Here is a 144179-nt window from a genome sequence, read left to right as displayed (position 1 = left end):
AATTTCCTAACAATGCTTGAGATGCAAGATTAATTGCCATCTCATTTATTTTTAATAAAAGATAACAATTGAGTTGACAGGCTAATTGTTAACAGCAATCCATGCCCCTCTATGTAACATGAGAGCCTAACAAAAGCATAACCTTTATTTACATCTGTTCTAGATAACTCCAACCACATTTAATTGTATCATACAAACCGAAGCAGCTCTTCAGTAGAAGCTGGAAATATATTAAGTGACCTTAGGGCTAGAAAATGAAAGTAGAACAGACTCTGTTAGAAGGTGGTGGACTCTCTTTCATTGGAGGTTTTTAGGCAGAGGTTGGATGGCCATCTGTCACGGATGCTTTAGCTGAGATTCCTGCATTGCAGGGGGTTGGGCTAGATGACCACGAGGGTCCCTTAGAACTCTACAATTCTATGAGTTTATGAAAAATTGGTCTATGAGATACACATACTCACCCACCCACCCACACCAAACCACTTCACAAACTTTCAGAGAGTATAATGCTGTGGATATTGCTGCTTCTCATCTCCTCTGTACCCAGTCTGTACCAACACCCAGAAGATAGGTCAAGGTAAAATGGTAAATGCAATGCTGGTGGTCAACAAAAGAGGTTCAAAGACTGTATCAAGGCAAATCTAAAAAAAGTAGTATAAATAATAATAATAATAATAATAATAATAATAATAATAATAATAAATTTTATTTATATCCTGCCCTCCCCAGCCGAAGCCGGGCTCAGGGCGGCTAACAACACTAAAATAGTGCAACATTATAAAAACATTATAAAAATTAATTAAAATCAAAATTGATGGCAACCATAAACTAAAGTTTTGTAAAGATTGCCAAAGGAGGGAGTCAGGCTGTGCCCTGACCAAAGGCCTGGTGGAACAGCTCTGTCTTGCAGGCCCTGCGGAAAGATGTCAAGTCCTGCAGGGCCCTTGTCTCTTGTGACAGAACGTTCCACCAGGTTGGAGCCGCAGCCAAAAAAAGCCCTGGCTCTAGTTGAGGCCAGCCTAACCTCTCTGTGGCCTGGAACCTTCAAGATGTTTTTATTTGAAGACCATAAGTTCCTCTGTGGGGCATACCAGGAGAGGTGGTCCCGTAGGTACAAGGGTCCTAGGCCGTATAGGGCTTTGAAGGTTAAAACCAGACCTTAAACCTGATCCTGTACTCCACCGGGAGACAGTGCAGCTGGTATAGCACCGGATGAATGTGATCTCGCAGTGAAGACCCCGTAAGGAGTCTCGCTGCGGCATTCTGCACCCGCTGGAGTTTCTGGGTCAGTCTCAAGGGCAGCCCCACGTAGAGCGAGTTACAATAATCCAGTCTGGAGGTGACCGTCGCGTGGATCACAGTGGCTAGGTCAGGGCGAGAGAGGTAAGGAGCCAACTGCTTAGCTTGGCGGAGATGAAAAAATGCCGCCTTTGTTATAGCTGCAATCTGCGCCTCCATGGAGAGGGAGGTATCGAAGATTACACCCAAACTCTTAACGGACGGTGCTGGCACTAATTGCACCCCCGCAAGAGATGGGAGTTGCCCCCTCAATCCCATATCGTCCCGTCCCAGCCAGAGGACCTCTGTCTTCGAAGGATTTAACTTCAACCGGCTCCCACATAACCATCCGTAAACACCGACAACTGGGAAACACTTGCCTGCGAGCGCTCCAATTGGAGAACAGCCTTTACCAAAGGTGTCATGGGTTTTGAAGATGCTCAAACTCAGGACGAAAGGGAGAAACACACTAAGAGGAAGGCATGTTTGGCAAATAGTCACCATGATCAACTCCTGCCCGCAAAACCTAAGGAAAATAATTACAACCAAGAACACACAGCAGTCTATTCTATTGGCTACAACAGAATGTTTGGGGACCCTGTGAATGCCATTGAAGGCCTCTGTTGGCACATGGGCACCACATTGATGACCCCAGGAGAACAGATGTGTACAGCACTCACAAAGGCACATGGATGGTCATGGAGGAAGTTGTACAGTCAAATTTGCTATAGCCGTGTTTATCCCATTTATCACCATGCTGGCATAAACCATCAGTATTTTAAATTTCTCTCAGATGGTAATTTAGCATCTGACATAGAACTTTTGGGCTGTGAACAAAGTTTAAAATAGACAGGCTCTCAAGTGGTTCAGATACTTTTTATTGAACTTTTTTTGGTGACAGAACAGCAAGATTCTGGTCTACGTGCTGCTCCAGATAGAAATAAGAGTTCTGGTCAACCTCAGCATTTGCTAACTTACACTAGTAACTCCATGAAAAGTATCCCAAACATTTGGGATCGTAACAGATTTCTGTATGGACCCAAAATGTACTGCTGAAGCCGGAATGGACAAGAGAGAGAATTTTCAACTCCACAGTGCCTGAAAGAAAGCAGTCCCTTCAGGGACCAATCATCATCATCATCATCATCATCATCATCAACATCAACTAATGACGTTGTTTGGAGCTTTTATTGAATAAGGGAAATCCCCCCTCTATTTCTCATAACTTGGACTCATCCAATCAAACTGAACACTATCACAGTCAGGACAGACACACACCACAAGGCTAAAGTGTGGACTTCACTGCCACAGGTGATGGGCACCAACTTGGACAGTTTGAAAAGGGGGTTAGACAAATCAATGGAGGATAATGACAACTAGCTATTATTATTATTTTCTACCTCCATTGTTGGGGGCAGCATGCCTCTGATGCTGGGAATCACAAGTTGTACTTTTTGCGTCTGTGTCTTGCTTGTAGGCTTTCCATGAAAACAGGATGCTGGACCAGATGGAACTTTGATCTGATCCACCAGGGCTGTTCTTATGTTCTTATGGATCCAGTCATGATGTTTCTGGTTTCCATGGAGGAACAATCAAGCAGGAGCCTTAGTTAAAATCCAAGAGGGTTCTCCACCATTTCACACAAAGAATGGTTCTCCTTAAGAGCTTGAGCCAGCTTCTTCAGGGTTTAATGCCTTCACCATGAATTAATGTTTTGGCAGTGGTTGTGGGAGCAGCTTAGAAGTTGCTGGTTTCTATCTTCCAACACATAGGGTGGGCCACACAATTTCTGACATGAGTTTCTCATAATACACGGGCAGTCAGAAACAAGATTCTTACCTGTATGTCTTCCCTTATTACCAGTGGCATAGTGTGGGTTGCTAGCGCCCAGAGTGGACAAGATGTTGATGCTGCTGGCGTACCCTCCCAAACCCAAGCAGGGCCATGCTGTGCCACCTGCCTGCCCACGCAGGGGGGAGCCTAGCCACTTGACGTGGCCTTTGGTGGGTGAATCCCTCTGATGCCTGTGGAGAGGAGTGTCATGTTGGGCCATGCTGAGGGCACCCCTCAGCCACCTCCCTCCATCTGCGCCTGCTCACTGTGGTGCTGGGCTGCTCTGCTGCATTTGCCAGCACCTGTGTGGGGATGCCTGGTTGTGCCCCCTCAGAATTTTGCACCTGGGGCCACAGACCCCTGCCCCCCATGCTACACCACTGCTTACTACATGCAAGTTGTACCCTACAAATCTGTGGCCTGCCTTTTTCCAATTAGGTTGTACTATGTTGTTCTTTCGAGCCCAGATCAAGTACCATTTCTATGCACATAGCATGGCTATGAAATAACCCCCAGGTTCAAATGCTTGCAGTACTCTTCCATGAAGTTAAACTGGGCAGCCTTGGGAAAGTCACCCTCATCTCAGCCTAACCTACCATGAAGACAAAATGCATGCTGCTTTCAGCAACTTGGAAGAAGAGCCAGGTATAAGTGTGTCCAATGAAACATATATTTTAGGCAAACTGAATCAAATTTGCTTTCTATTTGGCTTTGAGTATGCTATTGGGTATGCTATCTTCTTCTTCTAAAAATAACTTAAGGTTTCTGAGACTGCTGACCACTCACAGCAAATCAACCTAAAGCTGCAAGAGAGACGAGTAAATAAGGTGAGCTCCTCTAAGTTTTGGTGAAGAATATTAACAAGGGGCTCCCTCAAGCATTCCCTTTAGCACTTCTCTATACTTCAGGCACTTTTGACTCCCCAGGTATGGTTCAGTAACATTTTTTTGGAGCAAGATGGGGGGGGATACTAGTCTTGTATTATAAATGTTGGGCTGAAACCAAGACAACACTGATTCACAAGGATTTTAATATGTGTACATGAATTAGTTTTCCCAGTAGTGATGTATGGAAGTGAGACCTGGACCATAAAGAAGGCTGATCGCCGAAGAATTGATGCTTTTGAATTATGGTGCTGGAGGAGACTCTTGAGAGTCCCATGGACTGCAAGAAGATCAAACGTATCCATTCTGAAGGAAATCAGCCCTGAGTGCTCACTGGAAGGACAGATCATGAAGCCGAGGCTCCAATACTTTGGCCACCTCATGAGAAGAGAAGACTCCTTAGAAAAGACCCTGACGTTGGGAAAGATTGAGGGCACAAGGAGAATGGGACGGCAGAGGACGAGATGGTTGGACAGTATTCTCGAAGCTACCAGCATGAGTTTGACCAAACTAAGCTATATAATGACACAATCTGATTCACAAATGCATAGTCTCAACTTACACATGCAATGATTCATTCACACATACAGAAAACCATTTGATGATAAACTCATTGTACAATGAACATGTGAAAACATGGCCATGTTTTACAGTTTCCACATCCCCTCAGCTGCATTTTTCTTTTTAAAGATATCAGGAAGCATTGTATTTTGTTCCTGCATTTCTGGATTTATTTCTGCTCTTGAAGCATGCTGTGTGATACATTTGGACAGTTGTGCACATCAGGGGAAACATAAGATAAAAGATATCTGGAACAGTGAGAATTATAACCATGCCTCCTGTTATATTTTAAAATTGTCCCTCAGATAAAATATGTGTACTGAATTTTAACCCATCCTTACAAACATCACACACACACAGACACACAGACACACACAAATATATATGAGAGAGGCAGTAGCGAGATTGGTCAACGCTCCTGCCAACCTCATCACAAACTTGCCCCTCCTCCTTTCCCACTCAATATGTCACAGCACTGATTCCCCCAAAGCACTGTGATTGGATAGCTCTAGTAAAAGTATTCCCTTTGAGTAGAAGTGAGACCTGTCAGTCACAAAGATGCTTTCCTACCCTGCTCTCACTACCTGGTGTTTTGCTTATATTACAAGCTAGGAGATAAATTTTTGCAGCCTCTCTGCAGCATTTTTTTCTTACATCTAAATCAACCCCAAAACATTTCAGAGGCCCTTTCTTTGGTTGGGTGCACTTCAAAGTGATCCTGTTTCAGCTCAGAAAAGTCCTGAGTCTTGCCCAATGTGGGGGCCCTTCAGTTCTTGATTCAAGATTTAGCCAAATCCTTTGCATACCCCAATTAAGTAGCATTCCTTAGCAGAGATACCACAGAAAATTAAATGTTAAATTTTCTATTGATGCAGCCTGTCCACATATTAATTTTAAAATCCAGCATACATGCAGTTTGTTTTGCGAGCAAATCACCTTACGCTTCTACCATAATGCAACATCTCTCCAAAGAGAGTGGTCTCATTATGTTCATTTAAATGTGTGCCTGTGTTTCGTGGACTATAATGAAATGAATCCATGCACAAACCAGTATTATTGCCAATTACAATTCCTTTTCTGTGTAAGCCATAGAGATGTGAATTACAATTCAAATTTTCATGCCAACTATTACTTATCAACATTGATAATTTGTATGAAAACTATATTTTATACATCATGTGAAGATTAAATTATTCATCACCAGGCAGTTCAGAGCTGTGCACTGTTACAGCTTTCATATAACTCTCAGTCTAATCTAAATCATTATGTTCCTTTCAAATAGCTCAGGCTTTGGTTAAAACAAATCCTACTCTGCTGAAACAGCCTGATTAAAGAACTATGAACTTCAATCAGGTAAAAGTAAGAAAGGCCAAAATGAAAGAGGGCATTTAATTTTGTAGAGATTCTGTTTTCATTTCTCTTGTAAATGCATCTATAGATACCTCTTTCCCAGTTCAGAAGGATCTAGATGTAGAGTAAATAAAAGTAATCTTTTTTGGGGGGGCGGGGGAGGAGAAATATAAAAAAAAGTGGTTGCCAATATGTGTTAGCATTTCTGCTAACAGAAACATTTCTTCTTTTGATATAATATGGTTGGTGTAAAACACTGACTCACAAAAATAGCTCATACTTTTTTCAACATTAGGAAAGAAACTCTGACCAGAGTTATGAGGCTTTCGCAGCTAGCCTTTTGTGCTTAGCCTTATTTCATGTTTAGAAGAGAACCAAAGATGGTTTTGGCTAAACCAAAGGACTATTGGAAATGACCATTCTGCCTTGACTTGTACAGTACAAGTACAGACTTGTAGTTGCTTTGTCTGTGCTTGACCATCTTTCCAGCAAGGTCACCAGGATCCAGAAAGTTTGTTGATTGACTCACCAGGAAGCATAGAAGCCAACTCTTAGGGGCTATGGGGTCTTTGGCTCCCACAATAAAACATTTGTGAGGTCCAGGCCCCTACAAAGTTGATGGGCATTCCCATTCAAATGGTGTGTCTGTACTGTGTCACGTGATCAGTTATGTGGGGCGGGCCCTACCTGGGCCCCCACAATATTTTATCCAAGTTGGCACCCCTGCTAGGAAGCTAGATTGCAATAGTAGTGAAACAGTCAAATGACCGGGAAACTAAAGGTCACCACATGCAGACTTGGGCATTGGAAAGCCCCTGCATTGAGCTCTGGAGACAAGCCGCCTCCATCAATCACAAATCCCATAAATGCAGACAGGATAGAACAATGGCATCTGCAGGCAAGGCAGCATGACTCAACAGGAAGCTGCCACAGTAATTGTTCTTGACAGGCCAATCCATTCAGGAGGACCATCCACAAGGCAACCTTCCAGATGAGTTCATTCTACATGTCCCAATGTATCTCTTACCAGAAATTTCCCCATTACATTACTGGGGCTTTCTCTTTTGAACCTGCTCCAAGCACACCTACCTGAATTTTACTCAATCTCCTTTCATTCCCTTAGTTTGACCTCTTCTCATTGGTCATCATGCCAACTCACCAAGACACCCTTTGGGATTCCTTAAGGACCTATTTAACAGCAAGTTGTTATTTTATTTTTATTTTTATGGGTTTTCCGATACAAGGACAGATAAATCAACACTGCACACAACTGAAATGTGCACAATCAGAAATCTCTCCTGCCACTACCACCAGGTAAGTGCAAAGGAACCAAGTAATTTGATTAGACTATACTTTAATAATTTGGTGCATTTGACCACACCATGCCAATATGATGTCATATGACTGGCAGGTGTGCAAAGGCCACCTCTCAAATAGCTTTACAACTTCCACTTTAATGTCTGGATCTGTGAAATTTAACCATATTCGGAGAGATGCAAAGGCTTTAAGACAGTCACATGGTTCTCTTTGCATACTGACTGAAGCAACCACCCCCTTTAAAGCAGACGGATGTGTGCAGCTACTTTAAAGAGCATTTCTCGTTTAAGAAGCCCCCACCAACAATCTTTCCCAAGGCAATTGTTTATCTCCTCTCCTGTACAAAAAAACCAACAACAAACTGAAATTTTCTGACAGTTCAGTGGGAGTCTGGAAGGGAACATTCTCAGAAGAAGAAGAAGTCAGAAAATTCGGAGAAATTTTGGGCCAGCTCTAGGGATTGGGGTGAGGTTTGTACATATGCACCTTGACAGCACTGTTATCATGTGAACTCGTAGCCAAATTCTGTTCAATGGACTTAAGTCCCTTAAGCTCATTTTCCAAGCTCATTTTTATGTAACATCCCAGACCTTGTCATTTCCCAGCTTGTCTTCATTCTAGCTGCCTTTGTGCATTTTCAGAGATAACAGTTTAACAGATATTCTACCCTTTCCAGTGATTTCTTATTCTATTATTGTTTTGTTGTTGGGGTGGAGTGGGGGGTGGGGGAGGCAATAGCTTTGCTAAATAATTAGGTCCTTTCTTTTGCATGGCGGAGGACTGGATGCAACAATTATTATTCTAAATTTCATTATTATTATTATTGCAGCAGTGCAGCATGGTAATTGTCACTACTCAGTTGGTCTGGCAGAATTTGCAAAATAGCATGAACTGAATTCTCAACAAAAGCTTTTAGTCTAATTTGGAGCCAGCTTCTCGGCAGCCTTTCAGAAGAAAGTACATAAAAATCCGAACCATTGAGGGAGAATCTGCAGCTGACAATGTTGTGGGAATACCTGCTGCAGTGCGACTTATTTATTAAACCATGTAGAGGACCATATATTCTGATACTAATAGCAAACTCTGGGGCTCAGTTATGACAGCTATATAGCCAAAACAGGGGAAGGTTGTATAAGCATGCTGGAATGGAGGGGATCCCAGTGTGTATAGCAGTAGAAAAAAATATTCGGGGGGGGGGAATGTAAGGAGGGCTGTGGCCCAGAAACAGCCTAATAAGAATGGAGCCTGCTCTCATTAGCCACATAATGCTTATTGTTGGCTGTTTTAGTATGTTTTGGGCAGTATGCCCTTTTTAAAATGTGGCTCTTTTTTGGGGGGGGTTATTGGGTTGTTGTTTTTATCTTGATTATATATATTGTGGTTTTATGTTGATCTTGTTCTGTGAACCGCCCTGAGACTTCCCGGTATATAAATTCACTAAATAATAAATATAAATAAATAATAATACAAAACCAAGGGCCTACTCCAGGGGTAGGCAAATTAAGGCCCGGGGGCTGGATGCAGCCCAATCACCTTTTAAATCCGGCCTGCGGACAGTCCGGGAATCAGTGTGAGTAGAATTTGTCCTTTTATTTAAAATGCATCTCTGGGTTATTTATGGGGCCTGCCTGGTGTTTTTACATGAGTAGAATGCATGCTTTTAATTAAAATACATCTCTGGGTTATTTGTGGGGCATAAGAATGTGTTCACCCCCCCCCCCCGAAAAAAAATAGTCTGGCCCACCACATGGTCTGAGGGACGATGGACCAGCCCATGGCTGAAAAAGGTTGCTGATTCCTCGCCTACTCCATACCAGGCATAGGCAAACTCGGCCCTCCAGATGTTTGGGGACTACAGCTCCCATCATCCCTGACCACTGGCCCTGTTAGCTAGGGATGATGGGAGTTGTAGTCCCAAAACATCTGGAGAGCCAAGTTTGCCTATGCCTGCCCCATACCCTCCAAGTGTCCCTGTTTCCCAGGGACAGTCCCAGAATTACAAAAGCCATCCCGGCTTCTAATTTCACCCTGCAATGTCCCTACTTCCCTCACCAGTGGTGCTGCCGCTGAGCTGAGGGAGGAGGATGTGCCGGCGCTTGTCCTGAGCTATAGCGGCATCAGTGAGTTGAGCATCCCATCGCCTATCCATAGCCTCTTCACGGCCGCCACTGCCAGCCTCCTCCCTTGAGTAGCTCGTAGCTGCTTCAGGAGAGTGGGTGAGGAGGAGGAGAGGTTGCTACTGCTGAGGGGCAGGCGGAGGGCAGGGTTGCAATGGGTGGGAAGAAAAAGCGAGTGGAGTGCAAGGAGTCTTGTTTTGTTTGTTTTTTAATGCTCCGTGCATCCACATCCAATCTTGCCTCTTTCTAAAATTTAGCTATTGGTTTGAGTTTATCTTTTTGTAAATCTACAGTGGTACCTTGGTTTGCAACTGCTCTGGATTACAACCGTTTTGGATTACAACCATGTCAAACCCAGTAGTGTGTGTCCCCCCCTTTTTTTATTACAACCTAATTTTTTTTGGATTACAACCATATTATTATTTATTTTTTTTGCGGAGGCCCCATTGGCGAAAGCATGCCTTTGGTTACAACCTGTTTTGGTTTACAACCATAATCCATCCCACAAGTCTGGTACCACTGTACTACTCCTCCTATTATTATTTTTTAAAAAAATAGGGATTAAGGACTTTTCTCTGGATGGTGGAGGGTGCGTGTGCTGTGTCCCATCAGTGCAGTGGTGGTGGAAATGCTCTGCAGGGGCTGGGCAAAAATGGAGTCAGTTGGAAGAAGTGAGAAATGTCCCTATTTTCATATGAAGAATGTTGGAGGATATAATAATAATAATTTATTATTTCTACTCCACCCATCTGGCTGGGCTTCCCTGCCACTCTGGGCGGCTTCCAACAAAGATCAAAAATACATTAAACTGTCACACATTAAAAACTTTCCTGAACAGGGCTGCCTTCAGATGTCTTCTAAATGTCAAGTAGTTGTTTATCTCTTTGACATCTGATGGGAGGGCGTTCCACAGGGTGGGCGCCACTACAGAGAAGACCCTCTGCCTGGTTCCCTGTAGCTTTGCTTCTCACAGCGAGGGAACCGCCAGAAGGCCCTCGGTGCTGGACCTCAGCTTCCAGGCAGAACGATGGGGATGGAGACGCTCCTTCAGGTATACTGGGCCGAGGCCATTTAGGGCTTTAAAGGTCAACACCAACACTTTGAATTGTGCTCGGAAACGTACTGGGAGCCAATGTAGGTCTTTTAAGGCCAGTGTTATGTGGTCTCAGCAGCCACTCCCAGTCACCAGTCTAGCTGCCTCACTCTGGATTAGTTGTAGTTTCTGGGTCACCTCCAAAGGTAGCCCCACGTAGAGCACATTGCAGTAGTCCAAGCGGGAGATAACTAGAGCATGCACCACTCTGGTGAGACAGTCTGTGGGCAGGTAGGGTCTCAGCCTGAGTACCAGGTAGAGCTGGTAGACAGCTGCCCTGGACACAGAATTGACCTGCGCCTCCATGGACAGCTGTGAGTCCAAAATGACTCCCAGGCTGCACACCTGATTCTTCAGGGGCACAGTTACTACTTTTATAGGATTTGTGTACCTGCAGCCCCTGACATTGCTTGTCATTTGAGTACCTAACAAACATACACCTAACCTGCCTAAAGCCATGGGGGGGAGGCAGCATTCAGGTGTGCCCCAACCTACACCCCCATTTTTTAACATTGTGCATTCAGCGGCATGCCTTAAGACAGCTTTATGGAGAATACAAGTGGAAGTGAGATCCAAGCAAAATAACAGAAGATCCCATCAGAAGGAGTGTGACACATTTTCATACCCCCACATTAGACAACTGGATCATGAAAGTGTGGGTGAATCTTTGGTTTGTAAAATTGACAAATATTAGGGTAAGTGAAAGTCGGCAATTGGATAATTCTTTTGTTGAAACGGTGACTTTTTCTATCGTGTACTAGTGCAATAAATACAGGAAAATGCTGAGCCACAAATATTGTTGGAAATATTATGAATGCAGTTTTTTTTTAATCCATCTGTTCCTTACTCACCCCCCCTTCATCATCAAATAAATTGTGTGCTTTGTATTTGTTTCCTATTGTGAATAATTACGGGGTCCCCCCCCTGAAAATATACAATACATTTTTTAAAAAATCAATTGGCAAAGGAAGATGAAAAGCATGAATATAACAATTACTTCTTGTAGCTAAACTAACCTCTTCCAGTCCCTACAAAGCCTCTTTGATGTCAAAATTGCAATTAAATTTGAACTTGGTTGCTTTACTGTAGAGTCATTACAAAGGAGCCAAATCCTGCTCTGAACACATAGCTAGCTGGGGAGGTGCTGAATTCCCTTCTGAAGCATATAGAGTTATGGTCTGAAAAAGTGCTGAAAGTGTCACATCAGGCAAAAACTGAGAAGGCATTGCTACATCTATCTGGATAGCTCAGTTGATTACAGCATGGTGCTACTAATGCCAAGGCTGCAGGTTTGGTCCCTGTATGGGACAGTTGCTTATTCCAGAATTACAGACTGGCCATGTGTGTGGATGCCTGACGATCGTCTTCCAAAGCAACTACTCTATTCCAAACTTAAAAGTGGAAAGCGTAATGCTGGTGGTCAGCAAAAGAGGTTTAAAGATTGTCTCAAGGCAAATCTAAAAAAATATAGTATAAACACCAACAATTGGGAAACACTGGCCTGCAAGTGCACCAGTTGGAGAACAGCCTTTACCAAAGGTGTCATGGGCTTTGAAGACACTTGAACTCAGGACGCAAGGGAGAAACGTGCTAAGAGGAAGGCAAGCTTGGCAAATCCACACCATGATCAACTCCCACCTTGAAACCAATGTGCCCACTGTGGAAGGACATGTGGATCCAGAATTGGCCTCCACAGTCACTTACCGACTTATTGTTTAAACCATGTTTATGGAAGACAATCTTACTCGGCTATGAGTGATTGCCAAAGATAGATTCTATGGAGATTTGCCAAGGCCCACACCCCTGAAAGGGGCTCACTAACATTCTCTGGTCCTCCTAATTTGCTGCTAATTTACTGTAAAGCTCTTCCTACTTGCTGCTGGTGCCTGTTCACCTGTCCTCTCCAGGTATGCAAGCAGTGTCAAGAGATAGGAGATGGAGCACGTGCTCCTTATGGACAACTGTGCACATTGGACCCTGAAGGAGAAGACAAGCAAATGGGCAGCAGGGCCTTGGAAAGGAGGGAGCTGACTTGAGGGCACCTTCCAAAGTGTTCTTAAAGACGCAAAGTTTCATATGCATAAAATGTAATGCTTGTATGCATTGTATTTCAAAACATTTTGCGTGGAGAAATTTGCAGTAGGTACAGGAGGTTTTACTCTGGCAGATTCAGGAGAAAAGTTTGAGTGTTTCAGTCTTTCGGCTAATTTATGACTATTCACTGGAAACCCAAGAGCTCTCTCACAGCAGGAGTTGAAACCTGAGAATGCAATGTTTTAACCAGAGGTACCGAAACTCACCATTTGTTGTTGTTGTTGTTGTTTAGTCATTTAGTCATGTCTGACTCTTCATGACCCCATGAACCAGAGCACACCAGGCACTCCTGTCTTCCACTGCCTCCTGCAGTTTGGTCAGAATCATGTTAGCCACTTTAAGAACACTGCCCCACCATCTCATCCTCTGTCATCCTCTTCTCCTTGTGCCCTCAATCTTTCCCAACATTAGGGTCTTTTCCAGGGAGTCTTCTCTTCTCATGAGGTGGCCAAAGTACTGGAGCCTCAGCTTCATGATCTGTCATTCCAGTGAGCACTCAGGGCTGATTTCCTTCAGAATGGATAGGTTTGATCTTCTTGCAGTCCATGGGACTCTCAAGAATCTCCTCCAGCACCATAATTCAAAAGCATCAATTCTTCGGCGATAAGCCTTCTTTATGGTCCAGCTCTCACTTCCATACATCACTACTGGGGAAACCATAGCTTTAACTATACGGACCTTTGTCAGCAAGGTGATGTCTCTGCTTTTTAAGATGCTTTTAAAGGAAAGCCTTGCTCTGCATTAAATGCCAAACCACGACCAAGTCCCTGTCCTTCCCCAAGAACAATGAGCCTTTCCTTGGACAAGGCAGGGAGGTGGTGGTGGAGGAATTGAGGAAAAAGAGAGCATGCCACAGAGCCCTTCCTTGGTTGCCAGTGATACACCATTTCCTGCCAGGGCTCAAGGAGCACATTAACAACAGGGGTGAGGTTAATCCCAATTAGGCATTTTGGCAGCCTGCGATTGTGTACAGAAGCCTATGGAGAGTGCAGTTTCCACGAATTTTTTACTCTTAGGCTTTGCCATGTCAGCAGCTGCTGTTAGCAACCTGGCAATACATCCTTTTCAGCTTCACTGGTTGTTAAGCCTAATTTCATCGCTGATGATAAAGGCCAATGTGGAAAACATTACATGACTGCACAAGCAGTGAGAATGGGATGAGGACCTAGGGCATTGCCCATGTGAGATGCCCTTCAGATTTTTCTTTCAGGCCAGAACAGGATATATAATTCAGGGAAATTAGCCAAAAGAGAAGATCCTGGGCAAATGCTAGATGTTCAGTCTGAATCATTCAGGATTCAGGCAAGAGTAAACAACAAACAACCCCACATACACAGTTGACATTTTTAAATAATATATTCTAGCCGAGAAGACGGGGCTTTCAAATATGCTCCATTGCACTCTGCACTTAGCAGCCAGGGACGAATACAGCCAATCGAATGCTTGGCAAGTGAATCAATGAGCTCCTCCCTGTCACTGCTAGAAATTTTATTCAAAATTGATAACAAGCTCCTGACCAATGAGTGCTATTTTAAGGTAGCCTCTCTCATGCCAGCATTAAATTGTCTGGCATATAACCCTCTCATAGGCATTCAGAAGTTGAGCTAAAGACTCAGCTAATTTCTCCTGGAGACATGCAAATTAGCTTAATCAAACAACTGAGAAATACAGGATACTCTGATGTACCATTTGTAAGACAAACATATTAGTGGGAAATGCTGTGGCAGCATTTATACAGCAGAAGATAATAGACCTGTCTGCCTTCTTTCCCTCTCCCACCTCCCCCACCCACAAACCAAAATACGGAAGACAGAGAGTGTTTCAAAACAGTTTAGAACCTTTTCACACATACACACAAATTACCAGGGTACTCGTATAGCTCCACTTAGGCTGCAACGCTTTTAACACCACTGCCTTTCTTGTTTCTTTGCTGGGAAATTACTCCATACGCCATAAAAAGTATTGTTGCGGTTTACGTGTAGAGAATGCATCATTCCAAGCAGTGTCTTGAATATTTACACTTCAGTTGCTGGGATGCAATTTTTCTGACCGTGCACGTTTATGCAGATTCCATAAATAAACCTACCTGCATGCGCAGGTGAAGTCTCAAAATTGACATCCTTCCAAGAATCCATTAACGGATAGGGAAATACGGCTGAAAATAGTGCTATGATCCACATTTGCATTCCTATAAGGTTTTTCTATTCTGACAATATTCTGATGGCTATCTCTTAAAGCCTCGGAGGTATACCTTACTCATTTCCAGTTCCTGAAACAAAAGAATCTGATCTTGTTCCCACACTCTCATACACAAGACTCAGGATCTTCAGTCTGGGGAGGGTGAAATAGACACTTACCTTCTTCTCAACTGTCTATACGAAATGAGGGTGGGAAACCGAGCTTGATCCCACCCAGGGCACATTCCCATCTAGTACTTTCTACTGCTTTGCTGTGGTTCCAAGTCCTACTTGGATGGTCATTTCCAAAGGATGATGCTTGGGGAGTGCTCTTCGGCCCCTCTGAAGCTTTCAATGTGGGGTTCCTCCGGGTTCAGTTTTATCCCCTGTGCTGTTTAACATCTAAATGAAACCACTGAGTGGGGTCTTCCAGATTTTTTTTTTTGGGGGGGGGTATGTTGTCAGCAATATGCTGATGACTCACAGCTTTACTTCTCCTTTACATTTGCGGATGTGACAGTGGAAGTGCTTGGCCATTGCCTTGCCTCGGTAATGGACTGGATGAGAGCCAACAAACTGAAGCTCAATCTAGATAAGACTGAGGCACTGTTAGTGGGTGGTTCTCTAGACCTGATGGGTGAGACATTGAATGCTCTTGATGGGGTTACACTTCCTCTGAAGGAGCAGGTACATACCTGGATCATCACCTTGTCGTGGTGAGTGGGCTTGCATGTTCCTCTCCTGATTGAAGTGCAGAGTGTTTGAGAATTGGGACATTCACAGGGAAACCAAAATGCTTGTTTACAAAGCTATTGCACTACCAACCTTACTATATTCTTGTGAAACATGGACCACTTATAAATGCCATCTCCAACTCCTCAAAAGATTCCATCAACGGTGTCTCCGAAAAATGTTACACATCACTTAGGAAGACAGGCGAACTAATATCAGTGTACTGGAAGAAGATCACCAGTGTTGAAGCAATGATTCTTCAACATCAACTTCGTTGGACTGGTCATGTTGTGCGGATGCCTGATGATTATCCTCCCCACTGTGGAAGGACGTGTGGATCCAGAATTGGCCTCCACAGTCACTTACGGACTCATTGTTAAAACCATGTTTCTGGAAAACAATCTTACCCGGCTACAAGTAATTGCCAAAGAAGAAGAAGATGATGTCTGGATCTATTGCTGTTGCTTGAGGCTCAGGTGGCCTCAGTGGTTCAACATGCCTTCCATTAGCTTTGGCTGGTGGCCTGGCTGTGTCCCTATCTGGACAGGGACAGTCTAACTACTGTTACCCATGCTCTGGAACCTCTAGATTAGATTACTGTGATGCGTTATACATAGGACTGCCTCTGAAGATGGTTCAGAAACTTCAGCTGGTGCAGAATTTGGTGGCCAGGTTGCTCACCAGGGCAAGAAGGTTTGAGCATATAATGCCAATCCTGGGCCATCAGTTTCTAGGCCAAATTCATATGGTTTTGTCTTACAAAGCCTTAAACAGCAATACCTCAAGGACCACCTCTCCCCATATGAACCAACCTGGACCCTGCAATCATCATCCAAGGCCCTTTTTCATGTGCTTCTTTTAGGAGAAGTCTAGAGAATCCTCCTTGAGCTTGGTGGGGGCAGCACTGGATGGCTTTAGTAGTTCCTGGACTGTGCCAGAAAATCAGGATACTTGGAGGGCATCACTGGATGCTACATGTGCAAATGCTGAGCATGTGTGAAATAACCTTTCAATTCCACTGGCTTCTGAGGGACTGAATCAGGCTGAACAATGTGTAGGAATTTAAACACTAGATCACAGAACTTCAATCCCTAGTTGATTAAAATCAGCAAGTGTTTTACGATGGGAAGAAATGACAGTTCTTGGGTTTCAGCCATCTTTTTCACCTGACTTCAGCAGATTTCAAATTAAGACTGTGTGAAGTAGCAAACTTGATGAGTGGAGTACACCATCTTTATTGTATCTTGGCTAGAATCATACTGCATCTCTGTATCATACTGCAAGAAATTCCATTTAGCACTGCATTCCGAAACCAGTGCTCTGTTTCAGAAATCCCCAGATGAGGTTGCTAAGTGACAACACTGTAATTACCTAGCAAGTTATTTACAAAAAACAAACACTTAAAAGCAATGAAATGAATAGTTAAGGGCATCAAATATAGCATACACACTGAGGGGCATATTGTGCCATCTGCTTTAAGGACAAAAATTGAGTCAGTGGAAAGAGCTGCTTAGAAACAGATGTTATGACTATAGGCCGATTTTATTCACCAAACTGATACAAAAATGGATCTCATAATCACATCATAATATCCTTAACTCTGACCAGCATATTATTTGAGTAGCAATACTGCAATGTACCAAAATGACTAACTTAACTGAATTCTAACCTTTTAATACTTTTCCCTCCTATGTATCAGATTTATTAAGGATTAGTTTTTCATTTGGAAGTTGACTGAAACAAAGGATACATTTATATATCTTTATGTGTGTGTATCTATCTATATACATAAAATGTAAGGCTGTTATTGAGCAGCCCCACATTGTAGAATTTGCAGTGTTCCATCACAACCCTGGATTTGCATGAAGACACAGCACATCCCACTTATAGTATTCAGGGTTGTTGGCCAATATCATTCATTTCTTAATTTTTATGTTAGCATAAAAAATAATAATTAAGAATTGGCTTTAAGTGCCAGCATTAATTGAGTTTCATATTTTTGTATACATGCATGCATAATTTATGAATAAATACTCATTCAAATAAAGTAAAGAAATTGTAACTAAAATAAGACTGAAAGAAGAAATTTTGAGAGCAGATATTTTGTTTCTTTGGATAGTATAAAACTGTTCATGGAGTTTCTGGTAGTAATCATAAAGTCATATATTTCAAAAGGAGGATATTTTTCTAACTCTAGGGCTCATACAAAGCAACAACAATGCTTATACTGTGACAGAATTAAATACCATATTTTTCTGTGTATAACACGCCCCCATGTATAAGACGCCCCCTATTTTGGGGAATTCAAAATTAAGAAAATGGGGGGAGATTGCACGGAGCTGTTGAGCTTTTGGGGGGAAGGATTGCCCAGAGCTGTTGAGCTTTTTTCCGGGGCGGGTGGCCCACAGTTGTTGAGCTGTTTTTAAGGGAGAATTACCAAAAACTGCTCACCCGCCCGTCACTAAAGCCTACGATCGATGGTCCCCTCTACAGCAGAAACCACCAAGCGCCTGCCCAATTGTCCCAGCAACAGCCAATCAACAACACAGCTTGCTGCATCCACAAATAAAATGACCAATAGCCACTGTCAATTTTCAGCTTGCGGCAGCAACCAATCCCAAGTTCACACCAAGGCACTACCCATGTATAAGACGACTCACAATTTTTCACATACTTTTTAAAGAAAAAAAAGCTCGTCCAGTACACGGAAAAGTACGGTATACCAAAACTGATATAGTAATTCCAGTTAATGCTCATTCATTTATTCAGGACATGGATTTATGTGCATAATTTACTAATGATATATATCTGAACTTGAGCATTGTGGACATACAGAAAGTATGCACAACCCTGGCCTCCAATTTTACTCCGGTTTTGAATTCTTCCACTGATCATCGCCCTGCAGAGCACTCCGACTTAATTTCACATATGACGTTTTTTTCATTCCTCCCCAGCTGTTACTCACTCACTCAACTACTCAATGTCTCTTCTTGAGCAGAGAAGCCATGCTTTGGGGTAAATAAGTGAAGAAAGATCATTTGAGACACTTGCTTGAAGTGATAACATAATTATGCCACTTTTCTATTACTGTTTCTCACATACCAGCACAATGCAGAATGAACATCTGCCTGGTGATGGACACCCCGCAGATGTACTTCCATCTGCTCGCTCTGGTTTCTTCCTGAGTTGCCAAGAAAGCTCACAAAAGTGCTTGGCTCCATCGGAGTGACTGTGCCGAAAAATGCCAAAGCATATATCAAAATTGCCATGTGGTGGCATGTGGTGTTTTCTTCCTTTGAAAAGGATCCCATTTCCTATGAAACAGCAGAATCCCTCCTAAGGATAGCTTATTAACCTCTCTCATGCTGGGGCTATTTGATTTGTTTTACACATGATTTTCTGTAGACTCATTTGTCATCCTCCCTAAAATAAAAGTCTAGATACAGTGTTTTATTAAATGTTAGGGTGGCTTACTCAGGCCAGTTTCCCCTGTATCTCACAAATATTTAAATAGGATTCATATCAGCTACATTTGTGGTCTTGATGCTGCTCATTGATAAAATTAGTTTCTTAGAGATTTACAAGGAAGCTTCCATAGATTTATACTGGAGGCAGCAGTAAGAAATCTGAGTAAAAAAACAGCAGGAGCAATCCTGTACAGCTAACACATGCATATGCTTTGCATTATTTTCTGGATTTATCAATGCTGCAAACCTTAAGTACCATAATCCCAAGTAGCCCTGATGCCAGTAAAAAAATACATTGAAATTATTTAAGATGGCAATGCAAAGGGTTACATTATTATTCTGGGGCAGGATGATACTGAAGGACAACTAGTCTTTAAGCTCTCACATGCAGTTTTGCCATTCAAGCATACAATCTAATTTTAAAAGCAAGATAGAGTAAAAGAATTTAAATATTTTGATTAAAAAGAAATGGAGAAATGACTTCCTTATGGCTAGAAGAAGGGACAGAATGTTCTGTCAATTTCAGTTTTCCTAGTGTCTCATTTTTCCCCAATCTTAAATTCAGTTTTCAACATTATGCTACAATTTGTGATTATTATTATTTTTGGGGGGCGGGGTTCTAATGAAGCTTCACCAGCATCTTAGTGTGACTTTCTCCTAAGAAACACATTTTTCTATGCAGGTTTAACTAACACACACTTTTTTTTTGTTGCAAACAATTTCCCCTAAAATAAGCATACATTGGAGAGATACATAATAAAATTTGCATAAGTAAAAATTATGAAGGATAGCTGTGTTTTGGTTCACATACTGTTTAAGAAAGTGCAAATTTGATGGATTTGGCTCTAAATGCACACTGAATCAAATTTCATCCCCATCCCTGGCTAGAAAGGTTCATACCTTCCCCTACAATACATTCTGTCCTGTTGAAGTTTAACAGTCACCAAATCCCTTAAGAATAACTGTAGTTTAAAGTTGTAGTTGTAGTTGTTATTAAAAAACTTTTTCAATATATTTTCCGCAATAGTTTGAGGTGAATTGTGAATGATACTTTTTAAGTTCTGAAGTTGCCATTAACAAATCATTTTGTCATAGGACGCAAGTCATAATGAAAGGTCAAGATAAACTGCAAAATTCTAAATCAACTCCTTCCTACCTCCCATCTCCTTGATAAAGCCTATTTATCATTCAAGGCCAACACAAATAAACTCCAATTCATCACTGATAAATGCCACCGTTGTTGTCTGTGTCATAGCATCACTTTTACATTAACAGATGTGATAGCTCCAAGATCATCAGCATGAACAGATGGAGTTGAGGGCAGAGGTGAGCAAATAACTCACAGATAATTATTTACTCAGTATCCTTAACATATTTTTCTGAACATAATGTTTCCTCCAAGGTGTTAATTCCCTTCATCTGCCTTAAGTAAACCAGGCTGTGGACCAGTCAGTGAGGGAACAAATAGGTTATTGTATCTGCTTTCCAGTTGCGAAACGAGTTATCTTTAAATCAAGTTTGCATTTAGAAATTAGAGTCTATGCTGTGAACTTATCTCACAGTATTGATGGTTTCAATGGGATTTCATCTTTGTGAGCAATCAAAGAGTATATAACGAATCTATCTGAAGACCTAAGAACACATGTGAGGCTCATTGGGAACATGGCGGTGGAGTATAAACCAGGGCATGCTTGCATGGCTCTCCCAAGATAATGTTATTAACTGGGGTGGGGGGAGAGATTCCCCTAAAAGTCCTGGGTACCAGATTCCCCCACAATTTCTAAAGTTAGTAATGGTAGGAGATTACTATATGCTTGTCTTCAACCAGATGCAAGGCAGCTTAGCAGTGTAAAAAGGCAGCCTGAATCAGTTTCTTGGTCACGAATCGCCTGAGAAGAACCATCATGTACTATAGTCATTGCTTTTTTTCTGGGGGTATTCAAGGATACGCATACCCCTACACATTTTGTAAATCTAAGTTTGGCCTCATTGAGGGGCAGTATTTCAATATGAGTAGGAAATTGAGAGTACCCCTAAACATTTCTTTATTTTTTTAAGAAAAAAGCACCGAGTACAGTGTTTCCTAAAGTGAGAGATACTGTTCCCTGGGGGGGCAATGGAATGATCCAGGGGGCAGTAGTAGCCTCAGGTGCAATGGGGGGCACTGAAAAAAAGAAGGAGATATTACAAACATAAAGAAAGGATGGCACAGAAATGGAAACAAGAAGAATTACTGAAGAAAGAAGAATGGCAGACGAGATTAATGGACAATGCAGAATTAGATAAGACGACAGGAAGGATTCGAAACCTACGGGACCAGAGATTCTCAGAAGACTGGAATAAATATGCAAACTATTTGAAAAGCAACTGTAATCAACAGATTACGCTAGTAGGACTGCAATAAGTTTTGTAAGGAGGACTATATGAAATATTGTAAGGAAGGCTATGATGAGAGAGTCAATAGATAAGGTAATTAAAAGCAATAGTGAAATTAAGAAATGTAAATTAATTGGAAAAATTGGAAAATTTTCAGATGTGGTTGATGGAAGTCCAAAAAAAAAACCCTGTATAAAATGTGACCTATGCTGAAAATGATATATTAAAAAACGAATAAAAAAGTATAATAATAAGAAGAAGACAAGGAAGAAGTAGAAGCAGAAGAAACAACATAAAGAAAGGAGAGAAGAAAAGAAAATTTTGAAAAATTGTTTGTACATGTTTCATTTGTTGTGTAACGACGCTTCCTGCAAAGGTGACCGACATCAAATCAGGCACCTCTGCAAGATGGGAACAACTCCTCCCTGGGATCCGGCAATCGTGCTGGAGGCAAAGGATTTTCCTGACCTTGGGTAAACCAGTTTTTGGCTTCACCAAGGCCCTGGAAGTGGTCTACAGCTTGCCTGCCTATTTGGCCAATGGCAGGCTGTGGCTCCAGCCCTGCCCCTGGGGCAGATTGGGCTGAGCTGGCAGGCTTCTGCTGTTACTGTTTGCTTGCTTAAAGAAGATAGATTTCCAGGGGAGTCTGAGTAGGTTTTTTACTTTTCTTCCTGAAAGCCAAATAAGTTTGGGAACCTCTGATGCAGTACAAAGGAAGGTAAGGAGTGGTTGACACAAATAGTTACCCTGTGCCTGATAGTAGAGGAGCGTGAACCCCTCTTCCCATGATAGGATAGTGAACAGAGATTTAGGATTTCAGCTTTTGATGATACAAGCTGAGAGGTGGAGGTTGCTATGGTAACAAGGGGCATGACATCACCACAGGAAAAAATGTCCTTTTGAAACAGAGGTGTGGAGGAAGCGGAAGGAGGAACTCAATACAAGCTGGCTGGGAGAGGCTGTACCAAAAGACGGGGGGAACATGGCTGGCTTCTGCTTGACTCAAGTTTGTTGTTGACTCTAAACCTAGTTGCATATATCTTAAAGACACGACAGTCTCTGCTGTGCCTCATTCCAAAGGAACACAAATTGTGGTTAAATGCCACAGAGTTGGTGGAAGAAGACTGGAAGAAATTTAAAGACTATCTTCAGAAATACTGCAAAATTAATGAATGTTAAAATGATGTTGGATTGAAAATAAGTGGCATTAGCAACAAAGTTAATAAGAATATGCAAAAATGAATTGATAATGGATGAAAATATAGAGTTATAATATGTTAAGATACAGAATTAAGATAAATGAAAGAGGGTAAGGATTTGCTGATTTGATTATTTAAATAGGAATATAAAAAGGGGAGGTGTGAGGAGGCCAAGGAAATAAGCTAATGAGTTCAAAGTTACAAAAAACGGATTTGTTTTTAATTCTTTTTTTAGCTATTTGTCTTTTGTATTTTTATTCATCTTTTTTTCTTTTTCATGTATTTCTCTATGTTCTTTTTTGGTATCTTTTTCTTATTATATGACCTTTTTTCATTTTGTAAACTTATGTTTTTGTGAAACTTCAATAAATATCTTTTTTTTAAAAAAAAAAAAGCCAAGAGCCCTGGAATCTTGCCACCACACAACAGAGATTGGGGTGGCTGGTAAGTGGTCACAATACACAATGCTGTTGGTTGGGGCAGAGTAGCAAATATCTCCACAACAAGATTCACAGTATTCAAGATAAGTCAAGTTATTTTTTGAAGAGGCAAAAAAGCCCACGAGTGTTACCCTCCTTATTGGCAAAAGAAATGCAGTAATAATAATAAATTAAAAGTAGCTAACCATCTGCTGCTCTTTCATGCCTTGCAATGTGATTGGCTGGAAAAAAATATGCAGAAAAGGCTGCTGACAGTCATAGACCACATCTACACCATGCATTTAAAACATTTATAAGGAATCATGGGGACTTCCCCCCCCCCCAAGTTGGCTTTCCAGATGTTGTGTTGATTACCTGGGTGATGGTCTTGCTGAATTATATTATTTCTCCCACTGTTAATTATTTTATTTAATGTGAAATGAGGCTGAATTGTAGCTTGTAGTTTTAGAATGTTGTATTACTGTCCCTTTTTCCAGGAAAGAAGCTGAAATCCAGAAATAATTATAATTTTAAAGGGTATAACAATTTATTTATTATTATTTTATTGATTTTTGATACAGGGTTTTCTTTTTAACGAACACTCATACATACAAAGACAAACAAATTAAAAACACTATCAGTTAACAAAGACATTGCAGAAGAAAGCAAATTAGAAGCACTTAGAAAACCATAACAATATCACTATACTACAATTAACAAAAGACTATACATATTTCATTGACTTCCAACTCACCTCCCTGTGTATCTTACACATCATTTACCATTTCACACTTTCTACTATATCCATTCCTGATGATGTTTTTCTACAATTACTCAATTTCGCTTTTCTTCTTTTTCGCCCTGCATGATTCAGTCAAATCCTGTCAAAATGTTCAAGTTTCCGCATTCCTCTTTTATATATTCCTTAAATACCATCCATTCTTTATTTACTCTTTGGTTTGAATTTCCTCTTATTCTTATTTATGCCTAAAATATTTTAAATAAATAGAAAATTACATATCCAGAAATTCCACTCTGGCCACTTCTGTTTGACAACAAAGGAAAGATATATTTGGAAAGATACTCAGTTTCATACAGCTATGCTTTTAAAAACTGTCATGTACCATTCATAACCATGGACTTAGGATATTAACATGACAAGAAGCTATGAGCTGTGTCTTATAGGGAGAGGGAAGCATCTTGGCAGGACGACCAGTGATATGAATGTTAAATTCTGATGCTTTGGGGATAGCATATTCCAAACACAAATACCAAAGTGAAATGTGTGTGTACTAAAACACACACTAACTCTGATGTCAAGGATGGTGAATATTAAGCATTTAGAGGTTGCTGAAAGGACAGCTGTGAGGAGAAACTCTATTACTTGGGGAGCTTCAAAGCAACAAAACCTTTCTTGCTTCAAAGTAACAAGAGCTGTGTTGTTGCACAGAAAGGAAAAGGGGAATAAAGAGGCCCTTGAAAAGGTCAATCCTATCAGCAGTTGAGTAATATATATTATAGTCATTTTCCTCATTAACTAGGAACAGGGAATATATTGGTCATCTTGCATCACAGGGAGCCCCAAGTGTCAAAGGCAGTAGGAGTTTGTGGTATGCCTGGCCAGAAAGAAGGAATGGTGTGTGTACTGTTGTTGTCACCATCATCATTAGAATTTATATACCGCCCTATACCCAGGGGTCTCAGGGCGGTTCACAAAGTAACAAGGTTCAGATTCATATATTTGATTGACTGATATCCCAGCAAAACATACCCAAAATCAAACACTTCAAGGTGGCTTTACAGCATCTCCTATATATTCTGGAAAGTTGTTCATTGGGAGGACAGGGGTGGGGGCAAATATTCTGTGGTTTGATCATTTGGCGTATGCTTTAATCTAGCAATCCTCAGACAGTGCCAATGGAACAAGCAACTTTGAACCATGAATCAGTGTCCCCAGGATTGGCTGGGGTTGACTCACTAAGATTAAATCTGAATGAAGACATTCATTGAACCTCCTGAAGGCAGCCCAATCAATCTCTGATTTACTGGATAAGCATAAAATGATGGAAACTGGTGCAGCTTTATAGACTGGTTGCTTTTGTCTCATTTCAAGCTCTTGTTTATCTTCCATTCAGAATAGCAAGCTAATTCAGGTTTTATATAAGGGAGGTTCATGTGAGTCAGAGTTAGTTCAGCTTCTTTCATTGAAAGACAAGTGCCAACTGTACTCTCCCAAAATAGAATGGTGACAGGTACAAATTCCACTTGATTTTTGCAAGACTGTAATGAACGGGGTGGGGGGTGGGGGCAGGGGGAAGGAACTATGGAATTCTCCCTTCCCCCACACCCACTCCAAAGCAAAGGCAGAAAAAACACAGAGAGAGATTATAAGTGCAGACTGAAGTTATTATCACCTCTCCCAGATCACCTCCAATCTTACCTGGATTCTATCTCATTAAGAGTGCTCCTGGCCAAAGAGATGTGATTAAAATCACGCTGCCTTAATGTATATTAGAGAAGACGCAAAGAAAAAACTCATAAGAAGCAAACTGTGGAACTGTTATATTAATGATGTGCAAACCCCCCCCCCAAAAAAAAACCTGAAAAAATTATCCATGCTTATCGCTATGCATTTTACCTCTGGTGAGAATTTCACAGATGTTTCCCCCAAATGATGTAAGAGAAATCTGCTTCAGGTATCATTTCAATGATCATGGTAACTGTATCTCCCTATCTTCCCCTTTAGATGTGAAACAATAGCTGAGAGCAGGAGCCAAGGAACTACACCAACATTCCACATCCAGTGCTGCTGGCTACACCCTATACGTTCCATAAAATAGGCAAATTACAATTGCATTATGGGGAAATTCATGGAATATAAGGCTATCAATAGCTACTAGCCATGATCAGTGGTGTAGCGTGGGTTGCCATTGCCTGAGGCTATGTGGAAGTGGTGGGGCAGGAAGGAGGGAAACAGGTGGGGTACGCTTGTGCATTCAACTGCCTAACGGCATCTGTGTCAACCAGGAGATCACAGCTGCAGAGATAAGAAGAGTCTTTCCATTGTCTGGAGAGGTCACTTCCTGGTTCACATGGAGAAGCCACTGGCCATGATGTCTATGCGTTACCTCCAGTATCAACGGCAGTATAACCCTGAATCCCAGTAGCTGGGGATTGTGCACAGGAAAGTAATGCTATGCTCATGTGTTGCTTTCTGGGCTTACCTTAGGCATCTGGTTAGCCACTGTGAGAACAGTCTGCTGGACTAGATGTGCCTTTTGTCTAATCCAGCAGGGATCTTATTATGAGTTACCTCCAGAAACAAATGGCTCCATTAAGAGAACGACTAATTTCTGTTGCACCTCTTTAAAAAAATAAAATCTCCCCCTGAGATTGGAGGACCCATGGGAGTGTTGGAGATTCATTCCCCATGTCTGCAGTCATGGGATTGTTGTCTATCACATGACGGTGTATGTTTTCATTCCACAGTGTGGGAAGTGACGGAGACAGGAGGTTTTGGTCTTACTGTGTTCCATGAAGTGGGACTATTGTCCTTGGTTCTTTTTTTTTTTTTTTTTTTTTTTTGCTGTCTGATGAGAAAGAGGAAGGAGCTAAGGTAGAATGCTCTGAGTGTATTATATGTAAATAAAGTAGATTAGCCAAAATGCTGTGCTACTGAGTTCTGTTATGCAAACTGCAAATAATCTGTGGATTCCTAAGTGTGCTGATGTCTCCAAGGCATCCAAGTGCTACTGAAAACAATATAACTCATTTCTGAGAACACATGGATGGGCATGAGCTATAAAAAGATGCTTTGTTTGTAAATACTAAACAATAGTGATTTGCTCTGTATATAAAGGAATAAATGCACCCACCTACACAGAATGAAGAAACCATTTGAGAGAAGAAATCATGATGTGCTGCATGATCAGATTGCAATATATTAAAAATAAATAGCTATTTAGCTCAACGGAAGCAGCACTAAGTGGAATATTTTGCATACAACCCTAATGTTTCAGGGAGTATACTGATATTTGTTTGTTTGGATGAAATAATACTAATTACATTTTGCACTGAAGCAGATGAATTAAGAACAAGATGAACACGGGCTGAAAGCCACCCCGTAAACAAATGGTGGCAAGGTTCTAATTACACCATTCATATCAGAAATATAGACACACAAATCCATGCCTATATCCATTCAGAATCAAGTTAGCTAACCTGCTGATTGTTTAATTAGCACCACACTATATTCACTTCTTATAGGGTCCTGAAGTTTTCATCTGTGAATAAACAGCAAATATTGCTCTTCTGAGAGATATAGCTGGAGCGCAGATCCTCTCCCTCTGTTTTCATTAAAGGCTTATCAATCCACATAATCTTCTTTACTGGCTCTCAGGCCATTTTCAGTACTGATTCTTCCCACAAACAAGATTTTAATTTCCTTGAGAATGAGTTGTAAGAAGCTTTGATGACCATAATGACTACTTGAGTGTTCATTTTCAGAAAACACTCTTAGAAAGATTATTTTATTATTATTAAGTTTACTTCTTATTTTTTGGAAGATCTTTCATTAATGACTGGAGCTGTTCCTTTTAAGCAGTTTTCTGAGTTTGCTCTAATAAATGAATAGACCTAATAATTATTTAGCTGTAGCACCACATGAGGGGGAAAGCAGCTTCTGTGGTGCTGTGATAAATAAGCAAGCCTACTTCATCAGTTATTTCACTGCTGCCTTTGGACAGGTCTGCTGTTTCCAAAAGCTGGACCAGCACCACATTTAGAAAAGGTTTTCTATGAGTGCCCTGTGGAAATGGTGGGAGTCTATGATCCACCATTTCAAATTCTTCACATTCTAGAGCACTATGGGAAATTCAAAATGGCGGCTTGCAAACTCAGCCACTTGGTTTGAGTCCCAAGGCAGGCATCTGAATCAATGGGCCCTTTTGTAGTAGTGGGGCACTATCTGCTGCCATAGGGCTTCAGGGGCTAATTGTGTACCTGGTGCCAAGGCTATCTGATATTCTGGATCACATCTTAGAGCTAAAGATGATCCAGGATTAAAACTAGCATAAAATGAGAGTGGATACATTGGGCCTTTACTTACAAGCCTTACATAGAAAAATGTCTAACAAATTACATAAATTGGACGTTTTCTTAATTTTAAAACTGAAACAATTGTGAACACACTTTATTTTGTTTAATACTGGCAAAATGTTTTCAGCATTTGGCCTCCCTGCTTTGTGAAATATAATAAGATCTGCCGGAATTCTGGAATGCAGCCTAATTTTGGGGAGAAACCTTATTAGAATATGTTGAATGCTGGCAGTTCTTAAAGAACAGATGATAAGGTAGGGCTTGTATAGGGAGGTTTCTGACACTGTCATCCCATAATGTCATCATAAAGCATGATGCCATCATACTCAGGTATGGGAATCATACTCAGCAAGAAAATCTAGCACCTCCAATGCTTTTTGAACAATACTGGAACCCAGTAGATTCAATTATGTTTAATTTGATTTATTGCCGTCTTGCTACTGAATTGTGGCATGGTATCATCCCAATTGCTCTTTCATCTCTCATTGGGTAGAATCACAAGAAAATAATATAGCAATGGTAGCAAAACAGCTAGAGAGTGGGGAGACAATGGCAGTGAATAGCAAGAAACTTACTTCAAGAAGGTATCACTAAGGGTTTTCTCATGAGACATTTCTCTCCCCACCCTCAAAAAAAAAAAAAAAAAAAAGGGAAGGAAGGAAGGAAGAAAAGAAAACTGAAAACAGAGAACATATGAAATCCTGCTGAAGCTCTGAATATAATGCCATGAGTCCACTGGTAAGCTAAATAAATTAGGACCACTCAGAAGATAAACAGACACACAGCAGAATCCTATATATGTTTGCTCAGCCCATTTGAGAATTACTCCAGGTAGATAAGCTATTTATAAGATTAGAAATTAGTTTTCTCAGTGTTTCATCCCTCCTAAAACTTCCTACAACAGCTACCAGTTTCTCCCTGAAACACATTATGTTATATCAGGTGGAGATCCTTTTTCAGCATGAAGGCCATGTTGCCTCATGGTCAGCCTTGGCTGGGTCACCTGCCAAACGTTCTATTTGCTTCAAACAGGGTTGAATTCCAAGTTGGTGTAAGAAGCAAAACATGCCTGTTGTCAGTTTAACTAACATTCCTATCCTACCAGGGTCAAGCCTAGCGCGCCAAGCTTGCTATTTTAAGGACCACTTGCAGATGGCATTAACAAATTAACAGGGAATTAAATGCAGGGTGTGGCTTTAACGCAGTGTGACAACCTGTCCAATTCAATGCTGGGAAGTTCTTCAAATGGCACAAGTACGAATCTGGCATAGATGTCAACACCGCCTGTGGAATTAAAGCATTAATGCCATTATACGGTAAGGCTTAAAATAATAATCATCAAAACTCATAACATGGCCACATTCAAGCAGTAAGACCTAAAAAGGGTAACCTAATAAAATAAGGTATAAAAGCTCTCCTTTTTCCTGATGCAAGCAAACACAGCTATTTTCCATCATTGCAGATAATTACAAGACATGGCAGCAATGTCTGACAGTATATATAAGCTATCAATTACAATGTTCAGTGGAGTGTTGCAAGTCTTTTAAATTAAGATTTAGAACCGAGTGAACTTCAAAAGGCAAGGCATTTGGCTAAGCGACTCAGCTGTACCTCGTAGCAGAAATGCCATAAATGGGGAGGGGTTTTTGAGGGGGGGGCTTTTCATCTAAGGAAATACTGCTTGAGATTTTTGTCACATGCTCCCCTGACAATTTGGGAGGATAGGCAAGGGCATGCATACCTAAAGCTCTCACACGCTCCTGTTCAAAGGCAACTGTTGTACTTTGAACTTGGGAATGATGGTGCTGATGATGTGAAAAAGGTGGTGGGGCTAAAACTGGACTATTTTGACCTCAGACAGAGGTGAAAGGAAGGTGTGACTTTATGTTCTTCCTTTTGTGCTTCTGCTTCTCACCATAACTGAAGAGACTGACTCTCATTGCCAGCTTTCCAACTGTATACTTTATCATTGCCTTGCTCATAGGGATGGGGCAAAAATCTGATTCTGTTTGAATCTACCTAATTTTCACCCTCTGAAACAATATGTGGACCAAAACACAGCCTGCCCGTTTCAAAATTTGCACCTCTCTGCATTTTTCAATGCTGTTCTCTAGCCAGGTAAGATGAAGAAAAATGCACATACGTAATTAGAGGAAACTGTGTGTGATAATACATGTAGTACTGAAAATAACATAAAATGCATTATACCAGGGGAAATGGCATGCAAAAATAGCATAAGGAAATATGTATATTAGGAGAAATTCATATCAAAATGCGGATGAAATTTCATGATTTTTTATTTATTTATTGCAAACTGTTGCAGAAATGCAAAGACAGGAAAATGAGAAGATGTGAGAACTTAGAATTGATAGATTCGCCTATCCCTTTTTGTTCATAGGGGTGAGAAAGACATTCAATTCATTATGCAGTAAAATGTGTGCCTGCTTCATCTTCACTTCCTGAAATGATAGACAAACCCAAATGTATACATCTTTAAGAAGTTCACAATTCTCTTAATTTTTTAGTATAGCTCTCCAGCCAAACAATTTGGGGATTGATCCTGGGATACAAAGCGTGTAATCTACCACTGATCTGCTGATCTTCCCCTATGATAGTGTTGAATTTGAAATTGGCCTCCGACCTTCATCATACCATTTAGAACCTCTGGAACCTGTTTTCACCACCCATCTCAAGGCAAAACCTGGAATCTTAAAAAGTTCTGAATTTGTTTGGGCCTCATGCAAAATTGAAACACAACAATGAAGAAGCCAAGCATCTGTCATTAGATGTGGGGAAAAGCAAGCAAAAATATCTCTGTTCATACTGTGTTACTTACATATTCTCCATTTGACACAATGAGTGTTTTATAAGAAGCCAGAAAGTAGAAAGAGAATGTATTTTCCCCCCTTACAAAGTAGATTGTCATTCTTCAAGAAGTGAGATTTCAGTGGGTGATTAACAGAAAAGAACAAATTCTTTTAGTACAATAGCTTTAGAATGATGGGCTGGTAGTTAGTGACGGCAAATACATTAGAGATTCGCTTCACAAATAGAGCAGCGTGTTCCATTTTGTGATCATTATATTGCCAGGAAAATGTTCCATTGCACCATGTAGACAATTAGACAAACTAAAGCATTTTTGACAGGTGTTAACAAATAACACCTTGGCTAAAATCACAGCAAAAAGGATCTATGTTGTGACATCTGCAACACTGCGATATTGTTTTCCCACCACATTGCCCTGAAACAGTTTTGAATGGATCTTAATAAGCCATCTCTAAATAAATAAAATTAACCTCTGTCGAATAATACATTTTCACCATAGGGATGAATGGGAGCAGAGCATACCCCTTCATCGTTTGTTTGGGTATCTTATGGGATTTTGCTCATGGTTTGTAGGATAGTAGCTCTACATTACAACCAGAAAGCCATGCCATGGGTGTAAACAGATAAACTCTTTGGCAGGCTTAGGCTAGATAAAGGTAAATGGGGTGCTTCTTCAAAACTGAGATTGTGCCATAGCAGATGGTGGGTTGGGCTGGAGGTGCTTACCTAACCTTCCACTTTGACTCTCCGGCACCCTATCAGTATAATCTAGCAGTTCCAAAATATAGACGTGCCTTCACCCTCACAAGACTGAATGTACTGCCCTTGGTTGTACTTGAGGGACGATTCCAACAGATTCCATACGAAAAATGCTTATGTCCCTGCGGAGGTGGCAGCACCGAATCAGTGGTGCATGGTCTCTTGGCTTGCACTCTTTACAAAGACCCGAGGAATGAGATTATCATGCTTCTTTTATTGACCATGCCGAGTCGCCCAACCACTGCCATGGTGTCATTTCTCCTGGCAAATCAAGAGGAGCAGATGGCCGCAGAGGTTGCAAGGTTTCTAGCTGGGGCAATCAGAATAAGGTCCACTGTTTGACTGCTGATTCAGGACCCTAAACCGTGTTTTTAATCGACTTTTTATTTTGTTCTGTGTATATCACAATTTTTTTGTTCTATGGCTGAAGGCTGACGCAAATCATGTTTCATTTATTCATTCATTCATTCCCTGCAGGTGAGCTGCTGTTGGTTACTGGAAAGGGTGAGGCGGTGAGAAGGGCGGCCTACTGCAATTGTATTGGAGGAAAGTTTGATTCGCTTCACTGGTACACCTCCATCATGCTACCTTCCTTGTCACCTGACCTCACATCTTCCTGGTAAGCAGCAGTGAGTCACTTTTCAGGAATGCAGGTAAGCTCCTGTCCCCCAACACACCATCTGCTACTGAGTTTGTGAAGTTCCTCAAGAGGAAGAAGAGGAAGAAGAAAGAGGACAGCATCAAGAGAGAGATGGGAGAGTTTCAACAAGTGCTAGGGAATAACAGATTGCAAAGTCACCCCAAAATATCCAAGTCCTTGCTAAGAACTGACCACATTTAGTCAGTTCTGCTCCAAGAAAACATTGTTTTGCTCTCTCAATATTATGCTGTGGAAACAGCAAAAAAATAAAATAAGAATAAGAATCAAGGTATCCAATGACGCAAGTGCATGAATTACATTGTTCTGGAAATGTGTTGTACTTTAGTGCTTCATAATTTCATAAAAGCAGGCTGCCTGCATCTATACACATCCTGGATAAAAACTAGTCATCTGTCACTTCACATTCTTCTATTTGTTTTTTCACTGAAAGTCTGCAACCTTTTTTCCACTGACATTAACTGCAAAAGAACAGAATCATATGTATAGGAAGAGGCTTTGGGGCATTAGGTGCTTTCAAAATGCAATAAAAAATGAAACAGCAGTGGCTGTGATCATAAATCCTTCAGATGTTCGTTGAGTAACTTGTAAGTTAGATAATCATAGGACAAGACTTCATTTTGCTGTCATGTACATGCACTTTAACTCCTCTGCTGCATAAAGGGGTATGCAGTGGCTAATATTGAAGCCCACCACAATTCTGGCTTACTCATAGATAAAAATTCCTCATCGTTAATAAAAACACAGGTGCCCATTCTCATTAATGTACTCACCCTGAAATGCTCAGACCTGGATGTCATGAAGGAGGTCACTTCCAATTTCATAGAGTTGGCAGAAACCTTGCAGGTGATCAGTTCCTACCCCCTTTTGAGTACAGGAAATTCAGAGTTTGAGGTATCTTCATCGCATGTGGCAAAGGAGACCAGTGTTTCCATTGACAAACTCCTCTTACTAGAAGAGTGGCGGCAGGTAGCAGGGAGGTGAATACCAGCTTTAGCCTCCTCAGCCCTTCTGTACTTCACCTGTTCCTGTCTCTGCACATGGAGAACTGCATCTTGTTGAAGAGCCAGAAGGATGAATCAGCCAGCCCCACCTGTGGACAACAACTGTAAGAAAGTTGCCAGGGCTGTAGCTGGTTCCAGGAAGAAGCCTATTGTTTGGGCAATTGTGTTGCTGGTATCTGACTTTAAAGAGATCTTTAAAGAGCAGCCTTTGAACTGCCGTCAACAACATGAAGATTTTATTATGGAATGTTTCCCACAGTGAGCTGCATACATATTCATATCTTTCAAAATAGTCACAGTTGTTTGTCCACCATGGTGTTTCGATGAAATATTAGGTTCTGCTTGCAAATGTAAACAGAGTCTATAAGGTGGCATGTCAGGAGGAAGTGCTAATAAACCAAAATAACTGATGGAAACAAGAAAGCCTATCTACTGCACTCACCTTTGGCATCAAAGGCTACAGCAGAATGGCTAAATATGCTGCAAAATTCTGTGCAAATGTGCTCTTTATTCTGTTACATACCAGAAGTAATGTAGTAAAACTAAAATTAAGGATGTGATATAGTAAGAGAAGGGATTAGATTATAATTGATCATCTAAAGCAGGGATGAGGAACTGTGGTTTTCCAGATGTTGCCAGAGTACAACCCAAATAAATTCCATCCAGCATGGTCAATAGAGAGGGGTGATGGAAGTTGTAGGGAAGCAACTAGAGGGTTAAAGGTGCTCTGGCTCTGGTTGAAGGTAACAGCAGTGGTTTTAGGCACATGCAGAAAACTGTGAGCTTCAGAGAACCTTCTCTGAATGACTGGGGCACATGGAGAAGAACATCGAAAGCTGACCCTAATGGTTGAGCATGCTCATATGGGATAAGGTGGTTCTTTAGGTACCCAGGTCATAAGTCCCAAGTCATTTGATGCTTCAAATATACTTCAGATTGTACACAAGAACAAGCTTGGAGCCAGTAGATATCTGTTGTTGTTGTTGATGATGATGTTACTATGTCTATTGGAATGCAACTGGTGCATTCCAATTCACAATCTAGTTGCTCTCTTTTAAAATTTCCAAACTGCCATCAAATGCAACTCCTACATAAAGCACATAAGAGTAATCTATATTAAGCTTTCAATGTCTAGGAAGTGCCAGCAGTTTGTGCAGCACCCTAAACTGGTAGAAGGAGCTTTGTGCTGCAGATGCTACTTGAACATCCAAGGTAAGGTCCAGATCTTACAGCAACTCAGAGCTGAAAATTTGTTTCTCAATAACATTTAGATTAGGAAGAACACACACCGCAGAGTCACCTCCCAACACTTTTGACCCACCTAGATTGAGCTTTGTTTTATTAGACTTCGTCAAGCTCTTATTCCATAGCCTTCATCGGCACTTCCACAATACATTTTACCGTCTGAGGTGAAATAAAAGATAGCACCCTGAGCATACCATGCACACAAGCCAACCAGACTGGCAGTTGAATCTTATTTTAATACTGGCAATGGGAAAATCTCCTCCAGAGCACCTCAGGTCAACAAGCTAGCTGCAGGTCAGGTCAGATGGCAGTGGCACACAACTCTGGGAGAAGGATACCTCTGAAAGGGTTGCCACCACATCCTCCAGGATCTGTCTCATGAAGTGGTTGTCTCACTGTGCCTAATGATAGGGCCAGTCCTGCTCCCACAGCCTCACTTGGGTCAGGTGTAAAGGGAAAGTATAGCATCATGATCATGTGGGCATAGCATAGTGAATTAATATAAGGGGGAAATTAACTTTGCAGAACTTGGATAGTGTGAATCTTCTACACGCCTGCAAGCCAAGCTACAGATTAAGAAACCCCCCAGTGACCAACCCCATCTACTGGAATTACCTGTGAAAACTGCAATCTGCTCGTTTATATGAAAGCAATTTGAGATCAAATGGGGAAAAAAACATAGGTAAGGGCTGGGGTAATTGTCAGTAATGAGTTATTCACAAATGCAAACACAGGGCTACATACCCGGGAGGGATTGGCTACATATTACACAGGACAAAGGAAAAGGCCAGCAATATCCATGGATTGTGGTCATCAGAGCAGCTTTTTCTACGCCAAGCCAAGGACAGGCATTTTAAGAATCCAGAGAGGGAGTCACAAAGCCTAATTGCCTTTTGCTTTGTAAGTAGCAATATTTATAGAGGAGCGACAAATGAAAAGTGTTGCACTTTTTGTCAGATCCACAAAAATTCTCAGCGCAGAAAATAATGTATTGTGATGGAGATTTCTCCCCCAGCCACCCCCTCATTCCCAACAGGGCTTCACAGGCTCATTGCAGTACTCATCCCTGCAGGGAATCCCAGCTCCTCCTATGATAAATGAGGCTGATGTAAGTGATTATAATCCACACTGCCATATCAATCTGTGGTTGCATTGAACTTGTAAAGCATGCATTCAAATGAACATTTGCTTACTCTAAAAATATGATAATATTATTTACACCGGTAGGGGAGGTACAATTCTGCATTCTGATTGCTATGTTTGTAATTGCTACATTTCAAAAAAAGTTGTCTACCCTCATTACCAAGGGGGAAGTAGTACAGTTGGAAATGATTTTGTCCTATTCATAGGAACAAAGGGAGCTGTCTTACACTGAGTCAGGCCATCAGGCAATCTAGCTCAGTATTGTCTGCAGGCCAGTGTTTCCTAAACTTGGGTCTCCAGCAGTTTTCTGACTATAGTTTCCATCATCTGTGACCATTGGTCTTGCTAGCTAGGGATGATGGGAGTTGTAGTCCAAAAGCAGCTGGAGACTCAAGTTTCAGAAACACTGGTCTACGCTAACTGTGCAAGCCAGTAAGCCCCACCATGACCCCAAAGAAACCTCAGTGGCACCACGTCAGTAAGCAGCAACAACACAGGAGGAACTGATGGCTGCTTTGGCAGCTGAGGCTGCAACTGCCCACCATTTAATAATAATAAATCTGACCCAGGGAATTATGTAAATCAGTTGCAGGGCCAATGGCAGCAGTGAGATGGATGGGATTATATGGCTTGGCCTGTTCCTGCTGCCACTCTGGCTCCAGAATCATTGGCTCCATGATTCAAAAATTGGCATCTGATTGGCAGAACGCACTGGCACTCAGGGGTTAGCCATTTGAAAGGTTAAAATGGCAGGCAACTGGAGCCTCAGAAGAACTGGCCAGCACAGCACTTTGGCGTGCAGCACAGGTCAGCCAGCAGGTTGGCTGGCTTCCTATACCTCGCAGCACACCCAACAAGAGAGGGGGTGGAGAGAAAGAGAGGAGAAAAGTGTGGCTGCCACTATTGCCAATGTCTAGAACTCAAGGTAAAGAAAAAGGAAGGACAAGAGGTAGGGAGAAGAGTAGCATGATGGTGAGGCTGAAGAAACCCCATTAAATGGAGCTGGTTTTCCAGCAAAACTAACAGATTGCTTCTAATTTATGTATTGAATTTTTTTAGCCCAGACTTCCTATCAAGGAGTCCTACAATAACTCAACTTTAAAAATTATATAACATCAACACAACAGTATAAAACAGGAGAAGATAAGCACATAACTAAAACCACCTATTTAAACTACAGAAACATTATTTCCTACTATTTCCTGGACTAAGATGGCAATTATGGACAGCAGTTCTGCACATATTAGAGCCATACCATCCCTTTCGATGGTGAAAATGCTTTTTTCAGACATGCACACAGAAGCATGCTGAGGATCACAGCATAGTTTGTCACATCAGGGAGATGGAACCTGTGGGCCTCTAGATATCATTGGACTACAACTCCCTTCAACCCGTAATGGTCAACTCTCTCAGCTTCAGCCTGAGGGAATGCACGCAATTTCACTCATAAGGAAATGAGGAAAAGTGGCACCAAATTTACTATAAAGCCTAATCTCTTGGGATGAGCTCATGATGTGCTTCTTTGCTTTTGAGTGCCCACAATGATATTTGGCTCTGTCCAGCTGTGTTACCAGCTGCAGATGGTGACAGCAGCCATGAAATTAAAAGACGCCTGCTTCTTGGGAGAAAAGCAATGACAAACCTAGACAGCATCTTAAAAAGTAGAGACATCACCTTGCCAACAAAGGTCCGTATAGTAAAAGCTATGGTTTTCCCAGTAGTGATGTATGGAAGCAAGAGCTGGACCATAAAGAAGGCTGATCGCCGAAGAATTGATGCTTTTGAATTATGGTGCTGGAGGAGACTCTTGAGAGTCCCATGGACTGCAAGAAGATCAAACCTCTCCATTCTTAAGGAAATTAGCCCTGAGTGCTCACTGGAAGGACAGATCGTGAAGCTGAGGCTCCAATACTTTGGCCACCTCATGAGAAGAGAAGACTCCCTGGAAAAGACCCTGATGTTGGGAAAGATGGAGGGTACAAGGAGAAGGGGACAGAGGACGAGATGGTTGGACAGTGTTCTCGAAGCTACCAGAATGAGTTTGACCAAACTGCGGGAGGCAGTGGAAGACAGAAGTGCCTGGCGTGCTCTGGTCCATGGGGTCACGAAGAGTCGGACACGACTAAACGACTAAACGACTAAACAACAACAACAAAGCTGTGTTACTGCTGCATCCTTTGACAGAATGGGAGGAAGGGATGAGGTGGTGGCAAGGTTGGCTTGATAAAAATGGCCTATTGGGTTCAATCCAGTGTCCTGCTGATGCATTTGCGCTGTGCTGTCCTCACTGCCTCCCCCTCTTCTCCTCTGGGTCCTGGTATACAGTGGTGACTCAGATAGAGGGAGGATGGGTGAATTGTGCAGCACCACACCATATTGTCCATTTCTGCTAATTAAACAGGATTTCAAAAAGCATTAATCATGAGTATGGGTATGGCAAACTAAGGCCTGGGGGCCGGATCTGGCCCAATTGCCTCCTGGATCTGGCCCATGGATGGTCCAGGAATCGCCGCATGGATTGGCGTGGGGATTCTGATTGTTTGGGCTCCCCCTCTCTCTCTCACACACACACCGTGGCAGCGCCTCCTCCCTCCCTCCTCCAGGCTTCTCCCCGCCCTGCCTAGAGAAGGAAGGGGGCTGGGCTTTGTTGAGCCGCAGTTGGCTGAGCACCATTTTAAGCAGCCCATCTCTGGAGCCAGCCCTTTCAAGCTGCTCATCGTCCCTCCGCTGCTGCCGCCGGCAGCCCCTGCCGCTTGCAAGGCATAGGTAAGCAACCACTGTGGCTCATCCAGTGCTGTGGAGAAGGGAGGGGAGAGTACGTGTTTTGTTTTGTTTCCCCTCCCAAAAAAATATAGTCCAGCCCCCCACAAGGTCTGAGGGACAGTGGACCATCCCCCTGCGGAAAAAGTTTGCTGACCCCTGATCATGAGTGTTCAACTAGATCATGTAGATTTCTTCGTGGTCTGAAATGAGTGTCTGGGTACTGCAGGAGGCATCTCCATAAACTCAAAAAAGGGTTCCTTATGTTTGTATCTATTTTATTTCACTTAAGATAAAATTAGATTTTTTTATTGGCTGTGGAGGATTCATTTTAAAAACGTTATTGTACAATACAGGCACAGTAAAGAAAAGAACATAGCACCAAACCCATCATTTTTCATGGTCTTAAAACATTGGCAGTCCATATAGGTTCTCCACAGACAAGTTTGTGAAGCTGCTCTAAGAGCTTTACTTTCTTTTTCCCTTTTGTCTGAAAATGAGAGACCAGGTTTCATCAAAAGTATTTTCCTTTATAGCTCCATTTGCGACTCTTTGAAGCCCAGTTCGTTATTCTGAACTAGCTATATCCCAAATATTATTGAACCAAGGTCTCAAGAGGTAGCTTCACCTGGGATTTCCAGTGATATATGTGTGGCTACCAGTAGAAAAGGAATTAAATCTTTAGGCTGGATAATAGGGTTGGAATCTGGGTTTCATCTATGATGTGCCAATTTCTAGCAGGGAGTTTTGTTGTTGTTTGTTCTCAAGTGACAAGCCCATGCTGTCACTGGGCAAGTCTTTCCCATGCCAGTCAAAATGGCAGCTGACATTTCCTTGAACAGGTGTCAATGCTGATGAAGAAGATGGATGTGTTGGTTGCAGGACACAAAGGAGAGATCTTATTACTCTGCGCAATGTGAGCAAGAGAATTTTACACATTTTAAAGAGAGACTTCATTTTAGTGCAAAGACGAAATATAATTTTTGCACATTAACGTTCAATTCTCCAAAGTAAGATGACTGGAAATTATGAAGGCAGTGAAGACTGAGGTGATACTTGGCTGATCTTCCCATTTCCTGCTCCGTACAAAAAAGAATTCCTTTGTTACATTGTTTCTGAAATGCTGAGATTATTGACTGTAGCATAGATGATGTATGTTTTGCATATGAATCACTACCCCTCAGCTATTCATGCACATTTTAGAAAGCACTAATTAACTACCTTGGTTATTGTCTTACAAATTAATGGGGGAAATCACAGTACATTTTCATGCAAAGAGTCCTCTGAAGCCAAGCTGGCTCTGTTGAATGTGAAACTACAGAGGAAAGCTGTCATGAAGGAAAACACAGGAGTGCCTGAAATAAAGGGCTGGTTCATAATGGTTGGAAACCCCAGGCACTCCACTAACACTGAAAAATTACTGAGGTGGAGATACATTTGCAGTACACTGTTTTGACTACACCTCCCTGAAAGAGCTGTAATTGTACTGGTGCAGCCTGACAATACCTGTCAGACACCAGGAGGCACAATCAATTTATGGGCATTCCCTACCAACCCCTAAAGGACAATACATAAGACCGATTAAAATACCGGAGGAAAGAAATCATGTTGATGCAGGATTATTATTACTCCCCCCCTTCTCTCACACACATACACACGTGTTCCCAGAGTGGCTTACAGATCACTTTTAATAAATAAATAAACAAGCAATCCCTGCCCTCAGGCTTACGATCTAGAAAGACACAACACTAAAATAAAATGGATTGGGAGGGATGGGGAAATGAGCACATTTGGGTACCAGTTCTTAGTTGTAAATTCTTCCAATAACCAGCTGGGGTGGGAAAATTCAAGAAGAGGAGGACAGACAAAGAATTGGAAGTTCCTTCCTTCCTTCCTTTCCTTCCTTCTCATTCACTTCCCTTCTTCTCTTCATCCCTTCTCTTCATCCCTCTCTTTCTCTTTTCTTTTTCCTTCTTTCTCTTTTTGGTTTGTGTTTTTTATTTATACAGTGGTACCTTGGGTTACATATGCTTCAGGTTACATACGCTTCAGATTACAGACTCTGCTAACCCAGAAATAGTACCTTGCTTCAGGATGAGAACAGAAATCGTGCGGTGGCGGCGCAACAACAGCAGTGTAGGGATATTGCGGAGTGGGGCAGTGGGGTCCGGAGGGAGCACACTTCCCCACCAGCAGGCAGCCACGTCTGCCTGCACGCGTGACCCTGGGGTGCAGGGCACAACCCCTCCTCAGACAAGCCACAAGCTGTCTAGAACATCGTCCCCTGTGTCTGACCTTTTGCGGTCTCAGAGTCAGCAGTGTCCTGTCTGTAAGTTTTTCCCTGAGACCTTTTGTCTCCTACGTCATACACTGTGCAAGGGGAAAATGACACTGTGGAACAGGTGCCAAAATAGCTTTGTACCACCCCACGATTTCGGGATGGAAGATGTGTAAAGGTCACAGCCCAAAAATGTATCTGCCTGGCTTGCATATTTGTCTCAATAAAAAGAGGCTCCACAGGAATGGTGGTAGCTCTCTCGCTCGCTTCAGACCACCTGTGTGCAGCTCACATCATGATCAACACCTGTCTTGGGCCTTCACTTCACAGCAGAAGGCCCCATTAGCTAAAGTGGTGCTTCAGATTAAGAACAGTTTCAGGTTAAGAACGGATCTCCAGAATGAATTAAGTACTTAACCAGAGGTACCACTGCAATGTTTTAGTTTTGATTTAAAAAAGATAATAGATCATAATCTTTGTATCCATTTTTTCCAAACTCTAGTAATTTTTTTTAAAAAAAACAACAACACAAATTTTAAAAAGAAGACGAAGAGCCAAAAGTCTCAGCTGTGCCAGTGGAGTAGCCCTTCATTTCTTTTCACCCCCTCTGATGTATTAGTTGCTGCCAGATGATCTTAAACATTACTCACAAATCAGTTTGTTGATCTTCACCAGAAGAAAACCATCACCACTGTCTGAAAAACTGAGAGCAGCAGGAAACATGCAACATGCCCAACAGGTGACATCCCCCTTTTCCTTAGAGAGCTACAGAAAGAAACATAATATATTTGCTTTCCCCTGCTTGAGGGGAAATCAGAGCCTTTGTGTCACCAGTAGGCATTATACCAATCCACATTCTCTTTTCATGTATATTTATTAATATGAGATACTTTGATTAGCCACTTCTTTGTATGACTATTTAAATTTGGTTTCCTCTTGTAATTGTTACTGAATTGACATAAATTCTAGTTATGTTTTATTATGTATTTCTCCCCTGTTCTGAGCTACTTTGAACATTTTGCACCATGACAGGCAGCATGCAAATAAACAACTGCAAGCCTATAAAGAAATATACTGAGATTTTTTGAATATTGTAGGGTGGTTCAGATGACCATCCTGCACACATTTAAGAATCATGTGAATGTGTCAGAAGCAGGGGTATTGGAGAATTCAGATGAAAACAGGAGAGGAAATTGTTGATGTTAGCTTCCCATGTCTGGAATGGAAATCAATCCAGAGAATACAATTGACATTCACCATTGTCGTTTTTGGTCTGCAGACAACAGGTACCTGACCTGCCCATGTCCCCAAATTTTCCTTGCGTTTCTTTTGCATTTTAATGAAAGATGTGAAATAATGTAATGATAAAGTACCGTACTTTTCGCTCTATAAGACGCACCAGACCACAAGATGCACCTTTTTGGAGGAGGAAAACAAGAAAAAATATATTCTGAATCTCAGAAGCCAGAACAGCAAGAGGGATCGCTGCGCAGTGAAAGCAGCAATCCCTCTTGCTGTTCTGGCTTCTGGGATAGCTGTGAAGCCTGCATTCGCTCCATAAGACGTGTGCACACTTCCCCTTACTTTTTAGGAGGGAAAAGGTGAGTCTTATAGAGCAAAAAATATGGTAATTAGTAAGCTTTGACAGTACTGGACAACACGATGGATAATGTTGATTTGATCAGAAACTGAAATGCAGCAGAATGGAAACAGTGCTGCATGCAATGAATAAAGGTTGGAACATAATTCATTGCCCTCTTGGATTAGAGCACCTAAGAAGGCTGCAGAGGGCAGACCCTTGGTGAGATGATTTGCTGAAGGAAATAAAAGGACAGTCAAAATTAAGATAAGTAATGCAAAACCCTTTCTGACCTATGAGAATTTCACTGAAATTTTCCCTGCCTTTTGATAGTTTTCAAATGCAATTTCTTTTCTGAGTAATAGAAGGAGAATTTTTTTTAAAGAAACGCAGGAGAAAATTTGGGGACATGATTTATTATAAAGAAGAGGAGGAGGACCAGCTGATAGCAATGGCAGTGAGGAGATAAATTCACTGAGGGACCAAGCACTGTTGGGTGTTTAGGTAACATGTACAAGGCTCAGTAAAGTTCAGTAGGGTTGACTTTTTATACAGAATGTGGAAAATACCCATAAAAATAAGAGTCTAGCACTAAGCAGCATTCTATATTTGTGGCTCAAAAGGAAAATATGTATTGATGTGATTCTACTTGGAGCGAGTCAAAAAAAAGGGAGAAAATGTATTACTTATTTATGAATTTAAAGAGACTGGAAAACAATGCCGCACATTCAGAGAAAACATTCTAGGTGGTTTAACAATTGATTACATTTATAACAACATAATGAGGACCTCTCAAACGTACTCATGCAGGTAACACACATTCACTTACCCAAGAGCATTAAATGAGAAAGCATAAGCAGCAATTTCCTCCAGCAAATAAATCAAAGCAAAACCTTTTGATTCTTTGTTCCAGCAGCAGAACATACAGGAGACACTGGTAAAACTCTGAAGCTCTAACTATTCCAACAATCAGTTCAAAAAGACCATGCACCTTGAGGTGGAAGAGATTAATAAATCCTTTGTTAATGCACTCTACATGGGGCTGTCAGGAACAGGCTTTGGTAAGTCTCTGATGCAGGATGAGGGGCAGGGAGAAACTGTGGGTGGGGTTGGTTGTTGGGAATCAAGGTTAGAGAAATGGGGCTCTCCCCATTGCACCTCAACTTCAGCTGCTTTGGAAAAGGAAGCCAGCCCCTTCCACCAAGCTCACAGGAGAGTGAAGTCACAGTGGCAACCAATCAGGAGGTGGCAGTGACTGATCATGAGCCTGAACAGGAATTGAACCGATTTAAAATTTGCATCCTACTTTTTCCAACAACAAATATTGAGCTCAAAGCAGCTCACAATACTTGCAGTAGCATTAAGAAACAACAAACAAAACAACAAAACTAACAAAATGAATTTTAATAGGGATCAATGTAAGGTTCTACACTTAGGTAGGAGGAACCAGCTATATAAAATGGGAGACACTTGAATTGCCAGTAGTGCATGTGAAAAGCATTGTAGGAGATCACAAGCTTAACATGAGACAACAGTGCGATGCAGCAGAAAAAAAGAGTCAATGTTATTCGAGGCTATATCAACAAAAGTATAGTGTCCTGATCAAGGGAAGCAATCATCATCATCATCATTTTTTATTTGTATGCCGCCTTTCCACAGTTAAAAAAAAACAATGTTCAAGGCGGCTTACAGCATAACAAGATTTACATATACAGATAGGTAGCCGTGTTGGTCTGCCATAGTCAAAACAAAAAAAATTTTTTTCTTTCCAGTAGCACCTTAAAGACCAACTAAGTTAGTTCTTGGTATGAGCTTTCGTGTGCATGCACACTTCGTCAGATACACTGACGAAGTGTGTATCTGACGAAGTGTGCATGCACACGAAAGCTCATACCAAGAACTAACTTAGTTGGTCTTTAAGGTGCTACTGGAAAGAAAAAAATTTTTTTTGTTTTGACTATGGCAGACCAACACGGCTACCTATCTGTAACTGGAACTATGGAAGGCACCACATTGAGCCGCATGAAATGGAAGTCCATGAGTGTATCTGACGAAGTGTGCATGCACACGAAAGCTCATACCAAGAACTAACTTAGTTGGTCTTTAAGGTGCTACTGGAAAGAAAAAGATTTACATAATTACAAAAGTCATAAACAATAAATAAACCACATCAAAAAATACACAACCAAATGGGAAACAGTTTCCACATAAATCAAAATCTAAAACTTAGAATATAGCATTAATATCACAGTTTAAAATGACATAGGTAAAAAAAACCCAGCAATTTAAACAAAAAACAAAAACAAAATGGAGCCCTCTCTGCCCAGCAGCAGCAGTGGGAGTATTCCTTTATAGAACCCATCAGGCCCTGTCCTAAGCCAGGTGTTGAGTGGCAGGACTGGGGCCCTCAGGCCACATTATTCTGTCTTGGTCAGACCACACCTGGAGTATTGAATTTGATTCTGGGTGCCACAATTTAAGGAGGATATTGACAAGCTGGGGTGTGTGCAGAGGACGGAGACCAAGATGATCAAGAGTCTGGAAACCAAGTCTTATGAGGAATGGTCGAGGGAGCTGGGTATGCTTAGCTGGAAAAGAGGAGACTGAGAAGACATGTGATAGCTATCTTCAACTATCTAGAAGGCTGTTACATGGAAGATGGAGCAAGCTTGTTTTCTCCTGCTCCAGAGACTGGGATCTGAACCAATGGATTCAATTTAAAATAATGGAGATTCTAACTAAACAAGAAGAATAACTTTCTGATGGTAAGAGCTGTTTGACAGTGAAACAGACTTCCACGGGAGGTGGTAGACTCTCTTTCCCTTCAGGTTTCAAAGTAGAGGTCGGATGACCACCTGTCACGTATGATCTAATTGAGATTCCTGCATTGCAGGGCGTTGGTAGATCATAGAATCATGTAGAGTTGGATGACCATCAAACTCTACAATTCTACGTTTCTATGATTGCAATCACTATAATTTCAAACACAAGGTCTGCAAAATAAAAAATAAATAAATAAAATCAGGTGCATTGGACAACATTTCATACAAAAATGTGTATATCGGGGGGGGGGGATCCCTAAAATGCTGATGGATTTTTGTGAAGACTTTTTTAAAAGTTGCAAACTGATGGAGGACTGAAGTTAAGAGTGAAAAATGAGAAACTGATATTGAAAGATTCATCCATCCCTATTTGAAAATCTTCTGAGAAGGAAACCTGAAATTTGATTGGTTTTGAAATAACAAATCAAATGTTGGGTTGCAGACTTTCAGTTTCATGTATTTTGGTATTTCTCATGCTTCTGTGTAGTGAACAGAACCTGCTCACAAGGTCGAAAAAGAACATTTTCCTCAAATAATTTTAAAACATATTCCCCCATGTATTCCCCCATGAGTACTATGGTGTCTGCAAGATTTTTAAGGAAGGAGCTAAACAGATGCTTAGTTGGAGGAAAAGCTATACTAGGAAATGAGCGAATATCTTTCACTGGTTGTAACTAGATGGGTTGAAACACCTCAAGAGAAATGTGGTTCATGGAGAACACTGTTGCAGTTACAAATTGCTACAAGTCAAGGGACTTGTTAGAGTTCTCAAGCTTGTAAACTGTCTGAAAGGAAAACAAAGAGAGCAATTTTGGCTCTTGAGGCTGATCAAGTTTAGCTAATGAGGGCAGAAAGAGAACTTTGTTTAAATATCAAGTTCAATATTGTGGTTGAGCTTGTATGCATTTTAAAATAAACTGCCTGAGAGATAATAATAATAATAATAATAATAATAATAATAATAATAATACCCAAACGCGCACGTCTATGGTTTTTGCTCTTCATGGATGAAGTTTGATTTCTGTAATTTATTATATTTCTATTCCACTTTTCATTTGCATGTATCCCAAAGCAGCTTACAAACAATAAATAACAGCATCATAAAAGAACTTGATAGAACACCACAAATAAAGCATAAATCATTTAAAACATTTAACAAGTCATCAGTAAAACAATTACAATCTATAAAATACTATTAATAAAGCAGCAACTAAAAAAAATAAGCTAGACATCATCATTTATGCAAAAATCGTATGGTTAACAAATGAATAGGGTATTTATCATCATCACCATCAACAACAATAATTTATATGCTATCCACCTGACTGTGTTGCTGCAGCCACTCTGAGCAGCTTCTAACAATCTGTACAACAATATTAACAACATTAACAGAATAGCAGCTATAAAAACAAGTAAAGCACTGTTTATCTCCCGCTTGAACTACTGCAATGCGCTCTATGTGGGGCTACCTTTGAAGGTGACCAGGAAACTACAACTAATCCAGAACGCGGCAGCTAGACTGGTGACTGGGAGTGGCCACCGAGACCACATAACACCGGTCTTGAAAGACCTACACTGGCTCCCATTACGTTTCCGAGCACATTTCAAAGTGTTGGTGCTGACCTTTAAAGCCCTAAACGGCCTCGGTCCAGTATATCTGAAGGAGCGTCTCCACCCCCATCATTCTACCCGGACACTGAAGTCCAGCACCAAGGGCCTTCTGGCGGTTCCCTCACTGCGAGAAGCCAAGTTACAAGGAACCAGGCAGAGGGCCTTCTCGGTAGTGTCGCCCGCCCTGTGGAACGCCCTCCCACCAGATGTCAAAGAGAACAACAACTACCAGACTTTTAGAAGACATCTGAAGGCAGCCCTGTTTAGGGAAGCTTTTAATGTTTGATGTATTACAGTATTTTAATATTTTTTGGAAGCCGCCCAGAGTGGCTGGGGAAGCCCAGCCAGATGGGCGGGGTATAAATAATAAATTATTATTAGTATTATTATATAAGTTCTGAGCTGTCTGTGGTTTCTTCTAAGAACTGCAGGACCATCGTGTGTCAAACATGAATGCATCATATGATGTCCCACTAAGGGCAGGGGGATTTAAGTTCTTTGGGGGGGGAATGAAATGTGCCATGCACTCTTTTGCCAGATTCAGGTAGCATTTCACTGTTTGCAGAGAGAAGAATGGAATCTCTTCAGAACTGCATGCTTCCTAGCATAGAAAACATTCTTTTTACCCCAAACAGCACCTGGGGTGCTCTTTAAAGTTTTATTGAACTCCACAATCCAAATTGTGAGGTGGGGGAGGGTGCGTGGAATCTATGGCTAAGGAGAAAAAAGAAACTGAGCTTCATCTTAAAACTATGTGTATTTCTTCAAATGCTTTTGGCAGTTACAGCTTTATCTGATCTTACTAAGCTTCTACATTAAAATGGGGATTAGAGCTCATGAAAGACCCCAATTAGAGGTTCAGTGGTCCCCATGTGAACATCTGTGGAAGTGTAGAAGTGGTGTGTGGGTTTGGGATTTATCTGTGTGCATTATTGAGCAATAAGGAACTGCTCAACTCCAATAAGCAATAAGGAACTGCTGAACTCCAGGCACTTGACAAGGCAGTTTTCTGTTCTTACAATGATTCTTAATTGTTCTTGTTCTTTGCATTGGTTTTTATTCTTTAAAAAAAAATGTTTCATGTACAGCACTTAGAAATTCTGAATACAGTGGTACCTCGAGTTACAGGCGATTCAGGTTACAGACGCTTCAGGTTACAGACTCCGCTAACCCAGAAATAGTACCTTGGGTTAAGAACTTTGCTTCAGGATGAGAACAGAAATTGTGCGGTGGTGGCGCAGTGGCAGTGGGAGTACCAATTAGCTAAAATGGTACCTCAGGTTAAGAACAGTTTCAGGTTAAGAACGGACCTCCAGAATGAATGAAGTTCTTAACCCAAGGTACCACTGTATTAAGTTGTATAGTGGTACCTTGGTTTACGAACTTAATCTGTTCCGGAAGTCCGTTCTTAAACCAAAGTGTTCTTAAACCAAGGCGTGCTTTCCCATAGCAGCAGAAGACTCAATTTACAAATGGAACACACTCAACAGGAAGCGAGACATGTTCTTATTCCAAGGCAAAGTTCACAAACTGAAAACCTACTTCCGGGTTTGCGGCATTCTTAATCCAAGTTGTTCATAAACTAAGCTGTTCTTAAACCAAGGTACCACTGTATATAGATACCTGGAATAAATAAATAAATCTAATATAATCTGGGCCTATTCAGGGTCCCTTTCTGCATGGAGTATGTCTGTGCTGGTGGTTCCATCACAGATGACTTGAAAATTGCTGAGGGGGAATTGATGGACCGCTTCTTCTTTTATTATACCTGAGATATCAAATGTAATGTGCTATACTGGGCACTGTATGATTTTTGGATAGCATTTTATCATCCTCTTATTTCTTATATTGCAGTTTATTGTATTACAATTTGCATTCCATAGAATGCAGCACGTAGTTAAACTATGGAGCTCCTCCCATAAGAGGCAGTGTCAGGCACCAAGTTGGATGACTTTAAAAGAGAATTAGACAGGTGATGGAATTTATCACCGGTTAAATTGGCAAAAGTGTATTTTGCCAGTTTCAGGAATATCTCTTATGTGAAACAAATAACAGACAAAAGAATTTGCATAAGTTTCCCTCATGCATTTCTATATTTTCCTCGAAGAAGCCAATCAGAAATAAGTGGTGCTTCAAATGTTCTATTTCTCATTGGTTTTTAGAAATGAATGAATGAACACTTCTACAATACACTGTAGGTTGTACATTGTGTGGGAGCTGTCTATACCCACCCATGGGTATATTCTGAAACATGTCATTGATGCAATAATATTGCATTAGTGGCGGGTTTAGACCTGACCAGCCACACAACATTCTGCTTTCTCAGTTGCTATGCAATGTTTTCCCAATGTTATTGCATTATTGCCGTCTGGAGGCTGCGATTGCACTGTGGTGCAGCAAAAGCAGGATGAAAAAACAAAACCCAAAACACTAAATAGAGCATTTGTGTTATAAAAAGTTACAGGATTTCACCAGGAAGCTATGGGACATGAACTAATTGGAAACAAAGCATTATACCCTGGGTTTTTTTCCTGGCATAAACAGCACCAAAAGCAGGATTGTGTGTAACTGCCCTGATACCACAATGAGCACAAATCATGAAATCCCTGCGTTATCTCATCATGTTGTCAATAGTGCATATAATTGGGGATATCCAAAGTTGGTCATGCTCAGGGCAGACTCATTGAAATATTTGAGTTTAGGTTAGTTCAAGTCCCTTGATTCCATTACTGTAAAAACCTGTGTACGACTTAGTTAGATATCACCCAATATATCAGAGAATATAAATCATCTTCATCTTCTTTCAGAGTAACCAAGCAATGCAGTTTTTTGTTTTTTTTAAAATAAGACATCTAACATATGAGGCACAGAGGCATTTTAAAGGGAAGGGGGGGAGCTAATCTGAGTACCAGAAGAGGCTTGCATTAGAAACAAGTAGCAATTGGTGGGCTTTGTTTTGCTTCTGTGAAATACATAAATGTTGTGGACTTTAAAAAGCTGCTTCAGAATTCACCAGGGAGCAAACTGGCTATCATACTGTCAAAGAGATGAGATTCCACGGCAAATGTTGATATTGCAGGCAAAGTCATTTTCCTCTGTTAAAATGTTCAATTCCTTAGATATAAACAGTACCCTTTAAATGGAGGGGCAGAGATATAAAACATTAATGATTGATGCCTTGCATCGGCAAGGGCTCCCCTGGCTTCCTAAACATTGCTGTCAGTGGGGATGAAGCCTCCCATAGCCAAAAGCCTTTAGTTATACACCTGGCATGAGCGTTCCATTTTCTTGTTTCCTTTCAGCGCTGCTCCCTCATGTTCTTTAATGGGCCAATTCATAGCAAAAAGCAAATGCCATTAGAGCTGGTTTTAGGGATGTGCTGGGCATACAGAATGCTTGCAAAGAGCTTTATGAATTGTGCCCAGTTTTGGTTTCTTGTGATGCTAATGCAACGGGGTGGGGGGTGGGGATGCACACTGTCTCCGAGTTTCACTACTCTCTTTAGTCCTGCATTCCCCCAATCACATTAGCATCACAAGAAACTGGGCAGAACTCATAAAAGCTCTTGCATGCACCAGCAAGCACCCTAAAAGCAGTTTTAACGGTATTGGCTTTGGCTCTGAATTGGACCATTAAAGAACACAAGGAGGCAAGGCTAAAAGGAAACAGGAAAATGGAATACTTGTCTCTGTTGTATTTAGAGAGAGAGAGAGCTCTAAGAGAGCTCATCTTCATTGACAGTAATATTTAGTAAACCAAGGAGGCCTTTGCAGATTTCAAGGGATGCAACATAGCCATCAATTGTTACAATTCATCTCTGCCTCTCTGTTTAAAATGTACTGTTTGCATTTTAAAAAATTATGATTTTATTTTTAATTGGGGACAACGACTTGACTTACGGTAGCAGCAATTGGCAGTGGGTAGCTTCTCTTTGACAGATTTTGTTTTTAAAATGTATATTTATACTATTTCTCCGATATACCATTTTTACAGGCTGTCTGGATGGCTTACAGCAGTAACACTCAAATTGGTGGTCCATGAGCCATCAGCAGCTGGTCCATGGAGACTCTACCACAGCTCAAGTGGGGTATTTCAGGGACCAAATATGGTAGCATCCCCTAGCATATTGTGGGAGGGGAGGGGGGATTGCCATACCATCAAATCAGCTAGTTTGAAAAGTACTAGCTTAGAGGGGCTGAAACACATATGATTATAAAAGAGTAATATACAACTATTGCATATCAATACATAAATAAATAAATTCTTTTTCCCCAAAAAAGGGAGGGAGTTTCTGCAGCATTAAATAAATTCAAACAAAGGTTCTAGATACAAAAACAGTATAAAAACACAACATATCTTTAAAGACCAGGGGTGAAGGGAGGCTTTGCCTATAATCAGAAGGATGTTAAAGCAAACTTCTCATTTGTTTGTCTCATTATCCTTCTTTTCCATTCTATCAAAGCTGCTCAGATGCAAGGTGAAATATAGTGACAATTCTACCTTTTAGCAGCATTCTGTAGACTGCAGAGGGCAACTCTAAAAAGCCTGGCAAAGAAAATCCCTCTGTCTGCTCTTTTGGCATCTCATGTTGCACAATTAGTTTCTCTCTGCTCGTATTGTGGTATCCTGAGCCTTCATTTATGTTGGAACCACATGCTGGCTTCCCATAATTTGACCCTTGAAAATCCAAGGCCTCAAATAAGTGCCTCTTTTGCATTTTTCCAAAGTAGCCCTGCGGGTATTTTATTACCTATGAATTGTTTTGTGGGTACTTCAATACTGAAGTGTGGAGCCATAACCATAATGTGTTTAAACACTAACCATCTGGTGAAGACGATACAGGAAAACATCTAGAATCCAATAGAAGAGGAAGGCAGTGTAACAATTCTTTGCTGGATCAGGCTGAGATTTGACTAGCATAGAATTTGGCTCCCAGCAGCTTCCTTCCAGCAAAAGATAGATGTAATGCATTTCTTCAAATGTTTTCCCAACACCATGTACTGTATTTCAGCCAGGATTCTTGCTTTGAACCGCCTTCCCTGTATACGTCTGAGATTTGAGGTGAGAGAAGAACAGGGTGGAGGGAAAGGTTTCATTACCAACCAACTTTGATACTTTTTACAATATTGTGGGGTATATATATATATATTAGGGACACAGGTGGCGCTGTGGGTAAAACCTCAGTGCCTAGGACTTGCCGATCGTATGGTCAGTGGTTCGACTACCCGTGGTGGGGTGAGCTCCTGTCGTTCAGTCCCAGCTCCTGCCCACCTAGCAGTTCAAAAGCACCCTTAAGTGCAAGTAGATAAATAGGTACCGCTTTATAGCGGGAAGGTAAACGGCATTTCCGTGTGCTGCACTGGTGCTGGCTTGCCAGCTGCAGCTTCGTCACGCTGGCCACGTGACCCGGAAGTGTCTTCAGATGGCGCTGGCTCCCGGCCTCTTGAGCGAGATGAGCACGCAACCCTAGAGTCGGACACGACTGGCCCGTACGGGCAGGGGTACCTTTACCTTTACCTGTATATATATATAATCTCATTATCATCTTGTCCCATCATGTCAAGGGTTATTTAATAGATGAGGAAATAACACCACATTCAAGTGGAAGGCAGTAAACTAGGCAGGTGAAAACTATCATATCTTGATGTCATGCCAAGTGTTGAGGATCCCTAGAAATTATCAGATAGGTGGTAGTGGAGAGGTAGGTTTGCCATACGTCAGGGAAATTCCTGACATGTCCTGGTTTTCTGGTGTAAAAATGGTGTCAGGAATTTTTCAAAATGTCAGGGAAATTGTCAGGGGAAACTCAGATGTATGGCAACACGATGGAGAAAGCATTGGAAATAGCCCCCCCAAAAAAACTCAACAATTTTGGTGGGTTTCCTAAATAAAAACAATACTTTTTGAAATATGGTAACCCTGGTGGAAGTGATAAGAAGTTACTGCTTTTCACAGAAACCTGATGTCTTCTGTAGTGCTTAGTTCCACTATCATCATGGACAAAAGGAACAAAGGCAGTGGAACAGCTAGTGTTTTGAACGTAGAAGACCCTAGATTCAATCCTTGGTGTCTCGCTTCTTAATGATATTAAGACAATTTGGATATTTCTTTCTCAACTTTAATGTTTTAAAACATGAGAGTATGTAAAAAGAGAAGCACTAAGGTCATTAATGCAAGTCTCCAGAATCTATCCTATGGTATTAAGTGTCTATTATGGTTCTATAGAACAGTTGCTGAACATTTGGGAGTGAGATATAGAGAAGAAGAAGAAGAAGAAGAAGAAGAAGAAGAAGAAGAAGAAGAAGAAGAAGAAGAAGAAGAGGAGGAGGAGGAGGAGGAGGAGGAGGAGTAGTAGTTTGGATTTGATATCCCGCTTTATCACTACCCGAAGGAGTCTCAAAGCGGCTAACATTCTCCTTTCCCTTCCTCCCGCACAACAAACACTCTGTGAGGTGAGTGGGGCTGAGAGACTTCAGAGAAGTGTGACTAGCCCAAGGTCACCCAGCAGCTGCATGTGGAGGAGCGGAGACGCAAACCCGGTTCCCCAGATTACAAATCTACTGCTCTTAACCACTACACCACACTGGCTCTCACTATAGATAATACAATTCAGGTTGAAGACTGGAATAAAATATGGGATGCTTGCTTAATAAAATCTGTACTCAGCTTTATTTGAGAAAATTAGCTGACATTACTTCATAGGTGGCATATCACACCAATACATTCATTGTGAATGATTTAATCAATAGCACTGTTGGATGGGTTGCAGGAAAATGTTAATAGCACTTATGGTGGAATCATACTTTGGTTAAGTGGTTCTGGACATTTGGCGATGTTGAAATGTGCACTATTTCTAAGGAACAGGTGGTATGTTGTCCTGAACTGCTAATAAATATATTTGAAGAAGAAATTGCTAACATATTGTTAGAAGGAATGATTGCTTATGTGATCATGGAAGCATAGAATTTCAGAGTTTGAAGATACGCCAAAGGTCGTCTAGTCCAACCCCTTGCAATGCAGGAATCTCAACTAATGCATTCATGTAAGGTGGCCATCCAAGCTCTGCTTAAAAACCTTCAAGGAAGGAGAGCTTACCACCTTCTGTGGAAGTCTGTTCCACTGTTAAACAGCTCTTATCATCAGAAAGTTCTTCCTGATGTTTTGCCACTATCTCCTTTCTTGTAACTTGAAGCCATTGGTTCAAGTCCTACCTTCCAGAGCAGGAGAAGATAAACTTGCTCCATCTTCCATGTGACAGCCCTTTAAAGGTTTGAAGATGGCTATCATATGTCTCCTCTTTTCCATACCCAACTCCCTCAACCTTTCCTCATAAGGCTTGGTTTTGAGACCCTTGATCATCAATGGTAACCCTCCTCTGCATACATTCCAGCTTATCAATATCCTTCCTAAATTGTGGTGCCCAGAACTAGGTACACCATTTTGAGACTATTTGATTGCATCCACAAACTCTTTTCGTACCCTTGGGTGCAGCTCATCAGGCCTTGGAGATATGAATTCATTGAAAGTAGCTAGGTGATCAGGTTCACGAGACTCTTAGCAAACATTCTTGCCAATTGCTGTGAGGTGCAACCCATCTGTTAGCAGAAGACTTTCCTCAAGAAAGCAGAGACAATGGACCAAGAAGCCAAACCTTTCCTGATGACACTACTTCCACAGCCAGTGGTTTACTTTCAGTATTTTTGTCTCTTTTTCTGAGCCATGATGTTCAGTATATTGACATATTTGGAACTATACTTGATTGCTTCTTTTTAATATGATTGTGATTTATTCTGATGCTCTTTGACATGACTGATGCTTTTGTATAATATACATGCCAAGAGCCAGGATCAATGTACAGTTTTGCCTTCTTTTGTATGTTTCCCTTTTGGATTGGATTTGATATCCCGCTTTATCACTACCCTAAGGAGTCTCAAAGCGGCTAACAATCTCCTTTCCCTTCCTCCCCCACAACAAACACTCTGTGAGGTGAGTGAAGCTGAGAGACTTCAGAGAAGTGTGACTAGCCCAAGGTCACCCAGCAGCAGCATGTGGAGGAGCAGGGAAGCGAACCCGGTTCACCAGATTACGAGTCCACCGCTCTTAACCACTACACCACACTGGCTCCTTTTGATTCTTGTTGTATGCTTGATGTTGCTTTCTTTGTGATGTTGCTGTTATGAAATACAATTAAAGTTATTTACCAGAAACTATTTTTTTTAAAAATATCATTGGCATCTCCAGTTGAACTAGAACTCAGTAGCAGTTAATATGGAAGATCCCTGCTTGGAAGGACACAGTGGACTGCTAGATGGATTGCTGCTCTTCATCAGTGTAACACAGCTCTGTATGTTCCAGTGGATTAGGCCAGAATTTTTAAATTGCATTTATATACCACCTTTTTCCTTCAAGGAGCTCAGTTTGGTATATATGGTCCCTCCCCATTTTATTCACACAACAACCCTGTGAGGTAGGTTAGGATGAGAGACAATGACTGGCCCAAGGTCACCCGGAGAGTTCCATGGCTGAATGGAGGGTTCAAACCCAGGTTTCCCCCTTTTTTCCCCTATGGGTGATTTCATTTTTTCTTTTTTGTATATAATTTTTATTAAGTTTTCTGTTTTACAATTTAAGATACTCATTTTACATCCTTAAGATATCAATGACTTCCCTTCTTCTCTTTCCATGGTTCATTTCACATATCATAAATCCCTGCGTATTTTACAAAAACTATGCCATTCAGTATTCCATTATTGCATCCATCAAAACTTATTTACACTGTTGAATTTATCTTAATGCTGCCAGCATTTTCAGCTGTACACAATTATTTCCAATATATTCAATAAATATTTTCCAATCCTCTTTAAACGTATGTTCTTCTTTTTCTCTTATTCTATATATGTTAACTCTAGTAACAAATCTAGCCACACTAGTAACAATAGCTCCAAATCTAACCCTCCACAGTTGACTAGGAATGCTTCAAGTTTCATAGTAAGAAAGCATTGAGCTAAAAGGTTTGACTTTGCTATTTAAATAAATAAATAAAACCAAGCATTCCACAATAATTTCCATGTACGGTGTTCTTTTAATTTGACACCAGTCATTTCTACTAGTAAAAACCCAAGCATTTTGAATCCAAGCTGAGATTCTCATAGATCCTAGGCTTCTAGAGTCTACCACACGTGGCAGAATGGTGATTAAATATTAGAATTGCATTTTCCCCTCTGCCGCCTGCAGTCTGTAAGCAACATGTTGTAACCTACTCATGAACTCATGGCCAAAAGTATATCTTATTTATGGTTGCTTTCACACTAGCCGCTTAACTTTGAATGACATTCCTTTGTGCACTCATGTTTTACAAAGAATCCAGATGGCACTGTTGCCAGTATATCACATTTCAGCATTTTCTGTGTTGTCCTTCCGTCTTGTTACTAACTTGATTTGTGTTGACCGTGCCTCCAAAACAACAACATTCACCCAATATAAACTGCAAGAGTATTACTAAGGCCTTTCAGGGCTACTGTGACTTTAATTAGAAGCTTCTTCCTTTTGGGTTCTTCCTCTAAATACTTTCTATTAAGTGCGGCTGCAGCATTACTAATTAATTGCCCCATAACTTACTTTTAATCAGTTTGTTCTTGTTCCCTATGTGTCTGGTTAATTAATGGTTTTTCCACATTCATTTTTCTTTTCATTTTTATTGTAAAAGGCAATATTTTTCAATTTTCATTTTTTAAAGAGAGAGGGAGAGGCGGCCAGTAACTAAAGCTTCTCTCCCTTGCAGAGAACCGGTTCATTATAATTGACCATTCATGAGGAATGCTGTGTCCACACTGAACAGAAAGCAATTAAAGGCAGAAGCCTCAAGGAGGATCTTGCTAATTAAAATAGCAGGGGGGCCTTGGTTGAACAGGAACTTGGACATGAGAGATGCACATTTCTAAATAATATTGCTGTAAAGAACCATGATTTTGTTTCCATTTCCATGTCCAGTTCATTGTGGAAAAGCAATACTTCAGAAGCACTAAAGGATGCTTTTCTGCTTTGCAGGTCATCAGTTATTACATGTGACCAGCTGACTGGAATTTGAAAAAAGGTAAAAAGATAAAGGTCCCCTGGATGGGTAAGTCCAGTCGACTTAACCAAAGGCGACTATGGGGTTGCGGCACTCATCTTGCTTTCAGGCCGAGAGAGCTGGCATTTGTCCACAGACAGCTTTCAGGGTCATGTGACCAGCATAACTAAACTGCTTCTGGTGCAACGGAACACCATGACAGAAGCCAGAGGACACAGAAATGCTGTTCACCTTCCTGCCACAGCGGTACTTATTTATCTATTTGCACTGGCGTGCTTTCAAACTGCTAGGTTGTCAGGAGCTGGGACAGAGCAATGGGAGCTCACCCTGTCGCAGGGATTTGAACCGCCAACCTTCTGGTCGGCAAGCCCAAGAGGCTGAGTGGTTTAGATCTTTTTTTTTTTTAATTAAATATTTATTGGTATTTTCAGAAAACACACAACAAACAAAAACAAAAAAAATAAGCAAAATATTCGAAACTAAACAAAAAAAAATAGAAAAAACACATACAGTTTCTGATACTTATTTTCCTCAACCTTATTTCTCAGACCTCCTCACACCTCCCCTTCTTGTATTCCAATTTAAATTGTCAATTCAGCAAGTCCTTAACTTATTTCTTCACCTTAACTTAAACATTTATTCTAACATACTGTTATTTAACTTTACTTCTTTTTTCCATTTCCTCCATTTATTTTTTAACAGCCTTATTCTCACTTAGTTAAAAAAAAAAGAAGAAAAAAAAACCAATTTCACCTTATTAAAGTTACACATCAATACTTATACCTCATTAATTTACTCTTGAACCTTTTTCCTAAGGTCGACCAAAATTTCCCTTCTACGGTTTACCCAATTTCCTTACCACTAACAAAATATAAAACAAACAAAGCAATGCAAATTATCCTTATGTACCCTTTGGATTCCCAACCTCCACCCACCCTTCTCCCGGTTCCAGTCCCCAACCAATATCCATCAGTCTTTATATTATTTATTTAGCCTGGAGATCTCAGGTCCGAGGCCCTTATGTCTCTCTCAGTTCCTTTCTGCCGGTCTCTTTGATAGACCTTGATGTTAAGCCCCAGGTCTCGGAGGGGCTCTGGCCCAACAGAATCGGTGTTGCTTCTAGCCAGTCCTCCATACTTAAAAGCAAAAGCAAAGCCTATGGGGTATTCCAACTCTTGTTTCAAATTTCTTTCAAATCCAAATGTCCCCACAGCTCCAGCTTCCACCTTCAACAAATTTATAATCCTCAGGTCTTCAGATCTCCTCAAAAGAGGATCTCTCCATTTTCCAAATTCCCAATCAAACCAGGCTTTCCGCATCCAGTTTTTATTGTCCTTTTTTGTCATCATGTCAGGCCTCATATTGTAGCTCTCCTTTGACTCCTGCGAACCTCCATCTCCTCCTTCGTTTTCTTCAAAAAGAACATATTGCTCCATCGTGTCTACGCTTTCGGTTTCATTTATTTGTTCAGTTGAATAGGCTTCCTGTTTCAAATCCTTATCAGACTCCAAGCTGTTGTTTACTGTCCAGTGTAATAGCGCTACCTCTGTAGACAAAGCATCGTACTCATCTTGTAAGTTTCCCAAGAGAACCAGTGCTCTGTCCAATTCTGCTTGGAATTTAGACACTCCAGCCATTTTTGTAATGTAGTATCCTTGTTACCCCTCTAGGGGGATTTAATTCCTTGATCTTCCTTTCAGCTCAAAAAACCAAAAGTCCAGTTATTTTGTATCAACCTTATTTTCAACAAGTTATCCCGAATAAACCAGCAAAAACAGTAGAAACAATGTTCTCTTTTTCCAGCTGACAACTAGCTGACTAGCAGCTCACTTGACAGCTGTCAAAATCTTCCATGCAACAGGCTTTCTCATCGGACGTTCCCGGGTCTGGGGGGGGTGTAGTTTCAGCTCCCAAAATTCTTTTTATCCTCCAGAATATCCTCTTATAATGTCCAAACCGTGAGGTCAGGATCTTTAGTTAAAAAAAAAAAGCAAGAAACAGATTCTCTCGACCTTAGCTGCCCAGTCCTTTGCTTTAAGTTGTTTACAAAGAGGGGGGGGGTGGACTTCCTTTTTAGCCCCTTCCCGCTCGTTCCAAATCCAAGATAAGAAATTTTTTAAAGTTCCAATCTCCGTATTACTCACGGGTTGATGTTTTAGGATCCAATCACTCTTAGAAGAAGTTGGCGCTCTCTGTCAATGGCTTGCGGCTTCACTCCGTAGACGAGGGAGTACTCTCAGCACCACGCCTTACCCTGCCTCCGTTCCGAAGCCTTTAAAAAGGCTCCGTCGCGGATTGGGGGGGCGCAAATGGTGCCCGCCGAGTCTCTGTGTTCACAGGCATCCGCGCCTGTGATTTTAAGGGTCCCCGCTTCGCCGCAGCGGCCAGACCCAGACGCTACGGAGCCGATTCCCTCCGGAGCTCGGAGGGAATCCGCCATTAAACAGTGGCACCAACCCGGAAGTCTCCTGAGTGGTTTAGATCACAGCGCCACCTGCGCCCCCTGTTTTGTGGAAAAGCAATACCTCAGAAGCACCAAAGGATGCCTTTTTGCATTGCAGGTCATCAGTTGTTACATGTGACAGCTGACTGGAATTAGAGCTGGAATGACATGGGCGAAGTATGGATTGCACAGGTAATTTGGTTATATTATAGATTGTATATATTCTACTTAAGCCACCTTCTTAGAAAGGAAAGTTAAGAAGGCAACAGAAATCTAAGCATATTTCCTTTGTCTTCAGCCTTACTGGCTGTCTAATATGTGTGGTGAGGTCTGCATTCCAAAGCATCCTTTGCTAGGATTAGTAACTGTTGTCAGAAAAAAAAACATCAACGTTCAGCTGAAGTACACAGGTTACTTTCATTAATATATGCAGTTTTATTAACACTTTGTCTTAGCACATTGCATTTTTGCACATACTACTTGCCTGGAGAAGTACCTTGCAAAATTCAGAGAAGCTGAAATTAAAATGGATGGCTGTTTCTTGGTTCACGTTATTGTTTCAGAAAGTGCAAATGAGTTAGATTTTCATTCAAATGTTGTTGTTGTTGTTTAGTCATTTAGTCGTGTCCAATTCTTCGTGACCCCATGGACCAGCGCACGCCAGGCACTCCTGTCTTCCACTGCCTCCCACAGTTTGGTCAAACTCATGTTGGTAGCTTCGAGAACACTGTCCAACCATCTCGTCCTCTGCCGTCCCCTTCTCCTTGTGCCCTCAATCTTTCCCAACATCAGGGTCTTTTCCAGGCAGTCTTCTCTTCTCATGAGGTGGCCAAAGTATTGGAGCCTCAGCTTCAGGATCTGTCCTTCCAGTGAGCACTCAGGGCTGATTTCCTTAAGAATGGATACGTTTGATCTTCTTGCAGTCCATGGGACTCTCAAGAGTCTCCTCCAGACCATAATTCAAAAGCATCAATTCTTCGGCGATCAGCCTTCTTTATGGTCCAGCTCTCACTTCCATACATCACTACTGGGAAAACCATGGCTTTAACTATATGGACCTTTGTTGGCAAGGTGATGTCTCTGCTTTTTAAGATGTGTCTATGTTTGCCATCACTATTCTCCCAAGGAGCAGGCGTCTTTTAATTTCGTGACTGCTGTCACCATCTGCAGTGATCATGGAGCCCAAGAAAGTAAAATCTCTTCCCCTTCATGTATCACTGCCTTGCTGTGGCGAAGGGGCTTGAATAACTCAGAGAAGCTATGAGCTATGCTGTGCAGGGCCACCCAAGATGGACAAGTCATAGTTGAGAGTTTTGACCAAACGTGATCCACCTGGAGCAGGAACTGGCAAGCCACTCCAGTATCCCTGCCAAGAAAACTACATGGACAAAGACAACAGGCATTCAAATGTAAACCAATTCAAATTCCAGCCCCCAGCCCTGCCTTGGAGACCACCAGCTGGCCTGCAGCCTACACAAATATGCACACAAGCTCAGACACACAAGTCACATCCTGTTGTCGCTCCAACAGTTCTCACTTGCCAGGTAGGGGAAGTGAGTCACATTGGATTTTCTGCCTTGGGTAACAAAATAATATAGGCTTTGGATGAGATGGAAAAACTATATTGGGTTGGCCTTGTGTGAAGAGAGTGGGCAGGACTTGCTTGAAGGTGATACCAGGTTCAATCTCTGGCACCTCCAAACTGCTGCATGAAAAACCTAGAGAGCCATTGCTAGTATTGACCCAGAGGACCAATGATATAACTCAGGATAAGGCAGCTTCCTGGGACGCAGGTGGCGCTGTGGGTTAAACCACAGAGCCTAGGACTTGCCGATCAGAAGGTCAGAGGTTCGAATCCCTGTGACGGGGTGAGCTCCCGTTGCTCAGTCCCAGGTCCTGCCAACCTAGCAGTTCGAAAGTACGTCAAAGTGCAAGTAGATAAATAGGTACCGCTCCGGCGGGAAGGTAAACGGCATTTCCGTGCACTGCTCTGGTTCGCCAGAAGTGGCTTAGTCATGCTGGCCACATGACCTGGAAGCTGTACGCTGGCTCCCTTGGCCAATAAAGCAAGATGAGCGCTGCAACCCCAGAGTCGGTCATGACTGGACCTAATGGTCAGGGGTCCCTTTACCTTTAAGGCAGCTTCCTATATTCCTATTGGTTACTTTTGAACAAATATGCATAAGATTCCACTAACACAAGAAGATTCCACTGACAAAAGCTTGTTACTTTAGCCAGATCATCTCTAGTATGTAGAAAGTGTCCTGCAAGTGCTACAATTATTGCTGAATTTTAGTTTCTTGTGAGCGAAATGAAAAGGACACCTAGACAGCTGAGGAGAAGAGGAAGAAAAACACCACCCCGTGCAATCATGTAGCCTATGGCATAATCTGTCCTCAGAAATATCGTTCTAGGGTTTATCCCAAATAAACCATTTTTAAAATCCTTTGGCGACAGTTGCTTTTTCAAGTGAGCTTATGAGAACTTAGTGGGGATACAAGAGTGAAATCGTTCAGAATGTTTCTGCAAGCGAGTTTCCCCCCACTTCACACCTGGACGCAGGATTAGAACCAGAGCCACTTTCAATCCTCTGATCCCATGAAAGAGGAAATAGGAGCAGGTGACACTAAGTGTGACCCCTGAGGGAAAATGTGTTGCGGTGTTAAAGAACTCATTTTTTAACTCGGAGTGCTTTCAGAAGGGATGCAAACAAGAGCCCTTGTGGGGCTAAATATAGCTATCCATGAATGGGAAATAAGTTTCTGAAAATAGAACAAGAAACTATAATATCAGAAGGATTTTTTTTTTATTTAAAAGAGGCATGCTGTTAATAAGCTGTTGTTCTAAAGTTGGTCAAATGCAGATGAAACAAAGCTAATCCTATCTTTTATCCTTTCCTCATTTCCATTCATTGCTTTCTTTTGCACAGCCAGAAAGCTTATTAGTCTTCCAAACGCTCGTCATCTCTCCCTTGAAAACTGCAGCAAAAGGGGGAAAATACTGACTAATATTAGCTCAGATTATAGTTTTGCACACCACCACAATATCCAAGCACTGCAAGATTCCAGCGTTTGTGTTTCCTTTAGAATGAGGGACAGTGGAGACTGTGGTGTCTTTATGATATATGGTTGAAAGGTAAAGGCCATTAGGTCTAGTCGTGGCCGACTCTGGGGTTGCGGTGCTCATCTCTCTTTATTGGCCGAGGGAGCTGGTGTACAAGTGGCCAGCATGACTAAGCCGCTTCTGGTGAACCAGAGCAGCGCACGGAAACGCCGTTTACCTTCCCACTGGAGCGGTACCTATTGATCTACTTGCACTTTGACGTGCTTTCAAACTGCTAGGTTGGCAGGAGCAGGGACTGAGCAACGGGAGCTTACCCCGTCACAGGGATTCGAACTGCCGACCTTCTGATCGGCAAGTCCTATTAACACATAAATACAACCTGAGCCTCTAATGGAGGGGTTCACAGCATTAACACCCCAGTAGGGCCTTGCTTCCTCTATAGCCACAGCCTTGGATTCAGACAGAAATCAAGTATCACTCTGACTCTTTGGCTTCCCAGCCTGTTGCTTCTAGCTTTACTCAATTCTCAGCTCTCACCTTTCTCTTTCTAAATACCAGGCAGTTGAGGGAAGGGGCCCACTCATTTGCCTGCCGCCCCCCCCCCCAATATTTTATAAAAGTTCTCACCATGGGAGTAAGATGAATGCACAAGAACTTACTTCTGAGTATGGTTTGGTTTTTGATGCATAGCTGGAATTATTTGGCCCCTTCAGAATAAGTCCCATTAAACACAGAGGACTATCTGGGTGAACATGGATATGTTTCTTTTTCACTTATTCTTAGGTTCATATTCCTATTGACCATTCATTGTAAGTGCTTTCATCATTACTGCTACAATAAACACTGTGTTGCTCTGGGGCCCTGAAAAGACCCCAGATTTTTGTGATCTGCCTTGAGGGATATCCACTTTTTTTTGGGAGAAGGTGGAATAATTATTATTATTATTATCATTATTATTATTATTATTATTATTATTATTATTATTTCAGCACTGATCTTACATCTGAAGCTGTGTGCACTTAGAAAAAATGAATACATGTGAGGATAATATTAATGTACGAGGAATTTGGTTACTATCTGCATGCTTGCTGAACAAATAAGATCCATATTGCAAGAGGTTTATATCTTCCAGAGATACAGTTTTAGTTTTACCAGGCCCATTATGAATTTGCACTGCAGCAGCGATGGGGAACCTGTAGCCCTCCACATGTTGTTGAACACTAGCTTACAGCATCCAAAGCCATTGGTCATGTTGGCTAGGGCAGAGTTAAAGATCTGTGTCATCTAAAAGACCACATGTTCCCTTTCCCTACATTACACCATTCTAGTGAATCAAATATTTTATTTCCTACTATATTAATTTCATTTTAAGTATACAACTTCAGCAGCATCAGTAAGAATGGAGGTAAACAAATCCAGATTGCTATCAGCAATTCAATAGCCGTGTTAATTAACTCTAATCCCAGACAACCATCATTAGTTCATATCACTGGAATAATCAAAACCAGTATAGACTAATCCATTATCCTCAATTAATTTCCCAGCTTCTGAAAGGGAGTAAACTTTAACCTGCTTTTAATAATCCGAAAACAAATCCTTAATGTTGTATAGATTCTAATTAACAAACTGTTTAATAAAGAAACCTTTAATTCATTATGATTACATTACGCTGCTCGCTAAAGTTCAGCAGAGATCGATTATAGCTTTGATTGCCTTCTTCTCACTTGAGTCCATTTCCATAATGTTTGTTAACTCAAAAATGCATCCACAACTGTGTTTTTGGAACTGGACTGGCCACATTCTCCTAGGTGGGTATATGTGGAGCAAATGAATGGCGAGAAGGCAAGGCTGCAAAGTTTCTCTATCCCTTGTTCGTAAGTGATGGATGAAGGGGGGTGGGGTCACATGAATTCCTCCGCCATGTTGAAAGCGCACATGGAGGGGCTTTGTGCTCTAGCCCCACCCAGCTTCACTACCACATTTAGCCAGTGTTTGCACATTCAGCTGACATCAGATGTGTGCAGATAGAGCTTCATGCAAGGAAGGGTGTTCCTTGCGTGGAAGAATTTTCCCAAGTGTTTTGAACAGTGTTCTGCTAAGCTAAAACTGAGTCTAGTGACCATAAAGTCTTGCCATGAGAACAAGTCCAGCACCTGTCAGACGGCAACCCATTTGCCTCATCCCATACAATTCAAAGGGAGCCACTGAGAACCAACACACTCTTGATGATGTCACAGGGACTGGAGCAGTGCCAAAATTTTGGAATGGGCTCGCACATAAGGATGAGTTGTGGGTTTATTAGTGCCTCTGAAATAATGGGTTTACTAATCAAAAATGCCCTCATTCTTTTCATACTACCATTGTCTCCAAAATTCATTTGAACTTTCTAAGTGCAGAACTAAAAAGCATTTTAATGAAGAATTATTCATTTTCTGAGTATAATGTGTTATAGCTAGGGTGATGTGTTGTTTGTCTTGAATTTGGAGAGATTTCATCCTGTGAAGTTTCTGGCAAACATCTGATGTCACACTCCTGGGGAGGGTGGGGGGAAAGATTTAATGAAGCTGTACAAAGGGATGTATGATTACTCTAGAGGATTATTACAGTTAATAACTCTTTTTCATTGAAATTGCATGTTATTTTAAATATATATCATATGTTATATGAAATATAAATATATTTGAATTTAGAAAGTGTAGATTCAGATCCCCACCTGAATCATCAAATATGCAATAATTGTTATTTGGCTGCTGTTGCATTTAAAGCAAAAGCAAAAACAAAACAAAAAACCCACAAGCAATTATCTAGAAAACCTGGATTCAAATCCCTCCTCGACTCTTCAGAAATACAGTGGTACCTCGGGTTACAGACGTTTCATGTTACAGACTCTGTTAACCCAGAAATAGTACCTCGGGTTAAGAACTTTGCTTCAGGATGAGAACAGAAATCGCATGGTGGTAGTGCGGCAGCAGTGGGAGTCCCCATTAGCTAAAATGGTACCTTGGGTTAAGAACAGTTTCCGGTTAAGAATGGACCTCCAGAACGAATTAAGTTCTTAACCCGAGGTAATAACACTGTTGTGCTTAAAACATGTATAATTCTTGTTCACAAAATCATAGAATTATAGAATTGTAGAGTTGGAAGGGACTGAAAGAGCCGTCTAGTCAAACTCCCTGCAATGCAGGAATTGCAGATAATTCAAAACAGTATCAACAAGGCAGCTACTGATGACAGGGAAGTCTTCCACAGGCATTAAAGACATGAAGGAACAAGACAAGTAATAAATTTAATAATAGGAAGGAACAAGATGGGTAATCATTATAAGTAGGAAAGGGCTTGAGGGGGCTGCACCATGACCCCAGCACCTGTCATCATATGGCTCTTTCTGGTTTCCCTATATGTAATATCTTCAGTGGGGAAATTCTTCTACTCGTGGAGCAACCCATGTGATTACGAAAGGTGGTTGATCTTGGTCTTAATCATACATAGAGCTTTGATGAATAGGAAAAGTTCCCTTCTGCAATCATCATGGTAGAACACAAGGAAACACTGCATGGTGTGCAACTATGGGAGGAGGAGCCAACGAGATTGCCCTGCAGACCTTTTCTACTTTTGCTGCCCATTCATGGCTATGATACCTGATGAGGGTTTGAGTGTATTTAGCTTTCTCAATAATATATCAAGTACATTACCAGGAGCCTCCTGCAGCCTTAAAGCCAATATTCACACTCCCAACTCTGCCTTTCTGTCACTCCTCATCTCCTCCCAAGCATGGCACTCAGACATTTTATTCACTCAGTCAATCATTCAAGCATAACTAGCTGATTGACTCCTCCACCAATTGGATGGCGTATCTTGAGAGGCACCAATCATATTTTGTCATTAGTCTCCATGTGATTCAGACTGCATGGAGAGAGAGTGGGGCCACATGCAGGAGCTCCATCTCCACCACTGTGTCCTGTGCCAGCCACTCCCTAATGCTGCCAATGCACAAGGAAATCTGAAGATGGAAGCTTGCTGAACATACATAGGCTGCCCCATGGTTTGGAGTCCTGCGTGCTCAGGATTCCAGTTCACTGAGACAGCTTATGGACATTCAGTAGGCTTCCGTTCTTCAGACATTTCCCCATAGACAACATGGTGTCTGTACCCAACACATGGAATGTGATGGTGGAGCTGATGCACGTGGTCCTTCTGTGTCAAGCGCTACACATAATCTGGATCACATGGAGACTAATGTCTGAATAGGGTGTGGTGAAATGCCCCTTCAGCCATGAAGCTTATCAAATAAGCATAACCTTGGGCCTCGCAGGACTGCTTGGGGAAGGGTATGATGCAAATGTAGGGAATAAAAATAAATGTGGAGGTAGGTGTCAATAAATGTGAAGCTTCCCATGGTTTACAAACAGTTGTCTCGCTATGTAATGAAACCGAGGATTACCTGTTTGTGCTAAAGAAAGTGGGGTGGGGGAAAATCTGGTCGATTTGGCTGAATGCATACCTGTGTCACTAATGTGCCCCTAGATGCACAAAGGTAATTACCTGGAGGTAATTGCCCAGTTTCTTAAAAATGATTTTATCACGGGTCTTTGGAATGGGAGTTTAATTAAAGAAATTAGGACAGACGATGTCTGTATGTGGAAGAAACATTAAGGGAATTAAGGCCATCATCTTGAATATCACAGCTCAGCACCAAGTGCCGTCTGTTTTGTGCAAGAGCACAGCGCCACTGTAATCTTTTTCACAAGCAGGTATATTACCTGGAGGAAGAATATGGATAAAAATATTTAAGCAAACACAAAATGAGTTCAGAATGCTTAATTGGATCTCACCAAATATAGAAACAAAGTTAATCAAATAATTAGGCAAACAGTCACAAGCTTGCTCATGGCATTTTTACAAACCAGGTCGACATTCTGTCAAGGAAATATTTCTAGCTGAGGCCAGATTGAAGGAAAAGTCCAGAATAAAATTGCTTGAATCTAAGGTTAAGTGATTTATTTATATACATGTCTAATCAAAATTTAAAACTATCTCAGACCATTTTAGTTGCCAGGGGTTCCTGTCTTCTGCAGGCCAGTACAATTTAGAGGTGCATTATTGCCACAACAAATACATTCTCTACATCAGGCATGGCCAAACTTGGCCCTCCAGATGTTTTGGGACTACAACTACCATCATCCCTAGCTAACAGGACCAGTGGTCAGGGATTATGAGAATTGTAGTCCAAAACATCTGGAGGGCCATGCTTGGCCATGCCTGCTCTACATAAAGCATAAAGAGAGAAATCCAACTGTGAAGAGATGGTTTTAAAATAAAATAAATATAAAGCATCAAAAAAGGTGTAAGGTTTTACAATTAAACCATAAATCATAAAAATGTAAGATTGCCACTAACTTTGTTAGCATCAAACTCCAAACATTGCTAATTAATTTCTGAAGTTTCCATGAGATTTAAGGTGGTCTTGCTGCAAATGATGCACCTTTTGTATTAATGTTGTCTGTCCTGTGATGGTTCCAATTAAGAGGTACATAATTGTTGATGTAATAGGCAATACAGTGAATAATGAAGAAGATACTCTGTATCACTTGGATCCATGTAACATCCCTTAAGGATTCTGTTGTCAGTGACTGAAAGCCGAGAGAAGTGAACTCCTTTCTAGAGGAGGGAAATGACAAAACAGACACTTTAACATGTATGACTTTAAAAGAATAGCCACAAGGGAAAGAGCAAGATATCTTTATTGCATTTCAATATTTCATAGTCGGTGCTGAAATGTAAGTTGATGCCTCAACTGGATTTAAATACAGTAATTTGGTAATGCTAGTAACAACTTCAATAACATTTGCACATTTTAAAGTGTTTCCTGTTCCACTGAGCTGAGTATATGTCCTACAGTAGCCTCCCTTGTAGGAGTGACCCAATATATGTCATGGCCTAAGGCAAAGGATGATATAGTCCCTCTTCTCCATTCTATATACAAAAGTCATCTGAACTGCCAATTGAATCTTATTTTGCTACTGGCAGTGGGATAATATCCACCACTGCACCAAGACAGCAGAACAGTTTTGTAGTCCTAGGACAGATCATATCATATGTTGCAGAGAGGGATTTGAAAGAGAGATTCTTACTCTCTCATAGCAGAGTTAAGCACATTGGTGATTGCTCCAAACAAGTTAAAACTTGGTTACATCTACATCTGCCCTCATCTACCTTTAAACAGCATTCCCCATGAAAAATACTTGGGCTAGAACAGGTTTTCTCAACCTCGGCCCTCCAGATGTTTTGAGACTACAGTTCCCATCATCCCTGACCACTGTTCCTGCTAGCTAGGGGTCATGGGAGTTGTAGGCCAAAAACATCTGGAGGGCCAAGGTTGAGGAAGCCTGGGCTAGAATAAATAGCAGGCACTTAAAAAGGTAAAGGGACCCCTGACCATTAGGTCCAGTTGTGACCGACTCTGGGGTTGCGACACTCATCTTGCTTTATTGGCCGAGGGAGCCAGCGTACAGCTTCTGGGTCATGTGGCCAGCATGACTCTGGCGAACCAGAGCAGCACACAGAAACACCGTTTACCTTCCCGCTGGAGCGGTACCTATTTATCTACTTGCACTTTGACGTGCTTTCGAACTGCTAGGTTGGCAAGAGCAGGGACCGAGCAACAGGAGCTCACCCCGTTGTGGGGATTCAAACCGCCGACCTTCTGATCAGCAAGTCCTAGGCTCTGTGGTTTAACCCACAATGGCACCCACGTCCCAGGCACTTATAGCTTTATAACAGGCACTTAGTTTTGCAAATAAGTGAATGTTTTACTCACAGAATTTCCAGAAGTTACAGCAAACATATCTCTATCTGCTGGCAGTAAAACAAAGATGAAAATTTTTCCAAATTACTTAAAGAATAATAAAAAAGAATCATGCAATCTATGGGTTAGCAACAATGTAGGCTTTAAAATCCCCCTTTGGGGGAGATTCTATTTGTTTGGTTTTTCTTGCAGGTGGGAGCCATTGGACACATAGCTGCTTTTTGCATCTCGAGGCCCCAAGACCCACCCCCAAAATAAATACACACGGACACTTATATTAGTTTAAGTTTTTGGGCAAATTTTGGCCACAACTTTATTGAAATACAATCATGTGAGCGGTATTGGTTTAGGCATTGACTCCCCACTATAACTGGCTCCACCTCTCAGGGTGATCGTCGAATGGGGAAAACCAAACGAGGGAGCAAGGTCAATGAGGACCAACCTAAGCTCACCCCGGGGTTCCTGTGGTCCTAGAATGGCCCTAGCCCCTCAAGCGGACTTCGGACAAGATCCAGGACCCCCAGGTTCCTTTAACAGAATACCCAGTTCCTGGAGGGGCAGGTGATGGCCGCACCTCCCCTCCCCACAATTCATCTGAGCCAATGCCTAACCACCACCTTACAAGTTGTGACGATTTGCTAAGGGGTAGGCAAAAACCAAAAGGCTAAAGCCAATCTACCAAATGGAAAAAATTCCTACTCAGCCCCTGTTCCAAAACAGGCGACCCAAACCAAAGCAAGGCCAAGCGACTCTACCTAAACTAGTAAGGGTGGGCGGGTGTTCAGCCGTGCAAATGCAAGTGCCCCACTTGCATCACACTGCTGTTTTTAAAGCCCCTGGGATCACGCCACCTACTGGCTATTGGCTAAAACCGACTGGCATGATCCCAGGGGAATGGCCAGGACTTCCTGCTCCTCCTCCCCCATTTTAACCCTGTCAGGTGAGCTCTTGGGTCCTGAGTGCAACCAGGACCCTCTATTATGAGGATCCCATTTCTTTGCTTGTTCCAGGAAGCACACAGAAGAAAGAAATTGAGAAGGGAAAGAGCAAAGGCTGCTGAGAGCTTACTAAGCCACACCCTCAGGGCTCAGGTTAACCCTTTCATGCATGCAAGTGTGAGTCACTAACTGCGTGTTACAGCATGTTCTACACTGCTGTGTCATCTAACAGAGAGGAATGGCTAGGAGGCCACAGTCAGCATCCTACATGCTTGAGGAGTCCGCCTCAGTCTGCCTAATAGACAGTTCGCCCTCCCTTGTTTTCTGAGTTGCCTCAAGATAGAAATTTTGAAACCCTGTTATAGAGCAATGGGATAACATTTCCATTTGAAAAAACCATTTAGTTTTCCTTTAATTTATCTCTCCTTCTGTTTTTCATTATTGTGCTTAGGTCTGCTGACCATAAAACTCCAAGCTCTACTTGCATATGAGATGCCGTAATGTTCCTCTTCAAGCACACAGTAAGGAGGACATTAAAGAGTCCTTTAAATACTTTAATTTCTCTGTAAGCATTGTTATTCCTTGTAGGACAATCAAGCATATCCCTTTATCCAGAAAATTATGGACAATTTGTGTACATAGTCCAGTAAGTCTTGTTTTTTTATGCCTTTGATTGCCTGACAACCATGAAAATGCCTGATGATTTTACAGTCATAATAGCAACTTTTGAAACTGGGCTTTTCCTTTTGTAGCAATCTTTTTTTTCTTCTTCTTCTATGATTATTCAGCAGAGGTATTCTTTTCACTTCCTTGAGATAGTCTTTGCTACATAAGTATATGATTTCCCCATGTGCTCAGACACTTGCAATACTGTGAAGGGCTTGAGTGGATAGCTCCCTATCTTAGGAGACAGAAAAGTCTGTGTTCACCAAGATTGAAAGTTAGAAAAGACTAATTCATGTGTTATTTAGCTGAAACCTTAGCTGAAATCCTCTAATCCACCACTGCACATTGCATTGCATGGCAGTGGCTGAAGATGTTTCCTAAGCCTGGAAATGCTTGAAACAATGGAAGATGAATCATACAGGAACATCTTTTAAGAAAATGATCACACAATAAGACATTCCTTGAATGGGGACTAAGAAGCTTGAATCAGAAGTGGAATTTCAGGACTTGAGACTGAGTCCTACTGTCTCAGGTCTCTTCTGACTGAGAAAATGATAAGGATGTGCACTGTTGCCTCCTGAGCATGCCAGGCACCATAGGTAGACACCTGACTAGCTGGAGGCTCTCTGGGTACCAAGAGTGAAGAGACAGGCATCACCTTTCACATGTCTTGTACTCTTCTTATGGGCAGTTGTGCAGTTTGGGCAGTGGGGGCATCCATGAGTTTGGTTTACTCAAGTAGGAGGGTCCACTGAACACAAGGGACCTTTAAAAGCCAGAGACACCATTGTTCCTGTGAAAGCCTTTGGATTGGCCCAACCTGGTATATGTACTAGGAGCCTGGCCTTGTGCCCTTCCATGACCTCTGGATTTATTGGTTTGAAAAACATATCCCTCAACCTAGATTCAGGTACAGCTGCTCTCAGTACTGTGTCCCTTGTGTGCACTGGATAATATATAAAGGAAGATGAGAAAGAGGATAAAAGGAGCTGTAAGATTAAACTTAAAAAGGTAAAGGGACCCCTGACAATTAAGTCCAGTCGCGAATGACTCTGGGGTTGCAGCGCTCATCTTGCTTTACAGGCCAAGGGAGCCAGCATTTGTCTGCTTCCGCAGACAGTTTTTCCGGGTCATGTGGCCAGCATGACGAAGCCGCTTCTGGTGAAACCAGAGCAGTGCACGGAAATGCCATTTACCTTCCCACCGGAGAAGTTTTGCCCTAAGTTTAATCTTAGGGACGTGGGTGGTGCTGTGGTCTAAACCACAGAGCCTAGGGCTTGCCGATCGGAAGGTCAGCAGTTCAAATCCCCTTGATGGGGTGAGCTCCCGTTGTTTGGTCCCAGCTCCTGCCCACCTAGCAGTTCAAAAGCATGTCAAGTGCAAGTAGATAAATAGGTACCACTCCGGCGGGAAGGTAAATGGTGTTTCCGTGCACTGCTCTGGTTCGCCAGAAGCAGCTTAGTCATGCTGGCTACATGACCCAGAAGCTGTCTGCGGACAAACGGCTTATAGAGCGAGATGAGCACGCAACCCCCTAGTCATCTGCAACTGGACTTAATGGTCAGGGGTACCTTTACCTTTAAATTACATCAGCTTAAGTACTTCTGGGTAAGCCCTGACTGAGCTGGGATTATGGATTTGTTGTAATGGCTCACATGTGTTGCCCTGGCTAAGCTCATCTGGGAAAGCCCAAGACCCACCACATCCAAACTCTGTCAACTCTGTGAACTTGTGCATCGCTACAATGCTTATGAAATCATACCAGAAGCTGAGATACTGCCATAGTGCAAAGCTTCTTGGACTCCATCCTACAGCTTTTGGCACCACGCAGTGTGGCATAAGGTGTAGCTATCTAATAGGATTATTTTTTTTAAAAAAACTTTCACTTCTTCTGGTTTCTAGCCCTCTAATATACCTAGAACTAGCCTGGGACATTTTGCTTAATACTTACATTTGAACTGGCGCTATTTTGAGAACTCTGACTAATTTATTTTGTCAACATTGGCTTTGCTTAATTCAATTCAGCCCTCCTGGCTAATCAAATCAGACACTTGTTTCCACTTCTGCAAATATGACATAAATTCGAATAAATTTCAGAATAACCAAATCAAGAGCTATAATAGCAAAGGACACGTCAGAAATTTAAGCCAAACAATGAACTGCAAATTCTCAAATGACTAACCAAAAATAAATAAAAAATATACCTGCCTACATCCCTCGAATAAGGCTCTGAATTAATTCTACATATTTAAAAGAACTCCAAATCTAAATATTTGAATTGAAAGCTTACCTGGAGCAGTGGATTTAACTCAAGGGCCAACTACAGTATCAGTAATTAGGAGTAGTATGCAGGTTCTGTGTAAAGTATATTTTACAATTTCTTTTGGAAGTTAATGAAGGCAAAAAATATTGAGCAGGGTATAGCTATGTGGACTCCAGCAGGAATAGAGAAGGGTTGCATAAACATCTCATTGGTTGCCCTAAAGAAAGTTGAGATCCTGGAAGAGATCACTTCAAGCACTCATAGAAGGTGTGTGGGAACTTGGGAAATGTCTGTCTCCACTAATTCTGCTGCCTGCCTTATTATCCCCCAAACACTTAACTTTGGGAAGAAGAAGGAGGAGGAGGAGGAGGAGGAGGAGTAGTTTGGACTTGATATCCCACCTTTCACTCCCCTTAAGGAGTCTCAAAGCTGCTAACAATCTCCTTTCCCTTCCTTCCCCACAACAAACGCTCTGTGAGGTGAGTGAGGCTGAGAGACTTCAGAGAAGTGTGACTAGCCCAAGGTCACCCAGCAGCTCAGTAGGGAACTCATACTATTTGCATAATTTTTTTCTAGGGAGAAGGTCCATCAGTATCTAGAACAGAGCAAACAACAACATCCAAATGGTCATCTCCTTTGGCTGGTGCTGGGACATACAGTGGGCTGAGTCTGTTTTTGAGATCCAATTCAGGAGAAAGTTGTCACTCAGGGAACTGGATGTGATACCATTCCCCCTACCTGTCGTAGCCAATATGTCACCTTGATGAGCCACCACCAGCCCTATCTGCTTTGACCTGTAAGGCAGCAGTGGCTTAGACTTTGACTGCAAAATCCCCACATTCCAGTCTGTAAGCAAATAAAGACAAAACAAGCTAAAAAATTGTTGTGTCAATTTTCTTCTGGCTGGCAGTTAATGATTGAGGTGTCAATCATTCCTTGTGTTTTATACTGAAGTGCCAATCTAGCAAAAGGTAAAGTTGTATTGTAGCCAGAAGAGGCTTGCTGGTGGGGCAGGGATGGGGCAGAGCTGCTAACCCTTGTTTCCTGGAAGTGGGCTGCTTTTGCTTACTGGGAGGGGAAGGGACAAGGTGGTGGAGAGGCATGGTTTGAATGGACTGGCCAGACTGCCAGATTGGCTCTGACAGTGCGTTTGCACCACATCAACCTCCCTGCAGCCTTGCTTTTCTCTCTGCTGGAAAGCAATGGTGACACAACTTCTGGGAAGCTAGCATACTAGCTCTGCCCAACCCAGTGAGTCCTTCTGATCATTAACTGATAGGATTGAGCAGGAAGAGAGGAAGAGAGAGCAGAAAACAGCTCACCTACTGTCATAGACTTCATCCCAATGAGGCAGAGCTTGGGAATGCTCTCTTGCCTCTCCTGTCCTCTCACAGGTTCTGCTGATGGGTAAGTTATGGCTCCTTTCTCCCCCTGTTAGCTAAAGTGAAAATGTGCAGAGACAAGACATTTCTAGGACTCAGCAAGAAAGATGAATTTGTTTCAAAACTCAAGACATCATCCCGACCTTGTTGGCTTTCACTCAGCTGTCAGATTCTTTCATGCTCTGAGTTGCCTCCAGTGATTCATTCAGTCACTCTTCTAGCAGCATGGTGGTGGTCCCTAGAAGAGCTGAGGCTTTGCTGCATTTGCTGAAGTGCAGGGCCAAACTGTTTGCTAGAGTCCCAACATGAAAGCTACAGAAAGGAAAAAAGGGGGGGGTAACACCATTTCTATCCGCTAAGTGTTACTTACCATACGTGGAAGAGAGGTGGGGAGAAATTTGGCTTTTAATGCAAACCCGCGTTTCACAAAACAATACACAAACTGAAATGCAGCAATCCTTGGGAATTTAAGCCTCTCCAAATGTTGTGATGCAGTTCTCCAACCAAAAAAGCAAAGGCACATTTGGGAGAAGTATGCCGAAAATTCATATATTGGTAGAAATAAGATACAAAGATAGATTAATAGCAGCATGGGGACAATCATATTGGAATCATAGGAGATGGAAGAGTTAATCAGCAGAGACAGGGTTGTTGTTGTTTAGTCGTTTAGTCGTGTCCGACTCTTCGTGACCCCATGGACCAGAGCATGCCAGGCATTCCTGCCTCCCGCAGTTTGGTCAGAGTCATGTTTGTGGCTTCGAGAACACTGTCCAACCACGTCGTCCTCTGTCGTCCCCTTCTCCTTGTGCCCTCAATCTTTCCCAACATCAGGGTCTTTTTCCAGGGAGTCTTCTCTTCTCATGAGGTGGCCAAAGTATTGGAGCCTCAGCTTCATGATCTGTCCTTCCAGTGACCACTCAGGGCTGATTTCCTTCAGAATGGATGCGTTTGATCTTCTTGCAGTCCATGGGACTCTCAAGAGTCTCCTCCAGCACCATAATTCAAAAGCATCAATTCTTTGGCGATCAGCCTTCTTTATGGTCCAGCTCTCACTTCTATACATCACTACTGGGAAAACCATGGCTTTAAGTATACGGACCTTTGTTGGCAAGGTGATGTCTCTGCTTTTTAAGATGCTGTCTAGGTTTGCCATCACCTTTCTCCCAAGGAGCAGGCGTCTTTTAATTTCATGACTGCTGTCACCAGGGTTACCCAGGGTTACCCAGACAGGGTTACCCAGCAGGAAAAAGTGGGCTGGGAGAGGCAGGGTGCCAAACAACTCTGGTTTAAATCTCTCCTCTCTCTTGATCATCCCTCTGTTGCTCAGCTTGACTGAGGAGCAGCTGGGAGTGGAGAATAGGAGGCTGGACTTCAGAAAGCATCTTCTGGTCCCACACACTGCTGGAAGATTATCTCCAAGAGAGAATTCAGCTCTTGATAGGAAAGGGTTTTCCACTAGTGCTCTCATTGCTGCCATCTTTTCAAGGCTCTAGGAATAGATTTTGACAGGTCAGAAACAAAGGCTATGTGCATATCCTCTGAAGTTATGTCAGAATTCATCTTCTGGTCAATACGAAAACATTTTGATATTTCCCACAAAATATCAAAACAGGGAATTAAACAATGGGCAAAAGATTATGATTTACTTTTTACATCCAACTATTGAAAAACTGGGACACGGGTGGCACTGTGGGTTAAACCACAGAGCCTAGGACTTGCCGATCGGAAGGTTGGCGGTTCGAATCCTCGCAACAGGGTGAGCTCCTGTTGTTCGGTCCCAGTTCCTACCAACCTAGCAGTTCAAAAGTACGTCAAAGTGCAAGTAGATAAATAGTTACTGCTCCAGTGGGAAGGTAAACGGCGTTTCCGTGTGCTGCTGTGGTTCACCAGAAGCGACTTAGTCATGCTGGCCACATGACCCGGAAGCTGTATGCCGGCTCCCTCGGCCAATAAAGCGAGATGAGCGCCACAACCCCAGAGTCGGCCATGACTGGACCTAATGGTCAGGGGTCCCTTTACTTTACTATTGAAAAACTGCAAAAGAGACAGTAAGAAACAATTACTTCTGCCAGGAGAGCGGATTTTAATCCAGTCCTACTGCCTGTGATTATAGCTCTTCTGGTGCCATCCAAGATGTGACCTACCCAACTATTTTAACAGCTAAGGCAAGTCTTAGAAGTGAGAACCCAAATGTTCCTTGTTTATTTCTTTGAAGGTAATAATTTTGTATCCTCTCTGTTTTGTTAATAAGCCTACCCTTTTTGGTTAAATGAAACTTGTATGCTGTCGTGACAGACTGGGCCCTGAATGGCCCTCTTGAACCCATCCTACATGGCCGTGATGGCTGGGGGAAATTCCCCATTGGCCAGCAATCATGTGCATTCTGCTGCCAGGAAGGAAATGAAGAGTGAGGGTCTGCAACCAATGCCCACCAGGAAAGTGGTAAGCGTCCATTCTGAACCCTTAATTTTCCAAGTTCCTAAATTATTGGGGGTGGGACCTACACAAGTACAGCAAGTGCTGACAAAGTTAAGCCCCAAATATGTGAAGGGCTACATAAGCTAGAGATGTTGAGGGCTCAGAGATGAACACTAATCATATGGTATAGGATCAGAATATCTGAATAGGTTTAGATGGTATATAACACCAGTGCAGATAGGGAGAATGTATAAAACTGGCTCAAATATATGTTGGAAATGTAAGGAAAAAGAAGGGACTTTTTATCATATGTGGTGGGACTGTAGTAAAATTTAAGAAAATTGGGAAATGATATACAATGAGTTGAAGAAAATGTTGCAATTAACATTTGTAAAAAAGTCTGAAGCATTCTTGTTAGGGATTGTAGGAAAAGACCTGCCAAGGAAACTAAAAAACATTTTCATGTATGCGACAACGGCAGCAAGAGTCTTAATAGCACAAGAATGGAAGAATGAGGAAATCCCGACTAAAAAACTGTGGCAAGAGAAACTGATGGACTATGCGGAATTGGCGAAATTGACACACAAACTACGTGATAAGAACAACTGTGACTTTAAAGAAGAATGGGAACCTTTTACAAAGTATTTAAAGAAACAGTAAAATGAACTGGACTCCTTGGCAGGTTTTGAATAAACATTCACAAACTTTTTATTGGTAATATACAGATAGATAAATCAAGGATCTTTACAATTTTATAATATGCAGAGAATAACATGTGATGAGAAACCAGAGAGAGGAGCTGAGGGAAGTTGGGGGGGGGGGAGAGAAGAAGAAGAAGAGGAGGAGGAGGAGTTTGGATTTGATATCCCACTTTATCACTATCTGAAGGGGTCTCAAAGCGGCTAACATTCTCATTTCCCTCCCTCCCCCACAACAATGGATCTATCCTATATGGAGATAGTCCCAGTGTCCTCTTTGGCTGAGAGCCAACAAAGCAATTCTAGCTAAAAGCTGCTTCCCCAATGACGGAAAAAGTCAAAGAGAGAGAGGGTGTTGCATGCCTTGTCCTTTTTTGTTACCTGGACAGCTAAGGTCATGCCCACCTCTAGTCACATGCACAGGAAGTATGTCCCAGGCAGGATGAAACAGGAAGTTTTTGACTGGCTGGAACAAACATTCCCCCACCTGTCCACTCTAGGAAAACAAGGGATGTTGTACTTGACTGCTACTTACGTATCACATCCCACACCCATGAGAAGCCTGCCAGCAGAAGCTGAGCTAAACAGCAGTCTCCCCACTTGTGATTCCTAACAATTGGCATTCAGAAGCAGTGGAAGTAGAAGCTAGTAATCAGGCTAATACCTTCCTTGTAAGGTGTGTCCCTGTAGACCTTTCCTACCATCTGATCAGCAGGAACTTAATACTTTCCCCTTTTTATTTTATTTTAAGAACTATACATATGGAGCTCTGACTTCTCTTTTTGGATTACACAGTCCATTCAAAGCTAACAAGCAGGGGCTGCTGACTCAATGCTGACTTTAATGTTTCCCTTTTCCTTTTTATTCCCCACCCCAGACAAAACGTTATGACTGTAGCTTGGCAACTGTACTTGATTGCTTTGCTTGAATTTATGCTGCTGTTTTTAATTTCTTCAAACCACGTGTCCCTTCTGGGTGATTCGGAAATGCAATAAACAATTAAATAAGGAAATAAGGTCGCTTCTACCTTTGGAATTTGCGGGCCAAGTTGAGCTAAAATTTCCAGCCCATCGTTTATCTGGTATTACTGCTGAGGGCAGGTAAATGATGAAAAGAATAAATGACAGAGCTGCATGCGACACATTTTTCCCCTCTCTAAGAACTTATTTAAAATGTCATTTCCACAGAGAACAACAATAACCATTATGTATAAATTCACACATAAATGCACATGCTGTATTAATACCCTTCAGAATATCTCCAGGCTTCATTGAACAGGAATTTAATGGTTCAAAGGGTCACTTTTAAAACAACTTGTTTGCTGAGCAATTTTTCAGAGTAGCTAAATGAGTTGTCTCGAGATACAAATTCTCACAGATGGAAAATGAGGAAGTTGAGCAATTTTTTAAAGAAAGCTTGTTCTTTTCTTATTTACAGCCTTCTTCAGATGCACTCAGAAATCTGAGTAAATTTCTTACACGGCTGTTTCTAATGACAGATCAAGAAGGAACCGGGGACAGTGACGCAAGAGTAGCAGGGTATAAAGTTAGCAATTGCAAACAAGTTTAACCTTATAATTTTTTTTGAAGTGTTTGCATGAGTGAAAGTGTTCATATTGCAGCAGGGGGGAAAGGCTGGTTTCTTTATATTTTATGGTGGCTATACAAATATTAAATATCACCATTTTTATTGGGTGATTTGTAAATGGTCATTCTTGGACTGGTTCTCCTCCCCCAACTTACAAACAGTACTTCTGTGTGGATTGTGTCTTTTTGTTAGTCTACCTCAAGCCCTCCAGACGGTTCCCATTGCCTTCTGATATTGTCTATCAGAACAATTCAAGAAGCATGGGCCTTACTTGCCCTCATTTGCCCTCAGTGGCATTACTGATAAGATGTTTAATGTCATTCCACTCACTACACAATTCCTGTTTGATTGCGACCTCCTGTGTGACTTAATTCAAGTAATAAAAAGAAGCAGCAACTAGCAGGTTGGGGACTGAGAGAAAGTAGCAGAAACTAAGGCAAGAGCAATATCAAAAAGTGTAGAAAAGCGAAATATTTACATCATGGGTAATTTGGAACATATTTCCACCCCACTATTAGTGCTTGTTTGCCTCAAAAGTGAAACTGCATATATACAGTATAGGTAAAAGGTTAAGGTCAAGGACCCCTGGACAGTTAAGTCCAGTCAAAGGTGACTATGGGGTGTCGTGCTCATCTCGATTCAGGCTGAGGGAGCCAGCTTTTGTCCACAGACAGCTTTCTGGGTCATGTGGCCAGCATGATTAAACCGCTTCTGGTGCAATGGAACACCATGACGAAAGCCAGAGTGCATGGAAAAACCATTTTCCTTCCCACCACAGCGGTGCCTATTTATCTATTTGCACTGGTGTCTTTTTGAACTGCTAGGTTGGTAGTATAATCACACACAATGAAATGAGTTGGCTTCAGAACTTACTTCTCAATCCAAGCTCTGGATCTACCAGGCTGAATTGGGTTAGGACACAAAGCTATTTCCCACTTCCAGGGAATGGGGACCTAGATTGGAAAACCCACCTACGGACAGGCCACCATGTGGAATGTCCATCCACTGCTGACCCTCCCTGTGAAACAATCCAAAGCAGGCTATGTTGACTGATAACTGGTGTGGTCAAATTGACAGAGCTGCTCTCCTCCCAGCTAATGGAGTTATCTTCAGCCCTGGCCCCTCCCAGCTGCTACTCGGTGGACTTTGTATGAAATGTGTGTGTGTGTGTGTGTGTGTGTGTGTGTTGGCAGCTTGCTGGTGACTGCACCAAACTGGTGGACTCCACCAATTTGGATTCCTGCGCCTGCCATTCTTAGAGATAGATCCATATTCACTAACTCAATTCTCAATGATTGAAAGGATTTCATAAAAGTGTGGCTCCAATCCTATATGTTAAATTGCAGAAGATATTCCCTCCTTCCACCTGCTTCACATTTGTGCTCACTGTCTATAAACTTTTGAAATTGCCTTTGCATGTGTTGCTAGCCACCTCAAATTTAGGAAGGGTGAGATTAAAATAAGTATAATAATGAATAGATGGAGTCAGGATCAGAGTGTTTGTTCCTTTTCTTTTGCTTCATTAAGAGTATATTCAGTATGTTGCCTCTTTTCAATTAGCATTAATTTAAGTGCCAAGGTTTATTTTTGCATGATTGCGTGTGCACCTACACACACACACACACACACACACACAGCAATTACAAAATAGATAGCAGTGCCATAGTAAGCCAGGAATACTAGCATTCAAAACAGATGAATGCTACACCTATGTAGAGTTGAACATTTTATCTTCACACAAACCACACTATCACTGAGGAATGAATATAATATAGACCTCTGTTCTTGCTGTATTTATGTACAGGCAGCAATAACTCTGGCCTGCAAACCAAATTTATAGTTCTTTCTGCTTGGATGGAGAATTAGTATTATCTAGAAACATATTGGGGAGGGGGGAGAGATGATGGTTTATCAGAACTTGCCAGCTATATGTATTAAGGCCATATACCTTACATAGGAATCACAGCCTGAAAATATATAACAAAATATATAACCAAAGTTATGTTCTCATATTTTCATTATTAATAATAATGAAAATATGTGCTCCATAAATATACTTTTGGTCTTGCTTCTTTTACACCACTGCACAGCTGCATGCTACCAACTCCAGGTGAAACATTTCCTACCAATTCATCACCTTTTACACTGATTTAAGAGAAGTACTGAAGCCATAATATTTTCCATTTAGAATGGTGGGTCCCTTTGCTCAAGCGGTATAAATCAAGATGAAGTTAAGGCTGGGAATTTTGTCCCGAGTTTGAAACAATCAGTTATTTCCCAAAGACATAATGAAATCTACAAGTTAGCTTCAACTTTCCCTGTTCCTCTAGGTAACCCTTCTTCAGCTAATTGAATATAGACATAAATGAGAGTGCATATAAATATGCATGGATGGACATGCTTTTCGGACACAGTAATGTTGTTAATGGTCCATTTCAATCTGTTCTCAAAAACTAAGTTGGGTGGGAATTGAAGACAACAAAGTAAAATGCTTCCGAATATTGTAAGAGACAAATTATAACTTTAATACAATATAAATATATAAAAATGTGATCAACACAGATAAAATTACAAGAGTGTATAATATGAACTTCATTTTTGTATTCAGGTGAACTCTTTATAGGATATTTTTTAGAGGGAAAGGGAAAACAGCTATCCATTACTTTAACTTGCCTCCCCTTTTCTTTCCTCCCTGTTCCACTGACATAAGCCTTATCATCAAATGAATGGTAAGGGACCTCCAAAGCCATCTAGTCCAATCCCCTGAGGATGTAAGAAATCAGCTTGTACAGCATCATTTCATTATTAGAAGGCCATCCAGCCTCTGATTCAAAACCTGTAATGAGTCCATCATTTGCCAAGACACTCTGTTCCATTGTTAAACAGCTTGTACCACCAGGAAGTTCATCTGAATGTTTGGTCTAAATCCCTCTTCTTTCATTTGAAAGCCACTTCCGGACCTGGCCAGGAGGTGGGGTTGCGGGCTTCACGCCCACCCCACGTGAGCGGGGGCTGCTTTCAGCCCCCACGAGAGCAGGGGAATCCCGGCCGCATTGTCCACCCAGCCAGACAATCGGGTGGCTGGGGGGGCGTGGCCTGCCCTATTTAGGGCCGGCGCGGCCAGGGCTCACCCTCTTTTGCTGGCTAGTCCCCACATTTTTCCACCCTCCCTCCCTTTAGGTAGGCTTTTGACTTTGCTATGGACTTCGGTCTGTCGCCGCAAGGGGCATGGTAGGAATTTTTCCCAATTGGTGATTTGCAGCCATTTGGTTTTTCGCCTACCTCGTAGCAACTCATCACAACTCCTCGGCATTGGTGGTTAGGCATTGGTAAGAAGGGGTTAAGAGGATGTGTGTGGGGGGAGGAATGCCATCACCTCCCCCCAGAGAGCGAAGGGTGATCCGATAAAGGACTCTGGGGGGCGTGGCCCTGTCCGAAGCCTATGGAGGTGTGGGCCTAAGGCACGCCCCCGAGCGGTGACCCGGGGGAGCTCCTAGTTGACGTGCCTCAGCAGGAGACCCCCCCCCCGTATGGTGTTAACCCTTCCCGGTCTTCAGCAAATGGGCTGGAGCCGGATAGTCGATAGGACCAATGCCTAAGCCAATGCCTCTCCCATCGGCTGGGTGAGGACTGCAGGGCCTGCTCCCTTCCAGGGCCTTTTCCAACTGGCCCAGGGGGCGTGGCCCAGGCCCTCTCTCCCAGCTATAAAGGGACTACTGCTGCAGGCCTCGGACCATCGGCTGGGTGAGGACTGCAGGGCCTGCTCCCTTCTAGGGCCTTTTCCAACTGGCCCAGGGGGCGTGGCCCAGGCCCTCTCTCCCAGCTATAAAGGGACTCCTGCTGCAGGGAAGCCTCGGACCATCGGCTGGGTGAGGACTGCAGGGCCTGCTCCCTTCCAGGGCCTTTTCCAACTGGCCCAGGGGGCGTGGCCCAGGCCCTCTCTCCCAGCTATAAAGGGACTCCTGCTGCGGTGAGGCCTCGGACCATCGGCTGGGTGAGGACTGCAGGGCCTGCTCCCTTCCAGGGCCTTTTCCAACTGGCCCAGGGGGCGTGGCCCAGGCCCTCTCTCCCAGCTATAAAGGGACTCCTGCTGCGGTGAGGCCTCGGACCATCGGCTGGGTGAGGACTGCAGGGCCTGCTCCCTTCCAGGGCCTTTTCCAACTGGCCCAGGGGGCGTGGCCCAGGCCCTCTCTCCCAGCTATAAAGGGACTCCTGCTGCGGTGAGGCCTCGGACCATCGGCTGGGTGAGGACTGCAGGGCCTGCTCCCTTCCAGGGCCTTTTCCAACTGGCCCAGGGGGCGTGGCCCAGGCCCTCTCTCCCAGCTATAAAGGGACTCCTGCTGCGGTGAGGCCTCGGACCATCGGCTGGGTGAGGACTGCAGGGCCTGCTCCCTTCCAGGGCCTTTTCCAACTGGCCCAGGGGGCGTGGCCCAGGCCCTCTCTCCCAGCTATAAAGGGACTCCTGCTGCAGGGAAGCCTCGGACCATCGGCTGGGTGAGGACTGCAGGGCCTGCTCCCTTCCAGGGCCTTTTCCAACTGGCCCAGGGGGCGTGGCCCAGGCCCTCTCTCCCAGCTATAAAGGGACTCCTGCTGCGGTGAGGCCTCGGACCATCGGCTGGGTGAGGACTGCAGGGCCTGCTCCCTTCCAGGGCCTTTTCCAACTGGCCCAGGGGGCGTGGCCCAGGCCCCATCTCCCAGCTATAAAGGGACTCCTGCTGCAGTGAGGCCTCGGACCATCGGCTGGGTGAGGACTGCAGGGCCTGCTCCCTTCCAGGGCCTTTTCCAACTGGCCCAGGGGGCGTGGCCCAGGCCCTTTTTGGAACAAACTTTTTGGGAAGGGTGGGAAGTGTTCTGCCATTGTTTCCCTGTTCCAGGGGGTTAATGTGCTTTAAAATGTCCTCAAGCAGTCGGTGGCAATTTAAATTTTTATTTCTTTTTTTTCCTTTTTTCCTTTGTTGGGGGTGGGTGGAATGGATATTTGGTTGGGGATTAATTTTATTATAATTGTTCTGTTCTTTTTTGTTGTTGTTGTTTTATTGGTTCTGTATAGTTTGCGTTTTGTTTTTAAGGGGCGGGATCAGGGCTGCCTGGGAGTGGGGCCCCAGCCAACACGATGGCTGGGACAAGTTCCACAGGGGGGGAAGCACTGGGACATCCGATCTCGGTGATCATGGGCAGGAGGCGGAGTTACGCTAAGACCAGACCATGTCATTACCGAGGAGGCAGGTTTAGTCGTTGTTTGAAGACTATCCCTGCCTCCGGGTCTGGCCTTGACCGGATGGATACTGGAATCAACAGGGGAAACCTACATGACCTGAAGGTGTTGCTGTGTAATGCCAGGTCAATGATGAATAAAACCACTGCCATCCACGACCTGACTGTGGATGGAGGATTTGACCTGGCATGTGTGACAGAGACCTGGTTGGAGGAAGCAGATGGGCCTGTCCTTGCCGCTGCTTGCCCACCAGGTTTCTCTTACGCACAGCAACCCAGGTCATGTGGGCGGGGAGGGGGGGTTGCAGTGATTTTTAGGAAGTCACTAGCTTGCACCAGGCGTCCTACTGGGAAGATCCAGTTTTCTGAGTGCATGTTCTGGAAGTTGGGCAATAGGGGCAGTACAGGATTCCTATTGGTGTACCGGCCTCCCCGCTGCACCAAGGATTCCCTGTCTGAGCTGCTTCAGGTCGTGGCGGATTTTCTCCTGGAGACACCTAGTTTGGTTGTCCTAGGGGATTTTAACATCCATGCCGACACGACCTTACAAGGGGCCGCTCGGGACTTCGTGGAAAGCATGGCCTCCATGGGGCTGTCCCTGAATAAGTTTGGCCCAACTCATAGTCATGGACATGCCTTAGACCTGGTGTTCACCTCTAGTGACGTGGGTGATCTGACACTAAGTAAAAGTGAAACAAAAGAAGTGCCATGGTCAGATCACTTCCTGGTGCAACTGGACTTCTCCGCGACCCTTCCCCTCTGCAGGGAGGTGGGACCAATTCGCATGGTCCGCCCCCGCCACTTAATGGATCCAAATGGTTTCCAGAGAGTGGTAGGGGATGCTTTATCCCATGTTGATGGCCTTTCAGCTGATTCCCTGGTGGCCCGCTGGAATGCGGAGTTAACCAGGGCTATCGACTGTCTGGCTCCGAAGCGCCCTCTCCGATTGCATGGAGCCTGGACAGCCCCGTGGTTTTCTTCGGAGCTGAGGGCGATGAAACAATCGCTGAGACGGCTAGAGCGTCGGTGGCGGAAAACTCACTCCGAATCTGACCGGACACAGGTTAGAGCTCAACTTCGAGCCTACCAAGTGGCGATAGCGACGGCGAAGAAGACTTTCTTCACCGCCTCTATTGCATCTGCAGAAAATAGTAGCAGGAGACTTTTTCAGGTGGTTCGCAATTTAACGGAACCACCTTTACCACCGGGGCCTTGTAAAGACCCCAAGATCTCCTGCAACGATTTTGCAAAGTTTTTTGCAGATAAAATCACTCATATTCGGAAGGAGCTAGACACCACCGTGGGAGCAGGGCTGGGGCGGGAGAGTGCTAGAGCTCTGTCTGGTCAAGTTGCATGGAATCAATTTCAATCCGTTACCCCCGAGGATGTGGACAGGCTGCTTGGACGCGTGAAACCAACCACCTGTCTCCTTGATCCTTGCCCATCCTGGCTAATAAAAGCAAGCCGGGAAGGGCTGGGCGATGGGCTCTGCGGGGTGGTGAATGCTTCCCTCTGTGAGGGAACATTCCCAGATCCGCTGAAAGAGGCGGTCATTAAACCGCTTCTTAAAAAACCATCTTTAGACCCGGCCAGTATGGCCAACTATCGCCCAGTCTCAAATCTTCCATTCTTGGGCAAGGTGATTGAGCGCGTGGTTGCTGAACAACTCCAGGCACGCCTGGAGGATGCGGACCATTTGGATCCCTTCCAATCAGGATTCAGGCCTCATCATGGGACTGAAACTGCCTTGGTCGCGCTGGTTGATGATCTCCGGCGAGCTAGGGACAAAGGTGAGAGTTGTTTCCTAGTTCTGCTGGATCTCTCAGCGGCCTTTGATACAATCGACCATAACATCCTTCTGGACCGTCTAGAGGGGCTGGGAGCTGGGGGCACTGTTATGCAGTGGTTTCGCTCCTTCCTCCTGGGCCGTGTTCAGAAAGTGGTGGTGGGGGATGAGTGCTCAGACCCCTGGGCCCTCACTTGTGGGGTGCCTCAGGGTTCCGTCCTCTCCCCCATGCTTTTTAACATCTATATGAAGCCACTGGGAGAGATCATCAGGGGGTTTGGACTGGGTGTCCATCAATATGCAGATGATACCCAGCTCTACCTCTCTTTCAAATCAGAACCAGTGAAGGCGGTGAAGGTCCTGTGTGAGTGCCTGGAGGCAGTTGGAGGATGGATGGCGGCTAATGGATTGAGGTTGAATCCTGACAAGACAGAAGTACTGTTTTTGGGGGACAGGGGGCGGGCTGGTGTGGAGGACTCCCTGGTCCTGAATAGGGTAACTGTGCCCCTGAAGGACCAGGTGCGCAGCCTGGGAGTCATTTTGGACTCACAGCTGTCCATGGAGGCGCAGGTCAATTCTGTGTCCAGGGCAGCTGTCTACCAACTCCACCTGGTACGCAGGCTGAGACCCTACCTGCCCGCGGACTGTCTCGCCAGAGTGGTGCATGCTCTGGTTATCTCCCGCTTGGACTACTGCAATGCGCTCTACGTGGGGCTACCTTTGAAGGTGACTCGGAAACTACAACTAATCCAGAATGCGGCAGCTAGACTGGTGACTGGGGGCGGCCGCCGAGACCACATAACACCGGTCTTGAAAGACCTACATTGGCTCCCAGTACGTTTCCGAGCACAATTCAAAGTGCTGGTGTTGACCTTTAAAGCCCTAAACGGCCTCGGCCCAGTATACCTGAAGGAGCGTCTCCACCTCCATCGTTCTGCCCGGATGCTGAGGTCCAGCGCCGAGGGCCTTCTGGCGGTTCCCTCATTGCGAGAAGCAAAGCTACAGGGAACCAGGCAGAGGGCCTTCTCGGTAGTGGCGCCTGCCCTGTGGAACGCCCTCCCATCGGATGTCAAAGCGATAAATAACTACCTGACATTCAGAAGACATCTTAAGGCAGCCCTGTTCAGGGAAGTTTTTAATCTGTGATATTTTAGTGTATTTTTGGTTTTCTATGGAAGCCGCCCAGAGTGGCTGGGGAAACCCAGCCAGATGGGCGGGGTACAAATAATAAATTATTATTATTATTATTATTATTATTATTATTATTATTCCTGAATTCAATAAAGTTGTGGCCTAATTCGCCCTTTTAACCTTAATACTGGTGTCCGGTGTCTTTATTTATCCTTGGTGGGGGGCAGGAACTCGCCGCGCAACTTGTTGGTTTGGATCTACTCTGTCTGTATGGCAGCCATTGGATATAAGCTTTTCTCTTCACAATAAATGCTGCTCTGTATAGAATCATAGAGTTTGAAGGGACCCTGAGGTTCACTTAGTTCAACCTCCCTGCAATACAGGAATATGCAGGGATCAAACCTGCAATCTTGGCATTATCAACACCACACTCTAACCCACTGAGCTATCCAGTTATATAATATTCTTTATATACAATGAGCATCTCCATGTTAAAAACAGGTGTGCAATGTGTCTTCCTCACATGTATACAGTGGAACCTCGGCTTTCGAGCATCTCGGAAGCTGAACGTTTCTGTTTTCGAATGCGTCTCAGAAGTTGAATGGCTTCTGAGGTGCGTTTCTCCATTTTCCCCACTGAACTTGCTGACTGCCCCTTGTGCCTCAATTGTCAAATGTTTCAGAAGTCAAACAGTCTTCTGGAACAGATTACGTTCGACAAACAAGGTTCCACTGTATCTGTAACAAAATGATGGAAGAATCAAGGCCATAAAACCAATGGATGATCCGTAAAAGACATGGTCCAGCAACACTTTTGCTGCACATGTGTACTGGCATCTGTGCAGCAGAGAATGATCTAGCGCAACCCCTTATCACAAGGAAGCATCTTCGGTGATGAGGTTACACACAGAAGGCAATAAACACTCATGGACACCATAAGACTTCAGTCAAGTGTAGAATTTACTTGACAGGTTAAAAAAGCATATTGGTAGCAAATATATACAATCATTCACCACAACTGTGGTAAAGGCATACTCTCTCTCTCTCTCTCTCTCTCTCTCTCTCTCTCTCTGGCAAGTCACAAGCAAGAAGAACAAACAAGTTACACAGAACGTTGTTATCAACTTCCTGTAGAACTGCCTATGTACAAAGAACAGTTCCCATGGACAATGTTCTTGCATAGTCAAAACAATCTCAGCTTTCTGCTGCTTCTTGAATCTTCTTCTCTTTTTCTGGAACGAATGAATATTACACATAGAGAGAGAAAATCCAACAATGGCATGCATGGATCCTTCATTTATTATTTTGTACACCAATTTCCCTGCAAAGAGATGAATTCTTCATAGGAAATGTAATGGATAAACATCCCTTAAGATACAGCCTTCCTACTAGAACCCCCCCCCCCAAGATATTAGTGTGTTTTGATGCTGTTGTTTGCTGGGATAACTGTAGAATTCAGCAGCATATAAAATGTTGGAAATCTGTATATGAAATCTGGATATGATGCTCTGGTATAATGGAAATTGGGGAAAAGAGGAAGAGGAAGAGGAAGAGAGAGGGAGAGGAGAGAGAGAGAGAGAGAGAGAGAGAGAGAGAGAGAGAGAGAGAGAGAGAAGCAAAGCCCACAACACTTCTCAGAACAATTTATCTGTTCCATTTTATCTGTTCCAAAAGCTCTGTCCAAGGTCCTGAAAGAATTGCCTCCAACTATTTTTTTTACAGTAATCATGACTAGGAAAAGAACCCTTCTGGTTTCTCTCTCCATGCCCTGACTTTTCTTCCTTGCTGGAGCTGTATCTGCTCAGACACTTAACACTCACAATTAATAGTATCACCCATTCAACAGTTTTAAAGGAGATGCCCACTGCTGGATGACAAATTGATTCACAAAGGAAATGGTAGTGTGTGCACACGTGTCAACTTAATTGACCTTAAGTTTCTCCATGCCATGCATTTATTCATTTCTCTTAACCTTTGAATGCAATCTTTCAGCTACTATTGTTTATGCAGGAAAAGCCTACTGATGATTTATTATCCACTACCAACATATTAACAATGTTTCTTTCAAATTTCCATTTCTAATGTAAGATATCAGGATAATAACATGAGAAACATACTTCCCAATTGCTAAGACATTAGTGTATCTGAAAATACACTATACACACTAATGTCTTAGCAAATGGGAAGTACTACAACTCCCATCATCCCTAGCTAACAGGACCAGTAGTCAGGGATGCTGGGAATTGTAGTCCCAAAACAGCTGGAGGGCCAGGTTTGGCCACCACTGATCTACATGAACAACATAATATGACTGAATTCAAATACAACAGGCCTCCACTTTTCTTTTTGTATTGTCTTACTATTTACCACATAGCTCTTGACTAAATCCTCTAGGCTCTCTTAGTGCTGATCCAGTTTTCCATCTCAAACATTTTTCCAGCTGGCCTCCCTAATCTCCTTTGCAAGAGGTTCCTTTAAATCAAAACAAACTAGAACATTACACTTGGATGAAGGAGCACAAATTTTACTTTTAGTGAGAAGATGCATCCTTAATACTCCTCGTATACCAACAGCACATTGCCTAAACTTGTCACTACGAAATCTCTGGCTAGCAAATATTGAAACATTAAGGAATAAAACTCCATTCATGCACAAAATAAGCACATGTAAATGGATCAGGATTTTATCTTACTCTAAAAGAGTTGCTGACACCTGAGGAACAAACAGAATAAAGCTGCACATTTTCATTATTTGCAATCCAGTATACATTTTGTATTTCTTCCTTGGTGGCTACATACCAGTTACATCTAGGAATGTTCTGTGTTGGGGAAGTGGTATTTGCCTTGCTGAGAGATAGGGCAGCTCCAACCACTTTGAAGAAGGATGACATGGGCATGTGGTCATTCCTAAACAAGTCCTCTCAAGACCCAGATGGCTACTGTCCAACTGCAAACATCCTCTTTGTGGGCAAGGTGGAATTTTGAAATTTAAAAGGGCAAAAAGATCTGGCTAGGGGTTTTGGGGTCCTGGATTTAAATGGCTTTGAGCCCCATGCCGCCAATCTTTGTGTTTGCTTCTGAGACTCCTTGATGCCCGCTCAGTCTGTACATTTCCAAGGCATGAATTCAGAGACAAAACATGGTGGGTCCTTTATTTACATGGCCAAATCATACCCCAAATTGAAGTCCTTCACCATCTCAGGTCCCAAAAACAATTTAAATTTCAACATTAAAAACACTTTTAAACAATTTACAATCCCAACTAGAGTGGATCCTAAAAATAGATCTTTCAGGTGTCAAAGGTCAACGTACAGAGGTGTGCATTTGGGATATGACCAAGGTTGTATAATGACTCCACCAGCACAGTGCAGATGGGGAACAGCGGCACACCTCCCTCTTCTTGGGGGTTTTCCTTCAGCTTCTTTCTGTACATGGTTTTTGAAACGGTTAAACAAGTACACTTTTTTAAAAAGTCTTCTGGTTTACATAGTCCTAACTGCCTGCATTTATAATCTGCCTGATCTGTAATAAAAAAGGTAAAGGTAAAGGGACCCCTGACCGTTAAGTTCAGTCGCAGATGACTCTGGGGTTGTATGCTCATCTCGCTCTATAGGCTGAGGGACCTGGTGTTTGTCTGCAGACAGCTTCCGGGTCATGTGGCCAGCATGACTAAGCTGCTTCTGGCAAACCAGAGCAGTGCATGGAAACATTGTTTATCTTCCTGCCAGAGCAGTACCTATTTATCTACTTGCACTTTGATGTGCTTTCAAACTGCTAGGTTGGCAGGAGCTGGGACTGAACAATGGGAGCTCACCCCGTCATGGGGATTCGAACTGCCAACCTTCTAATCGGCAAGCCCAAGAGGCTCAGTGGTTTAGACCACAGTGCCACCCATGTCTGTAATAAAGAACTCTCCAATTACTCTGAAAAAAAGAAGAATGTGCCAGACAAAACCTACGTGGGGAAGGAATTCCACTAGGGGCTGGGCCAGCAGTAAAGTAAAGGACTCAGCCCCTGGCGACAATGCATTGTTGGTTCTGAGTTTCACTTATTAGAAGAGGTGGGTGGCTGTAGAAAGCCTCACCTCATTGCCTGCTCCAGGAAAAGGAAGACAAGAAGTTTTGGTGGCAGCAGGATGGGACATGAGGCTGAATGCTTCCTTCTCTTCGTGGCAGTGGAAGGGAGCAAAGGGGAAAAAGTTTTTCTTTTCATCATCATCATCCTGCTACCACCACCACTGAGGGAAGGAAGCCTGCATGGGACATGAAGGGGAGAAACATTTTATTCCCTTTGTGTCTCCCTCCCTGGACACAAAAGTATTTCCTTCCCAACGAAAGGGAAATAATTGATTTTTTAAAAATAAAAACCCTTAAAATAGAAAGAAAGATTCATGAACACTCCTATATGTTCATGGGGCTGCTGTGGGTCCCACCTACCCTCCTGAAATTTGAGCACCGAAGAAGATTATTATAAAGGCACTTAATTATCCACGACTGTCTCCTCCACAGGAAATGCACCTGTAAATTTATCCTGAACTTTACTCTGCTTGGGGAAACGGAAAAGCAGACGGATATGATCAACAGCTTTCCTTGTCCTTAAAGCCACATATCTATGAATGAAAATCCATATACAGGCAGTCTCTCCAAGCTAGCAAACAGCTACATTCAAGGGAACATGCAACAAACCTAGTTGATTAAATAACTAAAACTGACAGCAGCAATAGCACTGAGACAGCAGAAGTAGTACAAGGTTTAAAGTGCTTGTTTTGTCGTCTTGAAATTGATAGATGAGCTGACAAAATTAAGGGATGAAAGCAAAGGAAAGAACATGAATTTCTCAAAATGTAAGCCTGTTTCCTGAATGCTGAAGCTGTAAGTTGACCAATATGACTTTCCACACGGAAGGTGGGGGAGGAGGAGGGGGAAAAGAAAATAAATGAACAGACTGTTATAAGGAAATATTACTGAATGGGGGTGGGGGGTGTTAATATTTTCATTCAATATTTCATTTTCATTTTCTAGACCTCTTCTTTCATCCCAAGTGACTAAACTACAGAGTAGGCCATTTCATATGATTGAAGGAAGCTTTGGAGGCCAACAAATCCAGCTCTCTGCTCAGTGGTGGAAACCCAAATCTAGAGCACTGACAAGAGATGGCTCTCCAACCTCCAGCATGGGAGATTCCACTATTCCTGTAGGGCAGGGATGGCCAACAGGTAGGTCATGATCTACTGGTAGATCACGGGGTGCTCGTAGTAGATCACGGTAGATCATGGGACCCCTCCCACCCCCAAGAAAACAACTTTGATTTCACAAAAAAAGCTCAACCACTCTGACTTCCTAAAAAAAGCCCAGCAACATTGATTTTCCAAAAGAAGCTCAATAACTTTGTCTACCTAAAAAAAGCTCAATAACTTTGCTCAATCCAGTGGGTAGATCAGCACCAGGGTTTTTTTTTTTAATATAGTGGGAGTAGATCACAGTCTTTTGGAAGTTGGACAAGCCTGCTGTAGGGTTATTGGTTTCCTGGTCATTGGTTCCACTGTCCAATCATTGTCACAGTCAATACGTTTCTCCTGGATTTCCTTCACTGAACAGGATGTTGGATTAGTTGGCCTCCAAAGCCCCCCTCCAAACCTATGCAAGTCTGTAGCTGTGTTGCATGGAGTGAAAGAGAAAAATAACCTCTCTTCCCTGCTACGTTGATTTCTTCCTCACTAGTAGTCAGTTTGTGGTACGTTAATATGACCCAACAGTCAGTTTTGGATGTGCCATTATATATTGTCACAGATGACCATTGATGGAAGTTAAAAAAAAGTTTGAAAGAGGCAGGTCTCCCAGCCCCTTCTGACACCTTTGACATTTCCTGTTTGCTCTGGGAAAATGCCTAGAAAATGAATATGCAGTCTTTAAAATATACATTGGTGAAAAGAAGGAAAGAAACACTGCCTCACAATGCAGCATACTATTCCTGTCTTTTGGAATGAAACGCTGAGCACTGTGCAGATGTTACGGCTGACTCATGCCTGTCTTGGTATATTGTTGCTTCAATAAGCCTCGATTCTGCCTATCACAGGGCAAAAAATGTCAGAGTAATCAAGCTAAATGGGAAGCTGGTTCCATTAAGATTTATGTGAGATCCCCATTTCACAGTCTGTGCAGCACCCCCTGGTGTGAAAACTATGAGCAAAGTGGTACTTCAGTATATTTAATTGCTATTAGGTATTTTTAAACATCGCAGTATGAATCCTGTCCTTTCCTTGCCGTATAATGGGACGCATAAGCTGTGTAAGGCATGTCTAATTTAGCCGTAACATATTTTTGGCAACAAAAAGTGATAATTGCCATTTCCCTTTTTTAAGCATCTACTCTCAGATGCATATTAACTGCATGGAAAAAAATGAGTTGCATATCTTTAGCTCTCCATCCTATGTATAACATGTATGAAAAATAGGAACTATATAGAATCTGAAACAAAATGCTGCAATGTACTAGCACTTTTTTTTTTACAGCGGTACTACCATATCAGCAAGCCATCCTCTTCTCTAGTAAACTCCACTCCCATCATGCATTTTTATATATATATATATATTTGCCCAACTTACAAAAGAGCTCCACACTGTATGGGGCTTTCCTTGAAGACAGCTCAGAAGCTTCAACTGATCCAAAATACAGCAGCCAGATTACTGGCTGGGGTTTCATTCAGAACTGTAACCCATGGTTTAAAACAGCTGCATTGGTTACCAGTTCATTTCTGGTGTTTAAAACCCTAAACAACTTAAGCCCCAGCATCTGAAATGCTACCTTTTCCTCTACAGACCCTTTCAGATGTTAAGATCGTCAGAGGGGGCCATCTTGGTATTTCCTCTGCCCTCAGAAGTCCCCCCTCCAGGGGTTGACCTGGGAACAGAGATTCTTTGTGGCAACCCCTACGTTGTGTAATTCCCCACAGAGATTCAGGTGGCGCTTTTGTTATTCAGCTTTCAGCAAATGCTGAAGACCAGGGCTGGATTTAGGTTTGATGAGGCCCTAAGCTACTGAAGGTAATGGGGCCCTTTTATATGTCCAGCTGTCCTTTGTCAACAACAAATTGTTGCTGTTTTGTGTGTGCGTGTGTGTTGAACATATGCTATATGGTAGTTTATGGACCTAATAGGTATCTAAAGCCATTTGTGCATGCAGAATGTAGGTACCCTATATATATAGAAATGAGCAAACCAGTGATATTTTAGGGAGCAGGTTAGCAGGTGGGGCCCATTACTTACATCATAGGAGCCTACGCAACACAAAACACTGTTGCTGAATGTAGGTTTTATTTATTTATTATCTTATATTTTGGAAATGTACATCCAGTTCCCCCCCCTTTAAAAGTTATTGGGGCCCCCAAGAGAGTAGGGCCCTAAGCTATAGCTTGTTTAGCTTATACATAAATCCTGCACTGCTGAAGACACATGTCTTCTGACAGAGCCCTCACCTTGCTTGGAGTCATGCTTTCCTCTCAACAATGGCTTCTCATTCACTCTGCTTTCAGCTGTTTCATTCCATCAAACCCCTTCTTCCGCTGCTCCATCCATCGTTGGCTTTCCTGCTAGAGCATCTCGACTGGCCTCACTGCTTCATCTGTTGCTGGATTTGCTGTTGGAGCATCAACTTGAACTGCTTCAGTAATGTTGCTGCGTTTGTTTGTTTGTTTGTTTAAAAATAGGTTGACTGGTTTAAATATGTGACTCTAAAAGTGGATATCAGATTTAGATATTATTTGACACGGAGAATATTATTTACACTCTGTTACTTCTACAGTTCTATAGTAAATCCAAAATTCTGCATGACGGACACATGTGGTATATGAAGGGTGTGTTTCAGACGATGACAAACAGCAATTCAACAGAACCCCCCCCCCCATTTTCATTCTATCATAATTTTTATTAAACTTCTGTTTTACAATTTCAAACAGACATTTTACAAACCTTAAAATAACCAATGACTTCCCTTCTTCTCTTTCCATGGTTCATTTTACATATCATACATCCCTGCATAATTTACTATGACCATTCAAATCAAGTTTCCACTTTTACATCCATCAAAAATTATTTACTCTGTTGAATTTATCTTAATACTGCCAGCATTTTCAGCTGTATAGTTATTTTCCGTCTATTCAATAATTTTTTTTCCATTCTTCTTTCTCTGGTCTTAGCATAACTCCTCCTCCTGCCCATGATCACCGAGATCGGATGTCCCAGTGCTCCCCCCCCCCCCCGTGGAACTTGTCCCAGCCATCGTGTTGGCTGGGGCCCCACTCCCAGGCAGCCCTGATCCCGCCCCTTAAAAACAAAACACAATCTATACAGAACCAATAAAAAAAAAACCAGAACAATTATACTAAAATTAATCCCCAACCAAATATCCATCCCACCCACCCACCCTCAACAAAGCAAAAAAGGAAAAAAAGAAATAAAAATTTAAAATGCCAACGTCAAATGAAAGTCAAATCTGGTGAGAGAATTTCAAGGGAAGCCAGAATAGTTTGGGTAAGATTAGCGGGATTTCTCAGGTTTGGCCACCTGGAATGTATGTGTATCAGGCTGTTTTTAAAACCACAGAATCCGCACTAGAAAGAGAAAAGTGTCTGCAGGGTGAGATATATTGGTCGCCATGAAAGCTTATAAGAATTGTAAAACCCAGGGTGGGTTCAATGCTATAATGCTGCCCCTTATTTCAAATGTTATGCCTCATTACTGGATCAGTCTGCCCAGTCCCAAGTGTCACCACTGTGGAGCTGTTAAGTTTTATTATTTTTACATGCTACAGAGCTTTATTCAATATAGGTCAGCATAAGCATGGCTAGCTCTACTACATAGGGGGATTAGAGTTGGAAGATATATGGCAACTCAGTGAATAGGATGCTATCTTTTAATTTAGCTGTCGATACTAAGAATTTTCTCTCGGCATTCTCTTGTGTGCTTTTTCTCACCATCCCAAGGAGAGCAGCAAGCCCTGAATTCTAGCTCTCAAAGTACACATTTTATTTATGAAGAGCTATCAAAAGAGGACTAGGATGTGATATATGGAACAGTGCATTCTCTTCAGCTACAGGAGAGAGGGATAAGAGTTCACCCCAGGCTGTGGATTTTGCAAGTCTCAACTTCAAGAGTACAGTGGTACCTCTGGTTAGGTACTTAATTTGTCCGTTCTTAAGCTGAAACTGTTCTTAACCTGAAGCACTACTTTAGCTAATGGGGCCTCCTGCTGCCACTGCGCCGCCACTGCATGATTTCTGTTCTCATCCTGAAGCAAAGTTCTTAACCCGAGGTAATATTTCTGGGTTAGCGGAGTCTGTAACCTGAAGCGTATGGAACCTGAAGTGTATGTAACCCGAGGTACCACTGTACTGAATTGAAATTTCTGTGGTCGCTAAAGCAGGAATCAGCAGTTGGAAGCCCCAGGACCAAATCTGGCCCCATAAGCAAACAGGGCTTCCTTCCCTGCATTTGGACCTGCATCCTCTTTTCTGCTGTCATATTGAACATAGGAAGTTACAAGTCAAACTACTGGTCTACAATGGTTGGCAGGAGCTCTCCAGGGATTCAGGCAGAAGTCTCTCTCAGCCCTCCCTAGATATGCTGGAGACTGAACCTGAAACCTTCTGGATGCAAAGCAGATGTTCTACTACTGAGCTTTGACCCTATCCCAAATGCATTGGCCTCCATCTCAGTGAGCATCTGAAGAAGAACTATGAGTTTGGCGAAAGCTTGTCACAATTCTGAGGTCCGATTTAATAAGACCCTGAAAGGAGTTCATTCCAGAGCCTGACCTGGGTGAACTTCACCAACATCCCTTCAAAGTATTGAACAGTTCTGTTGACTCACTGAGTATGTAATAAAGTGTTGATTTGTTAACAAGTAAAATCCTGGACAGAATATCTGCCCTTAAGTACACTGTCCCCTTTCTTAAACATTTTTCTTATACTTAAGGCTTTGACATTCAAAATAATATATGCGAGTCTTTTAAACAGTGTGCCGTATGATTTAATTGGCACTCTTAAATCGTACTGTTGGTGTTTCACATATATAAGTGTTTGTGGCATTAAAATCAATACATACCGATATGTATCAAAGAGTGAAGTTTGTGGTCAGAGATTTCCAATGTTCCATTGACTTTCAAGGATGATAAAAGAACACTCCACAGCACAGAGGACCAGCTCCCCACTGATGAGATTTCCTGAGGCTATTTTTGAAAAGTAAGAGGTCTGTCTATTTTTGAGTACAAGGAAATGATAATTAAATACAGAAAATGTGTGAAATTACATGGAGACTGCTTCCTACTGGGGTTGTGATTTATGCTTTCTCTTAACAAAGGAGTTATTTTTATCTTGCCTATTAATGAGCAGAGTTACATTTACTGCTTGATTCGTTTTGATTCTTCTATGCTGTTCACCTTGGATTTCCTAATTTCAAAGGTTTCTGAATAACTTGTCGCTAATTGGATATTGTGGCTATTGTTGTTTATGGGCATAGGCACTGATGGTGTACCATGTCCTGACTCCAACACGGGACCTTCGTGCTGGTTTGAGCCATGGATCTCACATAGACATCAACTAGTTAAACTCAGCTAAAAATTCCTAGTGCTTGTTGGCTTTGTTTTGTTTCATTGTGCAGCTAGGAAGAATCAGGAGTCCGCATACAGTTTCATTTGTCCATCGTAGTGTAACTGAAGAGGAAGATCATCAACCTGTCACATTTATATAAAAAATACGGATTTTTGAACAGATTTTTTCATGCACCATGTATCCTTAAATGTATTTAAATGTGCATTTAAAACATATTCTGATACGTCATTTGCACATTAATCTGGGGAGTGCAGGTTAAGCCAGTTTGTACCAGAATCCAGAAACATCTTATTCTTCAACCACTCCTTCTTAGATGTGGCTGACTCTTGCAGTACCTGCTCCTGTTTCCATTGTACTTTTCACTGTTGAACAGAAGACAGTATTTCCCACTCTTGTGCGAAGGTAGACCTGTTTTTGTTTTGTCTTCCATGCAACTTTTTAAAGCTTTTTTAAAGCAAGCATGAATAATGTGAGTTATAGGAGTTAAATGCAGCTTCCCACGCCTCTGTCTGATTTTGGGGACTTTCCCAAGGTCTCAACCCTCCCTGGCCACACCTCCACTTATCCCTTCCTTGAATGCTTTTGCCTATCTGGAATGTGTTCTTAAACTCTGATAGTGACTCTTGCTTACCTGAAGGATAGAGAGGGATGTATTAGTATGTTTAGAAAATAGTCTACTGTTCAAAGGTGAAATTGACATTTGTTGCTTTGCCCACTTTTGTGACAGGCCCACCCACCAATGGGATGTGGCTGTCAGAAAGTTTCCCAGAAGCCCTCAGGGCTAACCCCCCCCCCCCAATTTCTCTCTCCTTTTTAAAAGTTACAACAGCTCTTTTCCCTTTTGGATCAGGTCACTCCTCACTACGCATTATATCCTGGATGATGACAGCAAACGTTTTAAGGAGGTTTCCGTTCCACCCTCTCAGAAGTTCTTCATAAAGCTCAAGTTCCTGTTATGTATCAACTACTTTTAGTTCTCACATAATATTAATACTTTTTTTTTTTTTTACAATTGGGTCTTGAAGGATTTTTTGACACGAGAACAGCTATTGTACTATTTGGTAAATACCTTTCTTATTGCCCATTTTGTATTTCCTCTGCAAATTATATTCCCATATTATCCTTTTGTAGGTCAACGTGACCCATTTTGCAGACAATGAACCATCAGAGTTAATAGGCAAAAGGCCTGAAGATTCTGGAAAATCCATGGAGGCAGACTGACATGCCAATAAAGATGTTCACTTTGACCACATACTTTGTTGAGCCATCTCAGTGAAAGGAAAGTTACTGCTAATGAAAGGCATATATAAGTGTGATTCAGTTCCAAAAGGATCAAACTAGATTTTAATATTAAGTGAAGCCTGTTCAACGAATGGTACTACCATCATCCTATTTGCACTCATTCTGGGACAGGGACCATTATTCCCCATATTATGAAAAGAAAAATGTAGTTCAGGTTTGGGTGACCTCTGGCCCTTTAGAAGTTCTGAATTACAAATCCCATGTTCCCTGGCCATGCTTGCTAGGGCAGTAAGGAGTAAAGAAATACACTACTGTGACTTTGACTAAGATAGATGATTGGTTAACAAAACATATTTCTGGGGGTGGAATAATTGGAGACAATCATCATCACTGTAGAACGCAACTATTTCTGGAGGTTTAGAAGCAATGTTGACAGGGCAGCAAAATAAGACATGAAGAAGGGTTTCAAAGTGATACAAGAAGGAAGATCAACTTTGCAAGCTCTTTCTTTTTCACCCAGACCTCAGGTTTTGTGCCTGAAGCCATTTGCTTTAATTATTAAACAGAGACGCTGTGTCCTGGTTTGGAAATCTGACATGTTGTTGAGTCTGTTACTTTTCAACCTCGTATAGTGAATGTGAATGAAGCTGAAACAGTTGCTCATGTCAAAACCCAGAATCTGGCCTGAGATAAACATGGATCATTACGGAGCTGTGAAACAAAACAAAACAAATTGGTTTAACTAATCAGGGTTATCTCCAACGCTGCCATTCTGCTTGTGCAACATGAATTCTCCTTCCTGCAGTCAGAACAGTTGTCAAATGCCAACACTTCATTGTATGTATTATGATATGCATCTGTTTCCCATTGTTCTTCTGTCATGGAGCTGATGGCCGGTGTGCGTGGGGTTTCTTGGTGGTCTCTCATCCAGGCATTGACTAGGGCAGTGTTCTTCAACTTTGGGTCCCCAGATGTTGTTGGACTGCAAAACCCATCATGCCCAGCCAGCTTGGGCAATGTTCAGGGATGATAACCCAATGGTTGATGGACCCAAGGTTGAAGAGCATTAGACTACAATATGTGGGAACTCTGCATTATTTTATTCATGGGGACAACCCTGGAAGTGTATTTTCCCGACTTGAGAAAGCTAGAACCACTTAATTACATCACTTTATGAACATCCCTCTTTAGCAATATAATGTTATATCATTTGATACCTAACAGTATAATACTGTAAGCATTTACTCTAAAGGAGAATCGTGCTCTAATCATATTACTTTCTATTAAGTGGCAATATAGACTAGTTTTAACAAGATACTAATTCAATATGATGGAAATCAGGTAACAAAAAACAATTTTCGAATTGCATTTTTGCACTTATTGCATACTTCATTATTTACGCTCAACAGGACTAGTATCCTGTTTACACTGCCTGCTTATCAGTATTGAATGCATACTGGCAGCTTATGTTTATTTAATTAACAAACTTCTCAGAAGATGCTCTTGTTATGTAGAACATAGCATTGTTCTTGCGAATTGTATAACATACAAATGGCACATGATTCCTATTAACACAATCTTATGCAAATAATTTCCACATTAGTTTATCAGTTATTGCAAGTTTTCAGTGTCAGCAATGGAATATTGCTGCTATGCTTCCCCCCACCCCCTAACATTTGATACCTTATAAGTTATGGGATTTGAAACCAGTGCAAAACTGGTGAAACAGAACACACAGATAGACAGCTACGTTGTGTGTGTCAGTGTGTAACCATATGTCTCATGTGGAACATTATTATTTGTTGTTGGTGTGCATATTAATACATGTATATGCATCTTCCTTCCATGAATCCGAAGGCAGCTTCAGGAAAGTTGCTCCATCCTGTGCATTCTGGCCATATTCTGGAGTACAGCAGCCATTGGAGCCCATTGAGACTGGTAGGGTGGAAGGCAGGAGACCAATAGAAGATGGAACCAGCCCCAATGATAGGCTTAGGCAACGAATTCTATGTTTTGTCCCCATTCTCCTCCCTTCTGAGATCTACAAAGGCAGGCAGGTAGGGGCTGATAAATTTTCCTTCTCATTTCTGCATTATTATTATTATTATTATTATTATTATTATTATTATTATGATGATGATGTCAAGAGCCACATAGCAAAATGCAGAAAACATGAAACCCAATGGTGATTATATAATTATTCTAGGAGGTGTGAATGAGGTCAGTTTCCTTAAAAAATGTGGACCAAACAAAATTAGTTTCCAGCCCTATATTGAATTAGCCTTTCTGTGAGCCTTTACAGCTGAAGTTTGAGGTATAAAATTACCTCAGATAAATAAATAAAATCAGTGCATGCCTAATGAAGGGAGAGTTTTAATTCTGAGTAGAAAGCAGAATTTTTTAAAAAAATTATTTGCATCTTAGCAGAAGCAGCTGGTGTTGCTGCCTCTTTAACTATGTCTCGATTCCAAATATTCCCTCTCTTTTTTTCAAATCAGATACCTAGTGGGGAATAAAGACATTTATTTAGATAGGTTTTTTTTTTCCAAGTCTTTATTATCCACCTGTCAGGTGCTGCTGGTGAACAGATCCATTTGCCATGGTACTGCACCTCCGCATTAGTTGGAGTGAACACGGCTGGGGTGGAGGTGGAATTGGGTAATAACAGGAAGGACTGGTGGACAAATAAGGTTTTTCAACCAGCATGTAAACAGAGAGACAGACTGGAGGATGGAAGCAGCTGTAGTGTTTGTTCCAGGAAGAAGCTTCAGACTCCCCCTTTCCTCAGCATTACAGGCAAGGACATATTGGCAATGCGAGGGACAGTAAGATGCTTGTGGGGGGAGGGAGTATTTAACATGCATTTGAAAAACAATAACGATGACACATGTCTTATGTCAGTAGGGAGAGTATTCTACAAAGGGGGTACAGCAATGCTAAAGGGTCTGCTCCATACCATTGTGGAGCATATCCTAATCACTGTGAACCTGTAATAATTCCGAGCACAATTCAAAGTATTGGTGCTGACCTTTAAAGCCTTAAACAGCCTTGGTCCTGTATACCTGAAGGAGCGTCTTCATCCCCATTGTCCAGCCCAGGCACTGAGGTCCAGTGCCAAGGGCCTTCTGGCAGTTCCCTTGCTGCGAGAAGTGAGGTTACAGGGAACCAGGCAGAGGGCCTTCTCGGTAGTGGCGCCTGCCCTGTGGAATACCCTTCCTTCAGATGTCAAGGCAATGAACAACTATTTTACTTTTAAAAGACAACTGTTTAGGGAAGTTTTTAATGTTTGATGCTGTATTGTTTTTAATATTCAGTTGGAAGCCACCCAGAGTGGCTGGGGAGGCCCAGCCAGATGGGTGGGGTATAAATAATAAATAAATTATTATTATTAGTAGTAGTAGTAGTAGTAGTAGTATTTGAGTTTGAACCTGATGTTTTGCTATAGCAGTAAACCTATCATTTGAGCTGTGCCATTTTTGATTTTGCCAGGAAGCCTGACATAAAACAAGGCCATTCACCTTCCTCGGTGGGCAGTGTTGTGGCCAAACAAGTGATCTGGTGAAGGGCAGGAGCAGTGGCTAGCTGATTTCGGTTACGGCGGCATTCAGGCATAGGATAAGCCTAGATCTTTTGGTGGAGGGGAGGTTGTTGCCTCTGCCTGCCTGCCCCTCCTTAAATGGATCCAGGAGGAGTGGCTTCTGCCCAATACGTAGACAGGGGCTAGGACCATACCACTCCTGCAACGAGGACCCCACAGGGGGTACCCTTATTGATGTAGGTCATAGGGCACCCCCCCATGGTTGTAGTTTACCCTTAGATGCACTCCCAGCAGATGGGCTAGAGTGGAATAGCAATGGCTTTACCTAATGCCTATGCCAAGCCATTCTCTACTGCAACTAATAAAGTTGTGGCCATATTCCAGCCAAAACCCAATATATTGGTGTCCTGTGTGGTTATTCACTCCCTCTAGGGAACCAAGGGGTCATGGGGTCTTTTCATACAATTTCCCTCCTATCTGACATGATAGCACCACAGTTCTCAGACACACCATGGCAGCACATACTACTCTATAAAAAACATGCATCTAAACTGATAACAGAATTGCAAATGCTACTGAAGCAGACTATGATTTCAGGTGGTTGTCACTCACTCTTACTGTACGCGTCACCGTCGAGGTCTAACAAAGTCTGATGCTTAGTAGATCCTCACCCAACATCTGAATTTGTCACTATGCACAATGCTACAGTATATGTTTTTGCATACAATTTACTTAGCCCATATTTGTTCTTAGGTGATTCATTGGCTGATATTATCAACAGATGCTCCCTTCAGGATCTCATGAAGAGGAAGACAGGTTGTTGGGTTGTTGTTGTTTTAGCATGGTTGTTTGTCCTGATAAAGCTGTTTTTACGCATAAAAATATGGAAATGGGAGAATAACTGCTCAGTTTTTAGTTTTTTGTTTTGCTCATAGGAAGTAGGGGAGAGGATTTAAGTGTGACCTACATATGTTCTCTTGTTGGGGTTTATTCTAATTGAAAAATAACTAGATTATTTATTTTCTTTCGTAGGCGTTTGTTCCCATTCCTGTGCTATTCTGTGTGCAGAGTAGTAGGAAGCTGAGCTCCAACTGACACATTTGCTTCCTGTCTGCAGCCTAGCGCTATGACGCAAGACGAGAAAGATCTTTTGAAACGACCCACACATGCTATTGTTTTCTCAACACAACCTTGGCTCCTTTCCATTGAGTTCCAATAGAGCAGAATCTGATGGCAAACAGGCTACTGCCAGTGATAATAGACAGGAGGATGTGTAAATCCAAAGAAGCAGAGAGCTGCAATATAAATCTAACTGAATTGCTAAATGCTGAGTCACTAACATAAATCTGGTCAATCTGCAAACTGAAACAGAAATTTGACAGGTTTCCTGTGATTTCTCTGTGCTGCTAATTGTCATTTTAGAGCTTTAAATGGATGAGCAAAACACTCATGACCCCAGATGGTCTGACCTAGGTACGAGGTGCTTGAGGAATCCTGGGGCTGAAGATGCTTCTCAGGGGGTGAGTTGGGATGGAGGGATTGTGGGAGAGTCTCCAAGATGTTGCAGTGGGGAGGAGAGAGTGCAGAGTGCCAGCCCAGCTCCCTTGGCTGCCGCAACCAGTGGGGAAGTGACACTGGGGTGGTGGCAGCAACCTTCTGGGTAATGGTTACAACAGAGGAAGAGGAAATATGGAAGGGAGAGGTAGGCAGACAGAGACAGATGCAGGCAGAAGTTGCAGGTCCATTTCATCCTTTTTCTTTTGCCTTTTTATGCAGAGACGCTCCATTTCCTCCATCTCCGCCTCAAACTCTCTTGAAATTTAGATTGTATATGAATAGTATAACATTCTTATCATTATTGTTATTAGTAGTAGTAATTTTATTCTCTTGACTTAATGATCCTCCAGGGACCAACCACGGGACATAATGGTGTTTTATTCATTTTTAGACGTACTTTGCTCTGGGTTCTATTGAGAGGCAAGATAGTCGAGATATGTAACCAACAAATAAATATATGAATGGCCTTACAGCAGGGGAGGGGGCTGGTGCAGTTGGATGCTGATGTGCATTGCTTCATTTCCTACAACATGTGGTAAGCTGCTCCACCTGCATTTGGGGAATTCTGTTGCCCCCCCCAATCCTACCCTGATGACACCTGCCAACATTTAATATCAAAGGTACAGGTTTCCTATCAAAAAGCTAACTGATTCAGAATCTGGAGGATAGATAGAATGTATTTTCTGAAAATACCAAAATGATGTTCTCAGTTTTCTGGAAATTGAATAAAATGAGGCGAGAAGGGTATGTGGGGGGGGGAGAGAGATCCCTTTCAAACATTTGTATTTCAAGAAATATTGTCAATATGTTCTGATGATACATCCTTGAGGCAGAGGCACAAAGACTCTACCGGGCTTTAAGGAGATTTGGATTAATACACTAATCATTAATTAATGGTAATGTACATCTGCATGTGTGGGATAGGGCTCTATCTGTTTCCTCAGCCACCACACGTTCTGCCAAAAGCGAAACGCTGAATTCCACATCCAACAATCTGCCGCTCCCTCTCCTCCACCACTTAGCAGATCTCTAAACTGGGAGGAAACCATATTACTGCAAGATGGAGTGAAATTGTGAAGCAGAGGGAGGGGGAAATAAAATAAAGCAAATTTAGCATTTCAAAAGGGTTTATTACTCTTGCTTGTGAGCTGTAACTGCATAATATGAGCCCGTGGGGTGGGGGATGTACGTATCTTGAAAATGCATCAGGACTATGTAGCAACCTGTAATTGTAACACAATGATTTGATTACATTGTGTTTATTCAATTACTTCAGCTTGCTCTTAGACACCCACTCCAGCAAACTGACAAGAAGCAATATATCATTAAGGAAGTGTAAGCCATACCACTGTTAGTTAATAGTTCTCCAGCATTCCAATTATTATATTTTGCCTTGTTGGGGTATATATCATCTCTCTCTTAAAATGCGTGCATATATTTTTTTTCCTGGTTGGTTGAAAGAAACTGAACTCAGCTCCTCATGAAAATGTGATTTTTTTCAGTAACCCAAACAATGCTAAGCAAAGAAAACTCTCCCGTGACTTTCCACAAGCACCAGTTCATGCCCAGAGATTAAGCCAACTCCCAGCTGTTTATGTGGGAGTAGCATCTTCTACTGGTTTGGCCATCTCCATTTGCTGCTGGTGGTGAGCTTCCCTGCCCACTCCCTGTCCCCCAGAGACAGTACTTTTGTCTTGTTGGGATTCAAACTCAATCTGTTAGCTGCCATCCATCCTCCAACCAACTCCAGACACCTTTCACCAGCTCTGCTTCACACCTGATGTGTTTTCCCTTCCTGGAATGTGTTCTTGACCTCTGATGATGCCTTTTGCTCCTCAGAATGGAGGATAGCTGCTGTACAAAGGCAACATTTGCATTCATTGTTCACAGACTCTCCAAGGGCGCCTACTTTCCAGGGACAGTCTCAGATTTATAGAAGCCACCCTGATCCCGGAATGACCACTTTTCCTTAGGATGTCCCTAATTCCATTGGAGAAATGTTGGAGGGTATGGAGTTATGTGAGATAAAAGGGAGCGGGTGGTGCTGTGGTCTAAACCATGGAGACTCTTGGGCTTTCTGATCAGAAGGTTGGCAGTTCAAATCCCTGCAACAGGGTGAGCTCCCATTGCTCTGTTCTGTCAGCCTAGCAGTTCAAAGCATTCCAGTGCAAGTAGATAAATAGGTACTGCTGCAGCGGAAAGGTAAACACCGTTTCTGTGCACTCTGGTTTCTTTTCTGGTGTTCCATTGCGCCAGAAGTGGTTTGATCATGCTGGCCACATGACCCAGAAAGCTGTCTGTGGACAAACACTGGCTCCCTTGGGCTGAAAGTGAGATGAGCGCTGCAACCCCATAGTCACCTTTGACTGGATTTAACTGTCCAGGGGTCCTTTTTAAGTGAGATAAGTAACTATACACACTTTAAAAGACATCTGTGTTTAATGTTTTATTGTGTTTTTATATGTGCTGAAAGCCACCGAGAGTGGCTGGGGCAACCCAGTTAGATGAGTGGGGTATAGAACATATGATGAAAATGATAGAATAGGACTTTCCTATTTTCATTGGAGAAATGTTGGAGGGTATGTATTCTCCCCATTTTTGCCCCTTCCTCAGTGCTACCCAGGGGGACCTTATCAAGCCATAGAAGCCATTCCCACAACACCAACACAACAGGTGCCTGTGAGCCTCTGGCCCATCACTTGGGATGGGTGCCCAGCTGGAAAAGCCTGCTGCTAGCAAGGCTTGATCAAGGCTGTATTGCTGGTGCTATCCTGAATGTCACAAACCCTTCCCACAGATTGTGCAGTTTCTGTGTGCCTTTATGAGGTTGCGAGGGGAGGGGAGTCCTTAGTGGTCTCATTATTTCAACGGCTTGGGGAGGCATCCAATAATATACTGCATGCGTGTGTATATTTCCAAACACACAGGGATTCGTAGAGCTGTCCATCCATTCAATCCACTTCCCCTCAGCGGCAGTATAATTGCCTAACTATTGGTCTGCATGTCAGTGGCAATAAGGATGGGAGGTTGGTTTGAACTATAAGGTCAGGAACAGCTCCAGCCTTCACAGATGTTAAAATTAAAGACCTGTTCTGCAAAGACCGTCTGAAATTGTAGCTGATGGGATCTTTCACTAGCTATGAATGTTTGAGAAGCTATCAGTCATGAGGCAGAGTAAGTGAATTCTGGATGGATGTGATTTCTACCGGGCATTGTTAGATCATCTAAGACAGGGAACGACACACAAGTTGTGTGTGTGTGTGTGTGTGTGTGTGTGTAGGGTTTAGGAATGAATTCCACCAGCTGTTTGTTTATTCCGATGACTCACAGCAAGACTCCCTTTTCTTATTGTGTCTGGCAGTGAGGAAACGGAGAATGAAGTGAGGTGGATTTATTCAAATGTATTAAAATGAAAAACTATCTTGAAGGGAAAGAAATATGTGAAGCAATGTGCATTAAGCTGCTTTAAAGCGAGAGTGGTTCATGCTATCTCTTCTCCCAGGTATTTGGCGGATTATGACAACGGTGGTTCTGCCGTCTGTTGAGGGTGTGTTTTTACTGCTGAAGTTTTTGCGCCTGTTTTATTTGGCTTGCTTTACAGGCGATTGTATGGCTTTTATTGTATTGCATTGTCCCTTTTCTGATTTTATGCCGTGCTCTATGCTTTTAAAATGTGCAAGTTGCTTGGATGCTTGTAACGTCTCATGTGAGAAGGATATTGTAACAACAACAACAACATTGATTACTACTACTGCTGCTGCTACTACTACTACTATTAAATAGGCCTGTATTTTATTTTAAAAACAAAAAAGCCATCACTGTATTAATAGTATGAAATTGGCTCTATGACACTTAGTACTGTATCCCTGGTGTCACAGGACTGCCCTTATTTGCTATTTATTTATTTAGGCATTTTGAGGCTGTGTTTAAAGGCTACCCCCTTCCAGAGTTAGGTTACTGCATATCCAAGGATAACATTTCAGTTTGCAGTATAATGGGACTGCAATCCATAAAATCAAAATTGAAAAAATATTATGACAATATTATGACAGTAGCAGGAAATATGTGTATGTGTTTCATATTCAGCAAAGAATAAAAATTAAAAGCATTGTTTATTGTTATGATGTCTCTATGCTGATTTCTATGCTGAGATGGTTTTATCCTGATCTTATGCTGTGTTTTGTTGGTTTATGTTACTTTTATGTAGGTTGTATTGACACTGGCTGCATACACACTATATATTCAAAACAATATCTCAGAATCTTGGGAATTGTAGTTTTCTCCTAATTAAACTACAGTTCCCGTGACACTCTCTCTCTCTCTCTCTCTCTCTCTCTCTCTCTCTCTGTGTGTGTGTGTGTGTGTGTGTGTGTTATGGTGGAGGAGGAGATGTGCTTAACAGTCTGCTTTGTTACACAGTCACTGATGCACAGTGGTACCTCGGGTTACAGACGCTTCAGGTTACAGACTCCGCTAACCCAGAAATAGTATCTCGGGTTAAGAACTTTGCTTCAGGATGAGAGCAGAAATTGTGCGGCGGCAACAGGAGGCCCCATTAGCTAAAGTGGTAGCTCAGGTTAAGAACAGTTTCAGGATAAGAACGGACTTCCAGAATGAATTAAGTTCTTAACCCGAGGTACCACAGTACTCTTTAACGCATGCTTTGCTATTTATTTTTTTGTTGTGTTCTGTGGATTGTATCCAACTAAGGACTTATCCACATTTACCTTTCCTCTGCTCTTCCCAAGCACTGTCTATGCTATAAAGTTCTGTGTCCAAGTGCCCCCACCCTTTTGCACTCTTTAACACTTAATCAGAGCAAATGGCAATTGCAAAAAAAACCTGAACTGATGTTTGTTCCGACTGAGCATTAAAGAGCAGGTTTTCACAGGGAAAACTCTGGGGCAGGGGGAGGTGAGGAATTACACTTGGACCCAGAGCTTTTAAGCGTAGACCTGTGCCTGGAAAGTGCAGGGCAAAAAGTAAGTGTGGATAACCTCTAAGTCATACGCAGAGACAGAGTAGACCCACTGAAGTCAATAGATGGTGGTACCTCGGGTTAAGAACTTAATTCGTTCTGGCGGTCTGTTCTTAACCTGAAACTGTTCTTAACCTGAGGTACCATTTTAGCTAATGGGGCCTCCTGCTGCCGCCACCCGATTTCTGTTCTCATCCTGAAGCAAAGTTCTTAACCCGAGGTACTATTTCTGGGTTAGCAGAGTCTGTAACCTGAAGCGTCTGTAACCTGAAGCGTCTGTAACCTGAAGCGTCTGTAACCCGAGGTACCACTGTACTTAAATAACGGAAGTTATAGAATCATGGAATTTTATAATCTTAGAGTTGGAAGGGACTCCAAGGATCATCTAGTCCAATACCCTGCAATGTAGGAATCTCAGCTAGGGCATCCATGACAGTTGGTCATCCAACCTCTGCTTAAAAACCTCCGGGGAAGGAGAGTCCACCACCTTTCATGGGAGTCTGTTCCACAGCTGAACAGCTCTTACTGTCCTAAGGTTTTTCCGAATGTTTAGTCAGAATCTCCTTTCTTGCAACTTGAAGCCATTGGTTTGAGTCCTACCATCCAGAGCAGGAGAAAACAAGCATGCTCCCTCCTTCATGTGGCAGCCCTTGAAGTATTTGAAGATGGCTATCATGTCTCCTCTCAGTCTCCTCTTTTTCAGGCTAAACATACCCAGCTTCTTCAAGCACTCCTCATAAGGCTTAGTTTCAGTGGGTTTGCACTAAGTAATACTTCATTGGAAAGAACCATATGATTTTATAATAACCCAGAGGACTTTTTATTGACGGGTGGCATGGAAATTTTGTCAATAAACAAAACAAAATAAAAGAAAATCCTCTTCTGATGTCCACAATCCATACAGGAATAGTGCATAAAGCATTAGCATCCAACTACCTTTGAGCTTCTCATCTCAGGAGAATACTGACAGATTTTTAAATTGAAGGCAGTCATTTGGTGCAGAGTTAGTTCACACAGGACAGCATGATCTCTTCCACATAGAATCATAGAAGTGTAGAGTTGGGTTGTTTTCTTCCACCGTGCCCTGGGTCAATGCTAACTTTACTGATCATGTGAAGGCACCATAACTGGTCCTAAATTTCCCATGAAAGGTGCTGAAATCACTCAAATTGGAGAGGTTGTATCAACACCACCACCAAGGCAGCAATGACATAGGAGTATCTGTTAGAATTCCTGCTCCATGATTGCAATCATGGGATTGTTGTCTTTCACATGATGGTGTATGTTTTGACTCCACAGAGTGGGAAGTGATGAAGACAGAATGTTTGTGTTACTGTGTTCTGTGAAGTGGGACTATTGTCCTTTGTTCTTTTTCTCTTTGCTGTCTGATGCTAGATAGAGAGGGAGCCATGTTGCAGTGCTCTGTGTGTGTTTATATGTAAATAAAGTAGATTAGCCAAAATGCTGAGTTGCTGGGGTCTGTTATGCAAGCTGCAAAGACTGTGGATCCCTAAGTGTGCCGAGTTGGCATTGATCACTGTGCTGTTCGGGCAGAAGAAAGCTTTTGAAGCTCCCAAACTATCGACCAGGAGGGAGAGAACATGCTAGTCGGGCATATGTCTCTGCCAGGGTCCTACTCGAGTGTAGGCTGAACTCCTGACAGTATCATCATAAGTGAATTGAGTTTCAGCATTTCAAAATAAAACAGTTAGATCTAGGAGAGATGCAGTTAGATGCAGATGTGCCACTGCCAGGCAAGCTAAATGGAACAAAATGGAACAATGGTTTGGACTCTTCCTATGCTCCAATGACATATGCATTTAGTTACTTGGTTCTGATGCTTGTTCTCTGTGGTCTTTGGGATTCGGTGAGCAATTTTTGAGAAGTAGTTAATATTTTGTTTTCTGCAGCTAGATGGTTGTTTTACTTGTTTCTACCCACTGCTGCATTTTGCATGTTGGTTACATTTGTGTTTTAAGCGGATTTTAATTGTATTTGTTAATTGGGAGTTTATCATTGTATTTTAATGTTTTATTATGTAAGCCACTCTGGGTTTCTTTGAAGAGGGGTAGTCAGATGAAATAATAAAAAAAGCGAAAATGACTCATTCAGCTGCTTATAGAACTAGGTGGCCGCAGGCTGGTTTTTCTGTATCAATGGGCAGTTATAGGTTCCATTTATCTGGCAGTGCTATGCACACCTACCTTGTGGAATAAGAGGGTAGTGATTCCCATCCCATCCCATATTCTTTGCATCTAGCACTGTTTTCATTCTGCTGCAGTTCAGCTTCTGAAAAAAACTATGTTAGTCATCCCACTGTCCACTGCAGCAGAATTTTACATAGTTAATTGCAGGCCCAAGAACAGTATCCTGAGGTCACCAGGGGTGATAGGTGGAAATGAAGGCAAGACAGTGTCTTGGGATCAAAATGGCCACAACGTTATTGATTACACATGTCAGTATGCTTTGGCATAGGCATTGGGTATGAATTGTGAGTCAACCTGCCTACTTGCTGGTTGATTAAGTCTTCAGGGTCTATCGTGGATTAAAGGATCACTCTATGACATGAGTCAATCCAGGCAATTCTTCCAGGATACCGTTTAGCCCCTGTCTGGGCATTTGGAAAGGAACTTTCCCCTGGACCCCTTTACCAGAGTATACTTATACTTTCACTAGAGTCATGGGGTGTCAAGGAGCTGTCAAATGTGCCCAGGTCAACCACAGGGCAGGCACACACACGGGAGGCATGGAATGCAGTTAGCTTTTTATTAACAGAAAATAACAACAAAGCAGAGTCCTCGTGTTCATCTTAAATCAGCTGAGACATTGCTGAAACTGACCACTAGCTCTGCCCTTTCCTCTCTAGCCTCTCACTCTGGATCCACCCCAATCAGATGAATGCTGTGTCAAGAGGGTAGACTCCTCCTCTGGGCCTGTCTGGCACATTGCTCAGCAACATTCAGGGCTCTCTTTGAGCTAGGTGTCAGAGCCAACAGGACTGGGGCTGTCCTGCTGCTGTGTAGCAAGGCCAAAATCTGACTCCTCTCTGAGTCTGCAATCACACTGTGACTCTCTAACCCTGTTCTGGAAGACCCTCCTTTCCTCCTTTCTATTTTTTTTAAAAATCAAATTTCCATTTTAACAATCCAGTAAAAACCACAATAAAACATTCCAAATTATCATACAATCAAAAGAGCCAATTATACAATGCCAAATTATATATCTGGAAGGCCCTCCTTTTCCTGACCCCCTTGATCGCTTTTAGTACCTCCCAGTTCATGCTACTCAATGTCCCACCACCAGGATGTGGGATCTAAGTTGTCTTCTTCTGTGTCCTCTCTGAGGGGCTCTTGGGCAGGCAGCTCCCACCACTCTTCCTCATCCAGCCAGTCCCAGACATGAGAGGAGTTGGTTTTCTCCCTGCCCCCCCTTTTCTGGACTAAGGAACCCAGTGCCTTTTTCTGCCAACAAGTTGTTACAGCTGAGGAAGTTACAGAAGGTACCTACCATTCCTGAGTGGCAGGCAAAGATGATGGACTTTGCAGAACTGGCCAGACTGACTTGCAGGATTCGAGACCAGGACGATCAGAAATTCCAAAGGGACTGGAGTAAATTTATTGCATATTTGAATAAGAACTGTAAAAACTTGAAGACACTAGCAGGATTGAAATAAATCCTACAACGTGGGCAATAGGTTAAAGATGTAAATTGCGCGTTTGAATTTGAAATGGAAAACCTGTTGAAGTGAAGGAGGGAAGTCATATGCTCGGCAGAGCAGAGAGGTTTTGTGTTTGATATTGTAATGTTGTAACGTTGAAAATGTTGTTTAAGGAGGAAAACAATAAAAATATATTGTTGTGACAGTTGCTATGAGGCAGGCCAAAACTCCAGACAGGCCCAATTTTGTACAAAGGGAAATTTCTCCCTGGCCCTGAATGCTGCAAGTGAAATGCGCCATTGAAGGTATTTAAGCATGCTCTAACTCCCCCTCCCACCGATCGAAGGTCAGCGGTTCAAATCCCCATGACAGGGTGAGCTCCCATTGTTCGGTTCCTGCTCCTGCCAACCTAGCAGTTCGAAATCACATCAAGTGCAAGTAGATAAATAGATACAGCTCTGGCAGAAAGGTAAACAGCATTTCTGCGCGCTGCTCTGGTTTTGCCAGAAGTGGCTTAGTCATGCTGGCCACATGACCCGGAAGCCGTCTGCGGACAAACACTGGCTCCCTCGGCCAGTAAAGCGAGATAAGCACCACAACCCCAGAGTCATCCACGACTGGACCTTATGGTCAGGGGTACCTTTACCTTACCCTATATTGACTGTCTTGACCGAGCCAAGCACAGCTTCCTTAAAAGAGATCAAGGTGGACATGGTTGAAGCCAGGTGACCAGCCAACCAGAACTGCCCTGCGATTCCTGCCACCACAAGTAGCCCACAATTCATTTGATGGGGGTTGAATTCTGTGCACAATTCCCAGCCCTCCTGCACAGCCATGTGTCGCACTGATGATGCCAGGCAGGTGTGCAGGAAAGGAATAATTCACACACACCTAGCTTGCCCACAGCCATGCCAGACTGCATTTGCTGCTGCCTAGCTAAAATGGTAAGCAGTCCTTGTGTAGGTAATTACATTATCAATAAGTTAATGCACGCTATTCATATCAGTGGAAACGAAATGTAATACAAGTGGGGGAAAGTAATCAGTTATATATTGTTTGTGGATTGAAAACAACACCAGTGGTTACTGTTCACATTTGCTGAATTTATTTGTGTTCTGGATATATGACAAATAAGCGAATGACAGCAATTTCCATTCCTGTTTTCACTGGAATTCTCCAACATTGCATTCTGTGAGTAAGCTTGAGCAAAGATGGCAAACTTGCTTTTGAGTAAACATGTACAGAATTGTTGTGTAAAGGAGCTAGATTACTGCAAATTAATATTTCTAGTAGAAATACGATAAGAAATTCACTCCCATCGCTAGATATCAACAGTAACTATGCTTACAATGAAAACAGCATTTTTTTAAAAAAAAACACAAACCCACCATAACTTTACCCCAGGGAGAGGGGCGGAGGAAGATGTCATATACTGAATAATATGTAGGTTTCACAGAATAGATTAAATATTTATGACAGAATCAGTGCACTAAAAAAAATATAAATGTAATGATTACCTTAGTAGAATGGCATAACTTCCCTGGCACCAGGCATGTTTGATCTGCCTACAGGCAATTTTAATAGTAATTTAAAAGTGCTCAGTACTCATCACTTTATGGCAGGCTTTCATTTCAAGACATTACATAAAATGATATGAAGCTCTTAAATCCCCATCTCAAAATACATTAGTGTTTCCTGCTTAAGTGTTTATCGTGGCAGACCTCTCCGATTTGTAAAATGCGGGAGTCTTGATGAAAACATCTCAGACGCAGACCTTCTCTGTGGAGGGCTAGTTTCCTGTTCAACCTCCGCTATAGAAGAAAATATGTCTCAGTTTAATAAATGATTGAATCAGCATTTAATCTTCCTCATGCTCTAGCTAAGTTGCAGTAAGGTTGATGCATGGAGATGATATACCAGATTTGGCATTTTAGCAAAGCTCTGTTGATGAAAACCTGTTTCAGAAGGGAGGATAAGGAAGACTTCAAGCCATTTCTAACCTTTGTTTTGAACGCAGATCATTAGAGTAACAACTATGTCACTGCAAGTAGGTTCCCTTTCGAAACTATCCTCCTCTGTTTTTCTCACACACACCCCAATTATTAAATTTATTATTAAATTTAAATTATTAAATTATGGAATTATTAAAAAAGATGTTTTCATCTTCCATCTTGTTATTTATTATGACCCCCAATTAAGAGTTTTAAATTTCTTGCTTTTGCTTCTAAAGTGGAATGCAGGCAATAAGTATGTTCCATTTGTTGTTCCCCACATCTTAATTTACCTTCAAAGCAATGCTCTCATCTATGGAAGGAGGAGGAGGAGGAGGAGTAACATCTGCATGGCTGCTTTGGGAGGGGTGGAGTTTGTGTGTTTCGGGGTGGGGTACATTGGTAGCACTGCCATTTGGTGCCGGCTCTGTCAGCAAGTAATGAAGAGACCACACATTTGTAATTTATACAGTGGTACCTTGGTAGTCGAACGGCTTGGCTCCCAAACAAATCATCTCCCAAACACCGCAAACCCGGAAGTGAGTGTTCCGGTTTGTGAACGTTTTCCAGAAGCCGAACCTCCGATGCGACTTCCATAGCTTCCGATTTAGTGCTGGAAGCTCCTGCAGCTAATCAGAAGCAATGCCTTGGTTTTTGAATGGTTTTATAAGTCGAACAGACTCCTGGAATGGATTAGGTTTGAGAACCAAGGTACCACTGCACAACAAAATGGAGACTGCAAACTTACGTAAAGCTGGGAGACAGTTCACGCATGTGGTGATTCTGGAATGCAACAGGTTAACAAAAACTGTTTACCATTATTATTATGCCTAATCTGAGAAGCAAAGATTTATGTTTTATCCAGCTGAAGGATAGATAGATGATAGATAGATAGATAGATAGATAGATGATAGATAGATAGATAGATAGATAGATGATAGATGATAGATAGATAGATGATAGATAGATAGATGATAGATAGATAGATGATAGATAGATAGATAGATAGATAGATGATAGATAGATGATAGATAGATAGATAGATGATAGATAGATAGATAGATATAGATAGATGATAGATAGATAGATGATAGATAGATGATAGATAGATAGATAGATAGATAGATGATAGATAGATAGATGATAGATAGATAGATGATAGATAGATAGATGATAGATAGATGATAGATATAGATAGATAAGATTAATTTAATAAGTTCTATCAGTGGAAACCCTGGGGAAGGAATTCTGTTTGTGCAATGGGGTTCACCCCTCTCCTTCTGCACCTCCAGTTAGGATGACCATTGGCCATGGATGATGGAATTATAGTCCAAAACATCCGGAGAGCATCAGGTTAGGGATGAGGGGACCAGACCATGAAAGCATGGTACTCATGGCACACAGCTAGCATGGTGATTGTTTGATGGCTACACAAGCAATTTTTTATATGCACAGGGATTGTGTTTCTGCACAGATGTATCAGAACTGGATTCCATCCTTCTTTCTCAAGAAGGCACTGAAAGGGAACTACAGCCCAAGAGCCATTCAAGCATTGATGCAAATGCAGCAGCCAACCACATCGGCCTTCTTAATGGGTTTTACTTTTCTCTAGGCATTGCTCCTTCATTTTGTTCTACTTCTTTCTCCTTTTCTGTTTTTGACTGTTCTCATAAACTATTCCATTAATGCAATCAAAATTACATTATATGTAATAATCTTGGAAGGGACAATTATAGCGATGGAAATGAAAAGGCAACAGAAAATGCTGCGGAAAAGCTGTGAAGAGAGCAATTTTGGTGATCTATTTAACGGTATCAAAGTATCTCTCCCTCTCTCTCTTTTTTTTTTGAAAGCATTTTTTAAAAACTCTCCCATAAATGCTTTTAAGACTTACTTTGGAAAAACCCGTCATTTTCAAAGTACCTTTAAGAGCATGTAATCCCTGCATAGTTTGAGGAAGGGGGGGGGATGCACTTTTCTGAAGTAACGGTAATTTTCTGGATAACTAGTTTATACAATAAAGAAATGCCAAAGACATATTTTGAAAAAGGTAATGCGCAAAGATGGCACTACTACTCCATACTTACCCACAAAACTAGAAAGGTACAAATGAAAGTACATTAAATAATGGATCAATATCCATCTGAGAAGGGAAAGGGTCCAACCCAAATGCACCCTCTTGTAAAACAGGAAAAAACAGCAACCATGCATCTCAATAAGGTCAGTAAAGACCCTATGGGGGAGGGGTATTACCTCTGGTGGGGGCATGTCATGCTCCTTCTGAGGTCCACCTTTCGTCCCCACCCTGCACTTAGATCTCACTTGCGTATCCTAGAAGTTGTCAACATGCAACAGCGGCCGCACCCTGGGAAACATCTTCGAATGGCTGACTAAACTAGGCGAGGGTAGTTTGAGATGGTCTCAAATCAGGGATTAAGCAGAAAAGACCAATAGTGGGTCCAACAGTAAACAAGGCAGTTTCTGCCTGTGCTGTGGAGGGACATTAGGGACAGGTGGAGCTTGTCAACCTGGGAAGGTAGCCTGTCTAGGAGACCCTCGCTGCCTTGCGGGATATCTTCAGGAGAAGAAATTCTACACGAGTCCAGAGTGGAGTCCCTAAGACAATTGGGTGCTGCCTTGTACACATCCTTGCACACAACTCCTGCAGCTAAACTGGTGCCTTTGAACCACATCAGTGAGGCCGCGGGGTGGTCGTCTGGGCAGCCCAGCACCTCCATGCGCACAGCCCAGCCTTGCATGCCAGGGAGGCACTTTGGTGCTGCTAACACAGTAGTTTGACTTCACCCCAGGAGGTGCACTCCATTGTCTCTTGAGACAGACAGATGCCAACAACAACAAGAACATATACACAGGGCACGTTTCCCCCCAGTTGGAAATCACAGGAACTGAGTTCCGGCACCTGTCATGTGGACTCCATTGCCATGTGTGGTGTAGTGGTTAAGAGCAGTAGTCTTGTAATCTAGTGAACTGGGTTCACATCTCCACTCCTCCACATGCAGCTCCTGGGTGACCTTGAGCTAGTCACACTTCTTTGACTCACTCACCTCACAGAGTTTTTGTTGTGGGAGAGGAAGGGAAAGGAGATTGTTAGCCGCTTTGAGACTCCTTAAAGGTAAAAGTACCCCTGACCATTAGGTTCAGTCGTGACAGACTCTGGGGTTGTGCGCTCATCTCACTCTATAGGCCGAGGGAGCCGGCGTTTGTCCGCAGACAGCTTCCAGGTCATGTGGCCAGCATGACAAAGCCACTTCTGGAGAACCAGAGCAGCGCACAGAAACGCCGTTTACCTTCCCGTTGGAGATGTACCTATTTATCTACTTGCACTTTTGATGTGCTGTCAAACTGCTAGGCTAGCAGGAGCTGGGACCAAGCAACGGGAGCTCACCCCATCACGAGGATTCAAACCGCCGACCTTCTGATCGGCAAGTCCTAGGCTCTGTGGTTTAACCCACCCATGTCCCTTTGAGACTCCTTAGGGTAGTGATAAAGTGGGATATCAAATCTAAACTCCTCCTCCTCCTCCTCCTCTTCTTCTTCTTCATTATAAGATGCATTCATGATGAGTTCCGGTACCTCTTTTTCTGAAAAAATAGCACTGCATATACAATACTTCCAGCATTTAATAAAGCAGCACATCAGACAATAAAATATTAGCATTGTAATCTCTCTAACGCCTATCTACCTTTGCATGTGAAGAATTCTTTAAAAAAGAAAGAAGACCAGGGAAACTTTGTTTGTTTGTTTGTTAATTAATTACATTCCTTATCTGCTCTCCATTGCCAGGCAGTCCTATCTACCTGAGATGACCCTGCCCCTTCCACATTTGCAGATGGAAGTCTTCCAGTCCAAAATTCTACACTTCAGTCTCCTACCTGATTCTGTCAAATGTGCAGACAGAGAGCTCCCATAATAGTCTGTCCACATAGCCAACCAACCACTTTCTGAATAGATCAAAAGCCTCGAGGAATTCAGCCTTACACATAATAGTGGCAGAGGATAGTGTCTATCTTGACAGCTTTCAGAAAAAGGAATGACAGCAGCAGGAGCAAACCAGAACTAAATATTTGCTATATACACAGGTGTGATGCTGAGAATGGAAAGTAAAAGAAAGGAAAAGAGAGAAGACTAAGAAAAATCCTGGTCCTTGTATCACATGAAGAAAAATAAAGAACACAGAAAGAAATAAATCTAAAAATTAATGATATTATTACCCCCCCACCCAGAATACTTCCGATACATTAAGTACCAGATATTTAAAACACTTGTTATAACTGAAAATACACAGATGCACACGTTGATTAGTTTAGTTAATTGCTTAATTCATTAATTACACATGGAAATGTGTGAAGCCTCTTGTGAAAATATTTTTGCTAGTCACATCACAACTATTCCAGACCCCCTGACAACTTCTCTGATGTTTCATTTGAGGAAGAACCTGCATATTTACTTCATCGGTGAAAACAAATCAGGAATCTGCTATATCTGGGAGCCTCAGCAAGTCAAAACAAGGAACCATTAATCCACCACCTTCCTAGTCAGTCAGATGCTTCTGGCAATCTAGACCATGGTGAGGCCCTTTCCTCCCACCACACCACTGGAAAGGAGGTCCTGAGAATTTTGCTCCTTCCTTTTAAGAATCATAGTGTGTGTGGTTGTGGTTGATTCTGGACAGGAGGGGGGTTACATAGATGCGCACCTTCGTCTGACGTTCAGGGCTTTCCTCTGCCCTAATCACATACGACACTGCCCTTGCGTCACATGTTCCTTGAGAGTTTTTGCTTGGCTGGAATGCCTCCTTGAATTCTGACAATGACTCTTGCATGCCTGTAGAAAAGTTGCCTATTCTACAAAGTTTGCAACCCCACATCGAGAAGTCACTGTGTTGGCTATCCCTGATTTTGTCTGAATCCTGGACAATTTTGATTTTCTGTTTTCCCCATCTTAAATTTGGTTTCCTCACATCTCTACAGCAATTTGTGATTTTTTTAACAAAATAAAAAAGTCTGCATGAAAATTCATCAAAAATTGAATATGAATCTTTCTTAATCAATATGTTTTTTGGTATGCATTTTCATTAATGTACACATTTCTGCATGCAGTTTTCTCTAATATTTTGTATGTTATTTTCACAAATGCATGCATTTTTATGAACATACATGCACATAGTGTTTGGCTGGAGAACTGCATCTCAAAATCGGGAGAAGTGGGAATTTTAAAGGGTAGCTGTATTTCATTCCACATATTGGTCTGAGACATGTGAAATAGGCAAATTCTCATCAAAGTGCAAATGAAATTGATTTTCTCCTCCATCCTTTTCCCACTATCTCTGAAATTCTAAAGTACAATGTGAAATGGAAGACTTCTTCCTCAATTGTTTTGAGAAACCGGAGAGTGTTGCACAGGCAGAACTGTAAGAAACTAAAGTCAATAAATTACTTCATTTAGGCACTGGAAAGATGCTAGTCTTGGGCACAGTTTTCCTCTTATCTATTTGTGATCTTGTCTTCACAGAGGTGTTCTGTTCATTTCAGTGTGCCTTCCACTGAAAAATTTAGTTGCCTGTAAAAGTAGTAAAACTGATTTTCAGAAATCTATAATCCTATATCCACTCAATGAACTAAACAGGAATTACTTATCAGAACACATGCATTGATTTGTGCTGTAAGTATCCCAAAGTAAAATGTCTTTTTTAAAAAAAAGAAAAAGAAAAAAGTACTTTAAAAAAAATTAAATAGTATTTTCTCTTGTGAAAGGAACACCCTATTCATTCAGAAATGACTGGATCACATTATAAACAGCATTTCATGTAGATGTTAAGATAACTGCCCCTTTCATTTCACTAATTGTATGATAATGGAGATACTTGGGTTGGGATTACCTGGGTCAATTACCTATTGAACCCCTTTTCCGTATGTAGAGTGAGTTGTATTTGGCAAGTGAAGAAATGTTGTTGTTGTTTATATACTGCCTTCCATCATATGATCTCAGGGCGGCTCACAGAATAAAGTGAATCTTGGTTAAACAGTAGACTTCTTGTAATCACACACAGAGAGATGCTTGTAGAGTATGAAACTAGCATCCTTTTCTCCCAGTGGTCTGGGAACCTTCAAGGAGGGCATGAGGAACCACTTGTGATTCCCAGCAACTGGTATTCAGAAACATATTGCCTCCACCAGTGGAGAAAGAACTCTGTCATCATAGTTAGGAGCCACTGATAATAAGCCTCATCTTCCACAAATCCTCTGATCTGAATCATTTACGCCCCATTTAACACACCAAGATTTACTTCCAAATAAATATGCATAGGGTTGTACTGTCAGAAACCAATGTTGTTAATTGTAATATGTAAAATGGTAATATTTTTTTGTATGGTTCTATTGATTTTAAGCTTGCTTTTTGCAAGCAATTAGCAGGCTCCTCATGGACATGAAAGGCAGCGTACAAAACTCAATCAATAAATGGCTAATGTAAGGTTCCAGTTGAAGCAACCTCTCAGCTACTAAAAACACTTTACTTGTGTATGTGATATCCAACAGGGATGCTTCGTCCCTGTCTCTCAAGGGTGGGGGCTTAGCTTGCCAACCAAGCCTCTTTTTCTTAGCCTCCCTCAAAATTATTCAAAAGTTTTCCCCCATATTTTGCTTTTAATGGAATTTGGCAGTAGCACTGGGATTTACAGATCCTCCCTGAGGAATTAAGTTAGTCCTATCAAAGCCCTTTTAGTTTCCCTTGGAAATCCTCAGATGTTTTGCCAAATCAAGAGCCTCCAAATTTGCCCTAAGTTTTGATTCATGTGAAATTCAGCATGAGCACAGCTTCCAATACTCATTCTGAATCAGACTTTGTCTAATATGTCACCACTAACATTTCCATGTGTTAAAAAACAACACAAGAGGCACAATGTGCCCTGAATTCCTTTTTCTGGTCAATACTACAGAAGGTATCAGATGAATTTTCATCAGCCTCCATTTATCCTCCCGCGAAAATATAATTTCCCCCTTCAAAAAGCCAAAAATCAATTAACAAAATTCAAAAGAAATGCACGCTTTGCCCACTCATAACAACTTTGTGGGAAGTGTGAAAGGTTGCTAAGAAATAAAACACACGCAATTTGATTTGGATTGAGTGGGGGGGCAGGGTTATTGTTTTGTTTTTGTTTTCATTATGTATTTTGTGTTTTAATCTTAACTGCCATGAGATCTATGGATGGAAAGCAGTATACTACTACTACTACTAATCCTACCAACCTCCCCATCCCTCTTCAAAAGCTCATCAGTCAATCAGAACCATGAAATGAAACCATGGCATTGAAGGGGCAGTTGTCTGCCATTAATTCTGTGTTTATTGGAATTAGAGAACCAGTTGGAAAATGACTGTAAGACACAATGGAAACTTGTGAATAAAATATGGGAGGGGCAGGTATGCCTCTCCCTACATATTTGACCACAAAACATGGGGCACACACACCATTTGAATGGCAATGCTCATCAACTTTGGGATGGGCCCTCAAATATTTTAGGGGGAGGGAAAGGTACATTGACCTCTAGAAATTGGCTCCTATGATCCTATGACCTCTCCTGAATATTGAACTTGCTCAGGTAACCTCCAGGTCAAAATGTTTTGATGTGTTCTGCATAGCTGGCTTTGGAAATTGCTTGGAACCTTCAGTTATTCTAGGATGCTGATGTACTTGCTCACTGGCACCAAGAATGGAGAACCTATCTCACCAGTCCTTAAGCAACTGCTTTGGTTGACAGTCTGCTTCTGAGCACAATTCACAGTGATGGTGTTTCTCTTTAAACCCCAAACAGCTTGGGACCCTGGTATCTGAAGGTCTATCTTCTCCTCTCCTGAGAGCCAGTGTGGTGTAGTCGTTAAAAGCGGAAGACTCGTAATCTGGGGAACTGGGTTCGCGTCTCCGCTCCTCCACATGCAGCTGCTGGGTGACCTTGGGCTAGTCACACTTCTTTGAAGTCTCTCAGCCTCAATCACCTCACAGAGTGTTTGTTGTGGGGGAGGAAGGGAAAGGAGAATGTTAGCCGCTTTGAGACTCCATAGGGTAGTGATAAAGCGGAATATCAAATCCAAACTCTTCTTCTTCTTCCTCCATGTGTATGTCTCAGTGTTCATCAATGGCCCCCACTTATGAAGATCGCTGGCTAGTTAGTGTGAGAAAGGGTTGTTTTCAGTTGCCATGTGCCACCTATGGAACACCCTCTTTCCCACACCAGGTATAGAAAGCTTTTTTATTTGCCAAGGCTTCCCAGCATGTCAATTATACTCATTTTAATCTGATGATCCTTTATTGGCTTGATTGTGCTTTTGTTCTTTTGAATTATTTTAAAAGCTTTAGATTGGTTCATTTTATAGTTTTGTTGTATCATCATCATCCTGGGAGTTTGTTAAACTGAAATATAAGACAAAAGCCTTGAATGGATGATATAATAAATAAATAAATGAATATTGAATGTTTGCAGCATTTTTGAAATATTTCAACCAGACATAGCAGCAATTTAATAGGGTGATTGATTCCTTCTATTTTCAGTGGCTTGGATCCAAAGTTGTGAGACTTATGCAATGGGATTTTTCTGCCCCCTGCTTCCTACTCTGGATCTTTGCACACCCTGAAAAACTACTTCAGAGGGTTAAGGAACCCTCTCAGACACTCTGGGTAGCTTCCAACACATGTAAAAACATAATTAAACTTCAAACATTAAAAACTTCCCAATATAGGGCTGCCTTCAGATGTCTTCTAAAAGTTGTTTAGTTTTTTATCTGTTTGACATCTGATGGGAGGGCGTTCCACAGGGCGGGTGCCACTGCTGAGAAGGCCCTCTGCCTGGTTCCCTGTAACCTCGCTTCTCACAGTGAGGAAGCTGGACCTCAGTGTCCGAGCTGAACAATGGGGATAGAGACACTCCTTCAGGTATACAGGGCCAAGGCTGTTTAGGGCTTTAAACATTAGCAGCAGCACTGTGAATTGTGTTCGGAAATGTACTGGGAGCCAGTTTAGATCTTTTAGGACCAGTGTCATATGGTCCTGGTGGCACTTCCTGTCACCAAGCTAGCTGCTGCATTCCAGATTAGTTGTAGTCACCTTCACAGGTAGCCCCACATAAAGTGCATTGCAGTAGTCCAAGCAGGAGATAACCAGAGCATGAATTGGGGCTGACTGGTCTCACGTTCAGCCTTGCAGTTGTAGCAGCTGAGCTGCCGAATTGCTCTTTGTAGATCTTTTCTAATTCCTTATGTATCTCTCCATATTGGATCATGTTATTTCACACATGCTACCTCTGTATCTAACTTGATTGTGTTTGTCTTAGTGGCCTTGTTTGACTGCCCTTGCCTTTGTATTTGCAAATCCATTATTGATACACCGTTATATTTTCTTTTCTCGTGATAGATTTTATCGACCACTGTCTGTCAATTAAAGGGATGCTCTTCTTGCTGGAATTAGAAAAGCAATCTGGGAAGCAATTTTAAGAAGAAATGGAGAAAAATGATTAGTACTGTTTTCTCTGAAGAAATATGGGCGGGGATAAAATCTTTCCCAAAGGTCCAGAAGCTTCCCCCTTATTAATTTTAAAGAATGTCATTATAAAATTATGTATTCCCAATATCCCATGAAAGCTGAATAAAAACAATGGAATCGGGAAGGAAAAAAAAGCTTGACGGGTCTGCAGTAAACCTGCAGTAGATTTTATACAGTTCTGGTGGGCCTGCGAACATTCGAGTATACCAGACGCTCCAAGTGTCCCTGTTTTTCAGGTACAGTCCCAGATTTACAGAATCCGTCCCAGTTTTTGATTTGATACAGGAATGTCCCGCTTTTCCTTAGGGAATTCCTATTTTCATTGGAGAGATGTTGGAGCATATGGTTGGATGTCCCTATTTTCGTCGGAGAAATGTTGAAGGGTTTGGAGTTATCCGACCCCCGAGCCGCCTGAAGGCATCCTGTAAAGGGAAGTGGGTTTTTTAAAAAATGTTTTATTATGCTCTTATATATGTTGTAAGCTGCCCAGAGTGGCTGGGGCAAGCCAGTAAGATGTGTAGGGTATAAATAGTAAAAGTATCATTATGGAATGGGATGTCCCTATTTGCATCACAGAAATGTTGGTGAAGAAGATTAAGATTAAATTAATGATCAATTGTAACCTTTCTTTCAACCCTACATATGCAATGCTATGTAGCAAACACCTATGTCCCCCTTACCCAAAAGAACATACAAAGAGTTTGCCAGATCAGGCCTGTAGTCCATCTAGTCAAGCATCTTGTTCCCACAGTAGACAACCAGATTCCTGTGGGAAGCCTACAAGCAGAAGGAGAGTGTAAGAGCCTCTCCGCACTTCTGATTCCCAGAAACTGACATTCAGAGACATCTTGTGGGGATAGAACCTAGCCATCGTGGCTAGCATACCATCCAAAATTTCTCCAGTGAAAATAGGGACATCCTATTCTGCATCAGGAAGCTTCTCCCGCACACACACACATCAGAAACACATATGTATCTGTCACCTTAGCCCATTATAAAATCTCTACCTCACCAACCTTACAGGATTGTTGTAAAGAAAAAAAATGTGTGAGGAAAGGGATCTTGTACAAAACCTTAATGATAGATTAAGGTAGATAATAATAAGGAGAAGGAGGAGGAGAAACTGTGAGAATTATCAGGAACATACCAGAGAGTAAATCCTATTGAACGCAGTGGGACTTTCTGAGTAAACATGCTTAGTATTGCAGTGTAAGGCTGCCTAGTTTGTGCCCAGTTACCTGGGAGTAAGTTCCATTGAATACTGTGGGGCTTACTTCTGAGTAGACTGTATTTACAATAAAACACTCCACATGTTTCCTATACAATGGCTGTCTGCTGAAGCATTGCAGTTAAATAATTTAAAGTGGATTGGCAACATTTTCCTTCTAAATTATAGGAAGGGCTTCGTATGCCAGCTTCACTATTTCCTTCATTGGGTGCAGGAATTTTATTTTCAGGATAAGCCAGACTCAATTTTTGTGTACATACACACACACACACACACACACACACACACACACTACTTTTAATTGTTCTCTGAGACATGGAGGGGAGGAAAAAGGAAAACTGGGGACATTCTGGGATCAAATCAGAAACCAGGCTGGCTTCTGTAACTCCAGAACTGTCCCTGGAAAACAGGGGCACTTGGACGGTATGGGCAGATAGCCATTGATAGCCTTTTCTTCAATGAATTTATCTAATCCTCTTTTGAAGCTATCCAGGTTTGTGGCCATTGCTACTTCTTCAGGTAGTCAATTCCATAGTTTAACTATGTGCTGTGTGAAGAAGCATATGTCCATGCATACTCTTTCTGATTAGATGCTAATAGTTTTCTATAAGAAAGGAACAAAAAGTCCTTACTTAGAACCTTTTATCAGCTGCAAATATCCTAGTTGCCTAATTTGTTTTGATTGAAAATCACCACAAATGGGCAACACTGAAATTGTACTGCTAAGAAAGCAAAGAAAACTTCTAAAGCAGCTTGGACGTCTTCTATTAATTTGTGGAAAAGTTCGACAAAGTAGGAATTTAAAGTAGTATAATTGTTTTCCTCAACATCTGAGTTTATAGGTGTTATTAGTGCCTTAATAAAAAGAATTATACAACTTTAAATTCCTATTTTATTGAACTCATATGTCTGTCGTATTGACTTCCTTGGGTCTTACTCCTAGGTGAGTGGCTACATGATTGCACAGGATTAATATTGCACAGATATGTTTCAAGCCTGGATGGAACTGCACATTCTGTAAATCTACAGGGGGAAAGTGTTTAGGCAAAATATGCAACATAGTGATCGCAACAGGCCAAACATTGGGCTTTAATGAGCCACTTTAACATTTACTGATAGTAATACAATATGGATCTACTCTCAGAGTTGCTGGGATCTAGAGTTTGCATGAGTAGCAGAGCAAACCTAAGGAGTTATAACAACACAGAATTAAGGAAAAAGTTGGATGGAACATTACTTTGTGTCCATTGATAGCGTCCATTTGTGGGGAGGCAATTCACTTTTTAATGACCCTAAAACATACTGAACAAGCTTTTCAATCTTGTGTCAATCCATATTAATCACTTGCATTGTTCTAGGCAGAGATCATTCATAAATATTGGAGATACAAGGATGTGAGTTAATACCCTCATCACTGGGACATAACATGATGCTATCAACATGTCGCACGGTGTGTTCCCATGGAAACGAATGGATTGTAGCAAAGCAGCCTATGGCAGGAACTCCACAGAAATTGCTTGAGCTCTTGGGATGGATATGAAATTGACACAGGTCACTGCAATTTAATTTGCAATGTTGCCAACATCCCTCACCTTCTGTATTATTAACAATAGTAATTGGGTCCTTTAAAGACCCTGTTATGCTTCAAAATGATTTTATGAAAAGACAATCTTTCTACAACTGATTCCCTCCTTTAATGCTGTCCAGTTTGATTTATGAACAAGATGGTTTATCACCATTATTCTCCCATCTGAACTGACACTTAAGAGACAAACATATTGTCCACTTTGTACAGAAATGTGTGCAAAACACTTTTACTAAACAGCAACTTGGGCAATGGGCTGATCTGAGGAATAGTTCCATGTATTTTTTGTAAAGTAGTTATACTGTTGTTCTGATTTTTTGGTGGGGAGTGGACGATAAAATGAGAGGCTCTCCCATACAGACTCAACCATACTGCAAGCGATTTTACAGCCCCTGGTTTCCATTTAGGCATCATTTAAAACTGACAGTGTTGTCATAACCCCAGCAAAACAGTCAAGCTCCAAACATTGATGTGGGGAGGGGGAATGTAAAATAATATCCAGTAACTTGAAGGGCTGTAGAAGCAACATGGGAGAAATGATAGCAGAGTGGAATAGTTGAAATGTTATTGTTCTCCTCTTTAATGCCTTATGTAGCTGTTTAAGTGCTGCAGTAAACTCATATCAGAAACAGAGAAATATTCACTCAAAACTGAGCAGCTGCCTAACAGTCTCTCCATTGCTAAATAGCTTCCATATTCTTTTAATCTCAGGAGGCCTGGAATAAAAACTTATGGGCCCTCAGCGATCTCAGGGAGAGCTTGAAATGTATCATCATGTCCCGCTGAGTGAGTCTTAACTCTTTTCCTTCAAACACCTGTCTCCTGATGCTTAGTAGTTCTCCTGGGTGTTAGTTTGCACTCACTTGTCTATCCTTATTTGCCAGTGTCATCATTAAACTATGCCTACCCATCCACTGGGCATTTCTTTTATCCTCACATGGCCTAGTCCAGGGAGACAAGGTAGTGCCCTCTAGATGTTGTTGGACTACACTTCCCATCAACCTCAACCAGCATGGCCAATGGGGTCGGGGTGATACAAGCTGTAGTCACACAACATCTGGAAGGTGTTGGGAAATCAATACAACCCAGCTGGTTAGGAAGGCCCAACAGAGACTCCATTTCCTCAGGGTCTTGCAAAAGAACAATGTCAAACAAAAATTGATGATCTCCTTCTACCGGTCCACAATAGAAAGTGTCCTTTCATACTGTATTACAGTGTGGTACGCTGGTTTGACAGCCACGGACAGGAAGTCCCTACAGAGGGTGGTGAATACAGCACATGATATCATGGGCTGTCCCCTGAGTTCGCTAGGTGACATCGCAGGAGACCGCTGCCGCAGGAGAGTGAGGAAAATTCTTAGGGACAGCTCACAGCCCAGTCAGCACTTCTTTAATCTTCTACCTTCGGACAGGAGGTACAGAAGTATAGTCAGCTGCACAGGTTAAAGAACAGTTTTTATCCATGGGCTGTTGGGCTGCTGAATGAAAAAAAAATAATAATAGTGGGGCAATTGACTTCCGACAAGCACACAAAGTACAAATAAGACTGAGTGTATGGGGGGGGAGGGGGCTCGTTTAATTTCACTGAACACAGGTGGTATAGTGACAATAAAGGTATTATTATTATTATTATTATTATTATTATTATTATTATTATTTCGACTAACCCAGGACCTCATATATTCAATTTGAAAAATAAGAATAATGAATAAAAATAAGACTCTTTTCAAGAGTCCACAGTCAGCTGCTTACATAAGACAACTTTAACATACACACAGGCCCAGCAGCACAGTGTACCATAGTTGGGCAAATAACAATAGTGAAGTCTGTAGGAGGGGGTTTACTACCTGAGCCCCCAATCAAGTCCCATTAGTGACAGTGGTTGTGCCCACCATCTTTATTTCCCTCAAATGCAAGATGTTGGAAGTTCCAAATCTGAAGAAAAGACTGGAGAATGGCTGGAGAAAGTCCAAGATGTATTTGCCTTGGCCTTTCACCAGGTAAAGATGGTCCTAAATGCATTGGTATGGAAGGAGACAATCTGTCAAGTGTCCTAAACCCAAGGCACTTACAGCTCTGAAATTAATCACCAACACCAGTGCTATTTTTTCTAGACAAAGAGGTGCCAGAACTCACCATGAATGCCTCCTTTGTTCTCTTATAATGGCAATGGCGCCCGCCTGAGAGGTTCCAGAACTGAGTTCTGGGGAGTTCCAGCTGAAAAAAGGCCCCGATATATGCCAGTTCCTAGGAGCCAAGGCAGTTTCACCCTCAATGTATTTTTTGAGAGGGGCAGTCCCCCTCAATGTTTAGAGGGTATTCGACTCTGCACCCTGGCTCCTCACAACTTCACATGCATGACATCAGGATATCACACTAAGCCACCTTAGTCAACTTGTGAAGATGGCACATCTGCTATGAATTTAAGCCTGAAAGGAAACTGGAAGAACGAGTGCAGGATAGGCGTAACATCCCCATCCTTAGTCGGCAACACGTATAAGTAACCAAGATAAAGGCACGCATGCATATGAAGTGTTATGTAATGAAGTTCTCACCCTGGGCCAGCAGGGGGATACTGTAGATAGTTCAGGTCCACATATGCAAATAAGGGACCGAAAGTGACGTTCAGTGATTGGCTAGTTACAGAAAATGGTTACAGTTGCGTTCTAGTGGAGCTCTATATAAGCAGGCTGGCTGAACCCTTCAGTGCAGTTCTGTTCTGGCCTGTGAATAAACAAGAGCTGTTTGAAGAATCGCTGTGTCGTCTGATATGTTCACCCACAACTTAACATGAAGAGCCTTCCTGGATGAGATAAAAAGGTCTACCTGGTCCACCAGCCTGTTCTCACAGAAGCTCACCATAAGCCTGTTTGAAGCCCACAAGCAGGGCATGAACACAATAGCTCTCTCCCGCTAATGATCCCCAGCAGCTAGAATTAAGATGCCCACAGCCTTTGCTACTAGAGGAAACATAGCTATTGTGACCAGCAGCCAGCAATAGTTTTATCTCCACAAAGCATGGATTCTGTTAGAACAGGGGAGGTGTGTGACCCTCCTCAGATATTTTGCTGTTCTCATTTGGCTAACCTTAAAAAAAGAACCCAGCTCTTTTTGCCTGAGGAGGGACTCCCACACCCAGCTTCATTTCAAGAGAGATTTCTATGGCAACTCCAATTTGAGCAGAGTGCCCCATCTCTACCTCAGCCTCTGCAACCCAAGCTACTTTTGTGTGCGTCTTTCAAATCAGACAAAGGTTTGCAGCTTGCCAAAAGGTAACAGCATTTTAATTCTCCATTACTCCTTTAGTGCCGAGTTATACAAATGGGAGTTTTGCATTTTTAGAACTATTTGAATGAACAGAATGAATTGTATCAATCTCCAGCAATAATCCACAATATAATACAAGTGCATTATGAATAGAGTACAATTGCCGGAACCCCACATAAAATCTTATTAAGGTATTAGCATTATACAGAGGAATATATTACGTTAATGCATTTAAAACCTGTGCTGGTATCGTAAATTCTTTTGGTAGGTCAAAGGGCATAGGAAACACAAGAAGCTGACTTATACTGAATCAGACCACTAGTCTATCTACCTTAGATTGGGATGGGGAGCCAGTAGCCCTTTAGATAACCACAATTCCCATCATCCATGATAATTGACTTCCCATTCCGCCAACACAGCCCCCCACCAATAGAAGAGGAAAAATATATGATCTCTGGAACTGTAGCAATTGTTTTTCCTCCATGAACCTGCTGGATCAATGGCCCATTTAGTTCAGCATCCTGTTTTCACGGTGGCCAACCACACTTCTCCCAACTTCATCTCTAGACATTGTGGCACCAGCAGGGCTATAGATTTGGCAGCATTGCCATGTGTTCGCCCTCCCCTGCTCCCATTGCACTGGTCTGCTCAACCCTCCCATATAAGTGAATGGCAGCCATTCGTGTTTATTGGGCTGCAATGAACACTGAGAGACACGACTGCACTGAGGGCAAAATATGCCCCCACAACTGACATATAGTGGCTCAGTTTCCGGCAGCAGCGATGCTATGTCCTCTCTGTTCCTGCAGCACAGAAAAATGCATTATGGACATGCACATAGACACAGAGAGAGCTTCTTTCAATGTAAAAACACCATACCTTTATACACAGGTCTCAGGTATGGGGAACCTCAGGCCTGGGAGTCTAACGTGGCCCTCTCAGTTTGGCTTGTTGACTCTCCACAGACCCTTAGCACCAATTTGCCCCTGGCCCTGCCACAACTGACAGGTGGCCCCCAGAAGATTGCCTGGGAGTGAATGTGGACCCTGGACTGAAAAGGATTCCCCATTCCTGACATACAATGCTGCTTATTCACTAGAACAGGGTTTCCCAAACTTGGGTCTTCAGCTGCTTTGGGACAACAATTCCCACAATCCCTGACCACTGGTCCTGCTAGCTAGGGATGATGGGGGTTGTAGTCCGACAACAGCTAGAGACCCAAGTTTGGACTAGACTAGAAGAAGTTTGGACTAGAAGAAGGGAAAAAAAACATCCTATTGGGAAGAACTCTGGCCACACTCACACCATACATTTAAAGCACTGGGATGTTGCTTTAAACTGTCATGGCTTCCCCCAAATATATATATATATATTCTGGGAGCTATAGTTTGTTAAGGGTGCTAGGAATTGTTAGCAGACCCCAATTCCCCTCCCAGTCACAATTCCTAGAGTGGTTTAACCATCGATTCCTTTTCCTAGTGAACTCTGGGAATTATTGCTCTGGGAGGGGAACAGGGGTCTCCTTGCAACTCTTAGCACCCTTAACAAACTACAGCTCCCATAATTCTCTGGGGGAAGACATGGCTGTTCAAAGTGGCATCTATCATAGTGCTTTTAAATGTATGGTATGAATGTGGTGTTTGACAAAATAAGAGTAGCTGAAGATCAAAAACTCTTCCTGGATATGTAAAACCCCATCTCTATGTTTGCGTGTCTGTGTAGGGCTTAATTATGCTTTTCGTTCTTTGAGCAAACGTGTCGGTATCATGCATGCTAAACCAGTTTACAGTTGTGTGATCTGTAATTGGAATTTTGTGAGCTTTGAACTAGCCATGGTTCAATTCCACATGTTCAGCCTGAAGCAACGCTTCTGACAGCTCAAATGGCATAATGGGGAAATTGCATCAGAGTGCGGCAAAATTTAGAAACCCCGGGGGGGGGGAGTGATCCCCTTTACCACACTTCTTTTGAGCATATGGGGTGACATCCATTGTCTCTGGTGTTATCAGCACGCATTATTGTGCCACCCTATGTCCAGAGCAGGTTCTGTCATTTTTGTCACAGTGAATAATCACTCGGGATTCTAATGCGCTTGCCAGCCAGGCAGAGCAATCTGGAATCAGCATGCTGTAGCCAATCAACAGGCCAGAGTGGAGGCTTAGAAAATGACAAACATGGCACTTTGTGTAGTGGAGTGGCTGACGGATGACAATAACAACAACAAAAAAGGCAGGTTTTGCATCCGATTAGATCATGCCCCAATCCCACATTAATGCTGTCCGGTGTTGCTGAGTCCCAGATACGTCCAAGAGCCAAGGGCCTCTGCACAAGGCATGAGATATTTTGTACTCTCATGCATAAATATAAGAAGATTCAGGACTGACGGTCTAAATAGTGTCAATTTCTGCTGTGTATAGAAAGAATGAAGCAAGAAATTAGCGGAATTTGGTGCTAAGTGGCTGGAAGAGTCTTCTTCTTCTTCTTCTCCTCCTCCTTCTCCTTCTCCTCCTCCTCCTGGTAGTACAGAATGTGGACTTCTCTAGATTTACTGTCCCCACCACCAAAAAAGTGAAATATATCTGAAAAGGCAAAAGGGTGAGGAGTTCCACTAAGCTGCTTTTAAATATTGAGCTTTAATGTTGTAACCCTGGGACCTTAGGGAGAAGGGCAGGTAATTAATAATAATAATATTATGGTGACATTTTGGTATCTAACTTTTAAGTCTCTTCTCCACTATAAGTTTCAATCTTTAATGCCTTGCACTTCCTGGGCTCCAGGTAGCTAAGCAATCACCTACATCTGCAATACAGGCCCATGTGAAACTAATGGACTATGCAAGGCCAAGTGTATTGGGAATCATGATATAAAAGATTCCACGTAGATACTCAAGTTGTCATGGAATTGCTCACAGGTCATCTGTATTTCTGATATTTCATGTCTGGGTCAGGAAACCTACATATGTCTTGCCTGAATGTGCCAAATTCCAACAACTTCAGGCTGTATGTAGCTACTTCTGGTACATGTCGGGTTAACCTTTATAGGTTCACTAGGTATCACACTCTGTGAAATGCAATTCCATTGTGAATCATTCAGCCCTGAAGAATATTTATACTTTAAGAAAGGTATATCTGGACTAAACAAGTGGATAATTGCAACAGGTATGGTGCATTATGCTGGCCTCGGTCTTTGGAAGGATTAAACTTATGTACTTTCATGATCTCCTCTGACACAATATAAATGTGTTCTTCTCAGGAATACTTTTAAACGTTTTTTGTTTGTTTTTTTACTGAGGAATACAGGGGAAGCTGAAGCCAGCTTTCTGTTTGTGAATTAGTCAGAAATGTTCAATCATTAATAAAAATGGTGCATAACAACCACAGCATTTTAAAGTAAGAGAAATATTATACCTACATAAATTTTCTTTCTCTCTTTCCTAAGCTGGGGAAATGACGAAGCTTGTTGCTACATAAAGTCTGATTTTGTTTTTGTGGTTCTGTGACTCTTTCTCCAAGATTGTTTAGAAGGCAAGCTGTTTCTTCAAGAGATGTAGCAGTTGTTTTCAATGTTACCACAACTGTTACTCACGCTTTGCACATTTCCTTGACAGAGTTCAATGCAGCGTTCAGTTTGATGTGAGCAGTTGCAAACAGCACCCTTTGAGCTTTGTGACTTGTTTTCTCTTCTTCAGATTGTGCATAACTTCCCCTCTGTGCCATTTTCAAAAAAGCAAGAACAACCTGTGCCTCCTTTTGTCCCGCTCACTCACCCACTAACCTCTCTGTCTCTGGGATGGAGATGAGGCAAGCCAGAGTTTGCAACTTCATTTCTCCACCCTTGGATCTAGCTAAACATTTCGGGCACTGGGCTGGTTCAGACATGCACACACATCACTTGATCTCTCCCCTTTTGGCTATTATGGCTGGCAGCTGAACGTGTGAACTGCCTTCATTGAAAAGTATTTCATTTAAATTAATGTGAGGTGATTTGAAAGATCTGTTTGTGGTGTTAGATCTCTAAAAAGGTAAAGGACCCCTGGACAGTTATGTCCAGTCAAAGGCGACTATGGGGTTGGGGTGCTTTAGGCCAAGGGAGCAGGCATTTGTCCACAGACAGCTTTCCAAGTTATGTGGCCTGCATGACTAAACCACTTCTGGTGCAATGGAACACCGTGACGGAAACCAGAGCTCACAGAAAAGCCATTTACCAACCTGCCGCAGCGGTACCTATTTATCTACTTGCACTGTCGTGCTTTCGAACTGCTAGGTTGCCAGGAGCTGGGACAGAGCAACGGGAGCTCACCCTGTCATAGAAATTCGAACCGCCAACCTTCTGATCAGCAAGCCCAAGAGGCTCAGTGGTTTAGACCACAGCGCCACCCATGTCCCATACCTGTGTTAGATCTGTGGTGGCCCATTCACTGGAAGGGCCATAGCTCAGTGGAAGAGCATTTGATTGGCATGTAGGTGGTCCAAGTTCCAATCCCTATCACCTCCAAGTAGGACTGTCATGCCATGGCCAGTCAGTGTCGACAATATTGAGCTAGATGAACTGACAGTAGCTTATTACGTTCCTAATTTTTTCAAAAACAAGAAAGATACTCTTGACCAGCTGGGGATTAACATGCAATTAGTCATTTCCTTCTATTTTATCTACTGATGGTAATTTAACTTAGGCGTTTTGGGGAAAAACATATTTTTTTAAAAAAAAACCACAAACCACTCAAATAGTTCCGGCTATTTTATCTTCATTTTTTTTTAATTCAAAGTTATAACAAGACATATTATCCAAAAACATATCATCCTTGTCCCCCCCCCCATTTTTCCTCCCTCCCACACAAAGCTCCCCCCCCCGACTTCCCTCAGTTCCAGTCTTTGGTTTCTCTAAGAATGATGTTTTCTGTATGTTACAAAGTTGTATAGATCCTCAAACTATTTAGCTAATTATTATCAATAAAAAGTTTGTGAATGTTTATTCAAAACCTGCTAAGAAGTCCAGTTCGCTTTGTTGCGTCTTCAGATACTTTGTAAAGGGTTCCCATTCATCCTTAAAGTCACAGTTATCCTTGTCCCATAGCTTATATGTCAGTTTTGCCAGTTCTGCATAGTCCATCAATTTTTCTTGCCATGATTCTTTAGTTGGGGTTTCTTCAGTCTTCCATCCTTGTGCTACCAGAACTCTCGCGGCCGTTGTCGCATACATGAAGATGTTTTTCAACTTTTTTGGCAGGTCTTTCCCTACAATCCCCAACAGAAATGCCTCGGGTTTTTTATCAAATGTTAAAGGGAACATTTTCTTCAATTCGTTGTAAATCATTTCCCAATTTTTTTTAATTACCTTACAATCCCAAGTTCCGGCTATTTTAAAACATGTTGTGTGTGTGTGTTATGTGAATATCTGAATGAGTCTGACAGTCTCCTTCAAGTGATAACCTGAAAAACAGCAACCACACCTAATCACAGTGACTTGGAAATTATCCAACACATTGGTGTGGTGTGGAGGGGGCACAACTTCACAAAAAGAGATTAGCTCTCATTCCTGACCCTTCCTGCAGATTTTCATGGAGAAATATACAGTAATCTAATAGATGAGGGAGTGGATGGTGCTGTGGTCTAAACCACTGATCCTCTTGGGCTTGCTGTTCAGGTGGTCAGCAGTTTGAGTCCACCTGACAGGGTGAGCTCCCATTGCTCTGCCCCAGCTTCTGCCAACCTAGCAGTTTTTGAAAGCATACCAGCATGAGTAGATAAATAGGTACTGCTGTGGCAGGAAGGTAAATGGCGTTTCCATGCGCTCTGGCACTCATCATGGTGTCCCGTTGCACCAGAAGCAGTTTAGTCATAGTGGCCACAGGACCCAGAAAGCTGTCTGCGGACAAACACCGGCTCCCTCGGCCTGAAGTGAAATGAGCGTCCTTTACCTAATCTAAGGGATACAGTCAGCTCAATGGCAGCAGCAGATCATTTAAAAAATACCAGGCTGCTGATATCATGGGAATTCTTGTCTCAGTGATTACCCAGTTCATACATTGTTGTGACCAGACCAATGATTTGGGGTGAACTTTCGGGGTGCTCTGCTTTTTACTTTTTGAAATATGGCAATCCTAGGTGGTATAAACATGTCCTTCCTTGTACACCTTGGGGAAACTCTTGATCCTAATTGTAGATTCATTCCCCCTGACCCTCTTGCTCCTGCGGAAATGAAGGGGGGAAATTTCAGTCAACAGTTCTGATAAATGGATGAGAAGGATAATGGCAATGGCCTCTGTGCGGTGTACATGCAACATCAAGAACATCACAATTTTAATCTGTAGAAGTATGGCAACAGAGTTTAAGTTGCTGTTGCTCAAACGTGTGGCAAAAGGTTCCTGGTTGTTTTAAAAGTGGGCTGATTTTAATACACTTCTATTGTGTTAGCAACTGAAAACTTTGCACTTAGGCGGCAGGTAAACAAAGCCAACAGAAAACCAGTCCTTGTCCCAAGGACTGCAATCATGGAAAGGCATGCAAATTAGGTAACAGGTCAAAGTCAAGATGGAAAAGGACAAATAAACACATTTCTTTATTTTCCTCAAGGTTGTTTGCTGCAGCAGCTTTAACAGTTCCGGTGCAGTGGGATGAGCAACCAAAGCAAGCAAGATAATTTAGCTGAAGAACTGGAATACCATTAAACTTCACTTTCTCCGAATGGGCTTAATGTCTAGGTGCAGAAGTGGGGGTGCAGCCCCTATGCAAGCTTCCCAGCAGGAAGAAGGGGAGGGGTGAGGTGACAGGGGGGTTGGTGCAGTGCAAAGACAGTAGTACCTTGGGTTAAGAACTTAATTTGTCTGGAGGTCCGTTCTTAACCTGAAACTGTTCTTAACCTGGGGTACCACTTTAGCTAATGGGGCCTCCCACTGCTACCACCTCACGATTTCTGTTCTCATCCTGAAGCAAAGTTCTTAACCCAAGGTACTATTTCTGGGTTAGCAAAGTCTGTAACCTGAAGCATCTGTAACCTGAAGCTTCTGTAACCCGAGGTACCACTGTAGAGCCAATTCAGTGCTCCTGTTGCTGCATTTGCAGCAGAATGAGCTCCCTGCTACCTTACCCCTCATCCACTTCCTCCCAGGAAGCCCACCTGCCAAGAAGGAAATGACCTTATGCCCATCAAGTGTTTTGGACTACAATTCCTGTCAATCCTAGACAGCACTGCCTCTGATGAGGCATGATGGGAGTTGTAGTCCAAACTCAGCTTTACACAAAAGGGATTTGGATTTCCCCTGGCAGTTATTTACTGAAGTTGGCAGTGTAATCTCCTGACACAGTTCTTGGCTTTAGTCTATAACTAAAGGCTAGGATGATTTTGTTCTCAGAAATTGCCTTTCCTTTAATGTTCTTGAGTAGATCTTCAGTGGTGATCGATTCCAGAAAGAGTTTGAGTCTTACAGAAGAAGGGGATGCTAAAAGGATTCTCAAAGCATTCGGACCTGTTGTTCTAGTTGTCTGAGATCTGGAATTTGGTAAACCAAATCCCAAGCTTTGATTAAGTATTAGATCACTGATCCCAGATAAGATCCCAGATAGATTTTGATTAATACTACTTTTAGCCAGGTCTCCACTAGAAGCGAATTACAAAACTCTCCTCTCAAGCCCTCCATTCCTGAAGCTGTTCTGCTATCATATTTTTTTATCTGCTATTCAAAACCATTGGCAGATTTACCCACATGCTAAAGTATTCCTGCATTATCTGACTTGATTGAAAATTCATATGTCACATTCCCTGCCATCGAGGTGCCACCAATGCCATTTATGATAATTACGAAACCCATAATGCCAACAGTAAAAAGTTGTTAAACGTTTAGAAACCTAATAAAGCTAAGCTAGAAGCCAAAATGGACAGAATTAAACATGCCCAATAAAAAGTGCCAGAACCCCCAACAGCAAAATTAACTCCCTGACCAGTAAGCAGAGACAAAACGCTCCAGAACACACACACACACACCACTTAACACAGTGCTAGGTAACCAACAGTGAAGTAGTCAAGCATGCCATTGTAAGGCAAAGAAAGAAAGAAAGAAAGAAAGAAAGAAAGAAAGAAAGAAAGAAAGAAAGAAAATGAAATGAAAAGAAAAGGACCCTGGACAGTTAAGTCCAGTCAAAGGTGACTATGGGGTTGCAGTGCTCATCTCACTTCAGGCTGAGGGAACCAGCGTTTGTCCACAGACAGCTTTCTGGAACATGTGATCAGCATGACTAGACTGCTTCTGGTGCAATGGGACACTGTGATGGAAAACCAGAGTGCACGGAAACACCATTTACCTTCCCACCACAACGGTACCTATTTATCTACTTGCACTGGTGTGCTTTCGAGCTGCTAGGCTGGCAGAAGCTGGGACAGAGCAACAGGAGCTCACTTCGTCGTGAGGATTCGAACAGGCAACCTTCCGTTCAGCAAGTCCAAGAGGCTCAGTGGTTTAGACCACAGTGCCACCCGCTCTCCTATACCATTGTGGGTGAAGCACAATGTGGCCATCACCATGGAGAAGGTGTGGTTGAAAGAAACACACACCATATAGTTATCAGTAGGGCTGGGCGATACCTAGTTTTCAACATTGTGATATATCAGCAGCTAAATACCATGATATGCTGATATATCATGATGTCTGACTCTGGGATGTATCTCAGCTACTTCTTCCTCTCCACCTTAAGGGAGGAAGAAGCAGCCAAGATACATTGCCCAGCCCTACCAAGCCATGATACCGCTCTGACTTGTGCGAGCTGGAGGGGCATCAGGGCTTTGTTAAACTGCTCAGCTGGGATGCAAGAAGCCTCCTGCCCCCTCCTGGACATGATATTGGGGCTGAGCGAGCCCCAATATCATGTCCAGCGGCTGGGCTGTGGATGGAGGGCAGGAGAGGGTGAGCATGGTTGAAGTGTGCAGTGCTTTTTTCTAAAAAAATATTTTCTATATTGCCCACTATACCTTGGACCCAGGAGGCTATTTCTTACCTTACCATCAATACAGAAAAGATGTCTCTCCCCAACAGAGAAGGTTCTATGGCTTTTTAGTGATGTAAATGCTTCTGTCACTCATAAAGTCACTTTTTTTTTTGTTTTGGTGGCAAAAAGATCAGAAAGAAGACCCTGGACAATACAGAAGTGAACTGTAAGGGAGATACAGAGATCTAAATATGAAGGAATGGGTTTCCCAAACCCAAAACTGACTGTGCAGGCAGTTTGAAACTGCACCAAAATCCCTATTTTTCCTTAGCTAAAATCCATTAACTTGAGCTCTGAGTCAATGTATAAACAAAAACCTGGCTGTGCTCGAAGCTCTCTCCCTTATCAGTCCGTGGCGCAATGAGTGACCTTGCCAAGTTCCAGTAGAGCAGGGATGATGCATCTGTGCCTTATCTTATGTTCTGACCACAGAGACGCACAGGCCTAAATCCGGGAACAACGCCAGAGCGTGTTCTCGGAGATGATGACCTCTTCCTCCAAGATAAGAGTAGGAAGAGGAAGATCCTTTTATGGTCAGAAGTACAGGAAGGAATACCCTTTTATGGTTAAGAATACCAGAGCAAGAACATATGTGATGTCATCCTGCGTACATAGGCTGATGTGGTTGGATTCTTGGGGAAGGAGGGAGAGGGTGCCTGGAGGATATATATACTGCATGAAACTTCTCATTTCTTTGGACTTGCTGTGGACTCACCACGCAAGTGCCTTCTGCTATCCGGAGAGCAGAATAAACTTTTTCTTCGAATCAACCTCGGTGTCATTTGACTTCCTTCCTCCTGTCCCGGAGCAACGCAGACCCAATCGGTGAACTCCAATAAGGCTACAGATAGAGACCATTATTTGTGGCACAACACCCCTTTTGCTTGTATTTATTTTTGAGTCAGATTTGCCATGGCCAATGGCTAGCACAATAAAGTTATTTGGATTTGATTAGCCTAAATCTTGTAGCCTTAGACTGCAATCCCTGGCACCTCTACCTAGGTGTAAGCCCTAGCTAGATATGTAAGGATTCACATCTGACTAAGAACATATAAGTTTGTGTTGTAAGCAATATTGAATGTTTTGAGAAACTGGCCCTGTTTTAAAAGATCATTGCACACCATTCATTTCCCCCATCTGATAGCAAGAAGCGCTAGCCATAATGTAACATATCTATAAACAAGTGACTGAACACTATCATTGTTGTTGTTGTCATTGTTGTCGTTAGAAAAGAAGACTTCATTATCCTGCCAACATTACCAAGTCAGAATACAGGTCAATTTGCAAACTAATTTGACATTTATCTCTAGTTGCCCAAGCTGATAAGGGTGTTCTCATTCAGGTGACAGTATTTAGTGTTAATAAGTATAGATCTATTTATAACATCTACCCTTGTCATCCAGAGGACCTGGTACTGTTAGGGGAAACTGGAAGATCCAATTATAAGACCATCTGGTGTTTTGATTTTCAGTTGTAAATCTACGATTTCTATTCACAGCAGCTGCACGCTGTGGAGAGAACAGGATTGTTGTTTTTATCTCTTTCATTGTTTCTTGCAGTAAGCTGCTAAAAACATCTGTCACTTCCATCTGCTAAAGAGGTGGCAGCAGCTTCACTTCAAGCTCTTTGGGTGGTGTTTGGATGGGTGATTGGAATCTGCTTCCATTGAGCATCAGAATCGCCACCAAATTCCACTAAACCCACCCTCCCCACAATAACGCCCAAGAAATATCAAGAGAAGCCAAGCATTTTGGTAAAATTAATCACTGATGGGAGTTTTCTGCAAAAGTTCACGTGGGGGCAGGGGGAATCATGTGCGAATTAGGCTAATTTGAATCAGAAGAAGAAGGTAGGACGTCCTAAAGAATGATTGAATTTGCCACGTTTATTTTTGCTTGCATTTACTGAACAACAGTTTTTTAAAAGTTGACTTGTCAAAGCTTGCGATTGACATCCGTTCATTCTTACTAACGAATCGGTGAAATGCAAAACTTTTTGCAGAAAGACAAAACAAAATATGAAATGAAATTCTGCATAAATTATCACCCCCCACATCACTGGAATTAACAAAACATTACAGGGGATTCTTCAAAGTTGATTAAGCTACTTGTTTTATCACTATCATCTGGATCCAATAGGAATTTAGCCACTAACTTAATAATAATAATAATCAAGGTTTACAACTAATGTGGCTAAATTAACAATAAATAGGCTGTATTCAACAAAAAAAAATTTAGCTCACATTTAGTTTGCAAGGTTGTTGGTTGTTTTTTTAGCCCTTATAAAGTTGACCTAAAATAAACATCTGACTGGAGTAATTATTTGCAATCATCTGTATAATGTATTAAATACATTTTTAATTACTGCTTCCTTTTTTAAAAAGTGAAATATTCAGTATGTTTTGGCAGCTGTCAGTGTAAAAATGTCAAAACATCAACCATAAATAGGCTGAAGGATAATTCAGTCCCCACTAAACATGCCATACATTTAAAGCACACCCTCCTTCTCTAAAGTATCCCAGGGACTGCAGCTTACCCTTCATAAAGCTACAATTTCCAGCACCCTTAACAAACTACAGTCCCCAGGATCCTTTGTAAGGGGTATCTGCTCTGGCTATTGTGGTATTTAGCACATGGATAATCAACTCCTTACAGCATAATCCTTTATCATCCTCTTGTCATATCTATATCTATCTCTCTTTTAATTCACTTTGCAATCAAAATGTCCTTTGTTTTAGCTGAGACCATGTTACGGCATCCAGAGAAGTGTAAAATCTGATGAATAGTGATGGTTCTCATTAGAATGAGATGTAGATTTGGTCCATTCATTATGGGATTTCCAAAGAAACATACGTAATTCTCCAAGTTCTCCATCATGTGTTTCCTCAGACTGCATCTTCCTTTCCACCACTAAAAGGCCCCTTTTCTACATATCTGGAGTGATGTGGTTGCTACTGTCTCAGCAGTTGTTCCAATTCTACTCATGGAAATGTCTAAGGGTTTCTACCTATGGAGAATGGGCTTTCTAGTTTCTCTCCAGAAGTCTGTCGCTCTCACACTGTGCAAATTTGCAGGAAAACCCAACCATGTGGGATAGACATTTTTAAAAAATAAATTCATGGGAACAGCTGCGGAGATGCAATGGTGTAGTGCCATTGGTGTAGTGCCCATCCATGAAGCTCATTGGGTGACCATGCGCCAGTCATTTTCACTCACTATAACCTCACAATGTTGTTGCTAGGATGAAAAGGGAAGGGAACAACCATAGATGCCACCTTGAGCTCCTTAGAAGAAAATGAGATGTGTGAATATAAGGTATAAACAAACAAACTGTCCCATGGTCTTAGCTGCATGTAAGGAGGAAGGGGTTGGGTCTTTCCCCCCAACTATGACAAGAGGAGGAGGAGGAGGAGGAGGAGGAGGAGGAGGAGGAGGAGTTTGGACTTGATACTTTCACTCCCCTTAAGGAGTCTCAAAGTGGCTAACAATCTCCTTTCCCTTCCTCCCCCACGACAAACACTCTGTGAGGTGAGTGAGGCTGAGAGACTTCAGAGAAGTGTGACTAGCCCGAAGTCACCCAGCAGCTGCATGTGGAGGAGTGGGGAAGTGAACCTGGTTCCCCAGATTATGAGTCCACTGCTCTTAACTACTACACCACGCTGACAAGACCACAATAGTTAAGCTCCACAAGGCTTCATTCTTGTATTAGGCAGTGTGGTTCTATCCACTGTGTTTCCTTCTGTGTTTCCTATTTGCTTCAGGAAATCTAGAACATCAAAAAAGAGCCATAGGTGAGCACCAGTCATGAAGCCCTAATCAGATAAGAAGAGGCCAAACTGGGGTGGTCTGTCTTCTGTGGTTCCATACACATAAAATACAGGGTATCTAAAAATACATCCCTGTCTGAAACCAGAAATGCTGCTTTTGTGTTCAGCATGACTCCCTGGCTTCCCCCCAGTTCAGATCTCAGATATGTGCTTGCCCCATAGAGTTGGAGAGGGGGAGGGGAAGAGGGTGCAGAGGGGAAACGACAGGTGAAGGATGGGTTAAGAACTCTTATGCCTGTTGCTTCTCCCCCCCCCCCCCCAGTTTTTTGCTGAGATTTCTAGATGCTTTCGGCCACCAAACATCTCATTCTGAGTGTCATTTTCTTGGTTGAATTCACAAATGCACTCTGCTTACCGTCATATCTAAACAATACGTTCATTTTATGCAGATAAATTAATGCACTACCCCTGCGCAAATTTCTTTCTTGTAAAGGCCAATAAATGGTGCTCTATATAAAGTTGCTTGCAGCCTTGAGCTGTTTTACAAGATCTTTGGCTGGTTTCACACAAACCATAAAACACAAGAAACCCAGCCAAAACCTTGGTTGTAAATGATTGAAGGTGGGAAATTGCCTTCAAGTCAGTGTTTATAATGTTCCTGTTTTTCCTTGTAAACCTGGTGTTACTTGGTCTGTTTAAGAATTACAAAATACATCTTTGGCCCTAGCCTATGATGAATGAGATGCCACTTGAATGAGAGACGGGGGCAGAATAGTACAAGCATTGTTGAACTAGAGGTTCCTTAATATTATGAAAGCATTTTTAACATGATCTCCTTGTCATTTTGAAAGGTGGTCTGATCAGGGTACTGGAACTGATTTAACTACCATCATAGTAATGCTTTGTCGAAACGTTGGCTATTTTCGAAAGCTCTCTCTCTCTCTCTGGGAGAGAAGCAGAGACCGCTGGCAAGACTGTAATAAGTGGAATGCAGATGTAGGGAATGTAATGGTATGGCAAAAGAATACCACTGGCACATATTAATAATAAATCAGACGAGCTAGAACTCAATTATTCTCAGACGGAAAGG

The sequence above is a fragment of the Podarcis filfolensis genome, assembly GCF_964270895.1.
Source record: "Podarcis filfolensis genome assembly, chromosome: 17".
Classification (NCBI taxonomy): domain Eukaryota; kingdom Metazoa; phylum Chordata; class Lepidosauria; order Squamata; family Lacertidae; genus Podarcis; species Podarcis filfolensis.
This window is presented reverse-complemented; position numbering follows the sequence as displayed.